Here is a 121,697-nt window from a genome sequence, read left to right as displayed (position 1 = left end):
TTTTAACATCCATGTGAAGCTCTAAGCCTCCACAGGATCATTTGCACGAATTTACATATTCCCATCACATATGTCTCCATTTACTGGATAAAATACAAACTCACGACAAACTTCAATAAGTTTTCCAGGCGAATCTTCATTTCATTTCTCTAATGTTTCAAACATATCATGTTGAAAACGTTCCTTAACGACATCACCATTCTCAAAAACTGACATCATTGGTGGGAAAACAGCAGAAACATCACTAAAATACTATCAGTTGATTTGTAAATCCCTCAACGTGGCTTTGAACTTGATGGAAATTATGGAAACATTTTCATGCGCTTGTACGTTATAAGTTCTTGAGCCCGAGAATAGCATATTTATGAAAGTCTGCTATTATTATTATTTTTTTTTTTTTTAAACTACAACACAAGGATATTCATTTTTAAATGTTCAGTTCAGAAGATGCTTTATATCAGGAATGATCCCACTGTAGGCTAGACCATGATTTTTCGAAGTTAATAAAGATAAAATAAAGATTTTTGGAGTAGCCTAGCCTATGTAAACATTTCACGTTTAATTCATTATGTTACTTGCCGTTTCTTTGTAAATGTCCGCGAAATGTAGGCTACTAAGTGTTATTTTTTTTAGTGTATTTTCCCATTTCATCTTTCTCTTCTTTTTCTTTTCTCAGAGTGTGTGAAATGAACTTGAATAAGTTTGCTCGGGGTGACTGCTCTTGGCAGGAAAGCGCTATGTTTTATTCAGCAAGTTGAGGCGATAAGAGGGGAAGTGTGATTATGATAGTGATCGGTCACGCGTCGATACTCAGTCTCCCCCACGCGCGCAACGCGATACTGTCGCCCGGCGCGCGGGGCTCTCACATCAGCCATCGATCGCGCGCACGGTAACTCGAGACTCCGCAGTTTGTTTCCAAGCAGCTCCGCAGCCGCGAGATCAGGTGCGCACCGGGGAGCCGAAGGGTGACAGCACAGTCATGAGGAACACACCGTCACCCATTCGCTTCTCACTTTGGGCGCACTTGATCTCGTGCGCTCACACTGTCTCTCTCTGTCCGCACATCACATTAGTTACCTGCTCATTCATGTTATGCACAGTTGTTAAACTCTGTAATTTATCTATTAAACTCTGTAATTTACTTGTGTTGTAGTTTAAGGAAACATAAAAAAAAAAAATCACAAATTAAAATATTTTCAAACGTGTTCTGTTTGAAAAAAAAAAAAAAAGTATTTGAGAGAAAGGAAAAGAAACATGGATTCCCCCTCACAGGGTAAGGGAATCAGCTCAAACCAAAGTATTTTTTTAAAACGTGTTTTGATATTATGATAAAAATCTATTTCTATCTTTAAAATGTTTTATTATATTATGCTTAATATTTTATCCATATTAAAATATATATGAACAAATAGCATAATAAATCAATTGGACCTTATAAAATACATTAAAACGAAATAAACTTGGCCCCTTTTTTTGGAATTATGTGTTGAATCTGGAGGAAGAAGCTCTTGTCTTTTTAGAATAAATGTTTATATGACTGCTCATGCTGTTTTGGTGGCATGATGTGACACACGTGGTTGGATATCTTCCGTTTCCGAAGAAATAAATTCCAGTAAATTTGAAGATATTCAATATATTTAGCATATTCCAGCTATTTTGCTCAATTTCCCTTTTCTAATGTAAATGACTTGTGTGGACACATATTGCCACTTTATTTACCACATTAATTTATATTTCACAACTAAATGTAATCATACAAAAGTTACCTGATTTCCATGATTTTGAGCACCTTGAGTAACATGCAAAGCTGGACAAAGCTAGCTAGACGGACGGACGGACGGACAGATAGATAGATAGATAGATAGATAGATAGATAGATAGATAGATAGATAGATAGATAGATAGATAGATAGATAGATAGATAGATAGATAGATAGTATAAAAAACTGATAGACAGATAGATAGATACTATCAAAAAGATAGATAGATAGTATCAAAAGACAGGCAGACAGACAGACAGACAGACAGATAGATAGATAGATAGATAGATAGATAGATAGATAGATAGATAGATAGATAGATAGATAGATAGATAGATAGATAGATAGATAGATAGATAGTATAAAAAAACTGATAGACAGATAGATAGATACTATCAAAAAGATAGATAGATAGTATCAAAAGACAGGCAGACAGACAGACAGACAGACAGACAGATAGATAGATAGATAGATAGATAGATAGATAGATAGATAGAATCAAAAACAGATAGATAGATAGATAGATAGATAGATAGATAGATAGATAGATAGATAGATAGATAGATAGATAGATAGATAGACAGATAGACAGACAGTCAGACAGACAGACAGACAGACAGACAGATAGATAGATAGATAGTATCAAAAAGATAGATAGTATCAAAAGACAGGCAGACAGACAGACAGACAGACAGACAGACAGATAGATAGATAGATAGATAGATAGATAGATAGATAGATAGATAGATAGATAGATAGATAGATAGATAGATAGATAGTATCAAAAACAGATAGACAGATAGATAGATACTATCAAAAAGATAGATAGTATCAAAAGACAGGCAGACAGACAGACAGACAGACAGACAGATAGATAGATAGATAGATAGATAGATAGATAGATAGATAGATAGATAGATAGATAGATAGATAGATAGATAGATAGATAGATAGATAGATAGTATCAAAAACAGATAGACAGATAGATACTATCAAAAAGATAGATAGATAGAATCAAAAGACAGGCAGACAGACAGACAGACAGACAGACAGATAGACAGACAGATAGATAGATAGAAATAGATAGATAGATAGATAGATAGATAGATAGATAGATAGATAGATAGATAGATAGATAGATAGATAGATAGATAGATAGATAGATAGATAGATAGATAGATAGATAGATAGATCTTATAATATATATTAAAACGAAATAAACTTGGCCATTTTTTTAGAATTAGAATTATGTGTTGAATCTATGGAGGAAGATGCTTTTGTCTTTTTAGAATAAATGTTAAAAGGACTGTTCATGTTGAATAGTCACAGCACATTTTAATATAACAATTGTTTTACGTTTTATTAGTTTTTTCTTCACATTCATTGAGCAACATAAATGTTTTCAGCAACAATAAACTGACAAGGTCACTCAGTTCTGCAGAGACTCTTAAGTCATTATACAATTTGGTGAAAAAATAAAGGGCCATCATAACAAAACCGAGAAAATGTCCTCCTTTGTCACTTTTAGAGGCATTTTTGACACGAGTCCTGGTTAATGTCTGAGCTCGGTGATATTACCTCCTGAGAGAGACTAGACAGATTCTGTCGGCTATTGTTGTGACTGTATTCTGCCATCTATGTACTTACATCCCCATCTAGTGGTAAACAACAAAATGTCTTCTACTGTGAATGTACAGCCAAAGACTGTCCACTAGGTGACGTGATTTAACCACGTATCATTTACATTTACAATGGCTTTGAAAGTGACTTCGTAAAAAAAGTGTAAGGAGAAGAATAAGACTCTTCTTTCTTTGTATGTTTGTTTTGCACGCGCAATAGTGATTGCTCATACATTGCTTAGTGTCATAACCAAGGTCAGCGCTGTTTGGCCTCCGTCCAGAATGCCTTTAGAAATTCTTTACAATTTCCTGCTTGTTGTCAGCCTCTGGTAAACACACTCACAAATGCATAGGATCCTACCGGTGGTGTTTTATTCTTTAATACATTGCTCTGTTTGTCTCACGTTTGCATGCAGTCTGCATCTGAAAGCATGACTGTGCAAGTGTAAAGAATGTTGTAGGCCACAGAGTCCGAGGCTCTATCCTGTGAATCTGTGCCATGCAAGCAGAGCCAGAATGGGAGCTTGTAAAAGTGGCTCAATGGAGGAGGGGTGAGCCTAAAATTACAACTGACTAGTTTCCTTTTAGATAATACGCTTATCAAAGCAGTCAGATGTGTATAATGCACATTACACATGCACAAACACACTCTACAGATGTACAAAAGGTCTTTTGATAGACGCACATCTCTTTTTTCTCAAGTGTTTTCCTCTGAACCAAAACGACACGCCTGACAGGCCGAAAATCTGATTATGTAATTATCAAAGGCTTACATAATTACTTCAAATGTTTACTTCAAAAAATGTCTGTAAGTGATGTAAACTGCACACAGCAGGATTATAATCAGACACATCCATAACTACTTTGGCATTTGATTTTGAAGGGGTTTTAATAGGTCTCCAGACATAAGACAAACTATTTGTGTATGTGTGTGTGTGTGTGTGTGTGTGTGTGTGAGAGAGAGAGAGCGGGACAGCCAAACAGTCACTAATGTGGCAGATGTGACACATGGTTGGATATCTTTTATATATCCATAGATATATCCATATCTAATTTAAATTACTTTAATTTATAATTGTATACTGCATACACATACACACACATTCATTTATATTACTTCACAACAAAATGTAATCTTTCCAAAGCTACCTGATTTCCATGATTTTGAGCACTTTGAGTAACATGCAAAGCTGGACAAAGCTAGCTAGCTAGACAGACAGACAGATAGATATATAGATAGAGAGGTAGATAGATAGATAGATAGATAGATAGATAGATAGTAGAATGGATATCTACTGAGATTCTTTTGAGATCTATGGTTATTAAATTATTAGTTTTTGAAACATAAACATTACTGTTGATCTTCTAACACTTAATATAAATATAAAAATAAGATAAATTATTATGACCAATTAAATATCCCCCCAATTTATTTATTTATTTTTTAAATCACATACCATGGTATTATATGAAATATGTTAAAACTTTATGGTATTAATCACGGTAGCCTACCATGTCAAAAATGAACACAGCATAAAACCCACTCCTACAATACACATTTGAGCATATTACAGAATGTGGGAATAGTGACGCACACCACACACTTAAAGATGGAAGATTAAATTATTATTTTTTCCAGTCAGAACTAAGTATACATTCATCGTCTCATTCCCATCAGCGGATCCTGCTTTGTAACGCAGAGCTGGAGTAATGGAGCTCGGCCGCTAGGGAGTGGATGAGTACATTTCTCTGGCTGTTTTTCAGCTCGGGAGGGGGAGAGACAGACAGGAATGAAAGCTTTTCCTCAGAGTTGAGGAGCAGGTTGGGCTTCGGTCGCGAATGAGCGTTAACAGACCGACCGGCGAACAAGAGGAGTTTGTCGAAAACCGCTTCCACATTTTACAAACAGCCGCACGAATGGAGACGAGGACATGAGGCGGAATATGTGTAGACTTTGCTCGGAGCGAGACATGAGTCCAGGATACTGATTAGAGTTGACACAAGCCCAGCTCCAGTAGCAACTCTATCCACACTTCACCTCCAACCCCCTCCTTCACTCCTCAACCAGGAAATCATCGAGCTGTGCTGCTTATCCTTCTTCCCACAGATTAAACAAAAACACCAAACCCCTCGGTGGGTTTATCCATGAGGATCTCGTCGTTTTCTCTTTGGGTTTTCGCCTCTGGAAGTTCGGCTTTACATCTGAAGGGAATCTGCACTGTCGTCGAACAATGAGGTAAAGCGCGTCAAAGCACATTTGTTGCCCTCGCTTTTGTGTGTACTTAGTTTTGCGCGCTACAATGTAACGCATAGTATGGATAATGTGTGAGGCCGCATGTGGGACTTCGGTCTGTTAGCCTACTCACTTTCTGTCCTGTTACTCGCACCTACTGGAGGTGGGGGACCATCACAGGAGCAAGTGTGTCCTTTCGGAGCGTTTACACACTCCAGCTCGTCCGTTTTTGCGTGGCTTTGACAGCCAAAGAGTTCTTTCTTTTATCGCGTTGCTCTATAGCTGTTGAATGGAGCTGAACATTTATTAATAATTTTGCACTGATTTTTCTGGAGATACTTTGAGTTTGAATGAGTTTGTCACCAAATGGGTTGCTTTTCCGTTTTGAGACGGTGATTTTAAACATTCTGTCAAACGAATCATGTCATTAATTGTAAAAACACAGCATTTTGGCATCTAAAGCTATATATTTTAAATAGCCTAAATATGTTTGGTTAGAGAGGCCTATCGATTTAAAAACAAGTTTGGGAATTTTTCGGTTCGTTTTTTGCCATTAGGCTACTAGCCTTGCACTATGTATTTATTAGAAAGAATTTAATGCTGACATTTCAAAAAATATTTATTTTACAATAATTAGTCGTTTACTGTACAAACACAGTGCAAGGTTGAATAAACACACTATTGCAGTGGTTCCCAAACCTGTCCTGGAGGACCACCAACACTGCACGTTTTCTTTTTCTCCCTAGTCAAACACACCTGATTCAACTCATCAGCTCATTATCACATGGGTTAATGAGCTGATGAGTTGAATCAGGTGTGTTTGATTAGGGAGAAAAAGAAAACGTGCAGTGTTGGTGGTCCTCCAGGACAGGTTTGGGAACCACTGCACTATTGTATACAGTTTATTTACACATTGAATTTTTTACTTTTTTTTTTATTAAATGTTTTTTGACAAAGCAACGAGAACAGTTCAATAAATCGATTTTCCCTAAACATATAGTAGTTTTTAAAATAAGGTGCACCTGCTTTGTGCGCTAGATGTGAGCTTTTGAATAACATTAATGACTTTTTACGAAACACAGTTAAACGAACTAGTATCGATAACTGTATCCCCAGGCGGTGTGCACGAAGTTTATTGTGCATGTTGAAAATGCAGCTGTCAACCGGTAAATTGGCCCTTTGTAACACGTAGCCAGTCCTCTTTTGTGAGCCCTCCCTGTTCCTTCTGTTCTGGGAGTTGGCCGCGGCGCGAATTCAAAAATCCTACTGTGGGGAAGGTTTGGCTCATGCATATTAATTAGGTCACGGGACATTCACCCAGTAGCGAACGTCAAATATCCTACTTAATATTCAAGACTAAATCCTTTGCCATAGTTGGATTTGTAATTTGACTGTCAGGGCAGAACCCGGAACTAACCCACATTTGCGCCATGTAGCCTATAGAGCACTGAAGCCTGATAATTCCACATCCTGCTTCGGCCTGAGCAGTTGTAGAGTTCAAGGGCACTTTTAGTTTAGTTTAAGACAAGACACGGGTGAAAAACAGACAGAAAACAATACGTTTCAGCCAGAACACAATGCTTTTCCGCCATTTTTTTTTTTTTAGGAACAAAACGTTGTATAAAATCAGGTGACTTTTACATGAATAAACCTCTCTGTAAAAACCTTCAGATTATGGATAGGAATGAAAGTGTTAAATTAGGTGTATGTAAGAGCTGCTGAAGTGGAAATTTCATTATGAGAAAACAGCCTTTAAATACATGTAGCCTATTGTAATTGAAATCTACAGACGCAAATAGATAAAGTGCTATAAAATCAACACTTAAAATTGTATTTTGGATGTTTTCTTTACACTAGTTTGAAACAACACTTAGGCTATACCAAAAATATACCAAAACAAAATCTCAAACTGATGCATATATAAAAAAAAAACTACTTGCGGCCTGTAGTGTCTTGCCTTAAGCTAAACAAAAATACACTACATATTTTTCAGATTTGAAAAAAAAAAAAAAAAATCACTACACATTTTTCACTCAAGCTGACATAAACAAAACCTGATGGTCATATTATCTTGTAGCATGATTCGAAATGTTTTATTCTGTGATTGAATTGATGCAAGGAAATCTGACCATCTGTAGAAAGGAGTTAATGGTCTGTATGTCACAAATTTGTTTATATTAGAATAGTGTAGAATACTGTAGTACAGAATCCTCATTATACGTTTATTTGGTCTCAGACTTTGTACAATGAAGCAAATTTTTGTTAAAGACAGCTAGAATATGCTTTATAATAATGACACACAACATATAATACATGACAAATAATCACAAGGAACCCAAGTGACACGAGGCAACAGGAAAGAGCTTTCCAGATTCTATAAAGTGGACAGAGACTTCCTACTGTGTTGTGCAACCATCCGTATTTGTGTAAAATAGGGAAGCGCCAGCGCCGACATGTTCTTCCAACATCTTGAGAATGTAAAACACTCGTTTTGCTATGTAAACAACAACAGCAACCTGACTGACAGGTTTTCGTCAACGCAACTCTTAGATCTGTCTCGCACCAAAATAAGAGTGCATTAAATAAGCATATACACTTTAAAACCTCAGCCATGCATTTCTATGCAAATTTCAGTTCAGCGACGTTATCAGGCAATGTGTTGAAGGGTGACGTTTCATGCCATGTTGCCATTGTGACACACAGGAAACTTGGCTCAGGGAGGCCTGCTGGGTTCAAGGAAAAGGTGCAGAGTACGCGCGCACAACCATGAGTTTACTGTGTCGGGTCTGCTTGCATAATACGTGAAGAATGGAATGTTGTCACATTTACAAGTTTATTGTCCTGTCATGTTGTGGAACGTCAACATCAGAATGCATTGGAGCGGTTAGCGCCTCATTTTGAATTTTGCCAGGCCACCCAATGTAACAATGGTTTCTCAAACTGACCTTGTTATTTGGGAAGCCTGGTATTGAATTCATGGGAACCCAGGCTAAGTCACTGACCTGCAGTCCCTGGGTTAAGATTACAAAGAACAATCAAAGTTCCAGGGTTATTCAAACACTATATATGGTCCTCTTTAGGCTACGTTCACACTGCAAGCCTATAGCGCTCAATTCTCAGATCCGATTTTTTTGTATAGCTGTTCACATTGTTGTTTTAAATGTGGCCAATATCATATTCCAGTGTGAACAGATCATGGTCCTGTATTGACCCGCATGTGCAAAAAAAAAAAGCTATAAGAAGATGTCACACAGCTCGCTGTCATTCAGAAGTGAACAAGGAGGACATTAAAGTTAGCAATTACATGTGTGTTCTGCCGCGGAATCCAGCAAATTTATGCGCAGGCAATCTAAAAAACAAAGACGAGGATGCGAAAAAAGAGAGCAGATTTTTTTTCAACATTTATGAAACGAGCTAACATGTTTTGCTTGTATATTTGATACTGCAATAATTGTTAGTTCTAACACATCACTGTCTTTCCACTGACAGCTTTCACAACTGTCTTGATAATGTCGGGTATATATGTAAAATCTTTGAAGTGACTCCCGTGAGCACAGAATTGTGACGAATGTTGCTCTAGTGTGACATAAAATTCGCATGAATTTCAATTGAGCTGTTCAGACTGAGGTCGCATTGCAAAACATCCGACCTGTATCAGATTTAGGACCACATATAGAAGCGGCCCAAATCGGAAATCGAAAATAATAGATTTCATGTGGTTTGTGCTGTTCACACTGTCATGAGAAAAACAGATCGAAGTCATTTACCAGTGGCTCAGAACAGGCTCCAAATCTTAAGTGGCTCAAGAATTACTTAACTGTTTAGGACCCTATGAAATCCGTTTTATTATGTTCCCAAATTCCAAATTTGTGAATGTGAATCGTATGAACTTGTAAAATGTGAAATAACAACCTCGTGAAATTTGTCTCATGAGATTGGGTTGGAAAAGCTCTTAGAGCAGCTTCATGTGGAGTGTTCTTATATAGTGAGGCCACAGACACTGAAAATATCAGACGTGATTTATTCACTTTAGATAAACGTTGTGTAGGTAACTATAGTGTACTCTATTCTTATTGTGGCTGCGGTGTGACAAGTTTGCTGCATTGCCATGGAAATAAAAAGGTGATACCTTCTAAAATAACAGTCGATTTTGGAAATGCTTCAATTTGAAAACCTCTGGGTTGCATTTTAGTGTAGACAGAACAAAACGGAGACTTATGAAAACCAAGGCGTGGCTGCCCACATTCGCTCCCTGATTGGGTCTTCTCTGGATCATATCCTTCCCTGATTCGTCAAGCCCCTATCAAATGACCATTATGCTACAAGATGACAATAACAGACCAGCCTCGACAGTGTAAACAATAACATGGAGACGGAACTGCAAGCTTTGCTGACTTTGTTGTTCTTTTTAGCAGCCATTGTGCAGTTAAACTCTGCATTTTATAATACTGCAGCTGCCTACATGCGCAAGAGGCACGCTATTATTCGAGCAATCGGCATTCCCGCCAGTGTGCATGATTGATCATGTGACATGCGTTTTCGCTTGTGTAGTGTGGACGGAGATCTTTTCTGAAACGCAGTGGAAACGTCAGTATGGATGTGGATTGTTTTCATTTTAAAACTCTGTGAAAACAAAAACGCACATAGTGTGGACATAGCCTCAGTTAGAATATTTTAAACTTGCGTGTGACAGGGACAGAGTGAAAATCTGATATACAGTCATTTTTTTTGGGATTCGACTGATTGCTTTACCATTTCAACTGCAGTAGATGACTGTTAGGGATGCGGACTGCTTATAATATATTTACACATTAGAGCATTGTAGAAACATTGAGTAATGGGAAAATACATAGAGGAAGACACATCCCAAACAAGTCAAAATGAGGCAAAACTTGTTAAGGAGTGTAAAAGGAAGTAGAGTGGAGTTGTTATGGCGTGTAGTTGTTATGGCGATAATCTGTTTTGTCTAAGCAATGGCACACACATTTTTGAAATTGAAAACATTGTTTTTGCAGTTCTGCCCCTAGTGGAGCTGAAATGGCACCCTTCAACTTTATGTGAAAACACAAACGCACAGGTGGTCCGCAGCTGGTTTTCCACACTTGCTGTGTAATCAGTCCAGTTTGTTCCTGTGTGTATTTCTGTCACAGCATGTCATCCTGGAAGTGCATGTCTGATTAATGGCAGCGCTGTGATTCACTGCTGTTATCAGACTGATGACTGGGAGGGACTCGCCCAGCATGTCTTTATCTAAATGACTTCCACTCTGGTGCTTCTACAGGCTAAAGGGTTTAGGGTGGCACCGGTGGCTTCGCTCCCCATGCCAGATGCTGCAGTGTGGTCCTTCTGTTGCCGGTATTTAATTTCTTATGATCCTGGGTGATTACAGACCATTAGATATTGAAATGATATAGGAGAACAAAGGGGTCAACTAAAATGGGCCTTTTAATGGCTGAGACAGATTTCTTGAAAAAAGACTGATGGCTGATATAACCATAGAACATAGATATAAACATCAATTTAAACATCTTCAAATGAGATGTACACAAAATTACTGAAATGATATTGAACACTTGCCCTCAATTAAACATCATTGGTTTTGGTCAATGATCTCGGCCCTGCGAAACCATTTCAACGGATACCGAAAATTGCTGTTTTGGATGAATTTTTTTTCCGAAATTTTGGTGCATCACTAAAGACACAACTGACTGTTTAAGTGAATTCTTGCCAAGATGGACATAATTCTGACATAACACTGTGTGGATCTGACTTTTCAAGTGCAATACGCCACGAAAGAGAACTATGTTCGAATTGCATGCTTTTTATGAAAAATCCAATGCCAATACATCAGTTTTGTGTGTGTCAGTCAGAAAATACTTATTTTCTTGAAAGTAATGATCAAGATGTGTACACGTGTATTTATTTGTACTTAAAATATGTTAATGCTTGGATTTTATAATATGTGCCGTGGAAATACTGTGGTATAAATGGTACTGCAGAATCTTTACCATTTGAAACATTTATACCCCTCCACCCTTAGCTAATGTTTTGACCAGAATATTGGCTGAAATATTGGGAACAGCAAAGTAAAGTCATGTTGTAAATTGTATGGATGAATGTGTCAGTTGGTCAGCTGTGGGGAAAACGTTCTTCTGGGTCTTCACAGTATTGACTGAATATTATTGAATGGATTGATTAACTCAGAGCAGACGTTTGGCCTAAGTTCACTGGATGGACTTTACATGTAGCCTGGCTGCTACGACTTAGCAGTTTACTCCATAACCAATGTGACTTAAAAGAAGGTGCATTTATTGTTTGTTATGAATACCTCAGCTCTCAGGATACAATTCGATTAATGCAAGTCCTTAGTGCTTATTAGAAGTTAAGAACACAGGAAGGAACAGGAGTGCTGGGTAAAAGCAGAACATTAAGATGAGGGCTAAGATAGAAACGTGAAATGACAATTAGAGATGCACCGGTCAAACTGGCCATCAATCAGAACCATTTTTGTTGTTGTTTGTTGTTGTTGGCTGATTTTGTTCCAGACTTGCATACAAACTGCATTGCCCATTTCCTATTTCCCAAAACATTATTTGTGTGGATATATTACAAAGTCTGTAAACAGGACGTTAACAGAAGCCAGAGACAAGACATGCTGAAGATGGACGCAAAAAAGGAGAGGAGAGCAGAGAAAATACTGTACCAGGCACAGCAAGCTCTCTGTTCGCGATGTATATAAATGAATATATAATAAATATAATTATTACATGGCTTGGTTGAATTCCAATGTAGAATGCGGTCTGTTATTTCTTGATGACAGACCGCTGCAAAGTATAACAGACCGTTTCCATGAATAACAGCGCGCTTCGCGTCGGGGTCCCGTTCAGCCTGTCGGGGTTGTTATTCGCTATAACGACCGCCTCTCTATACATTATCCCTTACATAATTAATTGGGGGGTGGGGGTTTATATGAATTTATACCATGCTCTGTCTGAATACGCGATTCTGATTGGTTGGAAGGTGTTCCAAGTCAGTTTAATCACTGTTCTATATTAATGCGCTGTTAAAGCGCACACAGAGAACGGAGATCGTGCTGTACACTCACAGAAACTTTATCAAAGCGGCCCTGCGACTTTTAGTAATAAAATAGCTTCACAAATAAAAGCTTCAAATAAAGGGCTTTTTAAACCTGCTGAGAGTTATCCAGCCAAGAATAAGCCTAGAACTGCTTTTCTGACGGACTGATATTAATGACATAAGTAAGTAGGGATGCACCGATACTGATACCATTAAGTTACTCGGGTGTCGGTCCGATACTGTGCTCATGTACTCGTAAAACTACCCCGATACAACCGCACCCGATATACCACTTTAGGGGCCGTTAAAAAAAACCGCGCTGTGAACGGCCCCTTATGGCAACGTGACATTAGCCTAATCCAAAATATTTCTATATGTGGCTCTTTCCTCATTTCTTGTCAACAAGTGGATTCAGAGCCACCGCATTAGCAGCGCCACCGGTCGCCATGTCTTTATGAAGAGGACAGCGCATCAAGAACCGGATTAACCCGGTACTTCGGTACCACCGGTACTTAAGAAAAGCTGGTACCATAGCGGTTTAATTTTTTTAGTACCGACTTGGTACCGAAGTTCCGGGTCTTTTGACAACACTAGATGGATGATACACTGACAGAAATGAGCTAATGTTTAAAGTTGTTTTCTCTCCTCACATATCTAGAGCTATGGATTGTGGGGGAGAGGTCAGGTTGAGGTCAAATACTGTATCTCATTTGGTCTCCATCAACCCTAAGTGGACATCATTGAATGTAAATCCTTGTTGAAGAACATTTGCAGGAAATAGTCGCTGCCAAGAAAAACCATTAAAGGGGATCTTAGGTCAAGCTTAAGGACTTGCAGCGCAGTGATGTTGAATGCATGATTCTGATTGGCTAACAGACGTTCTGAGGTGTTGATTACTTCATATTTGTGCTTGTGCATCTGTTGAATAGTTCTCAACTGCATTACAAATCTGGACCACATTACATCACTTTGCCAAGTTAAGAGCCTTGCAGAACCAGAAGACATTACTCGAGTAAAAAAATGGCTTTACATTTCTTAGTAGTGAGGTAACACTGCTATTTTTGAAGTAGTTACTAACTAATGGCTTTGCTATTTGTAGAGAAACTACTGCCTAACACTGTGGAGAGCCTTATGCGCAGTATGCAGTAATTTTCAATAATTCAATGGATCGTCATTAATTATTCTTTAAAAAAAATAATAAATATAACATACACAAGTCTTGTGTTATGAGCAAAACCAAAAACGGCTGTTTCATTTCAAGTGTTGTTCGTCATGAAGCACTCTTGGTTGCGTAATTACAGCCTTTCTTGCCTCAACATGTCTTGATTCTCTTTGGTATTTTGTATGGGTCTGGCCCATCGTACATCTTTCGAATTGCAGCCCTTATGCTAACCATGAATTACCCACAGCCATTGAAAGCTCAAATGCATATTGATCTGAGCCTCTACGTATTCAAATGGCTTAACATATGAAAAATATCTGCCTTGAATAAGATGAAGGCAGATCTTGACATGCAAATCTCAATGCTTAAAGCAATCACTGCATGTTTAGAAAAATTAGGAAATGTTTAAATGTATGGCTTATTTACATCAAAGCTGCTTGTAACAACTGAGCTATTTATATTGAGTCCTTTGTAAGGACTCAATAGAGATCAACAGTCATGGTCTGGATGTGGAAATGTAATTCCTTTTCTCAATAGAGGAATTGCTTTGCTATAACATTAACAAAGCCAATTAAGGCAGACCCAAATTTAGGGCTGTTCAAAGTTGATATATGCTTCTGTAGAAGCCAAAATTGAATTTATTATAAACGTATGTCTGATTTTTGGTAAAGAACTACACTACCCATTATACAAAAGAGAAGGCCAACAGTCAAAAGATTTGCAAATAAAGTCTCCTCATACACTAAAACAACTATTTATTTGGTTATAGTTGTATATTTGTATACATTTAATCATAACAATAATACTATCATAATATAATAATAGAAATAAAATGTAATAGTATTTAAAAAAAAATTGTTTATCATAATTTCTGATATAATGTAATTTAAGTTCACAGTATTGTACTTTTTTGCTTTGAATAGAATTTTATAATTAATCTCAGAGCTGGTTGTCTTGTGTATGGTACTGTTTTTTTTTTCTTTATTTTTTTAAAAATCTATATGAATATACTTCTGTAACTAAGGTTTCGCAAAAAGTGGGCTGTCACGGTTACGTTCTTACAGTAACTGTGGAGAACCCGTTTTGGATTTGTGCAATTGTGGAAATCCTTGAAAGACTTTTACGTTAATAAAAAAAATAATATTACAAAATAAGTCCCCCGGCTGAGAATCTCACTTCTCTTTCTGGATTCAGATGTAATATGATGTCTCAGAGGTCCTTTGAAATCTATTTAACATGTTAGATCAGTAGTAGGGGTCGCCCTGCACCCTGTGGCGTGTGTATTTGCTCCGTGTCGTTGGCCTCTGTTCTCATAGGATCCTGGCGCTCGGCCAGAGTCACACTGCTTAGCTGGGCCTCTGGCCTCCTTACAGAGGCTCCGTCACGCCCTCGCCAGTTGCTGATTGGTTCATTATCCGGATTTATTGCTTTTGAATGGCTGGTGAAACAGCCCTTGGACAAGATTAGGTGCATGCATTACCACAAGTTGCTTAAAGAATCCACTAGATTTAAATGCTGGCAGAATCCATCCATTTCATTCTTTCTGAAATGCTTGTGAGTGTTGTTGTTTTTAAGTAAAAATAACTATTCTACATTTGCTGTGTTTATCAGCTCTGAATTCTCTTAAAACACAATAATGTGCTGATTTCGGAAGATTTTCTACTGAAATGATTTAAGTATGTTAAAATGTGTTAATAGAGCTACACTCTACTGGTAGCTGAATATACAATCAAATTAGCCAAATATTTAATTTGTTACACAGAAATCGCCAACCATCTTCACAAACTTGTAATAAGAAGCCCTTTTGTCAACAAAAGAGAAGCTTAAAGGACTCCCTGCAGTTTTCCAAATATAAAACCGCTTGCAGGAAAGTTATGAAATTTGGCACACAGAAAGAGGACAGTCTGAACTGTTACTATGGTAAATTTGGATCCTCAGCAAAGACCACAAGAACCAGACAAGTCCTCTGCACAGACCTATGTCTAGCTTCGTCGTCCCCATATACTGGCGTGATGAATCTGATCTTCATATTCAGCTATATTACTGATTTGACTGCACTGACACTATTTGATGAGAACTGAACTGACGATGACATCACTGTTTTTCTGCAGAACTGCTTTAGAGTTTAAATGAACAAATTTAATAACTGAAACTAAAATCTTAACAACGGAACTAAATCAACACTGACTGAACTGACTTCAGCTGAACAATGACACTATTTTCTTTTAGAGCTGCTGTACAGCTGAAATGAACTGTTTGCATCATTGAATCATTTTCATGTTATCACAGTAAAGCTGCTTTGAAACAATCTGTATTGTATAAAGCACTATGTAAATAAAGGTGACTTGACTTGGAGTCTCTTACTTAACCTCTAACTGTCCAAATTTGCACTGTTTATGCTAATAACGTTTGAAAAAAAATTCCTTTGATTCCTTGGCTCAAGACGATTCGAATGCACGCTATGACGTTATTTTCCGTTTTTGCATTTTGTTGTAAAATGTTGAATGCATTGGTGTTATGAAACTCAGTATGTGTCTTCGGCATGATGTCTTGAAGGTACTCAAATTTTAGGGCAGAGAAAAGTAATGAAAATTATAATGAAATTTAAATAAATGCTAATAATAGTTTTTGATTTATTTTGCCTATTTTATTGAAACTGGTCTTGATAGATCCCTTGAGTCATACCAGGAACAATGATACCAATTATGACAGTGTCGCCAGATTCAAGTGAAAAAAAAGTTATGTTTTTATGTTGATATACCAAACCATTATTGTTTAATGGAGCAACATATTTGAAGGCATGATGTCAAAACAACTCAACAAATCGACAAAAAAATCCTCATTTCCATTAACCAATGTTAAACATATTTTTTTCCTCTCGCGATAAGTCATTCCAAAAATCATAGCAATGGATGTTGGTAGGTTTACGTATAGAGCAGCCACTGCACTATCCATTATTTTTAATAGTAGGAGACGTAGGCATGTTATCCAAGCATTAATGGCAAGGAAAGCCCCTTATACTTGGGAGTGGCCGCATATGAGGTGTTTCTCCCTCCTTTCTGCTTCAAGGTCTTGATAAATGGTGGCATTTCTTTGTTGTTTAGAATCCAGTATTCCCTTAATACTTTTGTCTTTTATGAGTTTAATAAAGAACTCAAATGTCTCATCTTCTGTCCAAACATACCGTGTCATCTTTAAAGAATGATCGTATTTTACGTAGACCAGGTGACCTGTAAATGCTACAAAACTGTTTCCATGCAGTTTTGCGAAATATTCCTTTTTCGAATTGCCTGAAAATCCACCTCATGCCAGTGTAAAAACGTTTTTGCGATATATGGGTGTTTTTGCAAAATCGACGTGTTTCTATTAAGTGTATTTTCAATTCGCAATTTCAGTTCGCACAATTGGAAGGGTAATGGCAACGCGGCTTATGTCACCCCACTTCACACCTAATCAATTTGGTCACAGCGCCACCAATTGGTCAAAAGTGATAAACAATTAAATTATATTACCAGTGATTCTACTTAAAGGATAATTCCGGTATTTAGCACTTTGAGTCTCTTTTCTGGTTTGTTTTGGATGAACTAGAGTGGTGGACACAGAAATTTTGACGATGGGTCCTGTCTCGACTTTTTGACTCGTTTAGAATCGCCTTTGACTGCTTGTGGCTGGCTGCGGGCATGCACAAACATGTCCTTAAAACAACCCTTAACGTTCGTTTTCAAAACTGTGCAACTCACCGAGTGGTTAGTGATGTTCGTTGATGTTCCAAAACAAGTAGCGTAGCGAAATACAGTTTCTGTCGTGTTTATTTGGCATTTTGTAAAATCCCATTGATTCCTGTACCTGAAAAAATAGTTTCACTATAGCAAATAACACGGATTGAAATCATACATTGCGCCGATATATTTGTTTTTAATCATCAACGAACATCACTAACCACTCGGTGAGTTGCACAGTTTTGAAAACGAACGTTAAGGGTTGTTTTAAGGACATGTTTGTGCATGCCCGCAGCCAGCCACTCTGAAACGGTCAAAGGCGATTCTAAACGAGTCAAAAAGTCGAGACAGGACCCATCGTCAAAAATTTCTGTGTCCACCACTCCAGTTCATCCCAAACAAACCAGAAAAGAGACTCAAAGTGCTAAATACCGGAATTATCCCTTAAGACTTTTCAGCCATTTTGATTAAATAATCTAAAATGTCTTTAATTACTCATTGTTGCAGTTAGACTGATACTCCGTGCCGTGCTTGCATAACTTAAATTGGACCCTTAAATTATTGCTTTCAGCTATATTTATTATATTATTATTTTTCTTAAATACTGGATTTTATTTTACAGTTAAATACGACTGACCACAATAATGCTTCTTATACTGCTTAAAGGGATAGTTCACTTTGAAATTAAATTTTGGTATGTTTTAGCTTACCTGAAGGGCATCCAAGATGTAGGTGTCTTTTTTTCCGCAGTAGTTTCAATTTTGATATTTTTAGGTCAAACCGTTCTTGTCTGTTAGTCATTTCATGCAGGTATATGGATACTGACTCAAAGAGCTTGCACAAAGTCCAAAATAAAACAATTCCCCATCGTCCAAATTAAACAATTCCCCATCGTAAGTACACATTGATGTCCTAAGACACGAAACGAGCGGTTTGTGTGAGAAAACGAACAGTATTTATATAGTTTTTAGCTCTTATAATAACACAGCCGCGTCCAAATGATCTGAGGGCTCGGCGGGTATAGATATACTAGATGTCGCCTTGGCTACGGTTCCGTTCCAATGAACTGCAGTAGCGAAGGCGACATCTAGTGTATATATCTATACCCGCCGAGCCCTCAGATCATTTGGACGCGGCTGTGTTATAAGAGCTAAAAACTATATAAATACTGTTCGTTTTCTCACACAAACCGCTCGTTTCGTGTCTTAGGCCATCAATGTGTACTTACGATGGGGAATTGTTTAATTTGGACGATGGGGAACTGTTTTATTTTGGACTTTGTGCAAGCTCTTTGAGTCAGTATCCATATACCTGCATGAAATGACTAACAGACAAGAACGGTTTGACCTAAAAATATCAAAATTGAAACTACTGCGGAAAAAAAGACACCTACATCTTGGATGCCCTTCAGGTAAGCTAAAACATACCAAAATTTAATTTCAAAGTGAACTATCCCTTTAATATTTTTATTTAGTAATAGTTTTGCGTTTAAAACAGCTTTTGTCCTAGATACACTTGCGCATAGTTTTCAAGTAGCTTTGCTGGTAGGTTTATTCAAGGATCTTGGAGACGTTGCCATAGTTTTTCTGGATTTTAGTCTCTGTTTTGTCTGTTTCTTCATATAATCCCAGACAAACTCGATGATGGTGAGATCAGATCTCCATGTGGAGCATATTGGCTGTTGTCAGACTCCTTGTGCATACAAAAATCTCACTGGATTATTACAATTAATGGCAAAAAGAATGTTTGGAAATGTAAACTGATATTTCCTACTGACACACTACAGCAAAATATATAAATAACTAACTTAACCATTTTTTTTTTGTGAAAATATTAATGTGCCTAAGACTTTTTCACAGTACTGTATGCTGTATTCACAGTACTTTTAATCGGTTAGCTGGTTAGTTGACGCATCATTGTGAGAGGAGATTGATATGTTTAAAGGGTAAATTGAACTTAAAAGTTATTTGTGGCACATTTTAGATGTCATAGTTTAATTTTTTTTTGTGAAATTCAAATGCATGTAAATCTAACCCCTCATATTAAGGAAATGTGTTGCTCAGGGAATAGCAAAAAACGTTAGAGCCGGATTTACATAGAGACATCCAGGAAACCAACCGACTCTTAATCTACTGAACAGCTGAACATGAAAGCTGATGCCTCATGGTGCCAACAAAGCTCCTGATTGAAACAGTCAAATTTATTCACTGGGGTCTGGTGTGGCTTGTGTTGATATGTTCTTTAACAGCAGGAAGTTGTTGTAGGCCCTGAGTGTTTTTTACACAACAATAGGCCTTAATCTGTGATGTATTCTGTTTTATATGTCGTATTACACTTATTTGTTTGAAGAATATTTCTTTCAGCATATGAATCCAGACAACACAACACTGATACCCACTTGCACAGGTGGTGATGTCATAACAACCAGCTGTTCTGCAGAGAACAACCGTTTTAACACACACACACACACACACACACACACACACACACACACACACACACACACACACACACACACACACACACACACACACACACACACACACACACACACTCACACTCTATATTCAGAGAGAGAGAGAGACTAATGGAGTTTAATGGACCTGGTGGTAAAGGAGTCTGTGATTTAGTCTTTATTAGCATAGATCTCATGTCTCTGAGCGTGTCTAGACAGATGCTAAGAAATTCAATAGCACTATATTATCACTACAAAAATGTTGATCTGTGTGGCATCACTTCTATCACAAGTGGATATGGAAACCTAGACATCATACATTTTAAATTAAAATTGTGATTTCTAAGACTAGACAAATAAAGTAGACCCTTTACTGTTTTGAATGATGTATTACTCTTATCTGACCAACAATTTAGTTTGGTTACTTTTCGCTGTTATCAGGAAAAAATGCAAGTGACCTCTGCATGAACACTTATGTTATGTGCCAAATAATAGCGCGCATTTATCTAGGTTAACATTAGAGCGAGCGGCCATGTAAAGTTGCTAACATTAGGCTACTACTTGCGTGTTTCAAATGATAAGCTATATTTGAGGTCGATGAATGATAGGTAAACATTTGATTTTTACTTGCCCGACATACTGTAATTAGCACATGGACCAGCTGTGTTAATGAAGAATATTAAAAGCCTCTTTTCATCAACCAACGTTTAGTTTAGTTTTGACCACTTCTGCCCTGATTTCTTCGAGGGGAGGGGTCTATGTGTAGGTAAATGTATGGGCTTTTTCAGATCTTTCAATCTAATGGACGAAATAAACTTGTGCAATTTACATATTAATGCGAAATGTGGTGAGGGGAAAAAATTATGTAGAGCAGGGTCTGATAGCCACAAGACCACACTGAAAGTGCGTGTTAGAAATCAGGAATGTTGAGAGAACATTGTGCTTGGTACATTTTTGTCTTCAAACCAAACTTTTAAATCCTGTTTAAATCCTGTCTGACCACCGTGCTTCCCATAATGTTTACGCATTAGGTCAATAGGCAGAGAGTAGGCAGTCTTTTGTGGCTGTTCGAATGCATTTGACCACATGAGCATCTACACTAAAACGAGCCAATCGAATGCGTTTTCGACTACCTCTGGAAGTGGTCGAAAGTGGACAGCTCAAAACGTTTTAGACCCCGTTTACACCTATATTTAGCGTTGTCTACCTGCGATCGGACAAAAACTCTTCTTAATACCAGGTGTAAACAAGGCCTTATTTGAATGAGAATCATTGTTTAGTCTACAATACAAGTGTTCTCATTTGAGATTGCTGTTGGGATCTGAGATTAAGTGCGGCAGTCATATGGACAGCCTGAGATAAATTGGTCTGGTGTCCTGGGATGTCTGGTGCCTGGCCCCAGTGTTGGCCGTGGCTCTCGCCGTTCTGTTGCAGATCAGCATGACCAGACCAGACGATTCATCCCCAACAGATCTCCAGTAATGAATCGCATTTGCTGCGTTATTAAATTCCTAGAGTTAATATTATATTTGCCTTTTTGGTTCTTTAACTGAGTCCACTTTGATATTAACTACAAGCTCCCCTGGAGTATTACAGATGAGCATGTTAGGACAACGGGGAGCGGAATGATTGGCTGCCTCATCTTGACTTCCCCTTCCTTGTGAAAGGGGGCTCTCCCAGGACAAATATCTGTCAGGGGGGGATGTGCACCAACCTGTAAAAGGATTTAAGAGGAAAAGCCTACTGCTGTGTTTGATTGGCCAAATATGGCCATGCGGAGTGCCAGCCAGGGACGTGAAGGAGGAGGAATGTGTTTGTTCTGTCACTGCTTCAAAGAGCTTTCGCTGCATTTTGAGGAAGCAGTGTTTTAAAGGGATAGGCCACTTATAAATTACAAATGTCATCAGTTACTTAGTCTCTTATCACTCCATACCTGTATGACTTTCTTCTGTGGAACATAAAAGATATTTTGAAGAATGTCCTGGCCTCTGTTTTCCATACAATGAAAGTGAATCAATGTTCATCTAAACATCTAATGGTTAAAGGTTGAATTTGACGGCTTCAGATGTTAACTTGCAAAATTTTTGCAAGAAATTAGGCTATAATTAGGCTTTTTAAGATATCAAAATTAAAAGTCAGTAAAAAATAAACAAGACAAAAAATACTATAGAACAAAGAGAAATGAACTAAACAGTGCTTTGTTTTTCAGATAGGCAAGGTAATCAGGTACAGAAATTAAATAATCAAATGTAAAATAAAACAGTCCATTGTCTTCATTAAACTAAAGAAGTGATTCAGTCAAGAGCAATGAGTCAGTTTTTTTGTTTTGTTTTTAGGTAAAGACAGCACCCAAGTTCTTTTGCGAAAAAAAAGCAAAATTATGAGTACAGTACTTTTCTGTTTTGTTGCGCTTTTAATAGCTTTTTTATTCAAGGATGTCCCGCTCTTTTTTTTCTCTCTAACATGTCAGTACTGTGCTAAGTGGATATATTTACATGCCGCAATATAAATTATATCTCTTTCGAATTGCACGTTATGTATGTCTTCGCCATGATATATCGTCATGCCACCCAACCTTAGTTTACAAGTTATATTGAACTACTTTCATGGTGCTTGATTTGTTGTTTTGGAGTTTGACAGCACCAGTCCCCATTCACTTTAATTATATGGGAAATATACGGTCATGGTAGAAAACTTGTAAGCACTTAAATAGATAGTCCACCCAAAAATGTAACTTTTGTTATCATTTTCTCATCCTCATGTTGTTCCAAACCTCTATGGCTTACATTCTTCTGTAGAACATGCAGATATTTTCAAGAACATTGTGTTCCAAACAACATTGAACCCGCCTGAGTTTCATTAAATAGACAAAAAACACTGAAACATTTTTTAAAATATCTTTTTTTTGTGTGTGTGTGTTTTCCAAGTCATGCTGGTTTGGATCGATAGATAAGTAAATAATGACAGAAGTTTAATTTCCTCTTCAGAATTTTTTTGCCATAAATATGACCTACAGTACATTTGAGATCTTTATCCAAGTCTTCATCTTTTTCACAGAGATCTAAATTATGTTTTATATTTTCACTTAATCAAAATGAACCATAAATACATGTCTGGAAAAACTATGTACAACAACCAAATGCTTCTAGTATCTGTGGAAAACTGTTGGTTGGCTTTCTTGGATGAACTGCTTTCTTCAGGCCCTTCCACAAAGTTTTTATTGGGTCATATCAGGAATTTGACTAGGCCGTTCCAAAACACGGCATTCTTCTGCTTTAACCACCTACAAAACCCACGTTCCCATTATTTCTGAATGCAGTGTTTGCAGTGACTTGCTCCTTGCTATCCTGCCATGGGATTTTGATCCTGTATCATCAGAGATTAAACTTAGCCAATGTGTTTTCAATGCAAAATTTTTATTTTAATAAGAATTAAGTTAAAAGACAGTAATAAAATAAAAACAAAAAAACTAATTTCAAACAACAGCAAGAAAAATAAATGCAATAGAATAAAAAGAGATATGAAATAAACACGGCTTCATTTTTTTCCCAGTGGATATGCAGTATATTCAGGTAAGAAATATTACAGAAATGAAAGTAATAAAATGTAAAATAATACTGGATAGTCTTCAGTGTAAAAAATAAATACAGATAGATTAATGCTTACAACTAGTTACAAAAGTTATTCAGTCTAGAGCAGATAGTGATTTTCTATGTCTTTTGTTCTTTAATTAACATGACAGACAGCAGCAGGAGAATTAGACTACTGTCACTTTAAGAGCTATATGCACGGATCCAATATACTGTTACACAACTTATCTTTCTCAACTAATTTGATTCCAAAACTGACTGTGTTTAACTGAATACTCACCAAGACGGGTATTTTGACATAATTTTGTGTGTATTTGACCTTTTAAGGTACGCCACTCAATTTGGTACTTGCGACTCTCAAGCTGTTTGAGAGGCGGCTTGTGCACGGCACTTATATAGATCAGTGGTGCACGTGCATTCGGTGTGAGCGTGAAACCTGCAGGAATTAGTAAAACTATACGAGCACTTTTTAACCGATGAGACGAGTGAGTGAGAGGAGGCGGGTGTGTGCCACATCGCCATCGGAGAGAAGAGAGTGAGAACGTGCAGCTGACGTTATTGCCTGTGCCACTGGCAACAAAACGGGCCAATCATGCGGAGAATCTGCGGATTCTGGTCCCTGGTCGATCAATCGGTGCATCATTAGATGTTACCCTGGAGTTATTTGTAGCTATTAAACAGCTTGCTCTTGGAGTGTTTTTGTTGGATAACCACTATTAAATGGAGCACATAAGGACCTCATGGACCTATGAAAAGTGTTTGTAGCCTGAACTTTTGTCCTGTTTATGCCTGATATTAGGATACGTTTTTGAAGATCTGATCGAAAGTGAACAACACTAAATATAGATGTAAACAGGGTCAAAAGTGTTTGAGCTTGTCCACTTTTGACCGCTTCCAGAGGTAGTGGAAAACACATTCATCCTGATTGCTTTCATAGTATAGATGCTCATGTGGTCAAATGGGGTCAAACAGCCACAAAAGACTACCTACTCTCCACCTACTGACGTAATATGTAATCTTTGTAGGACAAGAAACAAGCAATTCAAACTTTGCTGTTGTACCAAATACAGATTATGGTCAAAATCGCAGCTGCTTCCTTTATCCTTTTCATTCGCCCGTGGTCCAGTTAACATGGATTCGTTCAGTCAATAATATTTGTGTGTAGTACTCACACTTCTGCAGTGATGTAGAATGTGAGAAAATAAGAGGGATGTGTCTTGATGAAATTTGAACAGAAGTGGTCAGAGTAGACACATCTAAATACAAGGTGGAAACAGGGCAACAGAAACTCTGTGTGGTGAGATCCAGACTATGATAATAAAGACCAAGGATGACTCTTTCAGTAGAACAGGGCTACTAAACTCCCATTAATTAAAACCCAATCCCTCTATCTTTTCTTACATTAAACAACAACAGTAAAGCCCAAAGTATACTTCAGCAATCCTGAGTGCAGCCCACTTTTGTGTCCAGGCAGCGCGTGTGCGAGTGACTTGAGCACTTGAATACAAAGTCCACTAGACAGTGCGCACGCGCAGAATGTGCCTTTCCATGCTCACGGCCAAAGGGCCATACTTTGAAAGAATCGCGCGCTCAACTGTGTGCAAGACTGAGCAGAACGTGGAAAATGACGTATACTCGGGCCTTCAATGAGTGATTCGTTCAATGGCTTTTTTATTTAAGGAATGGAAAAGCCACTTACAATTGTGCTTGGGTTGTTTTGCTTTTTTACTGTTAAGGTAACTGTTAAGGTAAGTTTTCCAGTACTGCTTACAGAGGAAAAACTCTAAAAGCTGTAGCCCACAGCCCTTCAAACAACAAGCTGAGACTTGTGAGAAAAGAGACATTAGAGCAAAGCAAGTAGCTCTTTAGCTTTGCCTCGTCTCAGTCTTTGACAGGCATCACAGACTTTCCTTTAAAGTTTAGTTTTGAATGACCAATTAAACTGTATTGTCATGATTCAAAGTTTTTAATTCATTTATTTTGGTTCTGACTAAGGAATTACGCATGGTACCATCTAACAAAAACAATTTTTGTTTAGCAAGCTATGATATGAAACACCAGATATGATGTTTTTAATGCAACTTGAGTTGTCATATTTTGACATCAAAAAGTTCCATGTTACTTCCATTTATTTTTCACATTACCATAGTAGGACCTTGTTTCTTTGGATGTACCATGTGATTGTCTTATCCTGATATGGTGGTGTTGGTTGTCTTGCTCAACATAATTCTTCCAGTAATGGGCTTGAACCAGTGACCTTAGAATTTCACCCATGGAAAGGACAATTATCCAAAAATGAGTACTTGGAAAAGACAGCAGTGGTCGATCATAAAAACAGTTTTTTCTTTCAACTTAAAAATATTTCACACCAATCAATTTTGAAATCCATTTTTAATGTAGACGGATGAATCCTCCTCACCTTCGAGTATTTGGTAGAAATCTATTTATGTATTTTATTTATTGTTTTTGCTAATAAAATGAAGCAATATAGTTAATATTGAATGATTTAAAATTCTTGTTATTTGTCCATTAGTTTCCCTGAAGACTTTGCCAGTAGATAATTTTCATGCCTTCTCTTATATATCATCAAAAACTGTAAATTATATCTATACCATTCCATAATTGTTTGACCAGAGGATGTCTTTAGTGTAAGCATTTATTGAAATTGACTTAAAACCCACACAGAGTTAAAACAGTGTAAGCAAGACTTGACAGCTGATCTAAACAGCTATAAAGCATGACACACTCTGCTGAGAGAAAGACCCTTCAAAATCCCACAGGTTCCTTGAGTTTACATTCTTTTGTTCTTTTGTCCAAACACCCATCTGCCAGTCTGCATGTTTTATCCTCAGTGAGTCACTTGTAATAATTACACAGTGACCATTTAGCCCTTATCTTCTGCCTTTGTGTCATTAGTGAGCTGGAGAACCAGGTGAGTGGAGGGGAACAGAACATATTTGAGGTGTTGAAGGAGAAATGAGGGAGGGAGAGAGAGAGAGTTTGAGACCGATTAGTGGGCTTGACTCTACTTGTTAGTGTTCAAGGGCAGCTGTCTGAACAGCCTTATACAGACATTTCTTCAGCCGTGCTCAGCAGTTTCCTGTTAACTCCTTCATTACTTGGAAACTGTGGCGATTTTTCGTGCTACTAAGGAGTAGTGTATTTTTAAAGTTGTGACGGCCTGGTATGTTGTTTCAATTGCCGATATCGATATCTAGAGAGCAACAGTCTCAAACTTTGCACAAAGAATACTGATGAAAACATAACTAAAACAACATGGGCAGATATTGGACATGGCCAGTTAATCTTTCTGGATGATAAAGAGGTTTGATATTATGTTTGCCTTGGGACTTGCTTAGCTTCATCTTGTTTCTGAAACAGCAAGTCCAGCTTGTCTTGAAGTAATTTACCCAATAAAACTCGGGATGAACAATATGTTGCCACCCTAAACCGGCACCCATGGTTATCAGTCAAAACTGCAGACACAATTAAACATCCAATTTTGGCCAAAAACTGATCAATTAAACAATATATATTCATTCTTAAATATATTACATCTGTTTCAAAGTGCCTTGATTTGTTTAGTCACTGTCGTGAACGCTTGATGAGCAGTTTGCATTTGCATCTGTTAATGAAGGCAATTGTTTACGTACTGCGTGTGTGTGTGCGTGTGTGTCTTCCTCGTCATTAATAATTTACTGTACACACTGTTTCGTTCGCCTTCCCATATTAAAAATGTATGCATTTCCCATAACAGTATGGCTGTCTGTAGAGTCTGAGCCAAGTTCATCCTGATCTCCCTCCTCTTTCACTCATCCTCTTTATCTCCTCTGTGATTCTTTTATCCCGTCTTTCCTTCCATCTGGTTTACCAAAGCCCCCTCCTCCAATAGTAATCAACATCTGGGCTCAAAGTGTGTGTGTGTGTTGTGTGCACTCGGCAGACCATATAGTCAGTCCTTATTCGGCATTTCTTGGAGAAGGAAGTGGGCTGTGTCCTCAGTGTGATGTCACAGGAAGACGAGATTATATCACAGTTTGGAGGAAATGAGGAGGGAGAGAATGTAGAAAGAAGATATGTTTTTTTTTTACAATGGCTTCATATTTTTTTATTTCTACTTTTAAATGCCTATTATGAATAGATTCTATTTTGTTACCCTAGTCCCAGATATTAAAAAAATTAAGTCCCTTAATTTTTTTTTTAAATGTATGATAATATAAACAAATAGTGAAATATTTGAAGCATTTTAAATTGTGTGAAAATAAATAATTAATATGATTCCCCCCCCAGAAATTACTAATTGTTGTTGTTATTATTAATATAATAATATGCTAATTAGTATTATTATTAAGACAACAAATGTCACTCAGTTTTGCCCATAATAAACTTTTTATCCAATATTATCAAATATTATTATTGTCTTCAATTAGACAGCAGTGTCAAAGAAATGTGAAAAATCAAAGAACTTTTTTTTTAGGCCAGCTGTAATTTTGTCAAATATTTTAGATAGTGTTAATATGTTATTTTATTTTGTATACTTAGGGTACATAAAAATGGAGGAGGAGTGCCAAAAATCTTAAAGGGGACATGAACTGCATTTAAAAAAAGTTTTATAATGTTCTTTTAGGTCCACTTTATAATGTAAGCAAGATTTTTACATCACAAACCCTCTCTTTAAAACCCTCTCATTTGACACCCTCTGTAAAACACTTTGTTCTGATAGGCGTGCCGCATTCCAGACTTAGAAATAAACGCCCACTACTATGATAGGGTATCAGTTTTGCATGTTAAAATACATTTCAACGTCCCTGCCATTACTGGTGTGGAATTGTTCTGAAACCTTCCAGTGCTGAAAAATGGCAGACATACATGTTTGAGCCAGAGTCTGATAACAAATTGGAAGACAACGAACCTACACCTCAAATACTAAGGATACTCCAATCTACGACAGTGTGCTAATTAATTATCTTTATTTATATTTATTCCTTCTGTATTTGTGAGGTAATTATTACATTATAATAGTGTTTAAACAAAGACGCTACAGAAAGGTATTTGTCTCAAAACATAGTTAAAACACTTGCCAACTGTGAAACATTTATGCGTATTACATATGCTATATATTTCTTGGTTGTTGCAAATAAAGTTTAAGTACTTGGAGTAACTAAAGGTATAGTTGAAAGGATAACCTAGTTTTTCATGTAAACGAATTCTGAATGAATGTATCATTGTTTGTCGTACTTATATTCATCATTCATAATTTTCAGTAAAGTGAGTGGATATCAAACCATCTGTAACGGACAAAACAAAAGTGACTCATGGTAAAAACACTGTTACTCACACATGCAACACTGTCACATCCAATATAGTTATCACTGAATCATCTTTTATTTTCTGTCTCTGAGAAGCCTGCATTGAACTGTCACAGAAGCAAACACAAACTGTGTCTTACTGACGAGATCTGCAACTTTGCTAAAAATAATCACAAGGAAGGGAATGTAAATACTGGGCACTGAAAAACGTCTTGTAATCCTTAGAGGCATTTTTTATCATTTTGTTGCTCAAGTAGTCCTGTGTTTGCATCTCTCTCAAACTACATGGGCAAATTGGTGGGTGTAGGAGGAATCCGTTGATCTTTTGCAGAGATGGTTTTTCGTCACACTATGACATCATACTGAGACAAAATCTGAAACGAGTCGTTTTGGGAGCTTGGTTTCAATAAAAGCTTTTTTTTTTTGGACTAACGAGGAGGAAGTTTTTAGTTCTGAAACTTACAGGATATTTTAGAGTACAATGACCTCTTTATTAAAAAAAACAAAACAAAAAAAGGACATGGAAAATTTGATTTCTCAATTCATGCCCCTTTTAAAAATGTTAATTCCACCACATAATGCTATTAAACTTGACACATAATTTAGGATGTGATAAAAATCAGACTTCTGTTGTGATGCGTCATGCATGCATGTCCAGTGTTGTCATGGGAGACAAATTAAATAAGCTAATGAGAGCGTGAAAAGTGTTTTAAAAGAGTTTATTTTCTGGCTTAAAGTGTCTATGAAACCACTAGGCGTCTATTCATCATTTTCTTCTTCCTCTGTACAGAAAATTTCAGAAGTCTGCTATTAGTTGAGTAATTGTGCATGCAGGTGAAAAGATTTAATTTAATAAGCATGGAGGAATGTGAACATGGAGCCAGTGCAGAGGCAGCATTTGAGTTTGAAAATGAACCGCCTGTTTGTGTCTGATTCATTTCTCTAGAGACACTATAAACAGTCCAGGAACAAATGCGCCGCCACATGCGCACACTACGAGTAAGGTGATGTCAGCATGACATCCTTATTTGTATATATTTGTGATGGACAAATCCATCTGTTTTTTTCCATCCGCTGTCAGCAGAATTCTGAAAGGATTTGTTCAGCCGAAACTTGTACAAACATTTTTGTACTCATCCTCATGTTGTTCCAAATCACTATTCTAAAATTGCTCACAAATATAAATCAAAATCTCTCCTTTTGTGTTGGCCGAGTAAATAGAAGTAGAAGTAGAATTCAGGGCTGAATGCTAAGGATTTTTTCTACTGGCCCAGATTTTTTATGTGAATATTTTTGTCGTTGTTTTTGTCCCATGTAACCTGGTATTTTAATAAATAATGTTATGACACACAAATTTTAGATACCAGTGAAATTTCATAATTCTCAATTCCATTTTTTTATTCCACAACAAAGACAACTAACCTGACTATTATATAGTGTTTCAAACATTATGAAAGACAAGTAAATTGTCAGTAATAAAAAGAAAGTACAAACAAACAAATTACAAGCAATAGCACAATAAATACAATAGAACAAACATACAAATGAAATAGTGCTTTAAGTTTTTCAGGTGAGTCTAACAGTAATACATTTTAGTATTTCTTACCTGAATACTATAGTAATCAAATGCAAAATAACACGGCAAGGTCTTTATTAACTAAATATGGATTAATTCTTATTAAAGCTACGTAAGCTATTCAGTCAATAGCGCACAGAAAGCCGTCTATCAACCAGCGCATGAGATCCAAATTGAGTTCTCTTTTGCATATTTTTGCGCTTGAATCGTTTTAAAGTGCACCTATTATGTTTTTTTCCAATATTGCCTTTCATGTAGTGTGTAAAATAGCTGTTTGTGAATGAAAAAGGTTTGCAATGTTTTAAAGATCAAAGTGCATGACAAATAAATGTATTGTCTCCTAAAAGAAAGAATCAATTTGGTTAAAAACTGCCAAAACGAGTCATTAGCAATTCCAGTTTCACTTCCTGTTATATACATGCGTAACAATAGGGGCTTTCACATGGGGTAGTGATAGGAACTCTGTTAACTAGCCACGCCAGTCTCCCGAGAACTAAATGTCCCCATAGGGCCATTCTCCTGGTTGCATTTACACTACCAATAGACTCTCAGAAGTGACGTAAGCCGGTCGACAGCGATAAGCACTGCAATATTCAACTCCCTAGCGTAAAGGTTGAGAAATGCCTGGACTTCGTCATCGGTCCCCCTAAAAGGCGTTCCTATAACCAAAATAATTCCCAGGTCCTGCAGTGTGAATATGGCAAAAAACACTTCTGCCAATAGTTAGGAACTATGAAAACTTTTGTCTAAAAGCCCCTAATGTAACAAATTTGCATAATGCACATCTATGGTCTTCATTGGCTGACCATGAATAACGTCTACTTTGACCCGCCCTCAAACACTGTACTTGTAGCTGAGGCCTTGATTTGGAGTTTGGTTTGTGTTGTTGACATGTTGAGAAGATGCTGTTCAATTAAATTTAATTTACATACACTTCAAAAGTATGATCGAGGAGTCGCGCTGGAATTGATACAGTAAACCCGACACCAATGTTACGGTTCATATCACTGTATCAATGGCTGAGGAAGAGCTGAAAATTAGATATAGGAATGGGCATTTCATTTCTGACAAGTGGTAGACCAATCACAACAGCATGGGCTGTCTGACCAATCAGAGCAGGCTCTCGGAAAGGAGGGGTTTAAAGTGACTGCATCTTCTTTTTACTGTATATGGTTCAAACAAGTCGTTTTCAGACTCTGAGAAATGAGGTGATGTGCAATTTTTAATATGAGAAAATTAAAGTGATTTTTAACCTTGGATGCATGTAAACCTTTTGTAGGAGACCTCCAAAACAAAATTAGGAACCTTTAAAATGGCATAATATGGGCACTTTAATATAGTTTGAATGCATAACTCCAGTACTGGCCCGATCGGGACAGTGACAATTCCGTCAACTGCCCAGACAGTCTTTTACTGTGGCTCCGGGCCATCGGGCAGTCCTTATTGTCGAGCCCTGGAATTTCCATTTGAACTGTTCCTTCAAGAACAGGCTCTGTTTGTGCATGTATGTAATGTGTGAGAATGTGATATGCGGTCAGTTTGAAGTTTCCAGAACCTGCTTTCTCTCCTGAGCACCGGAATGTTGAGCACTTCCTTCCTTTGTCTGCCCCCATTGTTGGTACTTGCTGGGCTTGTTTCGATCAGACAGACTTCTCCTCCTACCTCACACATTTCTAACCACACTTGTCTCTTTGTTCATTATGCCTCAGTCTCTCTTCCCCCTTTGTTTGTCATCCTTTTCCCGGTGTCCAACCCCTGTGTTCCGTTTAACTTTTTTGCAGTTTGAAAAGCAGTTTTATTGATATAAAAGTGTGACGCTGTTGTTAATGTCATCTCTCTCTCTCTCTCTCTCTTTCTCTCTCTCTCTCTCTCTCTCTCTCTCTCTCTCTCTCTCTCTCTCTCTCTCTCTCTCTCTCTCTCTCCCTTTCTTTCATATGCACAGTGAGTCAAGTATCTGTCAGGCGCGGGCCACTGTGATGATCTACGATGATGGCAATAAGAAGTGGGTCCCAGCAGGCACGGGCCCCCAGGCTTTCAGCAGGGTCCAAATCTATCACAACCCAAGCAATAACGCCTTCAGAGTGGTGGGACGCAAAATGCAGACCGACCAGCAGGTAAACAAACTACAGTCAGACAGATGTAGCTTGTAGTTGTGGACAAACAAACCATTTTTCATTGAAGGTAATACTGCATGTAGGTGACACATTCAGGGTAACTGGAAATAAAATCATTCCGCCTCAAGCTAACACTTTAAAATAGTTTGCAAGAACTGACTTCAATCATTTTTTTCACGGTTAAAGACCAGCAGCACATGCTGCAGTCTAACACTGTGTTGTTAAAGGGATAGTTCACCCAAAAATTATTAATTTCCTGACCCTCATGTGTTTTCAGACCTGTATTTATTTTTTTCCTACAGTACACAAAAAAGAAATTTACCAGGAGGTCTATTCTGGGTGCATACTGGGATGTTGAGCATCAAAGATGAGCAAAAAAAAACTATACAAATATGATAAAGGTGCTCCATAAAGGATAGGGATGCACTGATACCGATACCAGTACTCGGGTGTCGGTCCGATACTGTGCTCATGTACTCGTACTCGTAAAACTACCCCAATACAACTGCACCCGATATACCACTTTAAGGGGCCGTTCACATATCGCATCTAAAATGCATGGAAATCGCGGCTGCACCGCTTTCTCCTCCTTTGCACAAGCACTCGTGCTCCCATGGCGTCTGTCGTTGCTATGCAAACATGAACATAGGCGCGCCTGGAAAAACGAGCGCGCCTCACCGCGTTGCTTCTATTATGAGTGCCTACTGCCTACATTTGAAATAACGAATTTGCATGCGCAAAAAACGCGATATGTGAACGGCCGCTAATGGCAACGAGACATTAGCCTAACCTCTCGTCTCTATTCTCTGCTAAATTGTCAAGAGGAGGGGTGACGGGTGAGAAATAGCTCCTTTAACAGAAGCAATTTGATTATACAAGTTGTATATTTACTTTGTTACAGTCAGAAAGTGAAAAACACCTGATAAAAATAAAACATTGTTAGAAGAACTGTATGGTATTATTAAGTACTCATATCGGTGCTTGGTATCGGCGAGTACCCAAATGTAAGTACTTGTGCTTGTACTTGGTCTGAAAAAAAGTGGTTATCGGTGCATCCCTAATAAAGGAATTCATTTGGAAATACAAGTGACCTCATCAAAACACTTGAGATGATTTGAAGTTTCCCATTATGCTTTTTCGAATATTACCTTTCATGTGTGTAATAAAACTGTTAATGTAAAAGGTCTGCAAAGTTTTAAAGATCAAAGTGACAATGACACTATCCCTTCTTTTGGATAATTTAAATTTTGTTTGGTCGTCTGGTAAAATACCATCATATTGAAAAGAAGCAACAGTAATTCCTATACCTAAACCAGAAAAAGATCATACTAATCCAAATAACACACTGCCAACTGCTTTTACCAGTAGCCTTTGTAAAACCATGGAAAGGATGGCAAATGTCTGGATACTGGTGTTAAAGAAACAAATAAGTGACTACCAGTGTGGTTTTAGACGGGGAAAGAGCACTTTGGATAAACTGATTAGATTAGAATCATACATCCAAGATAGTTTTGCAACAAAATCTCGCTGTTTTTTTTTTTTTATCTGGAAAAAAACATATGATACAACTTGGATGTATGGCATTTTGAAATACCTGTATCAAATGGGTTTAGAGGTCGGTTACCCATCTTCATCTCCAAGTTTTTGGCTAGTAGATATCGCAGAGTCCAAATAGGAAACACTATCAAATTTACCAAAACAAGAACTTGGAGTTCATCAGGGAAGCATCCTCAGCCATAATTTTCAGTATTAAAATGAATGGCATTATTAATATTGTTGGATCCAATACATTCTGTACCTTATATGTGGTTGATCTTTGCATCTGTTACAGAGGGAGGAATTAACTGAAAGACAATTACAGTTATTTATTTACAGGATTAATTGGTGGTCAATAGAAAATGCATGCATTTATATATATATATATACTGTATAGTTTGTATACCGATCAAACACGTTCTTTCTTTTTTGAAAGAAAACAATACTATTATCAGTATAATAAAAATGATTATAATAAATAACACTTCTGATAATTCAGCTTTTCCATCACAGGAATATATTACATTTTATATTATTTTAAAATAGAATTTTGCATTGTTATAAGATTGTACAAATTTAATGTTTTTACTGTATTTTTTATTAACTGACTTAAAACTTATGTTGTTTGACTTGAGTGTTCCCTTTGAATATAGTGCACAAATCATATGGGTGCATATAGTGCGCAAATCATATTTTTGAAGCTTAACATCCTCAGCATCCATCAACTTTCATCAAATAGAAAAGAGCAGCCTGGACATTCTACTAAACGTATGTCACCTGATGACCCAAATTTAATTTTTGGGTGAAATATTCCTCTAACTGACGGAATGGAAATAATTAGTCTATTTCCCAGTTTTACAGTCCATCCATCACCTGTATCCCTCTATCTTGAGTTCTCTCTTCCTCCTCCCAGCTCGGTCGCCCTCTATACGCACAGACACGAATGCTCTCCAGAGATGACTACTAAAGTAGTGTTGTTGTTTCCTGTAAGATAGCCAAACCATTTCCTGTGCCAGTTAGGCCCTCCTCCCCCATTCCCATGTCTCTACCTCTCCACAGTCCATCTGTCTGATTCCTCAAACTCATTTTTCTTTGTCTGAATGACTCAGTGACTTTTATCTCTTTCCGTCACTGTTACTCAGAAGTGTCTGCTTTCTTAGTTGGTTTGTGTGTGTTTTTATGACAGTGCTTCTGTGTGGATGGCATGTTGAGCTTTTTTGGTCATTTTCGTCTTTTCTTCTCTCTCTTCCCTTTTTTCTCCGCCGCTCTGCTTTGTGGAATTCATGATTGTAATACAAACAGAGAAACGAAGTGTCAGCACATTCACTGAAGACGAACGAACGAACACACACACACACAGGTCTCCATGTTTTATGGGGACTTTCCATAGAATGATTTTTATACTGTACAAAATGTATTTCCAGTCTCCTAACCCTAAACCTACCCAGCACAGAAAACTTTCTGCATTTTTACATCTCCAAAAGACATCATTTAGTATTTTTTACAAGCTGATTTCTCCATGGGGACCAAAAAATATCTCCACAAGGTCAAAGATTTCTGGTTTTACTATTCTTAGTATTCTTATTCTAATTCTTATAACATAGGGAATCCCTGAAACACACATACACAAACACGCACACAAACACACACACACTCGTGTGCTCTGCAGCGGTAGAGCCCCCTCGTGGACATTCTGTTAAATAAGCATAGATTCTTGCTGGAATATACAAATAAGTTTACAAATCTGACACTTTGGGGTTGAACTACTTTGAGTATGAGCAAATCATTTGGTGCATTTTTGGTGCATTTAAATATATGTGAATCTAGATCTTGTTTAAAACGCATGTGCCATGTTCTTGGACATGGAGTCTTTGTATTTATGCTGGATTCATTCTTGGATTCATTAAAACAGTTTAAATAATTGCAAAAAATCATATATTGATATTTACTGAAATAAAAGCACCCAAATGTAGATCATTTAGGATAAATCATTTATGGTGGCAGACGAGTGAATTCTTTATTAGAAAGGTGAATTTAGAGATGAATATTGTTTCATATGGTTTCATTTATGTTTGTCATAGGCCTACAGTCCATGGCAGTCCATTATTTCAATTGCATATATCAGTCTTTTTTAAGGGTTATTCACATTTGCGTATATCTTCAATAAAAATGTGTTTTTTTGTTTCTCGAAACGCTCTTTGAGAACCTTGCGTTTTTGTTCCTTCAGTTGTTCAGTTCTTGCACACAAGAATGCGTCCTGATTTTTCAGGATTTTTTTTGAGAAATATTTTTCAAATCTCAACTGTCGGGTCAGAGGTCACTCTTTCACCGTAAATCGATGCGTATGGCCATCTGTCGGAAGCTAGTTATTTTAGTTTATAAAGTTCTAAATATGGACATTTTTCTTACACAAACCCATCGCTTTGCTTCAGAAGGCCTTTATTAATCCCTGGAGTTCTTTTATAATGGATGGATGCACTTTTTTGAGCTTCAAAATCAGGACCGCTATTCACTCCCATTATAAAGCTTGGAAGAGCCAGGACATTTTTTTAACATAACTCCAAATGTTTTTTTGTCTGAAAGAAGAAAGTCATTTACACCTAGGATGGCGTGAGGGTGTGTAAATCATGGGGTAATTTTCAATTTTGGGTGAAATATCCCTTTAACTCCTACAAAAGTTTAAAAAAATATATCATTCAGAAATGTAAAATATGTTCATCATAAAAGAAGTGTATTTAAGTAATAGTCTATAATGAATTGCATTTCAAAAATAATCGTCACATTGATTATGCATGAATATTTATCTTCTCCAATAAACTACAGTTTATACTTGTGTGCATTTATGGCTTAATTTACATTTAGACATTTGTGTCTTTTCTTGTACAGGTTGTGATGAATTGTCCAATTGTAAAGGGATTAAAATATAATCAGGCCACGCCAAACTTCCACCAATGGCGGGATGCTCGGCAGGTGTGGGGACTGAATTTTGGCAGCAAGGAAGATGCAGCGCTGTTCGCCAATGGCATGATGCACGCGCTCGATATCCTCAACGCCATCCCTGATGGAGGTAACGTATACTCCCATTTACATCCCATTGTGACAGGGCGTATCTGTTCAACACAACCTTTTACAACTGCATTGTCATTAGGTTTCCCCACACGGCCCGTGTCCAATGGACCATCACCAGAAGAGCTGGAACAACAGAAGAGGTACAAACTTATTTGTTGTTGTGTTTGTAACAAAGAATTTGACAGGTTTTATTTTATCAGTATTTTCATTAAGTGATTTTGTTTTTGTTCGCTGTTTCCTTCTTTAACCTCATTTACAGATGCACACACACACACACACAGAGAAACAAGCACACACTCTCAAGGGATTTACTGGTATTAACGCTCAAGTCTTTAGCTTTCCGTGAGCCCCTGAAGTGATGGGGCAAAAGTCCGGGTCAGGTCTTCTGACATTTAAATCCTCTTCTTCTTTCTGGATACTACAGGGTAAAAAAAATGAAACATTTGTGTCTTTTTAAACTTAAAATATTGTTAGAATCACACTATTAATATTCAGCAATATTATTTACTAAATGCACTGACGCTATTGGATGACAACTGTACTGAAGTGAGCTGGACAATGACATCACCAGAGCTGTTTTCTAGATGAACTGAACTGAATTATTACATTATTGGTGAACTTTACACAGTTATTAAACCAAACTGAATCAACACTGAACTGATTTCAACTGAGTACTGTTTACTATTGTCTTTTTAGAGCTGCTTTACAGCAGAATTGAACTCTTGTTTGTGTCATTGAATCATTATTTTACTGTTTATCACTGTAAAGCTGCTTTGAAGCAATCTGTATTGTATAAAGCGCTATAAAAATAATGGTGACTTGACAGATTAGGATTTGGAAATTATGTGAGTCAGACTCGAACTTGCATTGCCCACATGAGCAGTAAAGTTCTACTAATTCTGATAGCCGTTATGCCACAGCTCTGATTTAAATCCGGCTCAATTTAAATTGTTCATGGACCTCTTTTTATAACTACTACACAGCTATTTTAGGTTACTGTGCCATTATTTGAACAAATATTTGTGGCAGAAAAGTTTGTGGCAGTCCACATTGACATCACCCTATATATAGGGAAACTGTACAGTGAAGGATTTTTAAAGCAATTTTATAGTGGTAATAATAGTGTTTTAAATTAATAAGAACATTCAAGAGACAATATCCCTGCCAGCAGAGGAAAACTCTGGAATGAGACTCTCTCTCTCTCTCTCTCTCTCTCTCTCTCTCTCTCTCTCTCTCTCTCTCTCTCTCTCTCTCTCTCTCTCTCTCTCGCTCTCTCTCTCTCATATCTCTCTCTCTGTATGTCTGTTGTTATGGTTACCTTGATAAAGACTTTACATGGAGCCTGTTGACTCATGAGTCATGTCTTGACTTGACTGAAATATTTTGAATGGCTTAACATGAAACTTGGCATTGCAGTCTCATAAGTGCCTCAAAGAGTATGTATGTTTATTTGTGTAAGTTTGCATGCATGTTGCGTGTTTAAAGTGTTTTATATATACAGGCTCATTTAAGAGTTCTCAGAACGATTCAAAATATGTCAACCCACCAAATAATTGCATCCCACTGATTCAACCCAGTGACTGCATTGGCAACAGTGTCAAATGAAGATCTATTTCACCCTATGCCTTTTCTAAATGCATGTTATGTTTTATTGTGAACAGTTATTTGTGTATATGTTTTATTTAAAACAAAATATTACATTTTAATCAAAATGTCATAACTGGACCTTCCGGATGAAAATTGACAGAACTCTCTGGTTTTCTCCAGTCATTTAGTCCGCTTAAACCCTGACCCTGAAAGCTCTTGTTCATCTCAACAACCAATGCATAGAACCAACCCTATATTTTTTCTTTTTTGATAATCCGTTACACTTGGATGTACGTAATGTGGCCGATTAATCGATATTTCTGTTTCGATTCGGCTTTCATTTGGAAGAATGTATTATATTCATATTATTTCATAATGTTTTATTGGTTTTCTTTTGAATTTATTTTAATTGGACATTTTTCACGATTTAATTATTCGCTTATTGACTATTATTTGCCAAAATAATTGCAATGCCTTCTTCACGTTTTTTCCCCTGCAGATTGGAACAGCAGAGGTTGGAGCAGCTAGAGAGGGAGAGACAGGAAAGAGAAAGACAAGAGAGAGAACGACAGGAAAGAGAAAGACAAGAAAGAGAACGACAGGAAAGAGAACGGCAAGCAGTTTCAGGTCAGTAGAAAGTGTTTCACCTCAACGGAGAAACTCTGTGTATCGATTATTGCTGTCTTCTGAGTGTGTGTGCGTGTGTGTGTGAGCGTTATTGTAACTTAAGTACACTACACAAGTACACGGTTTCATTCGTTTTTAGTAGTTACTAGTGTTTATTAGTTCTAAATGCTCCTGTCGTCTGTTGTGTTCAGACTTAAGTTGTTTACTTTCATGGAGTAGATAAAATAAAAAGGGAGTTCATATATCTGACTGATCCCCATTTCTGAGCTTATACATATTTAATTAATACGTAATTTGCTGTATGTGTGTGTAAATGATGTGCTGTTGTTCTACTGTAGTCATTCCTCCTCCACCACCACTGGCCCCTGGAGGCCCTCCGGCTCCCCCTGGACCCCCACCTCCCCCTGGGCCCCCTCCGTCTGGACCCCCCCCACCACCTGGGCCTCCCCCCATGGGAGGGGGAGGAGCTCCACCTCCACCTGCTCCTCCACTGCCCTCTTCTGGAGGAGGTGGAGGTGGGGAAGGAGGAGCAGGTGGCGGGGGTCTCGCCGCTGCTCTGGCAGCTGCCAAACTGCGCAAAGTGGCCAAGGTGAGACAATGAGTGACATGAGAATCACAATAAGAGAATTTCCAGAGGTTGAAATAATGTATCACATCCTTGTAACATTATTTATGGCCTTGGTGGAGTCACACGAAAATGAAATTCCTTTCAGAGGACTAGAAGGTTATCACATTTTAATGATACAATTTATTTTATTTTTTATTTTTTTATTTGTGGAATAACGTGCCCTTGTGAATCATTCATGCGCAATTGAAAGACCAGGAATGTGTATTAAGTAGAAGTAGAAGTAGAAAATAGAGAAACAGAGAATAAATGACTGGCAAATCTAAAACTTGTACTAAAGGTTTACAAAAATTATGTAGATAGTAGAAATAGGGTAGAAGGTGACAACCAACTCTGAATCAACATGCACCAATGCTACATTTTTCTAAATGTCATAATCATTTGTTAACAAACAAGTATTCATTTCTTGAATGAGCTCATTGTTTCTTCCTTAAATTATTACATTAAGTCAAATACATTTTTGGCTAACTGTGATTGTATGTACATTTCTGAAATACATAAATTAGACAGTTACCTCTCATAACAGCCTTTTTTTCTGTCTGAGCTTTCTGTAAAGCTGCTTTTGTAAACGATGTGTATTAGGAAAAGCGCTATACAAATAAAAGTCAATTGAATTGAACCAATCACATACAAAGCCAGATGTGAAATAAGAGCATAAATGCTCGTTCACACCAAGAATGGTAACTATTGCGATAACTATAAAGTTTTAATAGTTGTTCTAATTGAATGAGAATAGGGAAGTCCACACCACAACTATAACGATAATGACACAGAGGAGCGATATTGTTGGATTCACTTTCAGAACGTTTTATTTTTTCCAGCTGATGAACGACAAAAACATTGACAGCCAATCAGAATCCACTCCACTTTGATGAGCTAAAGCATTTAAAGCGGCAGATGACTTAACCGCAGCGCACTCTTAATAAATAGCTAATATATGCTAATATAATTATCTTTATAGTCTTGGTGTGAACAGGCCTTAATGTTCCCGCTGGTGGAACTTTATGAAGACCGTGAAATGATGAATAATGAAAAAAGAGATACATTCACAAAGATGAAATTACAAACAAATGTACATGTTATTCACTTTGTTCAGTAGTTTAAATGTTGAGACTGAACTCCTATAACATTTTGCGGTTACACTTTATTTTAAGGTGTCATTGTTAGTGTAATTCTAGATTTAAGTACTGAGTAATATTAAGCAACTACATGTAGGCCTACTTACTATAGGATTAGGGTTTGGTTGAGGGTTAGTTGCATGTAATTATGCTTAATTTACTGTTATTACTATGGTAAGTACATGTAACATGCGTAACAAGGACACTGTGAAATAGTGTTACCCATTTTGCACACATATTCATGGCTATCTGCTGTTATTGACTCAGTGCTTCCCCCTGCAGGATGAGGCTGCTGCTGCTGCTGGAGGAGGCAGTGCTGCGGTCAGTGTGGCGGCAGCTCCTAAAGCAGACAGCAGTCGCAGCAGTGTATCTCTGCCCAGCGGAGGAGGAGGAGGAGGAGGCCTGATGGGAGAGATGAGCGCAATTCTAGCACGACGGTCAGTAAAAAAAAATATTCGAAAAAAGCATACGGCAAATGTGAAGATCACAAACATATCCCCCCATTAACATTGGAACATGTCTCAGTTTTAAGGAGTTTAATTTTAATTTTTTACAGCTTAATGATGATGTGATGCATGAGTAGCAGGCTCGGTTACCACGATAATTTCAGATCGTCCCTCAGATTATGGTTGTGCGATTAATTGAATTTAAGTTTCGATTTTAATTTGGGCCTCCAACGATTATGATAACATGGTAATTGAGATAAACCGATTATTCTGCCACATTACGTTCCTTTCCTTTAAAGCAGTGCACTTTCTCCCCACCTTAACGTCCGAATCAGTCAAATCATGTAATGTGACTATCGTGAACCTTATTTCCAACAAAGTATACTTGATGTATATCGCTATCGTGAAAAGATTATGTAAGATATGCAAGCTCATATAAGATTTTGGTCATATCGCTCACTTCTAATCGTGTTAAATAATCATGATTACAATACAAAATTGACCAATATAATTGTGAGTATAATATAATCAGCTCTATCTCAGATTGTAAAAAAGGGCAGGAACTGAGCTGTCACATTAAAAGATTCTCTCAGATGGAAAGATATCAAACTCTACTGCTCTACCATGAGATGAAACAGAGGCCAACTTGGATCACATGTGCCTTTTGATAACCAAACACAATATTGCTTCAACTTCATTGAGTTGCTGTCAGAGTTGTACGATAGTACAACGCTGTTTGCGGATATTAATAACAAAACAGAATCCTACCTGTCGCAAAACGATCAATCCAAACTGAATATTTAATGGACAATATGTTGAAGAATAGCCGATTGGCTGTTCAGTGTACTGAAGCCTCTCCTCCATTGACATCCATTTCTCGGCAGTGTTCTTACGCTTACTTGGTTTTTTTTTTTTTTTTTTGCTAACCTTCAAGGCTCCCTTGACTCCAATTCCGATTCCATTTATTTAGCAGTTCTGTTAAAAATGCTTCTGTTTTTGTTTTGTTTTTGAAAATTGCATTTGTATTTACCTCCATCAGCAATCTGTTAGCAACTGATTCATTCATTTCACATTTGAGCAATAGATAACAAATTAGCAATAAATACTATATAGCTCTTTCAAAGGGTATCTGTTTACAGATACATTTAATCACTTTTAACAGACCTTTTTAGAGGCGCCATAAATGCAATCCAGTCATTTGTTCTAACTACATACGGACACATATAATACAATAAATACATAATAAAAATATTAAGCATACAAAAATGTAGTAACAGTATTTCTTTCATTCAACCAGCTCATAAGAGTCAATTGAACTGGGCTACACTCTTCACACTTTGTTTTTGACTTAAAGGAGAACTCCGGTCAATTTTAACATTGAGCTCATTTTTTTTGTACATTTGGAGTGCTGTCAATATAGAGAACAACGACAAAAATCGGTGTTGCCTACACCGAGTTATTCTATTTTTAAAATTTGCACCCTGTTGACTTCAATGGGGCAAGTTTTAAACCTGCTTTTAGCCTCTTAACATCCTTGATGTGTCATTACAAGTGCACAGAAAATGTGAGTGATTCCTTCAGAGTGAACACGGGTGAATCTGACTGCAGTAGATGTGAAAGATATGTATAAAAATGATGTTATTTAAGCCAGCGCAAATACCTGTGTTTACATTAGGGGTGTAACGGTACACAAAAATCACGGTTCGGTACGTACCTCGGTTTTAAAGTCACGGTTCGGTTTATTTTCGGTACAGTAAGGGAAAGAAATGCAAACATTAAACTGCAGGTTGTTTATTACTATAAACTTTTTTTAACAATTTGTTTACACTTTTTTAAACACTTTTTAATAAAATATAATAAAATAGATATAAAATAAAAAAAGAATAAGAAATAAAATACTGCTGCAAAGTTTTCCACTAAATAAAATACTCTCAGTCTCAAACCAATATCACATAATAAAATATAATGAAAAATATAAATAAATAACTATGATTACAGTGCAGGAACAGAAAATAGCCCTATATTAAAATAATATTAAACAAATATATTAATGTATTATTATTTTTCAATAATCAATCAACATAATCAATTTAAGATTTTTTTTTCCACTTTTTTAATAATTATCAAAATAAAATATAGTCCAAAGCTATACAAAGCTATTATTACCAGAGCATGTGATCAGAGCAGGTCATTTTACCATTGTTGCCAGCATGACTATACCAGCTCAGCAAACAGAAATCTAAGTTACTACTGAGAAATTTCACCTTATTTGAGCGGACTTTGCTTTTCCAGTGCGTGATCGGTACATGATTGGAGTGTTTGGGCCGTTAACCACAGAGCAGAACGCGCAGCGCAAACACGGACTCGAACATTGAGCAGAGAGCGCAGCGGGTCGTCGACACACACACACACACACACACACGCGCGCGCGCGCGCGCGCGCACGCCACGGAACGGAGAGTGCGGCGGCGCACACGAAGCGGAAAAGCTTTTTTTCGCCATGCAGTCTATTTTTATTGTTACAGTGACGACGGGTAAAACACGGGTAAAACCAGAGAATGTCTAATAGGAAAAAACATTAGAATCAGCTGCAGGGCGGGATTTGCGCTGAACGCGGAGACTTCCGCCACTTAATATGTTCGTGTGGAAACACGAAAATGTACCTATGTTCCGCACACAAAATATTGCATTCAGTCATTCGGTACACACGTGCACCGAACCGAAAGCCCTGTACCGAAACGGTTCGGTACGAATACACGTACCGTTACACCCCTAGTTTACATCCTGTTTTCGGTTGAAGTCCAAAGTAGTCGATTGCCGAGTTCACGCGCGTGATCATAGGTAACTAAACCTATGCGCGTGAACTCGACAATCGATGAGCTTGAAAAAATTAGCTGCTCAATGTTAAAATTGACCGGAGTTCTCCTTTAAATACATAAGAATCAGACTGATTTATTCGGCACTGGTTGACCGTTGCACTGTATGTTTCGCTCCATAGATTCAGTAGAAGTGTTGTTCCACCGATTCGATTCTACATGTTCAAGAACCAAAAGACATTTGGTTCTGGTATTTTTTATTTATTTAAAGGTGGAACCAGTTCTAAATAAGAACAAATTCTCAGTTTCTGAATTAATTTCAAATGCATAAAGTGGCCACATACTGTAATACTAAACTGATAGATTACATTATTGCAATTTAGTCTTGTTAGTTGATCAATGTTTATTAGTTGGTTTTTCAACAGGGTGAAAAAAAATTTTTTTTTGTCTTTCCTTGATCAACCTGAAAGATGTTCTTGTGTGGTTAGAAAATAACAGCCTGGGGTGTTTCCAAAATGGCTGTTGATCGAAGTACTTTCGTAATGACCTTGAAATGTAAAGGGTGCTGGAGGCTTTAATAGCAGCAATGTGAAGCACTTACATGATTTGCTCATTAAATGAATTGCTCATTACAAAAATATTTAATATTTGAGCTGTGAAGAGGCATGACTAGGTGGATGAACTTCTTGTTCTGCATTACTGACATAATTCCTGTAATTCGAGGTGCAGAACTCAGCTTTATTGAGTGCATTAGTGCGTCGCCAGCACTGGTTCGGGAAGTATTTTTCCATTATTTTTTTCCCATAGGGATTTTAAAGTCTTTGTTAAAGCATTATAATAAGCCATGAACTAAGCCAACCAGCTATGATGTGAATCATAACATCACAAACTTTGATTTGAAGCAAAAAGTATTTCAAATTCAGAAAAAAAAAAAAAAAAAAAAAGGTGCAAGACTGTATACTTAACAGCTATAATGAGGGAAATAACTACAATCCCATCAAGCATTGCGAATGACAATGGAGACAAAAAACAATGGAGAAATATAAAACAATTTATTTAAAGTTGTTGATTATATCTATAGAAACTATATAAGTTTCTTGCAAAATATACAAGGCCTATATATACAAATATTTTGAGACAAGAGCGATATTTGTATAAATAAATATTTAATTTATTAGGGTAAATTGACAAATGCCCTCTTAAAGTGTTAGTTCACCCAAAAATGAAAACTATAATTTACTCACCTTTGTTGTTACATATGTTCCTAAACATAATCCATACGTTCAATCTAAATCTTCTGAAGAGACACAATCGCTTTATATGACAGATTTAAAGGGTTAGTTCACCCAAAAATGAAAAATAGCCCATAATTTACTCACCCTCAAGCCATCCTAGGTGTATGTGACATTATTCTTTCAGACGAATACAATTGGAGTTATATTAAAAAATGTCGTGGCTCTTTCAAGCTTTATAATGGCAGTGAATGGCTGAAGTCTGCCGGAAGCTAGTTATTTTAGTCAATAAAGTTGAATGAAAGCCTGGGTTTGGAATGACACGAGCACGAGTAATTGGGTCAACTATTAATTCAAGTAATTCATCCTTGCGCCAAATTTATTACTGTTAATGCTTCTTTCGTTTTATTTTACAGACTTGCTACTAATGTTATCTATAGATATTAAGTTGTAAATAACCCATGATATTTCTTTGGCTTGTGTGTTAAAATCTATTGTAAATGACTGATTTTTATTTTTTAAAAACTATTGTCGTTGTGTCTGCTGACACAGGAGAAAAGCAACCGATAAAGGGGAGAAGCCTCCTCCCAAAGCAGAAGAGCCAAGTAATGTAAGGACACCTTCTATCTTTTAAGGCTCATTATGGGTAAATGTGTCAATTGCCAAACAAAGCATTTGCATGATTTTTCCCACAGTTAAGCACAAACACACTGATTCTTAATATTTTATTAGTTATGTCAGTCACAGTCCTGATTGCCTACACAATGCTACCCTAAACCATAACCATAACCTTAGTATAGCATCGGTAGCATATTCTGATAGACAGCATTACTGGTTGTCGGGATCAGATTAATCAAAAATTTTCTGAAAGTCTGAAATTTTCTTAACAGGAGACTATGTGTTCAGTTGACCAATGAAATGGGTTGTGAGGCGGGGTTTGTGCTTAACTGGTTTTGAGGGGAAAATCCTGCAATTTTTCTTTTTTTTAATTTCCTGTAAATCAACTATTTAAAGTGCATGCAAAAGTCTTAAAAGAGCTTGTCCATAGACTTGAGATGGAATATAGCTGCTATTACTGTAAATGTAAGTAAAATTGAGTTAAACTTGAAACACCATCACTATTACTGAATGCTGTAGAAACACTCTTTAAATCGACTCTCTGTTTCTATTCCTTTACCTGTTGATCTTCAGGATGATTCCGACAGTCAAGGCCCAGGCGGTAAGAATACAATGCATTTGTGATTGATATTTGTGACATTTAGATACTCAGAGTCTTTTCTCATCTGTGATTTTTCATTAACAGACTTTAGGAGACCATGGGAAAAATCCGCCACCATGCCCAGGTAAACACTCATTTAGAGACACATATTGAACTGTATTGAATATTGAATTGAAAACTTTTGTCTAAATCATGTAACAGACCTGAATCTCCGTTAGTCTGGTGTTTGAAGAACTCCAGCTGTTGAGTGAGTATGGACAGTGTGACTGTCCATAGGGCACTGTAGTTTAAAGTGAAGTATATATACAGTACATGTCTCAAACAGGACTAACTCGGCACCCAGAAGTCTGGAATCGCCCTCTTCCACTAGCCCACTTACCAGGTACTTTTACTACAGTAAGCTCTCATGTGGTTATGGTCTAACACTGTCAGCGCGCCTGGTTCCTCTGCTTCCACACACACATTTACCTAAACATGCAATGCATGCATTTCTATTTCAAAATATTTTAAAATGCATTTTATTTCTTACTACTCCAAAGCTGATATTTTAGCAGCCATTATGCTGATTTGATGCTTGATGCAATGCTGATTTGATGCTGAAGAAACATTTCTTCTGAAACCCCTGAAACCGTTCTCTCGCAATGGTTTCACATTCCCCCGAGAAACTTTGCGTTTGGTAATGTTGGCGAATGAAACGTTTCTCAAGAGAACGCAAACGCATTATAAGACATCATTTTTCCTCCCATCTCATTTTTTTTTTTCCATCACTTTGTCCCATTAAGGGCTCCATACATTTCTTATTATCAATGTTAAAAACAGTTGTACTGCTTAAAAGTTTTGTAGAAACTATAATATATTTTTTCCAGGATTCTTTGAATAGTAAGTTAAAAAATCTGCTTTTATTCGAAATAGAAATGTACTGTCTATTAGTCATTACTGCCACTTTTAATCATTTTGATTAGTGCTGTCAAATGACTAAAAAAAAGAACTAATTAATCACACATTTTTCTTTAATTAATCGTGATTAATTGCACCTAACAATTAAAGTTTTTAAAATATTTGTAATATTTAATCTCCAAATTAATGTAGAAACAACATAAAGACAGTATATTTTAAATATTTGTTTACTTGCATCTGAATGAAGGCCAGATTAATCGATACCAATACTGCTAATGTCTCTATTAATCAGTTGTAGCCATTCAACATTACAATATATTTGAAAGATTTCAATTTTAAAATGAAAAAATATAATAACTTTTAATTTAATTGAACTTGAAACAATCTTCACATAAATCCATTATAATAAATGTCACATTTGACTGTGTCTTTAATATGTCGAGGCTCAACGCTAAGGATTTTTTTTCTCTTGGCCCAGTCAGGCAAATGTCAAAATGCATAAAAAAAGTTATTGTTTTCGTTGGTTTTGACCCATATATCCTTCACGTTAACGGTGCTTTAAGGTTTTTTAGGTACGTCTAATAGGTAGGAAGTATACAGAAATTGAATAAAGTTATCAAACAATTCATTGTCTTCACTGCATAGCCTATTATACATTAAATATAGAATACTCCTTATTAAAGCTACAAAGGTTATTCAGTCAAGAGCAGTGGATGATTTTCCTTTTTAACATTAATGACACAGACAGCAGCAGGTTTATTAGGCCGCTGTCACTTTAAGACCTGCCGCTGCTGCACATGCCGCAGATCTGACACGCATCTTTACGTTCATTTAAGACTTCATTTAACTCTTGCTTGTGAGGATATACAAGGATATATATCTGTCTGAAGCGGCTATAAAATAGAAAACAGTACTTGCATGCCGTTAACACATTAATTTTGACAGCCCTAATTTTAATGCATCCTTGCTTAATAAAAATATTAATTTCTCAAACTTTTAAATGGTACTCGATATATCTGTTGTATTAATGGGGCTATACCAATATTGCATAGACCTCTATTCATTTTACAACTAGTTATAATTTCTAAAAACACAACCTTAATTATTATTATTTTTTTAAATAAAATGTTTCTGTTACATAATTCCTTAGTAGGGACGCTGCATTAGTAGAGCACTGCCTCAGAGGGCAGCGCTCGCACCATTAGCCAATGAATTGGTGAGATTCTGTATGAGCTTCAGGAAAATGTCACCTGGAGAGTGTTCCCATAGTGTCAGCTACAGACTAAGTGTCAAGTTACCCTATGAAAGGGAACATTTACTTTATGAAGCACTTTTTTTTTGTTGAGGACATGCCCAAAATTAGTTATAGTGTATTAGTTATTAGTTGTATTATTAGGCACATAGTGACCAGACTTAGCTAACTTGTAACTTCTAAACAGATTGTCAGCAATTTTGTCACCAAAGTATGGATAGATTCTAAATAGTCTATAACACACTATTACACTATTACTATTACTATTACACACACACACACACACACACACACACACACACACACACACACACACACACACTTACACACAGTGTTGGTTGTTCAGGGAGACTGGACTTAAGTTGACCCATCATGAGACTGGAGTGGATCTGAGTTTCTGATCTTGTTTTGCTTCATCTTTGCTGGTTTTGCCATCTATAAACTCGTGGGCTTTGGAAAACTCTTTGGCTTTCCGTAGTGTCTGTAGATCTGTGCACACTGTCACAGTATTACATGCTTTTTTCAACAGTATTACAGGAATTATTTAAAGGTCTTCTTTACATTTATCTTCAGGCTTGGGTTTATTGCTTTGATTCTGCTGCTATTCTCTTATTGTCCACAGGGGGCTCCATGTTACTGACTTTATTACTCCTGTTTCCAGCAGATCTGTGTTAAGAGCCCGTGTTAAAGCTCTCTCCACATCCATGACTTAAATTCTAAAACCAGAGCATCACTTTGCTGCATTCAAAAAAAAGAAAAAAATTACTAATTATTATGCAAGATTAGAATTAACACCCACAAATTGTTCAAAGGTGCACAGATTATCACTTTTTCCAGTGGATTTTTGAAGTGTGTATCCTTGCTTTTTTCCTGCTAATATTGCCAACAACCTCTTTCACATTGGAAAAGAATGGTTATTCACTTTCGACTTTTTCAAAGTAAATGCATAGCTATAGAAATGAACTGCAGTCGTATTTGTGAACAGCTGTTTTTTGGCAGTGACGTTGTTCCAGTTGAAGCCATGGAAGTGAATGAGACTTTGATATTGGGGTTTTCCTCTAAATAACTCAGTCATTTTGGACTTCTTTTAAGCTGGTCTATTGCCGTTTGGGATGGTGTACAGGCCGTTGCTTTCTCCTTTCTGTTTTTCCTTTTCCCTCCTATTTTTCCCTATTTCCTTTTATTAATTACTTGTCTTTCTGTCTTTTCAGGATGAAACCTGTTAACCAATCAGCAGAGCAAGACAGTGGAGAAGGAGAGTCAGAGATGGAACGAATTAAACAGGTCAGAATTGAAGTCAATAAACGAATAGCTAGCCATACGGGAATGTCAAAAAATACCAGTGTTTTTTGGAAACTTGATTAAAAAATAAAAAAGGTAATTACGAATTTTTATCTCACAATTCTACATTTTTCTCCATTGTGAGATATAACCTCAAATGAAAACTCAAATTTAAAGGAGACATATCATGCTTTTAAATCGTTCCTTTTTACATATAAATCATACATTTGTAGTCTATATAAAGCGGAACTGCAATGCTTGGGTCTGAATTCCTCATTATTATAGCTCCACAGGCCCCTTTTCTACCCCTTTTCTGATGTGCGTCTGAGAGCAACTCGTTTTGGTGCGGTCTCTTTAAATGCAAATGAGACACGTCATACCCCGCCCCCTCTCCAGGATGCAGAGGTGACACTCGGTTCAACTCCACCCCGTTCGGCCATTTTTGTAGTTTGATAGCAGAGATACGATTATCTAGCGGCACAGAAACTTTTTATTCACACGTTATTAACAAAATGTCAGCAACGGAAGACTTGTCCAGCCAGCCTTACATGTTCGAGCCAGAGTCGGAGCCGGAGCGAGATGAAAATGAAGACGACGAACCTGCAGAACAACGTCTTCATATGGATGTATCGCAATGGTGTGTTACTGTATTTACACATGAAACTTTGGTCTTCCGACCTTTTACCACCGTGTCGATTTATTTTGATTAATATGTGCGAGGGAGAGAGAGCAAGACAGCGTCTAGTTTGGAGACGGTGTCTTGTTTACACTTTCGCCTGGCTCTGAAGAAGAGAGAGAGTGCGTGCGCGCGACCGGGTCTCTCTCTCTCTGCTCGTTCTTTCAGTTAAACATGCGCCCTGTCACAAGCGCGGCAGTTCATCTACATTAGACGGTGTAATGAAGCGTGTGGGTTACTACATCCAACAACCAAACATTTTAACTTACCCTCTCGTAACTTCTGCATCTTTGAGCTTGGACTACAAAATTGCAGCGAGAAATAAAAATGGCGGATTGCTCGAAGTGTTGGGCTTGAAGTCAATGTCCTTATTTGGCAGTTCCGCTGCAAATACTGTGACGTAATAGTTCACAAAACGTCATAGATAACAGAAAAATCGGAACAGGTTGAAAAATAAGGCCAAAACAGAATATAAAGATATCAACGAAGCACCTGAAGAGAATAATTTCAACTTTTCTGTACTTCTAAACACTCCAAATATACAACAAAATGCATTTAAGGGCTAAAAAAGTGGATTTAGCATGATATGTCCCCTTTAAAATGAAGACAAACTTTTTTTTGTCCAAATAGAAAAAAGTTGAAAATACCAAGATATCTAGCTGTATATCGCCCAACCCTAATTTAAATAGAAAACAATTATTTTAAATTGTAATACTATTTCACAATATTACTGTTTTTACTGTGTTTTTGATCAAACACCAACTAATATGTTGAGTGAATTGTTAATTGAATTAATTATGTTAAATTATGAACTTTGGTCACATCACTTAAGGTGAGTCGGATGAGTTTATCCTCCTTTTAACTTGAGGCACCAGCTTAGGAATCTCACCTTAACAGTAAAGACCAGTCAATGAGGATTGTTGAATAAAAACAAATATTGTACATTTTTGGGAGTTTGTCCTGAAGGATTTGTGAGATAAACTAACCCAACTACTAAATCAATACAATGAAGGGATAAAAAAATGGATGCATAGAACGTAAATGATTACGTTTGATCTTGCTCTTGATTTTTCTCTTAAAGTCGGCATGGAACTGAAGTTACGATCATCTTTTCTTCTATTTGTGATGCATGTCTGAGTGAAACGGCTTCTCGAACAAAAAACGGTCTTGAGTTTGTCTATCGGGAATTGATTGGATGGTTGTGGTTTGCTATTGCTGTGATCTCATGCGAGTGACAGGATGTCCCGCCTTCACGCCAGTAAACATGTCATCAGAGAAGAGATTGCGTGAATAGCGGTTGTAGAGGTTGGGGGACGTGAGGGAAAAAAAGTTTGTGAACCACTAGGTGAAGTGATATTTATGTTCCACGTGGTTGAGAGAGCAGTCTGGTGGCGGTGACGTCTTCCACTGATTGTGCTGGGAAACAATGCGGGGTGAAAGGAGTCCGAATGAACTGGAAAATTCATTCGGTAACCAAAAGCTGTCGGGTGGTTTACTTGATTAAATTACTGAAGGAAAAAAAACTCAATTAACTATTTATTTAATTGCGAAAAACTTTTATACAGTTTATTTGGGTAAAACTAAATTTTTTAATTGATTTTAAAAGTGAATATTGGCTGGTATTAGTTACTGGTAATACATTTGTTAAAGTCACCATGAAATTTTAAATGATTCTAAATTATTTATCTGTGTACATCATTTTTTTTTTTTTTAATTCATGTTCATTAAAACATGTTCACTGGTGCGAACAACCTGTCAATCAAATGAGATCGCAGCAATAGCAAACCCTAGTGATTCAACGATCTTTCAACGAACGATTCCTGATGGGCAAAATCAAATCCAGCCTTACACTTTTATTTAGTTTAAGAAGCCATTTCACTCTGATATGTCATTTCATGCCGACTTTAAATAAAGGAGTTTGTTCTTTAGCATTTTAGTTTTTACTGTGTTATTGAAATTTGTATTGACTACTGAAAGTTTTGTTTTTCGACAACCCTATAACCTTGATATTACCATGGATGTGTTTATATGTGTCTATCTGATTCTTTAGGAACTGCTAGAGGAGGTGAGAAAAGAGCTTCAGAAGGTTAAGAATGAAATCATCGGAGGTGAGAACAAGTTTTTCCCTTCCCTGTCCCTGCTGTGTTTAAAATGAAGATTGTTTTTGTATTCTAACACCTGTTCTTTCACAGCCTTTATTCAGGAGTTACAGAAACGAGGATCTACATAGTCCCACAGAAATGGATGGGAAGGGATTGCTCGGTCCTGAGAACCCAGGGATACACACGCACACATAATCACCAAGGGACTTAACCCTAAATCATTACAATTCAACCCAAGATGAGCTTTGTTGTACCTTTACCTGCCATCGTTTTCTTTCACATTCATCCATTTCTTTTCTCTCCACATTTAGTTTTACATATTTAGTTTTCCACTTAATGATTTACATACCGTACACGTCGTCACCCTCACACTTGATTCCTGTTATACATAAACGCTCTTGTAAAACTTGCCTAAGGTTATTGTATTCAGGGAATAAAGCATATCACTTATCCCAGTGACTGTAATGGCCATACACAGATCCACAGAGCCGGCGAGTTATGATGCAGCACTAAGGAGGAAAAAAACGAGACGGATCTTGGAGAAAAAGACCTGCAGTACGCACACTATCTACCACACGTGACCGGACCACCATGTCAGGTTCCACTCTTGGGCTTTCAGCTGGGAGATTTTCATGTCAGGCCTGATTTAGCACCTCTTTTTCTGTATAGGGAAAACAATAGCATATTTAACACATTCATTTGAGGCTCTGAGCGTCATGTTGTGTGTGTGTGTGTGGTTGCATGTTTGCGTGTATGGCTGCACTTGCCTCCGTTTATCGGTGCCATCTTGAATGTGGTCACCTGACCGCCCCTATCCGTTGGTGCGAAACAACTGTTTTCATAACTTCAGCCCTCATTTGAAATGTTTTTAAACTTTGTGTTGCGATATGAAATACTATGGCCATGATCATTTTTGTCTGTTGGCCATGCCAAACTGCCTTGGAAAATACATATAAATATAAATATATATATATAAGGTATATATATTTGTTTTGAGGGAAAATGATAGAAAACTTGATAATGTTTCTATTTTAATTGAAATAATTGGTGAATGGGGACTTATTGTGATTTATAATGTTTTCTTTTTCAGAGATTGTTATTTTCGGTTTTCCGTTTTCTTTTTTGTTTCTTTTTCTATAGAATATAGGCTTTTTACACTGAAATATATAAAGAAAATTGCGTAGAGACACTGGATTAGATGTCTTTATAGTCAAATACAGATGCTTCTTCTACTGCACTTGTGTCTGCCTCGTTTTTATTACCACCATGTACCCATATCACAAGAAAAATGATTTTAATGTATTATTTAGCCTTGTCACAGAACATTTAGCTTATTCATTAGGAGATTTTCTGCTTTCGCTGTTGATTCAATTGTTTGGGGGTGTTTCAGATACAAAAATGGATGTGATAATACAGGTTAACCTAGCATGTACATATAGGATGGGAAACATTGAAGTGAAACCTGAAATCAGCTCTTTCAACGCAATAATATATAGTAGCCTACATATGACAGGAGTAAGCCTTACTCTTGAGTTAAGGAAACATTTGCAGCCCATGTATTGTCATCACACGTACTGGACATAATAAAAACAAGCTTGTTATGAAATCCAGGAAACAATTTCTTTGACTATATAAATGTTTATTTAGCCGTGGCTAAGAGAGCAACAGCAGAAGGATAATGAGCTGTTGTTTCCTGTTATGAATGGACCCAAGCAGAGTTGTCAACAACTGCTATCTCACTCTGCTTTTAGAAGCCAGCCCTGATAAACACATTTGATTTTTAGAATAGAGGATTAGAATAACCTCAACAACAGGCCAAACTGAGCGCAATAACAATACACAAATGTTACAATTCTGCAGATAATATCTGTTCTTTAGAAATTGTTTTCTTTGTCACGCATGTTTTCCAATTTCCACTGGCCCCGTCATGTGGAAATAAATAAGGTCATTAAAAAGAACCATGAACATATGTTACATGAATATGATCATTCAGTATAAACATACTTGTGAAACAAAGACACAGCAGATCGAATTAAAGTCACCATGAAATCAAAAAGGACAAATCTTTCTTTCTTTTTTTTTTTGTACAGGATGTTGCAGTGTTTTACAATTATTTATCTGTGCACATCATTATTTAACGCTCAAAATAATTAATTGGTTTGAGTAGGACCAACTTAAATTAAACGAATTAGTTCGGTCAAATTAACTTTTATGAGTATTTAGCACTTTCTTTTTCTTTCAAGTTCACAGAACTGATATATTTTAAGTAATCTGACCTGTTTCATTGTTTTGAGTTTTATGAAATTATTTATTTTAATTTAGACGAACTTAAGTTTAACTGAAACGGCTGGGATGTCTATTTCCCAGCATGCTTTGCCGATGGCACTCGAAAGGGAGAGTAAATGCTAAAATTAAGTGTAATATAATGTTTTTTTGTGTGTGTAAGATTAATGTTAAGTGTGAGATTTAGTAGTGATTAATGTTTTGTTATGCTAATTTAGAAGAATTTCTGTTAATGTTGGCTTTAGTAACCATCATGGTGACAAGTGGTGCATGCAGCTTGATTTGAGAGCAAATAATCCCTTTATATTGTTGCGCTCATACAGCAAGTGCTTCTGTATAACATACTATTGCTAATATGTTAGCAGATTAGTATGTTAGCAGATTAGCTTTTAGCAGATAAAGCTGACTAAGTTTATACTAATAAAAATGTTCACATTGAGATTACATGAAAGTTTTAAGTTAATTGTACGAATTAATGTACTCATACATTTTAATTGTTCTTAACTTGAAATGTTTAAGTACAAAATAAAAATCTGCTAGTTCTGCTAACTTAAACTTTGAATTTCAGAACTTAAAAAATTTGTGGCAATTGATTGCCTTAAATGTTTTGAGTTCTGCCAACTTATTCGGGTTTACAGTGTACTTCATATATTTAAGTTATATTAATTGAATGGAATTAGTACTATTAACTTTATTTACCCAAGTTATCTTAACAATAAGTTATTGAGTTACTTGGACACAAATCAAATATTTTTTTATGCTTAAATTGTTTGAGTTAATAAACTTAAATGATTTAAGGCAATCGGTTTCCTCAAATGGTTTGAGTTGAACTAACTCATCAGGTTTTACAGTGTATGCTCTTGTAATCTGTAATCAAAAACATTAACCTCCCCTTCCCCTCAACATCTGTTCTATGATGTATCTCTCGGCAGAGGGTGGGTCTAAATATCCTCCATAACTGACTGCAAACTGGCATTCAGATCCAAGTGGTGCTCACTGCAGAACCATGTGACGTCCAGCTCCACCTCTCTGGACTTCATGGGTTGATCTTGACCTAGTCCAGCTCTACCTCAGTGGATCTAATGGGTGGAGGGATATAGTTATGGGTAGCGTGGTTGGATCTTCTAGCTCCACCTATTGCGCCCAAATTACATCCAGAGAGGGGGAGCTGGACTTCACGCCTCACCCATGGCTCTGCAGTGGGCAGCTTTTTCAACGATCTGCCTCCATTAAGTTAGCAATGCCCAACTTCCTATGATCCAATCAATTCCTGAGGATGAAATCAAGTCCCACTCCCGAGGACGAAATCGAGTCCTGTCCTACATGAGTTGGGGCGCCACTAGCAATTTTGGGCCCTATGAAAGAATATGAGGTTGGGCCCCGCACCCATTCCATTACTAAAATCGATCTCTGGGGGCCCCAAAAGTGCGTGGGCCCTTAGAATCGTCCTAACTTCCCATTGGGAATTGATTGGATCGTTGTCGTTTGCTGCTGTGATCTCGCAGGTTGATTACAGGTTGTCCCGCCATCACGCTAGTGAACACATCATCAGAGAAATGATGTCACTGCAAGAGGGAGGGGAAGTTATTTTGATTAAAGATTACAAGGGCACATGAATTATATAAAACAATAATGATGTGCACGGACAAATCACTTTTAATACATACTGTAATATTCCTTGAAATATATGAATTGTCCTTTTTGATTTCATGGTGACTTAAAAGAATGCTCTGTCTGTAGTATGAATGAAATCCAGACTACATTCGTCATGTTGTCATTGTAACATCAGGAGTGTTGCTTTACTGCCATTTACAACTCCTCTCCCTTGGCCTCATGGGATAGTAAATTAGATGCATACTTCAGAATACTGGTGGAAGTAATAGTTACTTTGGGTAGGCTACTTTTCACCTAGGCTACTAATTTATGAATACTATCTATTTCTGTACTACTTTTTCCTACTATAAGGCCGTAACCATGCGTTGAACATTTTATGAACATTATTGTTATAGTTCTCAACAAACGGTTGGTTGAGTGAATCATTAAAAGACAGTTACTTGTCGCCATCTGTAACTTGCAGAAAAAATGAGGACCGGAACTTTATTCTGTTCTGTTCTATTCTATTCTATTCTATTCTATTCTATTCTATTCTATTGTGATGCAGCAATTACCAGTGACCAATTTTTTCACAGGTTTCATCAGAATTTATTTATGTAGGTGTTACCATGGAACAATAACGGTATCTGATAATACCATATTATCTAATTATTACCATATTCAGTACCATGGTAATTGTTTGATCCCCAATGCACTTCAAAAATGGAGGTACCATAGTGCTATATTTTGATTTATTTTTATGTCTGTTTGTAAAATTAGCTACAAATCCTTATAATCAGGCTATATGAAACCATACGTATATTGGAGTACAATATTATTCTCTCTTAACCTCAAGGCTTTAACTTTGAAAAATGAATATTGCAGAGGAACCGTGTGACACATAAGCAGCAGAGGGCGCATGCAGGGTAAATGTGTGATGAAATAGCAATCGACGAAACAATTCGGACATTTATGATTTCACTCTAAAATCACACCCTCGATATTAGTATATTACTGACTGACGGCAACACAAAAAACGAACCTTTTCAAATTTCGGACGTTGCATGTGACGTCGCGCCGAGCGTGCGCTGAGGTCATTTCCTGTTTGTGCTCCCGTTGAGTCGCTAGACGGAGGCCTAATCGCGATACCACCACCACCACCACTACCAACGCCGTAACATCACACACAGACCTACAAAGGACGGGCACGACGAGGTTTTAAAAGCCTTAAACGCGTCAGATAAGCGCTGTGGGATGAGTTTGGGCGACCGGACTCGTGCTTTGGGCCACTGAGGGGCGGTTTGTGAGGATAATCAGACGGTTGGGTGTTGTTATTTTTGGGGCAGCTGAGTGGTCATTGGCAGAGCTCAATACACAGCAGCTCGCGAGAGGAATAAATACACACTTAACGTCTTGAAATACCCTCGTTTCACTCCACTTACATGGGCTTTTGAGGATTTTTACAGTTCGGTTGACCAACACAACGCAGGAGAATAAAAGTGGAGGTAAGGGACTAAAGCGTGCATCGATGATTGATGGCTAGCGTGATGTTTAGCCTAGCCTGAGTCTCTATATTTAAATTGCACTTAAATGTTATGCGCCGTTGACCATTGGGATCCATTACCAGACAGAATCTCTTTACGAATATGTGTTTCTTATGCTTACTGGATAGATAAACATCATCTCCCGTCATAACACACGTTTGTTCTCCGTTTCCCTTTACACATCAGTTTAATAAATAAATGAACGCTTATAGATCCATTTAAACCCATTTGGCGCGTATGCTTATCTCTCTCGCGGGGTCTTTGCATGTTATCTTCTTGTAAGTGCATTAATGTGTCTTGACGAAAATCTCATTATATTAGGTAAATAAAAAAGAATAGCTAAATTAGTGTAAATGAAGAGTATATTATAGATCAGGCCCTTTACACGTTGTACAGATGGATGTGAATCTATAGGGCGAACTCTCTGTACATGCTGGATTATCGATCAGATTTATGCCACTTTGCCTTTGGTTTTATTAATAGAGCTGCCATGCTGTTCCACGTGGAGTTCAGTTCAATTCTGTTTGCGTGTACACAATATTTAAACTTTAAATTTAAAGTGGTCAGATGTTTGACACGCATGAAATAATGCATCTACCAGTTTAGTGCGCGAGTGTAAATGAGGCCTGAAGGTTATTGGGGTTGAGAGGGGTCAGTTTTAGGACTGGTCAGTTTTAGGACTTCTCAGTCTGGAATTATTCCACTCGTCACAGAAAATGTGTAATCATTAGTTTGTTGAAATGGTCACAGCTCTTGTTTGTCTTTCTCTTGTGGACTTCAAAGTGCGTATGTGCGCGAGAGAGTTGTTGAAAAAGAGGAACAGTCAGACCACTGACCAACTGATGTACACGCACACTAGATGCACGGCACGTATATGCCAGCGATAGAGACAGTCAGTGTGTTTTTAATGCCAGTGCATGTGTTAAGCAGTTGTGTAATGGACTAGCAGGGGCGTCACAAGGTGGGGATTTTATTTTGCAGGGATAATCCAGTGTTGTGCCCATGGTGATAGGACAGCATGCCAGATCTGTGCCAGAGGCACTGCCATGCCAGGAAACTCCTCTGGCACAGACTGGTCTTACTCGCCTCACAACAACAATGATAGAAAAAGCAGAAAAACAGCTTTCAGTTACTTCTGTTTATATTGGGTTAGAGGTCTGAACAAACACCTTACACTAAACGTTAAACCGTAGCATAGCCTACATTTTGTCCTGCACAGTGTGTGCTACAAACATTAATGATCCCTCAAAATATGTGTCTTGCTGAGGACTGGAGAGGTGTTTTCTCTGTGATAAGCAAAACTCTTATTTATATATATATATATATATATATATATATATATAAATAAGAGTTTTGCTTATCAAATTTATATATTTATATATATATATATATATATATATATATATATATATATATATATATAATCTATCTTTTAATTTTTTCTTTGCAAATTATAATATATCTGGAGTTAATTTATTCATTAATACCATTCAAGATTGATTCTTTGTCAACACCTCTTTTTATCTTACACATTTTTGCTTCTCATGCAATTTAAGCCCTGAAGGCATTTTTTAAAGTTGTTTTGAGTGACACACACAAAAATAAAGACTCATGACTCAAAAACTAAAGCAGGGAGTTTTTATTTTATTTTTAGAAAATATAATTTACATTAATACATTTGGACATTCTCATGCTGAGAAACTGCTGATAAAAGACAAATACATAGGCTACAATTTTTATTATAATTTTACATATTTTTTTTTATTCTATATGCAATAACTCATGGAGGAATCTGATGTTTTTGACACATAGCCTATAGTAAAAAAAAAGTAATTCATAAATTATGATCCCCCCCCCCCCATTTATCAGCAAATAATTCAGCACTACATAGGAGGTAATGGAATTGGCTACATGCATTGTAAAGTTCAGACTCTAAGCTTTCAAATGAAATGACACCTATTTTGTGTTCATCAAGGCAGTATTTTTGAAAAATATGATGATTATTTTTTCGTTGCTAGGTGGCGCCCGGGGGTGGTACACTCCGGTTTAGAGGGATTACTCAGCACTCGTTAAGAGTGGATAAAAATGGTTAGATGCATTAAAAAGCTGAGTTTCTAAGCTTTAAAATTATACCCTTTTTGTGTTATTCCATGTTGGAAAACAAGCATGGACAGTTCTGGGAACACTGGATAACACATTGCATCCCGGAAAGATGAGAGACATGTTTTTAGCCAAGCATGTTACATCACTTTTTAATTGTGAGAATCTGCTGTAAATAATGATGTGCCATTCTACGTGTGGCACATATGTTTCATGAAGTTATGAGCGAGAACGCCACGTGAAATCTAAATATTTGTTTTTAGTTGGTGCCTGTGCGCTGTTTTTGTTGTAAACAAAAAAGCGTGTCATTTTACGCAATTTGTGCAGACTCATTAGACGGTGAAAACAATGCAACAGGAGCATGTTGGAGGCTTGATCTGAATGTGTAACGTCTCTGATTTCACGTGTGTAACGTCTCCCATTTTGTTTCAGTTGAGACACGCAAACACGGTCCCGTTGGTTTTAAGGGTTAAGTAGATTGATCTAATACCTTGGTGCATGTTTGTTTTTGTTTTACACAAAGGATCCACCAATATTAACACTCTGACAGATACTACAATAATTATTATAATATTATGGTCAAAAACAGATTGAAGGACAATGTTAAAAAATAATGTAATCGTTTACCCCATAATGATACCTGCATGACTTTCTTCCACAGAACATAAAAAAGAGATATTGTGAATCATGTTCTAATCTATGTCAATCAAATCTAACATGGGGCATCTAGTGGTTCAAGATTGAATTTTATGGCAGCAAGCATTAAATTGGTATAGTAGGACTCGCGAGTCGCTATTAATGGTTGGTTGTCCGGGACATATGGATTTTTTGAAGGGGCAAGTGAAAGAATTTTATTTACCCGACCGGACAAAATATGGAGTTACATGTTGGGCGATATGCTCCATTTTTATATTGTCCTATCGTCAGCCTGTGAAATTGGCGATACACGATATTATCATGAGAGGGGTGGGGCTTAGCCTACTTATTTGATTATTAACTTGCTTATTTACTCAATTTGCTTGTTTTATTACTTCGTTTTATATATGAGAATCTTCTTCTATTTTGCTAGCAAAGGTGGAGTGTTTATTAATAGGCTATATCAGGTTATTTCCCGGTATAGAGAGGTAAAAAAAGATCCTATTCATTTTTGTATCGGACTCGGAGTATTTCATCAGTGGGAACTTTACGGACACACATTATCCTCTCATGCCGTTACAGATGCAGCATTTTAACTGCACGAGGTGAGAACACGTTTTAATAATTTCTTGGGTCAAGAAATAGTCGGAGTTTGCAACATAGGCCCATGTCCTCCTACCAGTGCTCTCTCTGTCTGGATGCACTTCACATATGCGCACTTCAATAAGCCCAAAGAACGCGGGTTAATGTGTTTTAAATGCTGGGAGAAATCAGAGTAAGGGGCAAAAATCTAGCTGAGTCGATTAGCCTAGTTTATACTTAAACTTATGACTTGACTCCGATAAAGGAAAACGGGTTAATGTCTTTACATGACCACATGCATTGTCAGTTTATTCAGCGTTCGGGTTAAGAACGTGCATGTAAACACACTCATTCCCTGAAAGTGAAAGCAGAAACGGACTGAGCTTTACGCATCTGTCGCTGCATTAACGCCGCATTCTCTCAGAGACGACGATGGATGTAAAGCAACTATCTTAATTTACTGGCTTAATATTTCTCTTGTGGACCTACATTAATGACAGTGAAAAAATTAGAAGAATATTTCTTGTTAAACAAGTGTTTGAAGCTGATTTTGATTTTCACAGATGGCAGAGTTGTGCTGTGTTCGTGAACTAAAGACTGTTATTAGGCCTATATCATTTTAGTGATATTATTATTATTATTATTATTCATATTTTGTAATTGTATTGTTTTTAGTTTCTATGGAAACAAAATACTGACGAACAACGATGCCGTTTTCATCTTGGATCTGTATAAGAATGATGCATCTGTTAAAACAAGCACTCTTGATAATTTGTGAATGGATCACCTTGCAATTACATTTTGATGTGGGATGTAGTTTTTTAGTCTGTTTTAAAAACATTTTCTTAGAGGAGTCCTCATACGTGTGTGTCGGTGATGTCACAAGTGTTACTGTGCGTTCACACCGCCGCCAGCGAGAGCGTCAAAGTGGCCGGAAGTCATTAATTTTCAATGAGAGCCGGCGGCGAGCTCCGGCGTGGGTGGCGCGTCTTGGACAGTGAGAGCGGCAAAGAGAGTTGAAGTCAGATCAACTTTATGGTAATAAGCTATGACGCAGTTCGGCGGCAACCAATCAGAATGTAGAAGTCCTCCGCCTGAGAGGATTCCAGAGAACGCAACCCTGTAAACATTGGTGTACTTCGATCTACATCAGAGCGTCCCCGAATCTTTCTCCGGCGTCGTTGGCAGGGCGGTGAGAGCGAATTTTGCCGCTCTCGCCGGCGGCGGTGTGAATGTACAGTTAGGCTATGTGGTGATGTCGTTATGAATTTAGGCAAGGCAAATTAATTGTAGTTCCTAATATTAATATTAAATTTAAGAACAATACTAGCTTTATTATTATTATAATAATAATAATAATTTAATACATTAATGGGAAAACGAGCCAATTATTGTATTGATATCGTCAAAGGCATCTGCCATCAGCGACATCTCTGACTATCGTCGATACACGATACTATTTTCTATCGGCACAACCCTAAGTTACGGTGAGCAACATCACATGACCAAGAGTGCTGTTTTCCTGAATACCAATTCCTGAATCATGATTGAAATGTGAGACTGGTGTCACACAACAGTTCAATAAACAGGTAGTTAATATGAAGTCACTTACATTTTAGATGCAATATTAGCTTTTGGTCTATTTCAGCAGCAAAAATTGTACCAAACAAAGATCACAGCAGAACTTCTGAATGAATCCATTGAGTCAAAGATTCAATGATCCATTCATAAACAACTCTTTAACATTCTTAAATAGGGTTGTGCCAATGGACGATATCATCGTCCATTGTGATGGCTGACCGACATCACGATGGAGAGCCACCATCGTGATGCCACCCCCCCCCCCCCCCCCAAAATTTGTACCGGCAAAAGTGCGTTCAGTGCTGTTCGCGAGTGTCACGAGTCACCACAGCAATCAACTAACCGCTTACGTTTCTGTGGTAACCTACAGCTCCACCACTGGGATTCAAGCAGCTGCAGCTTGTTTAAGGTAATGGCGAAAATCATTTTAGAACAGCAGCGAAAATGTAAAAGTAGGCTATATAAACTTTAATAAATCCTTTTATTGAAACGGGTGCTTTGCTGTGCAAAGAGACAATTCGAAACATTTCACCCGCTGACCGCTGGTACTTTCACTTTTGCCGCAGACACTTTATATATTATAAATGAGTCGTATTGTTGATAATCCGTGCAGATTTCAGTTGACGATTCTGTTTAAAGTTAATAACAAAACATGAATGAATGAGAAAGAAAAGAGCAGGATGTGCTTTATATTGAAAAGAAATATTAAAAGCGCGATAAGTCGGACAAGCGCTTTGTCTTCGGTTGCGCGCCCAAACTGCCAAATAAACACAGAAAATTTTCAAAATGCCAAGTCGAGTATTCCCGTAAACACAGTAGATGTAAGTAGCTACTATGTGCATTCTCTCTTTCGTGATGGTCAGCACTATTCCGTAGCATTAAGAGGAACCCCCCCCCCCCCCCCCCCCCCCGACGATATCATCGTCCATCGCGATGTTTTACTGTTAACATCGTCAACTGCCAATTTAGGGGACATTGCCCAACCCTATTCTTAAATAAATCAGCCATTTAAACAAATAATTTCAATTAGGGATGTCAATTTACTCAAATTCCCATAATCGATCATTGTTTAGGCTAAATTAACGATTGATTAATCGTTAGCTTCATCTACTGCAGTGGCAAATAGCCAACAGCATGACAGGGTGTGGAAATGCTGCTCAAAACACCACAGTCTTCACTAGAGCCCGACCGATATGGATTTTTTGGGGCCAATACCGATATTAGGGAGTAAAAAAGCCAGATATTATGTGTATTATAATACAGTAGCAATATTATTATGTGCATATTATAGTACAGTACCAGTCAAAAGTTTGGACACACTTTCCCTTTCGTGTGTACAAACATTTGACTGGTACTGTATATAGAATACAGTAGTCTATATATAAACAGAATATAATATATATTAACAATTTTTTTTGCAATGATCACTCAAACGTGGAGATCAAATACTTGTGTGACAAAGATATGTAATGGAGGCAGGGTGAATGTTAGAATGAGAATGATACATTTGAGCTGTAACCAAACTAGTTTGCATTCTATTCTACAGTATCTCACGAAAGTGAGTACACCCCTCACATTTCAGGAAACATTTTAGTATATCTTCTCAAGGGACAATACTATAGAAATTAAACTTGGATATATTTTAGAGTAGTCAATATATTTACTGTCCTCTGAAAATAACTCAACATACAGCCATTATTGTCAAAATAGCTGGCAACAAAAGTGAGTACACCCTAAGTGATAATAGCTGTACGTCGTTTAACCATGCAAAGCCACATGTCCTATTCATCATTTTCATATTTTTGTCTGCTTGACAGGACCATACAAATTTGTGAATCTTGTATTAGAGCAGTTAAAATTTGTGCTTTGAGTACAATTCTCTCATACTGACCACTGGATGTTCAACATGGCACTTCATGGCAAAGCTCTCTCTAAGGCAGGGGTGCCCAACCCTGCTCCTGCCGATCGACTGTCGCACAGTTTATCTCCAACCCTAATCAAACACACCTGAAGCAACCAATTAACGTCTTCAGGATCGCTTAAAAATTAAAGACGGAAGGAAGCCTCTTCTGAAGCTGGCTCACAAGAAAGCCCGCAAACAGTTTCCTGAAGACAACCTGTCCAAGAGCATGAATTACTGGAACCATGTCCTGTGGCCTGATGAGACTAAGATAAACTTGTTTGGCTCAGATGGTGTCCAGCATGTGTGGTGGCACCCTGGTAAGGAGTACCAAGAAAATTGTGTCTAGCCTACAGTCAAGCATTGTGATGGTAGCATCATGGTCTGGGACTGCATGAGTGCTGCTGGTACTGGTGAGCTGCGCTTCATTGAAGGAAACATGGATTCCAACATGTACTGTGACATTCTGAAGCAGAACATGATGTCCTCCCTTCAGAAACTGGGCCGAACGGCATAACGACCCCAAACACACCGCCAAGATGACAACTGCCTTGCTGAGGAAGCTGAAGGTGATGGAGTGGCCAATTATGTCTCCAGACCTGAACCCTATTGAGCACCTGTGGAAGGTGGAGAACCGCCATATGTCTAACAGCCAGCAGCTCCATGATGTCATTATGGAGGAGTGGAAGAGGATCCCAGCAACAACCTGTGCAGCTCTGGTGAATTACATGCCTAGGAGGATTAAGGCAGTGCTAGATAACAATGGTGCTCACACAAAATATTGACACTTTGGACACAGTTTTGACATGTTCACTTAGGGTGTACTCACTTTTGTTGCCAGCTATTTTGACAATAATGGCTGTATGTTGAGTTATTTTCAGAAGACAGTAAATATATACTGCTATACAAGCAGCACATTGACTACTCTAAAATATATCCAAGTTTCATTTCTATAGTATTGTCCCTTGAGAAGATATACTAAAATGTTTGCTGAAATGTGAGGGGTGTAGCCTACTCAATTTTGTGAGATACTGTATATTATATTCTAAATACTGTTACATAGGCTAATCTTCACTAATGACTTTGTCTTTTTATTTAGTAACGTTATATAAAAAATAACTTGTATCAATAAATATATCAAAAGTGTCACTGGCAAAACCTTATCTTCTATTGTTAGTCTCTAATTCCTCTAGTCTCTACCAGTGGAGGAAGTAGGCTACTCAGATCTTTTTACTAAGTAAAAGGAATAATACCATAATGAAAACATGTTTAATTACATACAGTACTTTTACTTAAATACTATTTTAAATAGGCCTAAGTAAAGTATTCAGCAAAATGTACTAAACGTGAAACTACTCATTATGCAAAATGGCCCTATATAAAGTGTTATAATTATATAAATGATTGGAATGTTGCTTTGTTGTAACGTAGCGTTATATGCAAAATGGGCTCACACTGTCTACACCGGATGCGGCCATTGTCGCTCGTGTCGCAACTGCTGTTTACCCTGGACCCTGGGCAAAGGGCCCGTTACAAAGCTGATTGAGGCATCAGTTTACTGTTGGAGATTTGTCGCTCGTGTCGCGCCACATCCAGTGTAGACAACATCACTGATTATAATGGGTTCAACTCTCTTTTGTCGAATCGTGCCGCTCGTGTCCGGTGTCTTGTTCAGGCAGCAGCAAGAGTGGTGTCTTAAAGGTAAGTTGCTAGTTACCAGTGTCGTGGTGGCTTGAGTCTGTTGAATGGTGATTTAACGTTACATTGTCACCTAGTTAGTGAGACACTATGCTATAAAGTAAATAAACAATGTCCCCGTCTTTTACTCACAACGTTTTCTACATTAGCTAGCTAGCCATGTTTTATACATTGTCAGTGGAGTGGAAGCTATGTGTGTGCATCTTACACTGTGTCTGAAGAGACCTCCTTACCGAAGTGAAAAGGTTGGCTGGTGTCACTACAGTAACCTGGGTCGCCATTAGCAAACAATGGAGCGCGCTCTGCTGGACAATGCTCAATGAACTATGTTCTGTAAAAAAAAAGTTCATATCGGCAGCATATCTGCGTCATAAACGGCGATACCGATATATCAACGACAGGCTCATATCGGCCGATAAAATCAGCAGACCGTTAAATCAGTCTGGCTCTAGTCTTCACCAAATGAATACACACAAAATGATGTGAAATCAAAAGTGAACTTGAACTAAGTTACGTGTTATTCAGAATGTGACGTTGTGGACACACTCTTCCTGGAGCATGAACCTGCCTAATCGACGATCAAAGTTTTATCGATTAAAAGTATTTTCTACAATGAATTGTGCGTGCAGTTGCAAAGACACGCAAGCTTGTCAAACGCACTTTTTCACAGACATCGCTGGAAAGTTTGTAGTTCGGTCGGATATGTCAATAGCAAAGAATGTAAAACAAGGCACATTACTAACGTTAACTGATGGTAAAAAGAAAGAGCGCTCACTTTTTTTTGCATACTCTTGATTGCTGATTGTTCACTCGGCACATATGCGTCATTTTTAGATCGAAACTAAACTTACATCGTATATGTAAGTAAAAACTTTAACTGTTGTGTGATTTATGTATAACGAGTGGTTCCCTACATTATTACAGAATGTTTACAGGACAAAAAGTTTACCGTGCGCAAACATCCGAAGCGCGCATCCAGAAAGCCAAAGTGTGGCAATGATAATCTCAGGTACTGTTTATGTGCTTTATTTAGTGTTAAAAGCATCGTGTCTGGTTAAGACACGGTGTAATGATAATGAATGTGTCAGGGAAAAAATAGGTAGGAGACATTTTAATTGTTTATTAATAAACTGCTGTTGGCTGCAAAGATGTTGACGTTGCTGACTCGTCATCTCCGCAGTATAGTGAACGCGCGCGCCTATAGTGAGAAATGCCTCTTTCATTTGGATTACATAACCATAGAGTATTTGTTTTCGATTTGAATTGGTTCATTTAAAAGACATTTCAAGCTTTCTATATGCCTGTTTCTCATGTCTGTGAGGCAAGTAGCCTTTACGCTGAGTTTTGGTTCGTTTATGACACGCTCCAGTTCTGTCTGATCTGTCTGCTCCAACTGTCTGATCTTAATTATTTTCTCTGCACTGTCTAGTGCTTCATCAGATTTGTCATGTTGTCTTGGCAGCAATTATCTTGTTGCAAATATTACATTGTGCACTGTTAGGATCGAGCATGGTGAAATGTAGCCACACTTTTTTTTAATCTTTTCCACATTTTTTTACATCTATGGGGGTTGGGACGCTTACAGACTACAGCCTCACGTGTAAGCTATGTCTCTGGGTTAACCGGCATAAACTAGTGTTTTTCCTTGATGCCTCGCCACAGCCAATCATGCTGCATGCTTATTGGTTCACTGACGTTGACGAGATTAACCCCTTAGGTATCAAAATTTGGTACCGAACAAGAAATTTTTTGATACTCGATGGCATCGAGGCAATTCGGTTGATGCCTAAAAAGTATCAAACTCGATACCCAGCCCTACTGAAACAAGTGAAATCAATGAATATGATTCAATATTCTTTTGGTTTCTCTAATATATTTAAAATTTAAATATGAAATTTACAAATGCAGTGAAAATACAGGTATCGGCGAGTACCAAAAATGAAAGTATCGGTATCGGCCTAGTTCTAGAAAAAGTGGTATTGGTGCATCCCTAATATTAATAATGAATAAATTAAACACACTAAAGAACTTATCAGTAGTTTTTAATCATTGCCAAATCAGTGTTGTGTAGTTTAAAAAGAATTACCAGCAATGTCTTGGCAACCATCCACAATACCCTGTCAACTTCTGCATGTACAAGTGACAATTACATTTTTTTTCATGTGGATGAACAATTCTTCTCCCAAATTGTCATTTTGAGCATGGCTTTATGCAGAACAAAACGTTTTCTTTCTAATGTTGATTCTGAAAACAGCAGGTGTCTTGTCTTATTCGGTGTACAGAGTGGCGTGTTCACCTGTGGATCAGACTGGCTTCACTGCAGTCTAATTGGCATCTCCATAGTGATAGAATAGCACTGTCGCATTTCCCGTTAGAAATGGTTTAAAAACACTTTGTGGTAAATGAGGCTCATCCTTGTCCCATGTTGGTGTTTTTCTCTTCACACGTATTGTGATTTAAAAATCACAGCATTTGCATTATACATATATTATCAGAGTAAAAGCCTTGCAAATAAGAACAGGGAATGCATGTTTCATGATTATTTTGCATTTTCATCCCAAGCGTAAATTAAACACATTTGTAAATTGTAACTTTTGTAACTTTAAGTTGTAACCTTTTTGTAACTGTTGTCAGTTTAATCACATGCGAGTGAATTTAGATAAAGGGTTTTTAGAACAAATGCTGTATACATATAATCACCATCAGCATAAGCATAATACATTTATTTATATAAATATGAAATGAATGTAATTTTATATCATCATAAATTCTCATATTTTGATTTCATTAAAGCTATTAGCTACAATAAATTGTTCATTCAAAGAATTGGACCTCTTGCTAAGTCTAAAAACAAATGAAAGTATCCATCTTATCTTTTTGAACTGAATTGCTCTTTCTTTTTAGGACTTTTTAGTGACAGAGTTCAGGACCGACGTGAGGTGAATATTGCATTATTCACTGTAAGCACTTTTATAATAAAAGGTGGTGATTCGCTGTCAACCCATAGCCTTCATAAAATCATCTTCAAGATGTGCAAGACAAAAAACTGATTATCCATCAGGATCTGACCCTGATCCTTGATCAGCACTTTATCCCACATGTAAAGACACTTTTATGTGAATAATGATGACTTAGCACTTTAGATTCATTAATGCAGTTTATAATACCAATGAAAGTTTCCATAGAAAGTCTTGCACTCACCTCTTTGTCATGATCGTTCCTCTTCTCCTACCCCCAGTTAGAGTTCGATATTGGATGGTGTACAGGACGCTGTTTTATTCAGTAAGATGAATTCAGCTGTTCCTCTTCTGTTAAATATGAAGTCCTTAGAGATGGAGGCTTATCTGTTACAGAGTGCTGAATGCTGCATTTGTCAAGTTTACATTACAAACATTTCTGAACAGGTGGCATTCCTGTAGCTGTAGTCAGGTGACCATTTGTGTAAAATCTTTCATTTATGTGCTAGTGTTTTTCAACTGGTGGATCGTGACCCAAAAGTTGGTCGCAAGACTGTTTTGAGTGGGTCGCGGAGTGTGTAGTCAAAGAGACAACAACAACAAAAACCCATAAATCTAAAAGTTTTTCTGATGCAAAACTTCTATTTTGACAAACATGTGTGAATGCTGTTGACTCTTCTTTCAATCGCAGTTTAAGTAAAGCGTTTGAGAAAAATGCGTTGTCCTGATTATCTGTGGTCAGATGAGATGTCAAGCTAAACTTGTATGTCAGTGCCATTATTCCGTTATTTTCGTAACTTGTTACGAAAGAAAGTCTCTCACCCTTAGGCCCTGTTTACATCTGGTGTTAAGATGCGTTTTGGTCGATCGGATCACAAGTGGACGAGGTAGACATGTTTACACCTGGCTTTTCAATTCGTCTGCCAGGAACTTTCAACCACTAATGTACTGATTTCTTTGAGGAGAGGGTCTATGGGTAGGTAAACATATGGGTTTTTCCAGATCTTACGATCTTATGGACAAATAAGCACGCACAATTTACATATGAACACAAAAGGAGACGATGGAAAACATAGGCCTATGGAGAACATCTGCTTTCGTTTCTGCTCTGATAGCTGCAAGACCCTGCCGAACAATGTGAGTGCGTGTTAGAAATCAGGAATAGTGAGAGAACATTGTGCTTGGTACGGTTTTTCGTCTCAAACCGTCTTCAGTCGACAAAGTTTAAGTCCTGCCTGGCTAGCGCACTTCTCACAATGTTTAGGTCAGTAGCTGCTCTTTTGCATATTTGACCACATAAGAGTTTACACTACGAAAGCAATCTGGTCAAATGCGTTTTCAACTACCTCTGGAAGTGGATCGAAAGTGGACAAGCTCAAAAAGTTTTTGGCCGTTTACACCTGTCTTTAGCATCAATCACTTGTGATCCGATCGACCAAAACGCATCAATACCAGGTACTCAAGCACACTCTTTAATTGTGCGCAAATGTGGAGGTGCACGCTGTGTACTGTAAAAGAGCAAATTAAATTACGAGCATGTAGTAGCCTAATTCATGAAATTACCTGAAAGTAATTGAAATTACCTGAATGAATTAGGCTACCTAACTGGTGTGTTGTGTGTTAGCTGGGAAGATTGCATGCGGGTATGGTGTTTATTCAATTCATCAGGATCAGTGTCCATATGTTTCAATTCTTGAAAAATAAATTTGCTTGGTTCAGATTCCTAAAAATTTGGGTCGTGGCTTAATGACCATGGGGAAATATGGGTCCCATGGCCAAACCAGTTGAGAAAATAATAACAAACATAAATTCGCATTCACAGTGCTTTTATTAAGGTATTGTAGGAAACTCAGAAGCGAAGACCAGGAGACTTGGTTGTATCTTCAGCAGGATTTTTTGAGAACACGAGCTGTCGGTAGCTGCAGTCATCTAAGGCAGTGTATGTTGTAGTTTATATAGATTTTAGTGGGCAGTGCTTAGATATGGAGACAAAACATGCAAACGAAGTATCCAGGTTTAGGAACCCGTCCTAGAGTGTTGCCATTCCTAATCCAATCAGCATAAGGCCGGTGACACACTGGATGCGTGGCGTGAGCGTCTCAGCTGCGTGGCGTGTCCGTTTTTATTTCGGCTCCCATGTTAACTGGTTAGAGCTTGCACACTGCTTGCGTGACACGCGCGTCTCAGGAAAACGCGGAAAACGCGTGCATGCTAGAAATAGAACCGACGCCTATTTTTCACGCGACACTCAAGCGTGTTGGAAGCGTTTCTAGGCAAAATAGAATAGGAAAAGTTGTTTATATGTCATTTTGACACGAATACATATTAATACATGTCATTTTGATGTTTGAAAGTGTCTAGGGTTTGACATAAATGCAAATATAAATGCAATTTAAAAAAAAATATGATCGATTTTCAAATACTGCACCTCTCAATACAGAACGAAATATTCTGTAGCCTATTTTGCCGTCAACACTGCCGACGTTGTCTTTGCTGCTATATATTTATTTTTAACATGAAGTATAGGCCTTCCACAACTCTCTCCCCATATGTCAAATATATCACCAATGAGGCTTATCATATGGCACCTAGCAGCAGCAGCGCCGCATCAAACACGCTTCTGGTGTGCAAAGACATGGAAAACGCCACGCAGCTGACACGCAACAGAAACGCCACGCTCACGCCACGCTCACGCCACGCAGCCAGTGTGTCACCGGCCTAACTATTCAAAGACTGGGACAGGGGCTCCAAGAGCCATTAAAGACAAAGGGTGAGAGTCTCAGTAATCTGACTCATTTAACTTACAATAGAGAGAACAGGACTGGCAGGAATCTCTTGCTGGAAACTTTGCTTAACAGCTGATATCATCATCATAACTTTAAATGCTGAATTCAATGTACTCTACCTTAGTTTTTCATGTTATTGTTATGTAAGGACATGAGATCAGCAGATCTTAAAACAGATTCTTAAATTTGTAATCCCACAGTATCGTTCACCCAAAAAGGAGAATTCTGTCGTTTGCTCACCAAATGCTGTTGCAAACCTGTATAATTTTCTTTATTCTGTGGAATAAAGATGGTCATAGAGCGAAAGGCAATGGGATCTAATGTTGTTCATAAATTCTATTTGCCATACATAAGCAATAGAAATGCTTCTGTGGTGCTTTCTGTGTCGTACTTTGTGGTTGACATTAGTTTATTTGCCTTGATCCCAGGTGAGTCTGGCTCTGTGGTACTGAACGTCTGCCTTACCCGAGACTCAACGCTCCCCCTCCCCCAACCTCCCTGCCACCCTGCCCTACGCCCCACACACCTCTAACCCAGTATGAACGAGGTCAGCATCGTCAGAGAGGGCTGGCTCCACAAGAGAGGTGAGCACTGCTTACTCAATCATTCATCAGGACAGTCTGTATCATAAATTTGCATTGTAAACACTGATTTGTTGTCTGTCTTTTTCTTTATTTTCCCCCGGTGATGCTTTCATCCTCTTGCCATCTACTTCCTTGTATCTCTTCCTCCTCCTGTCTGCAGGTGAATATATTAAGACTTGGAGGCCCCGGTATTTCATCCTAAAGAGTGATGGCTCTTTCATCGGCTACAAGGAAAAGCCTGAGACGTCAGACCATAATCAGCCGCCTCTTAACAACTTTTCCGTCGCAGGTCTGTCACAGTGCTGCCTCACTTCATGCAAACCAGATTGTGTAATATTCTAAAATATGGCTCCCTTAGTTGGTTTATTATTTCTTACTTGACAATTATCATTTACAGAAACTGTTGCTAAGGCAATATATATATATATTTTAGTGGTGGGCATAGATTAATTTTTTTAATCTAGATTAATCTCACTGTAATCTTGGAATTAATCTAGATTAAAATGGCTCATTTGAAATCTGCCGAAGGCATTCAGAATATGTGTGTGCTACCCAAATAATGACTAAAGGGCACGTGTTTCTTAAATACAAAGTGACATTTAAAAGAACTTGTGAAAAAATGGCAGCGATTTTTATTTTTTATTTTTTTTTATTATTATTATTATTAAAACTAACATGATAGTTTTTTTTTTTGTTTTTGTTTTACTTTGAGCAATGATGGAGCTATAATAGACTCTTCTTATGAGCATATAAAACAAAACAGCTCCTTGGAAAAAATTAAATGTAGCCTAATATTGTAGTAGTTATAAACAAAGGTCTATTTTTAGTTCAGATTAACATTTGACGGCAGCAATTTTATTCATAATGTCAAAATAAAACCAACGTAATGTTACTTGAAAGTATTATAGCCTACTATTCCTGCCCAACTTCCATGGTTGCAGTTAGTGTTACTACAGTAAATCCATGGTGAATGTTGCTGATCTGTGGACACTGGATAGTTCATTCATGGCACAATGTTTCTTCCTGGCTTCCACGCACTGTTTGATCCATTAATAACGGAGAAATGTGAATGTTTCTCACTAGATCTCGCAGCGATGTTATTACTTCAGTGGTGAATTCAAATGCTTTCTTTACTGGATCTCTTAGCGCTGTGTAGTAACAGTGTCGCATGATCACGATCGGCTCGCGCTGCTTTGGTCCAAACTGATAAACGGTCCTTCAACCACACAATAAGGAGTAGCTCAGTTTCGTTCCGCTTGCATTACGTTTGCCATTTGATGTCGGACAATGTTGTGGTCGCGCCGGCGTCTCTTACATTATGAGCGCGCTTGCCATGCGCGACCCGCCTACATTTGAAATAATGAAATTTTGGTCGGCAGGAAAAATTATCCAATGATCCCATTTGAAAATGCGTACCGAACACCGAACCGAATTCGGCTAGGTATACATCCGCGATAAAATATCAAGGTGAAAGTCATCATAGCTTGTAGTATAGACCCAGCTCCCAACCCAACTTTGAGAATAGATTAATTTTTTTTTTGTCGCCCGATAAGAGTCTCACGTTAGCGCAGCACGTTAACGCCGATAACGGCCCACCACTAATATATATATATATATATATATATATATATATATATATATATATATATATATTAGTGGTGGGCCGTTATCGGCGTTAACGTGCTGCTCTTATATTTATATATATATATATATATATATATATATATATATATATATATATATATATATATATATATATATATATATATATATATATATATATATATATATATATATATATATATATTATATTTGTTTGTCTGACCAATAGGAAATGGAGTCAGAGACTTTAATTTGACAAAAGTGGCAAAGAAATTACGCAAATTACACATTTAACACACAAATCACACATTTAACTAAAGTGTACATACGAATGTTTGAAAAAGTATAAAAACAAATTATAAACTACAATTTGACCAAAAATAAAAGACTTCATTAAAAAAAATTACTTGTTTTAGGTATTTCATTGTTATCATTTTTTTTGGTAACACTTTATTTTACAGTGTTTTTCTTACACACGTTACATGTAGTTATTATAGTAATTACTATAAATTGTGCTTAATTACATGGAACTAACCTAATCCTAACCCCATAGTAAGTACTTGTAGTTAATTATTATTACTCAGTACTTAAATGTATAATTACACGGTAAGACGGATACCTTAAAATAAAGTGTAACTATGAGGGGCCGTGCAAGCCAAAATCCATTCTTCTACTGTCACACACATACATTCTCCTTTCACATCCATACATTTCTACTGTCACACACATACATACATTACATACATTTCTACTCACACACACTTAGGCCTTGTTTACACTGCAGGTCTTGATGCCCAATTCTGATTTGCTGCCTATATCCGATTTTTTTTTTTTTGACCGTCCGTTTACACCATAGACAAAAAAAGATGGACGACGCCCCTTCGCTCTCTTCCATTGATGAGAACTGAAGCCGCCAGTGTCCCGATATGGCGCTGACATATTGGAACTTGAGTCTGCGCAGTAGCGTTCTCGGGACCAGACCTGCGCAGTAGTGAGCAGGAAGTAAAGACGCGAAATCAACGCTCCGCCCTCACTCTCACCGAATGCACTCAGGGAGAGAGCATTCTGCACACTTTTTTAAAAATTGATTGCAGTACGACAAGAGGCTTGTTAAAATAAAATAAATACAATCTCCTCAGTCCTCCGAAGATCCCGAAAAAAATGTCCGTTGGTGCTTCAGTGACTACTTCGCTCTGAGAACCTGTCAATCACTGCTGTCAATCATGACGTTACTCCACCGCATCACGTAACTTACTAAAAACCATCTTATTTTTGAAACAGACACTTGAACTTACATCAGCGTGATAAAAACGACAGCAAATGAAAGAAACCAGATAAAAAATATATTTGAAGTGTAATTGAATTGTTTAGTTGGTCTCGCGTCCCGTTGAATAACACGGGGAGGCGGGGCTTATGACCTATACTAGGACCAGTCACCGGGGGGCGATCGAGACGTTTTGGCTTCACTTTTCAGGGCTTGTGCGGCACACTTGGTTTACACGTTCTTTCAATTGTGAACCATATCCGATTCATGTGTTTACACTTGCCATACTATCTGAAACATTGCGCATGCTTGAAGGGTTAAATTATCTTGCACAGATGGACGAACGCAAAATATGATTGATGCTAGCTCTGCGATATATGCGAAGTTCGTCAAACATCACCATGATTATGAGGCGGAGGAGGACGAAAAGTGCCTTCATTGCAGCCTGTGCATATGCTTCAGTTATTGTGTGCGAGAGATATCTCAGGACTGGTGGGAGCATATTGTGGCGGGATTTAACGAGAAGCAGTGGGTCCGAAATTTTAGGATGAGCAAGCCAACCTTTGATATGTTGTCAACGTTTGTCCACATTCCTCTCCTACGACGACACAACGTTTCGTCGGGCCATCCGTCCCTTTGCAGAAGCGCGTCGGGTTTCTCACGTCATTAAACCGCGGAGACGTTGCCTAATGCCTCAGAAAATCCGATCTGCCTGTTTACATGACAGTCGCATTGGCACATATCCGATTTATTTCTAATTTATTTCCACATATGAATGAGGCCTGAAACCGATCTGGAAATTCCGATTCCGTTTTTTTTCCTGTTTACACTGTCATAGAACACATCCGATCTGTGTCACATATGAGCAAAAAATCAGAATTGGGTCACATTTCACTGACAGTGTAAACGAGTTCTTACATTCTCCTTTCACATACATACATTTCTATACACACACATATACATTCTCCTTTCACATACATACATTTCTATACGCACACATACATACATTTCTACTCTCACACAGATTCATACTCCTTTCACATACATACACTTCTACTGTCACACACATTCATACTCCTTTTACATACATTTCTACTGTCACACACATTCATACTCCTTTCACATACATTTCTACTGTCACACACATGCATATACATTTCTACTCTCACACACACATGCATACTCCTTTCACATGCATACATTTCTACTGTCACACATACATACATTTCTACTCTCACACACATACATTCTCCTTTCATATATATATATATTTTATTATATATATATTTTTTGGTATCCATTACTTCCTCTTTAAGCAGGAAGTCACATTCAGACCCAGAAATACATATGCAAGACTTGCTCAGCTCTTCATCACAACTTTACAATGATGCTATTCAAAGTAATCCTGTTTTCTTTTCAAGTACAGTTTTTACTTTTTGTAGTAAGTAACAATGAACATGAAATCAGACCATTTTTTAATAATGTGCTGGAATGCATTGACCAAATGCAAAGAGAACAGATTATTTTGTGCACGATAGGCTGCATTGAAAACTCTGTGATCACATTCAAACCCTATGTGGATGTCTCTCAGTCTCAAGATTTGTTGAGGATTCAAGAAATAGAGCAGCAGTAAATACATTGGAGTCCTTATATGGATGTCTAAATGTATTGCGGACTGCTTATGAATCCAGACAAAGAATCAGGTCTGAGGACAGTTATGTCCTGTTGCACACACAGAAGAGGCTGTTTTTTTGGTGGCACATATAATTTTTATTTCTGTCACACACTGTACAATCTGCAAATTCAACAAAGACACCAATAAATTTGTTTTTGTTTCACAGTGTTGAAATAGCTGGCAGTGTGACTTCGTCAAAAAGTGAAATGCTCTTTCAATAAACTCACATTACACATTTATCTGATACTATGGTCACAGAAAATGAAAGTGTATTCCACCAAATAAAATACTGAAATAATTAACATTTCAGTAATCAGATAAAGCTCAATTAACATACACCAACTCTATACAAGCACTTAACGTAGTAACTGTAAACTCTCTTTACAAAAACATTGAGTGCACTGAAAATGAATCTCTTTTAAACATTGTCAAGTCGCGATCTCCCGCACGACATCTGACAGCGTGGCCGCGGACATCCGTAGCTAGTCGGATGAAAAAAGTTCTCTCGCTTCTGTTCCTGAATTTACTGTAATCACAGTAATTGGCGCACACCCATTTTTTTTGGGCGGCTGGCTTAACCGTGTATTTTCAAACCGCGGCTGTCTTGACCGCAGTCCGGTGACCCCGATCGCGCCAGACCTGCCTTCCGTTTCCACTATACTCTCTCTCTCACACATATGTACATACATACATTATTCTCTTACATACACACATTTTTTTCAGACATACATTTTCTTCTTGCATACATTTATTATTTATAATATTAAATGCATACTTTGAATTCATTTGCATAAGAGTAAAATGTATATATGTGAAAGGAGAATGTAGCCTATGTGTGTGTGTGTGAGAAATGTATGTATGTGAAAGGAGAATATATGTGTGTGAGTAGAAATGTATGTATGTGAAAGGAGAATGTATGTGAGTGTGAGAGTAGAAATGTATCTATTTCAGAGGAGAATGTATGTGTGTGTGAGAGTAGAAGAATTAATTTTTTTTTTTTTTTTTTTTTCAATCAATGTTGGTTGGCCTGGTGTTTCAATCTCCCAACCTGGAAAACAGTGTATTCAGTCAAAAATAACCTCCCAATTAAGACAGCAAGAGGCACAGATCAAATCACAGTTCACTTTTAATATATGGTGTTTAGAATTTTTTTACCCATTCAAGAAATTTAAATCCCAAATAAAACATTTTAAAACTGTAATATCCTTTGCAGAGTGTCAGCTGATGAAGACTGAACGACCTCGGCCGAACACGTTTGTCATCCGCTGCTTGCAGTGGACCACTGTTATTGAGCGCACCTTCCACGTGGATAGCAATGCTGAAAGGTGAGGAGATGAGATGGAGAGTCCTGCTAGAATCAGTGACTGACTGACTGAATGAATCAATGAATGGAAGAGAGAGAAAGCTTAAGGAGATGTTTAATGGTATTTACCGGGAAAGCAGATTTGGTTCTATTAACTGGATTTTTGCCAATCCAAACAGGATATTATTCACTGCCTGTTGCTTAAAATTAACCGTAAAGTAGGTGAAAAACATTTCGGTGGAAATAGGAGTTGTGTTTAGGTCATTTCGTGACTAAAAATCCCAAGTCTTCCAAAAGGATAGGAATCGGGTACATGAGATCAGCGTAGGATCACACAAAATAAGAGGAAATCTAACCTGCTTTGCTACTTAGATTTAACGAATGACTAATATGATTTCATCTTGATGTCTATGCAGAGAGGAGTGGATTCGTGCCATCCAGGCTGTGGCCAATGGGCTCAAGTCCCGGGAAGAGGAGGAGCCAATGGACATCAATTTTGGCTCCCCTGGAGACAACAGCCTGGAGGGGATGGAGGCAGCGATCGCAAAATCCCGCACCAAAGTGGTGAGTCCCTTGCCTCAACGTGTAGCCACATTCTGGTTGTTTGGGTAACATTCACTTCTCTTTTAGTAACCTCCTCATTTGTCTGCTGTCCCAAGCAACCAATTTCCTGCATTGCTGTGCTAATTTCATGTCTCTGGTGTCACCTTGTACTCACTCTTGTCAAGTAATAGAATTTTATCTTATATCAATATTTCATATCCAGTTATCGTCATGTAGTAGCTATGTAATACACAAGATACTTTTTTTTTAAAGTAAAAATTAGTTCCTAATTTTTTGGAGGTCTACAATAGGTTTACGTGCATCCGAGGTCAAAAAACACTTACATTTTGCATAATATACATTGCAGCATCACCTCTTTTCTCACAGTGTCTGAAACTGTTCAATCAAGGATCCAGATCCTTTTCAAGAGCCTACTCTGCTCTGATTGGTCAGATGGCCCATTCTGTTGTGATTGGTCTACTCTTCAGAGTACAGCGCATGTTGGAAATGAAGCGGCCATTACCATATCTGAATTTCTGCTCCGGAGGCTTCCTCAGCATTTGCATACATAGTAATGCGAACAGTAACAATGGCGTTGGTTTTACCGTATCAATTAGAGTGACGGACTTTTCATACCTCAAGCTTGAGCAGCACATATTTTTTTAGACGTTCATGTTAACAAATGAGTGCATTCACACCAGGAGGAGAAGCAACATGTGAGCGTGAAGCAGTAGCGTCGCGTAAGCACCAGTGAAGCAAGGGTTTCGCTGCCCAGTCTATTTTAGCTGCGCTGCTCATGCTCAATTAAAGTGAAAGCACACTTTTTATAGACAAAATAAATATGATTTCACACAAAAAGTGCTCAGTGCACAGAATAAGCATGTCTAGTGTTTTAACAAGAATTGGAGTGCCAATTGTTCTTATCGTATTTTAATAGGATTTTATGACCGAAAAAAACATACATATGACATAAAAACATACAAGAAAAGAAAACCGTGATGATTACACGCACATTATGAATAGACAATTTAGACCTAAGTTGAAATGGCTTAATCGTCATGTCAATTTTATTACAAATATTCAACAAGTTGAATATAATGAGTAAAAACAAAGACGTTGAGAGAACTTGCCCATTGTTTGAAATGGTGCTTTTGCCTGCCTTCAAGAGGAACAGCACATTCTATATTGAAGTATGACTGAAACGACATGATCGGAGCTGCTTTCATGGGTGTTTGTTGTTTACCATTTACATGCAAATGTTGTACACGTTAACAAACTTTCAAGACTATCAAGTTTATAAATGACCAACTTCTAAAAACAAATTTATAGTTGACTTTGTAAAGAAATGCTCAGCTTTGGAGCTGCTGCTGTGACGCTGTACAAATGCTTCCAGTGTGAATACTCACGTGAGTCTGCAGCTGCAATGATGTAGTTGCGCTAACGCAAGCTTGCAGTGTGAAACTGCTGTGAGTTGTCATTCTTTGGAAGTGCGTGCAACGTGGATTTGAAGTTAACATTATACAATACATAGACCTACACCACAAAACTAGTTGAGGATAAATTCTTTAAAATTGGGCAATCCCAACGTTATGGACGTGACATTTGCAGTAAAAACTTGAAATATAAATTCTCAGAAAATGCATTTGATACCAATGAAACTGTTTATATCCATACTCCCTTAATAAAAGGAGTCCAGACATTAGAAAAATATCAGTCTACAGACACATGCGTTTTATATTTAATATGAGGGAAATACACATCCGTAACGGAAGTGACACAAAAAAATCTTTAACTTTTAGGTGGCAAAATATTTTTTATTTATTTTATTTAAAATATTTAATATTACACTGCGCAAACCAAAAGTAATACTACCCACTGGATGAAGGGTCGGCCTCCACAGAACATAAAATATTCATTTTATTTTTCGTTCATCGTTAAACTGGCAGAGTGAGGTATCTGACATCGTTAAACTGACATTGTTCGCATTTATGAGGAAAAAACAATGTTACGGGTGACAGTTCTCCGTTACGGATGTGAGCGCTCTGAAAGCGGCACTAGACTGCTTTAAAACTTTCACAGAGACCTCAAACAGAAAGCACAAAGCTTTTCTTTAAAGTGAATTTAGTTTTGTATTAATTGTATCTTAATTTTAATCAATGTTTCATCAACAATTGCCTGGATTTAATAAATAAGAAGTAAATATAGCAGACAATAGATCTTCGCGACATGGAGGTGCCGGCGCGTGAACTGGAGCTCATCTCATAAATGAACCGAAACTCAGCGTATAAGGTAGCCTACTTGCCTCACAGACCTGAGACGTATATGTATATATATATATATATATATATATATAGATATAGATATAGATATATATATATATATATATATATATATAGATATATATAGATATATAAGCTTGAAATGTCTACTTTTCTCTGCATGTAATCCATATGAAATGTGCATTTCTCTCTGGCGCGTTCACTGCGAAGATCGTGAGTCAGCATCGTCAACTTCATCTTTGCAGCCGACACTGACACAGAAAACACTTGTTTATTAATAAACAATTAAAATGTCTAATTGCTATATTTTACATATTCATAATCATTACTTTTGCCGGTTCTTTGTGACAGGTTTCATGCTTTATTGGCAGTGCTACCCTTCCATGTTACATGAACGCGTCACCACCGAAAACATGGAGATTTTTTTCAATCCCTGTTTTGGTAGGGGGATAAACTGATCAGAAAATGTAACGAAAATGTAACGAAACGTTGTAGAAATGTAGTGGAGTAGAAAGTATAATAGTTGCTGCAAAAAGTAACGAAGTAAAAGTCAAAAGTATGCACTATTGATTCTACTTAAGTGAAGTACAGATACGTGAAAAATTTACTTAAGTAAAGTAACGAAGTATACTATTCTAAGTATACATTATATTAATGAATATAATATAATATATAGGCTAGAACAAGGTTTAATCTGGCCTGCAGAGAAACATAACTGGGGTTACCTGATATCAAGAGACGTAATCCCCCAATCAGAGCTTCACACTTGCGCAATACTGAAATATCTGCTAAGTGTTTTACTTATTTTTGTCAACCTGGCAACCATGTGCACACACTCTCTCTCCACTGTGGATAAAAGCGCTGGCTTTCTGAAAACACCATTAAGCTTGAAGTTTATCGATTTCCAGTTCGATATTCTATTCACAGAAAAGTGTAATACTTCAAGTCAGTGTTTATTTACGGGCCTGAAAGAGAAAGAATGACCACAGTCTGCGCCATGTTTCTCTAACTGAAGCGGTGCATTTAATTGCTTCAAAAACAGTAATGTTACCAACTCCTTGCTGAGAAAGATGAGGTAAAATTTAGTGCAGACCCATATCGTGATATATCATATTGTGGCCCCTGTATCGGGATATATACCGTATCGTGACTTTGTTGCTGATGCACAGCCCAAAGGTTAGCATTATGCAAATTTGTTACAAACCTATGTAGGTTCATGCAAGAAGTAAGACTGGAATTACTGCATTGAAACTTTGCTGACCTTTTACATTCACAAACAGCTATTACCGAAAAAGCATAATGGTGCACATTTATTTAATTTAACTGTTTTTGTATGCAATGATTCAGATCTGCATCACTGTAATTCAACTGAAATAAATAATATAAAATAAGCTTTTAAACTTTTTTTTTTTTTTTCTTCCTCAGACAATGAGTGACTTTGACTACTTAAAGCTGCTGGGTAAAGGCACTTTTGGAAAGGTGATTCTAGTGAGGGAAAAGGCTACTGGCATGTACTACGCCATGAAGATTCTACGCAAAGAGGTCATCATTGCTAAGGTGGGTACCTCACAAATCAAAGTTTAAAATGCTCATGAATTATTTGTTTTATATTAATAACATGGTGGCGTACGTGTTTCAGGACGAGGTTGCACACACAATCACAGAAAGCAGAGTGTTGCAGAACACACGGCACCCCTTCCTTACAGTATGTCCATCTCTTTTAGTTTTTTTTTTTTCATTATTGCACAATTATCTTGTTTTAGATTTAATTCAACTTTTTCAATCTTTCTGACTGCAGACACTAAAATACGCCTTCCAGACACGAGATCGTCTGTGTTTCGTCATGGAGTATGCAAATGGAGGCGAGGTTTGTCACATCCTCTCGCCCCTTACAAAAACAAACTAAAAAAGCCTTCACCATTCTGTCTCTTTTAAAATTCTGTTTTGTCTCCTTTTTACTTGTTCCCAGCTGTTCTTCCACTTGTCTCGAGAGCGCGTGTTTACGGAGGATAGAGCTCGCTTCTATGGGGCTGAAATTGTTTCAGCATTGGAGTATCTGCACTCTAAAGATGTCGTCTACAGGGACCTAAAGGTTTTCTCCTTTAATGTGCTGTGCAATTATTGTGAAAATAGTTTATGAATTGTGTTGGGAAAGGATGTCATGTAATTGTGTCATAGACCACAAAGGCATGAAGTCTGTGTTCCTTTTTTTACCACTAATAACTGATTCCTAATTCTGTTTGAATTGCGTTTTTCTCTGCAGCTGGAGAATCTAATGCTGGATAAAGATGGTCACATTAAAATCACAGACTTTGGCCTGTGTAAAGAGGGCATTACTAATGAGGCCACCATGAAGACATTCTGTGGGACCCCAGAGTACCTTGCTCCTGAGGTACTGCCAACTCACTCCATTAACATGTTTTCTCAACCAATTTATAGATCATAGTTTGGTACCAGATTAAAATGGAAAAACACTAAAAAACATTATCATGGGTCAGAAAATGAGTGATTCAGAGATGAGCCTGATTTAGTGTTTTAAAGGCACAATATGTTAGATTTTATTTATTTATTTAAAATATTCAAAAACCACTGTAGAAAAAAAGCATTATGTTGGTTTGAAAATATTTGGCAGAATTTTTGGCTAGCAGAAAAAAGATGCTTTGTAAATAGAATGTATCCATCTGTTATCCTCTGTGTATTCCCGGTGTATTCTCATTGTTCACAGTTCATCAGTGCATGTTGTTCCAAAGAAAAATGTTATCTTCGTAAGCTTTCGTTGTTGATCTTAACCAATATCCAAATAGCTAATTATGGTGCTGTTGTAGTAATCCAGCCTTCATAAAATCTTTCCAGTATTTGACACAGTAATTTACTGCTTGTTTAAGGTGCAGTATGCAATTTCTGAGAAACATTGTTGATTCTGAAATTCGACACCCAAACAAACCCAACCCTCCCTTTATTGCTCCGCCCCCAAAATAACACTATGCAGCACAGTCAACGACTAACAGCTGGCACATCAGATTGTCCCGTTACTACAGCTAATTTTATAACAACAACATATCTGGTTTCTGTTAAACATAGCAAAACCAATGTTAGTCAAGTATCGAGCAGAAAGAAGCAACCTCGGCATGTGTTTTCAGGCTCTGTCTCTCCAGCGCCGGAAAGCTTCTCCAGTGCTAACTTGGGTCCTAGCTCTTGCCTGATCATTATATTCCCCAGGCCTTCTCCCATTTTTAATTTCTGGTGCGTTGATCATTGAAGCCAATCACAGACATATCCGATGAGCGCATGAACAAAATGGCCAGTTAGAGGCGTTTACGATTCAGCTCGACAGCGCTCAAAAGCGTCAGTTTTAAAATTTCAACTTTTGACAACACTAGTCGTTTCTCTGAAAAACAATGCTACAGCCAGTTATTCTACTTTGAAATGTGCGTTCCGTGTCGGAATGTCTGTTTTTGTTTTGGTCTGTCCTAGTGGTCGACCGATATTGGTTTTTTGATGGCCGATGCCGATATCTTAGAGAGCAGGGTGGCCAATGACCGATATAAAGCCGATATTTTTATGTGTGTATATATATACTTTATATTTATTTTAATCAATATTTAATTAATTAGAAATAAATTAGAAAACATATCCTTAAAATAAACATGCTTATACTTTAGATGGCAACTTCTTGAATCTGCAATCCTGTTACAGTATTTTTCACAAATAAAGTAATTGTTTAAAGATATATGAATATGTGAATTAAAAGGAAGTAAACTGTAACAGGGTACTCAGTAATCTGGTAATTTTGTGCGCACTGGTAATCATATTTTTTCAAATAAAGACAAAGTAACACAAATTTTACATACAGCACACAGTGAAAACTATATGAATATGACACAGTGGGCAACTGGATATATAGCACAGCATATTTTAAAATTAAGGATTTAAAGTTTTTCGAAGCGTCTTGCATCTCTTGTGAAGCCAATCTTCTGTTCGCATTCACTCACTTTGCACAGACCGACCGTCACTCACTGTAGCACGTTTATGCTGGCTACAAATGCACACTTCACAAGATATCACTGCTGGATTCAATTAAATCGGCAAGGTTTGTGAAATTAAATGTTTATTAAATATTCAGAGATTTGCTTAAATGATGTAGATGCGCATTTGCTGAATGTTGACGGTAAATGATAAAGTATTTTAGCCTGATTGTTTGCCTTTTCGGTTCAAATAATATAAAAGTAACGCTTCACTTTTTCGCATACCATTTACTTTATTTGTTTACCAGTTCTGTCTAACATAGTATTAGATATGACTGACAGAGATCGTAAACTAATGAAGACGGAGAATGTGAGCGAGCGAGCGAGCACTGTGTGTGTGATCAGACGCTGCCGTTCTCTTCTCAGGTGCTGGTGTTCTCAGCGCCGCCCGTCAAAATTAAAGTCTGAAGCGCGATCAAAATAAAAGACCCGGACAAAAAGTTCCAACTCATAGGCCAATCAGAAAAACTTATCGGTCGACGCCGAAATTTTAAAAATTTTAAATATCAGAGAAGAGTCGACCATTAGTCTGTCAAATACCTCACTCTGCCAGTTTACCCAATAGTATTTCGACTATGTCACCAGTTGGTGGAAAACACAGCATATTGCAGCAATGGAAGCCAGCAAACAAGCTAGGTCAGAGATCGCATATTCTACCAGACCAAAAAAAAAACTCGGCATCCATCTAAAAATCTCTATGAACGGAAGCATAAAAAAATGTGGATAAATCAACTCTTCAAATTAGTAAGTCTCCTCGGCTTTCACTGTCAATTGCGCTCGCTCCTGTTACGTGTCATCAAACTGGCAACCCGCATGAGCGTTGAGTCTGAAGGGGTGGGGGAAACAACTCTCTCCAATATTTTGAATTGGAACTGCAGTACCCATTTCAACTGCTAGTTGTCAATATTACAGACTGCACCTTTAATGTAATAAAGGCTTGCCAATAATTCCAAATAAGATGTTTCAATTGGGAAACGTGGTGGTAAGCTAGAAGATGAACCTGGTAATTTCACATTTAATGGTCTTGCCACTCTAGCCTGACTACGTCTGACTTCGTACTTCCGCTCAATTTCAGTTCGCTCCTGTACTGCCCTACAAAGCAAAAAGGCAGTAACTATGCAGAGTGCAGAACTGAGAAAAATGACTTGGTTATCCTGAGTTATCCTGTCATCCAGCCTAAGTAGTTGTAGGTAGATTATTGGACATGTGGCTGTTTTGTTACTTTATATTAGCTTATTCTTTGTACATATCAATCCTCATATTTAATTTGATATTTTACCCCTATTTTGCAGTTACTGTATTCTTGCTTTGTAAACTTGCTTTGTATTACTTAACAAAAACGTGGCACCATACCAAGGAAAAAGGCAGTAACTACAGATTCTCCAAAATCTATTACCATTTTTCTCCAAAACGACACGCATTTGAGATCAGATGTTTTGTCACATAACAAAGGATGCCTTTAATGTCATGAAAATAACTCATTTTTGACCAAAAATGCAGTTACTGCCTTTTTGTTTTGTAGGGCAGTGTACTCAGTCTGAGATAGCGACCTTTCTTTCCGTTTTCCTCCGGCCTCAAAACAGCCGGCCAATCAACGAACAGAGGGCGGGCTGAGAGCCGTGACGTAGACGCTGATTGTACGGTGGATGCGTAGATTTATTTCACATAATCTGCAAAAGTCGTTCACAGCCATGTTCACTCCGGTATTTCACTCGATGGTTTTGTTTTCGCATCATTCATGTGTTTACAGTGGAAGTTAGATGCGGCTGAGCCTGCGCATAACACATGTCATAACCAAACGTTATGTGATTGGCTTACGGGTAACCAATGATTTTAAACTTCAGACAAGCCTGCGACTGTCTCAATATTATATGAGCCTCTCTCTCTCAATATTATATGTATATGCTCCCTTTTTCATCTCCTCCTCCACATTCTTTGCTGTAGGTATTAGAAGACAATGATTATGGCCGTGCGGTGGACTGGTGGGGTCTGGGAGTGGTCATGTATGAAATGATGTGTGGTCGGCTGCCATTCTATAACCAGGACCACGAGCGTCTGTTTGAGCTCATTTTAATGGAGGAGATTCGCTTTCCTAGAAACCTCTCGCCCGAGGCTAAGGCCCTGCTGGCCGGCCTGCTTAAGAAAGACCCCAAACAGAGGTTAGATGAGCGTCTGTTTCTACTTTTGTTGTAAAGAAGATTTTGTCAATGTTTTAATAACATGAATTTGTTTTTTTTTCAAGGCTTGGAGGAAGTCCTGAAGATGCCAAAGAAGTGATGACACACAAGTTCTTCAATTCCATGAACTGGCAAGATGTCCTTCAAAAGAAGGTAAAAGAGTTAAGACAGTGAGACAACAGATTCATCAGATGAATTCATCACAAGTTAAGAGTACACTGTTAATGGGTGCATCTCAGTCAGCTCCTGAGCTCTTGATTCAGTATATCGTGTTCATGAATTCGGGCACTGGTAAGGACAGTAAAGGAAGCTGGCTCACTACACGTTGGGAAATTGATGACTCTATTTCCAGCGACATCTTTCTGACATTACTTGTAAAGTTATTTCAAGAACTTTATGATAAGTACTTTGCTTGTTACATTTACGTGCAACATTTCAGCTTTAAATAAATAAAAAAAGTTAGCCAGATTATGTTCATTACCTGTCTAGCGATGTATGTTTATGCTGAAAAATTTGTAAATATGTTTGTATTTTTAAAAACATCTATCATTTAGAGCTGGGCGAATTATTATTATTATTATTATTATTATTATTTTTTTTTTTTTTTATTTTTTTTTTTTTATAAAAAACTCGATTTAGGATTCGATTCGATGTTAAACATCCAAATTATTTATACTGTATTTGGATTGAGCTAATAAAACAACAAAATCCTACACGTTGTTTTCCGACCAGTCATCGCGAGACGTCTCACATACTCCTTCACTCGCACATATACACAAGCTCACTCGCATAGCCTACACGCACGCACTCACGCACTAACACACACACACACTCACTCACACGCTCACTCACACTCACTCACATACACACACACACTCTCTCTCTCTCTCTCTCTCTCTCACACTCACACTCACACTCGCGCACACACAGTCACACAGACTCGTTCACTCACTCGCGAACACACACTCTCACTCACTCTCCCTCACTCACTCGTGCGCCGTCGTCGTGGAGGACCGTTCAAAAATTAAACATGCTAGTCTTTTTGTCGTGAAGCATCGAGGGCTGCGCCGCAGGGAGTGCTACGGAAACCCTGAAGGAAGATTTGGCGAATGCAAAATGTATGTATTGTACGCTATACTGAAGAGGGGGAGAAAAAAAATCTAAAAAATAAATTTTTGGAAAATATGAATCGATTTGACCTACCAACTCGATTTTTAAATCAAATCGATATTTTTTCCCAGCCCTACTATCATTATGTGTAGTGAGTTGACACTATGGTTTTCACGGTGCACGTTTCAGTGCCCTGGAAGGAATGAGACAGCCCTTAAAATGTCCAACACCCTGATCAGTGCCCTGACTACTAAACTAGGGAGCTGATTGAGACTCACCCAACGTCTTTGACAAATATTCTAAAATCTTGTTTGCGTTCATGTTCAAATGGGGTGCATCAGCGTGATTGATTGCAGTGTGATCAGAAGAGCTTTACCCTCAAACCAAACGTGTTTATTTGTAGTTCAAAAGACATTTAACAGTGAACAGTCATTTATGCTGATCTTTGCATGGGGCTAATGAGGGATGTGTGAAAACCCATTGCTCTCTTGAGTTTTTTTCTCAGACTCGCCTCTCTCTCTCCTCCTGTTTACTGCAGCTCATCCCACCCTTCAAGCCACAAGTGACCTCAGAGACAGACACACGCTACTTTGACGACGAGTTCACTGCACAGACCATTACTGTCACGCCACCTGACCAATGTGAGTACCTCAGTCCTTCCTCACTGCCTGTCTGCATGAGAGGAGTCACAACTCTTCTGTGTGTTCGAGAAAAGGAGTAACATCGGAGGAGCCACTCTGTGGAAAATAACTCCAAATAGTGATGGAGATAAATTTTAAATATTTGTCTTTTTTTATTTTACATATGTGTAGTGGATTATCGAAAAAGAAAAAATGTAGGGTGGTTATTTATTGGTTTTTGCGAGGTGGACATTGCACCCAAAAGTGGAGGGGTAAAGGTGCAGGGTTTATTTGATTGGAGAAGTCCCAGCATACATCAACAGAGTCTGTCGTTCTCACCGGAAGATCCAGTTATGACAATTTAATTAACCCTGACATATGAATTAGGTCAGAAATGTTTTTTTTTTTTTCTTAATAGAATGGTTTATTAAACCTTTAACCCCCCCCTCGCCCCCAAAATTATATATTTTTTGGTTTAGATTCATAAACATGTCAGTTCTATTCAGAGACCCAAACGGAGCAAAAATATGCAATGTGGTCCAGTTGCTGATATTTATATGGCCAAAAATTAAGATGAAATTCTGATACCTTGCAATGTAAATCAACTAGATCTTTAACAGTATAATACACTACTTGCATAAAATGTGTATAAATATCAGTTGTCACTCCTTATATTATCTGTAACGCATAACATATTGTTTGCATCACCTCCCGTACTCCTTGATGCTTTATAGGCTATATGTCACCTTTATCGGAAGTATCCCGTTAGATAATGCAGATAGAAGGTCTGTCTCAACTTTCAAATTCTGTTGATTTTTATCATGAAATTCAAAGAATAAATGGTGCTCTTCATGGCGTAATGCAGGGTTCACCAATCTCGGTCCTGGAGGGCCGCTGTCCTGCAGAGTTTAGCTCCAACCAGCTCCAACACACCTGTTTGAAAGTTTCTAGTATGCCTAGTGAGACCTTGATTAGCTGGTTCAGGTGTGTTTAATTGGGGTTGGAGCTAAACTCTGCAGGACAGCGGCCCTCCAGGACCGAGATTGGTGAACCCTGGCGTAATGGATCACTCGCTGTCACGGCATAAAAACGGGGAGAAAAAAAATCAATTGATTCACTCCGAACAGTATCAGAATTTTAATATTTCTGTTCATGCGTTCCTACATAAAACCACAATACTAACTTGTTTATATTGATATACAACATTTATATTTTCCCTGGTTTCAAAACACACATCATGCTGGATATTACCTGCCATTCATCATAACTTAAACGGTTGGTGATGACAGGTCCTCAGAAAAACTCCTGAGATTCAAAAGCTAATAAACATGAATGAACTTCAGAAGACTTACTGGAATGTATCTGGTCACATGTAATCAACAGCGGAAAGAAGTCAGTAAAACGTGTCATGTCATGTTTACCTCAGGGAAAGCTATGCTATGTCCATAGCTCAATAGCTAGAATTAAATAACTCAGAGGAGCATTTTGATAAATATATTAGTTATTACAGTATTGTTTAGGCTAAATTTAGGCCCTATAGACTATTTCTAGAGTATTTCACCATGTTACTATTTCACAACAAATTGCTGTAGAAACACAAGCAAAAAACAAAAAAGGTGTAGAAATATAATTCTGTTAAAAAACCTTTACAACTATTAATCAGACAAAACTAAGCATGTAGAAGATTGTGTACAACAGCTTTTTCAGCAAAGTTGATACTTAAGAGGCCTTAGAAATTTGCGTATCAAAGAAGATATTGTAGGCTTTATAGGGTTAAACATTTCCAGGTCAAAATATTTTTTTGTTCACAATAAGATCAATAACTTGCATTTAGACAGAGACAATAGTAGTGATAGATAATGAATAAAATAAATGACTTGATGAACTGATTTGTTTTTTTCCATTGGCCTGTGTCTCCGTTGCTTGCAGATGACAGTCTCGATGCGGAGGACCCAGATACACGTACACACTTCTCGCAGTTCTCCTACTCAGCCAGTGTGCGGGAGTGACCACACCACACCACCCCCCCCTCCCTTCCCCTCCCCACCACTCTCTCACCCTTACCAGCAAACCGGACGCCCCTCACATACACAAACGCAAACTCGTACAAGGACACGTGCACCAGCAACCCAAGCCTTCTGAGGAAGCGGGTTCTAAGCAGGAGTACGGCATCTGTGAATGATCCCGAACAGGTGGTACCCTCTGGTCTGTCCTGGTTTACGATTGGCTTTCCATCCAGCCTATCGTAGCCTGACACTACACACTGCAACACAATCCACCAATCACTGAATAAATCTCCACCAATCAAGTACCATCGAGAACACAGCTCAGCACCAGCAGGTTTCAGGACACACGCTCACACTCAACACTGGACTACAGGACTAAAGCCTCTTGTAAACACAAATATTGAACACGCTCTAAATCATCTTGTGGGGACAAAAGATATCAAACAATTTGGACTTTTTTCCCCACTGATTGTTACAGTTTTAAAGCCATATTTCTGCAATTGTACAAGTGCTCTTTCTGGAACTAGCTGTTACCAATAGTGTTTTTACAGCGGGAGGACCGACGATGGGGTAACACCGAAAGGAATAGTGCTGTTTCTCTGCCTGGGTAGCGTACCGACTGCTGTGCGTGCGTGCGTGTGCGGACGGACGGACGAATGCGTGTTCTCAAATCTACTTCTTAAACTGTGTGTCTTTTTGTTTCAATTTTTGTACATGGGCATAACGTTGAGTTGTGGACCGGGGTGGGATTGTTAGGGGTTTTGGGAGGCTCACACACACTATAGATGTGAAAATGTTTGTGCTTTAAAGGGAAGAGAGAAGAAGACATCACTAGCATGTTAACAGGGAGGTTGTGGTTTCCTTGAACCTTGAAACCGGCTTTCCAGTTTTCATCCGCTGCCCAAGAGGCTTGATGTTCCAAGGTCAGTGTATCATAGAAACTCTCCATCATGTTGTTTTCATTCTCTCAACAGTTTCGCTGGCATTGATGTTGAAGTTTAGAGACAAACGTACAGGCAACAACAACCAAAAAAACAAACAAAAAGAGGATTTAAATGTCCTTTGTCCTGTTATTTAACTGCAATAGCTACTGCGTCAGTGTCACTGACTGCTTAAAGTAGCAAACGGTGGAAACGCGCACCTGCGTGCCACGCCATTGTTGTCGCAGCCTTGACACTTTTTTCATTTCTCCTTTTTTTTTTTATTAGTGTAGGAAGAAAAAAAATGGTTAGGATGTCTGAGAGGAAATGTTCTACTTGATCTCCAGATGTGTAAGGTAGGCGTGCTTCTCCAGATAGAAGCTGTCACAACACACTGCTTAGATGTGTGAGGTGTTATTTTCTTCTTTTGCCTTTTTAAAGATTCTTCATGTAAGGAACATCAAACTATTTTTGTTTTTATTTTATTCATTATTTTATTTGGATCAATTTTTTTTCATCTTTTTGTTCCATTCACCTACTCCCTGAAATTAAATTGTCTTGATAAAAATATATATGAAATATATATTACAGTAGTAAAGTTTTTCTTTTTGTTTGTTTGTTCGTTTCTTTTGTCCATTTTTCCATTTTGTGTGAGTGTGTGCTTCATTTGTGCATGTGTGGGTGTGTGATAAGGTAGTAGTCACAGTATATATTTGCAACGGGAAATGAAAAACCTCCTTTAAGATATGACGATCCTTCTTGTTTAAACATGATATATATTACCATCCCTCCTCCATAGACTTACTCATACAGGAAGGCCGAACTGAAGTGCTTCTACGGGTCTTAAACGCATCATGCCCGATTGCCCGTCTAGGTTTTGAAACAGCCCTTGTTGCCTTGACTGAGAGAGACCGCTAGATGGTGCCATTTGCCTGTGTCATAAAATAATACATTGCTCCGTACATGAATAACAATTGTGCACTCTCGTTCACACCATTAATGATGCTCAAATACAGTTTTTAAAAGAAACTTTTGGGTGAGACATGAGGGGCAAAGATCTGAATTGGTCTGCTGTAGTGGTTTCACCCATCTTTATTGTGTGTATATACCTACCTGTTGGACAAATCAGCTTTGAAGTGAAATTATTTTGCAACTTTAACCATCGACTGTTCTGTTCTGAATGTGATGAACAATCACGAATGTCATCATTGATGCACAGTTTGCTTTTTTAGTGCTGGGGATGCAAACGTTAGGGGAAACTTGAAATATGTCAGCAAACTTTTTTTTTTTTTTTTTTTTTGCTACAGAGTGCTATGGGTTATGCTTTGCTATTAGGACATTCATGCAAGTAAATTCTTTTACCAAAAACTATGTCTGCCTCTTTTACTAACCCAAAGAGTGTGTGAAATTAACCTAGTGGACAGCAAATGTATTCAAATATTTATCTCATTTGAAGACGTTTATACTTCAAACGTATTTTTTTTCAAAAGTATTCATTTGAATTACTTGTACATGGAGATAAAATACGCTCTAATATCTTCAAAATGAATGACCATGATTAGTCCCACAACGGTGAGACTGCATGATAATTCTACTTCAGCAGTGGTCTGGATAATAATTTGCACCTTATGGCACTGCAAAAAGCTTCCATGGTCAATAAATGAAAAATACAGGGACATAGTTTTTGCTTTTGATCGGACTGGAACTCTCCATTTCTAAAGCAGTGATATTTTGGGGGGTGTTCTTGTAGAGTGGACGGTGGACGGGGACGGGGGCTCTCTAGGGGGCCCGTAAGGTGGCATAAATGTATTTAAAATAAGACTAGACAAGCAAAGGAAAACAAAAATATCAAAATATAAACTTGTATCATTATTCTTTTAATTTGTCACCATCAACAACTCATTTTTAAGAAGGGTTTCACGATCATGGCATACTTGTCATTTTAAATGTGTGGTTTAAAATAATACCAAAATAATTAATTAAAATTATGGAAATTTCTATATTATACATAAATTTGCTTATTGTATGAAAATCTACTGACAGTCATCATTACATCTCAAGTATAATAACCTATAGACCGATGGGTATTTGAATATTGTCCTGGACAATGAAGAGCCTTGGAATCGCAGTTGATTTGAAAGATTTCTTTGGTCATGCCCATCACGGTGCTGATTTCCCACTCAACAAATACTAACCTCTAACCCTACACTAAACCCTAACAGTAAATTGACTTTTTCTTCAGTGGAAAATAAAATTTGTTTCAGTGATAATGGTTTTTTCCCCCCATATTGTCTATGGTCACCAAAACTGTGGCTACAAACATTCTTCAATATCATCTTTTATGTTCTGCAAGATAATGCAAATCATACAGGTTTTGAATGACATGCACTATAATCACGTCTTGATAGCATTACATACTATTTGCTGTGATCTGATCCATTGATATGCACAAATGGGTCCATTAAGTATTCACTAGAAAACATGAAGAATCAAAATAAGTGAATTATTTCATGAGTTATCAAATAATATCTAAAATGGGTGTTTATATGCTGTAATAATATGCATAGCCATCAAAAATGTGTCCAGTAGTCTTTGTAACGAAAGGCTACATCCAAAATGTGTGTGTACAGTTTCTCCAAAGGTTCATTGAAATCAGTTAAGAAGATGAGATTGGACGGGTAGGTGGCACGGATGCCCTGCCCTTTAAATAAAGGCACACAATGCCTGGTTACTGACAAATTTGTTCTTCCCAAGAGAAATCAAGGACATCCTGCCAAGATCAGCAACGAACACAACAGGCAATCCTGAAAAATAACCCAAAGACAAAAGCAAATCAATTAAAGAATGGTTGAAAAAGAAGAAAACTGCTGTGTCCCGAGATGCTGTGGCTTAACCTAAAGAGGACTGTGCTATCAAGACAACCCAGAAATGCTGCTTAACTGATTTGTGAGGAGGGATTCAAAAGTCTGCGACAGGAAACATTTGGTGAAGGTTGTGATGCCAAAGGAGGATTTACAAGCTGCTAAATTCAAGAATTCACTTACTCTGGGAAGACACCATTTTCAACTGAGAACTTTTTATGAGTTTTGGCTGTTCATTTACATGACAACAGCGTTTGGGGGGCCTGAAAATGCAAACTTTTGAAAACGGGGGCCTGTACCAGGATGGTAGTTGAACAAACTCAGGGTTACAGGATTAGTTTCAAGTTGACAAATCAAACCAATCCAATCAGGCTTTGTTGGTACCATGATGCTGATCAACAACTTTCTCTGTCAACTCGGGCTTTGATCCTGAGTTTAGGTGTGACATCAGTAGCGAACAGCCAATCACATGCTTAGAAAGAGTGAAACTGCGATTCATTTCTCGCAAGAGAAGCAGCGATTCACTTCTCTCTTCTGCAGAATATTACAAGATTGAAAAATATTAAGAATTTAAACAAATTTACACAACAAGAAGAAAAAACAACTAAAAGAAAAGGTCTTGCTATAGCCTATCAGTGCAAGTAAAAGTTACATTTTATAGCTTTATCTATTGATTCTAAAGCGTATATACATTACCTTAATATAGCTATTTATTCATTTAAACTGCGTAATAATAATTGATAAACTAAAATGGTACATGTTGATCGATTAAGGGTATATCTAATATCTAAATCATACAAAATGATTATTCTAAATAAGCATTAGTAAAAGCCAGACGATTTTGTCTTCAATCAAAATCATTTGCGATGTAGTGACCTTTAATTTGGAGTAGAAACAGGAGGAGTGACTTTATCCTTTGCTCACAGCTGATTGGTAGCTACACGTTGGTTTGCAACCTCTTACTTGTAAAATAACCTGACCCGGACTAGGTTAGCCATGGAGCCACTGCTAAAAGCCTAAACACATTCATGGTGCATAAAACTCAGGGTTTGCACAAACTAAACTGAAACTTACCTGGTTTGCCACCAAAACCGGCTTCATGGTATAGGCCCCAGGTTTCAAAGATCAAGTTTCGGAAGACGATACTGTTATCGTCTCTGTAAACTACAAAAAGTGAATTTGTGCATGTATTATGTGTTCAGTCTATATGTAGGAATATAGTGTTTCTTTAAAGTGACATCGCCGAGACGCCAACTACTGGCCTGGCATGAATAATACAGCGCTTTTAATCGTTTTCACGGATCTATGTGAACAGGGATTGTTTTTGTCAACTTGAAAAATACAGAAGAAACATTACGTTTTTAGTACATTGTTATCGTGAAAACGTACCCTCAATGTATTTGATAATAAATGTGACAAATACAATTGTTTGTGTTATTAGTTTAGTCAGATGTTTGTCTACAAATGCAAGTTAAAATCCCGTTTTATGAGCAATCGTTGCAATTTTCAAAGGGATTATAAACTTGTCACTGACACTGAAATTAATTTTAAATAAACCAGTGGTGACCACTAGAACATTCTTAACGCAAATGTACCAGACACGTTCTGTGAATATGGCACACTTTTACATATTAACAGGATTAAATCTATGTTCATGTAGCTATTAGATATTTTAGATCAACTAACAGTTGAATTTGATAATAAAAAATCAAAAATAAACTAAAAACGTTTAATTTATTTATTCTGTTTTTTTTTATTATTTTTTTTTTATGTAGCCTAAACAATCAGATTATATTATTTTCATTATGTAATAATCTTGGAGAAATGTTGACAATATGTGTTTGTTTGGGGAAAAGAGTCATAGCAACTCTTATTTGGACAATTTCTCTCCGACTCCAAATTTACCCAAGCACACACTGGACTTCACATGCATGACAAGAGCAAGCTAGTGACACAAGGCGGGGCTTAATGACAGGTCAATTAGTAAGCTTTATTAGTAGCACTGGTGTTAATTAGCTGATGCCGGTGTCAGTGAAGAGCTGCAGATTCAGTGTGTGAGGGTAGCTGCAGTGTCCGGGTGAATCATGGCTCGAACTGGGTTTTGTGATTCCAGGCAACTGCTGGACCTCCATATGGTGAGAATGCCTGTAAAATCTCTCATTTAATTCCCAGACTTCTTGTGTATAGTGAATAATGGCCAAAATGTGACCAGTAAAACCATTTTACCTGATCAGCAGGAAACTTTGTACAAGTTCACCAGTATCAACTACATTCTTGATATCTGAAGGCGTACTCGGGTTAACCAAAATGTATTTCCATGTGACATTTGCGTAAAATGAGGTCTGTGGTAAACATTCCTTGGAGAAACCATTTGTTGTACAGTTAAACCTCAAACGTGAACATTGAAACTGTTGTGTCCTTTGAAAAATGCAAGTAGCTCAGTTGACCAAGGGTTTCAGAATTCACATTTAAGTATATAGCCACTTGTTGTCAAATAAAAGCACTTTGTGTGGGATTATCCTCAGACATTACTTTGCTCATAATTGAAAACTTGCAGAAGGAATCCATGCTGATTATCTTCCAGAGTTTAGGACTAAAACTGAATGTCTTTGGATTCATTCAAATCTTGTACATTTGGATTGAAAGACTGCTACTCTAAGGTGGTAATGCTTTAATCTTTTGTGAATAAGTGAAATCCTTTTGTGCTTTGAAAGGCTGAGGACAGACAAGCACCTCTGCGGGTGTGGGCAAACTCCTGTATTCTGAGGGAGCGCAGGGTGTTTGCTGAAGGAGATGAGGTTGGGTCAGGGCAGCACTGCAAACCTACCCAGGAGAGTCGATGGGTAACTACACCTTTTATGTGAGGGGTCTTCAACCCTGCTCCTGGAGACCCACTGTCCTGTAAAGTTTATTTCCAACCCTAATCAAACACACCTGGAGCAGCTTATCAAGTCAATCACTGAGTGCAACATGTTCCTTGATCAACATCTTTGGATCTTGGAACAGCGTTCCAATCAGGACAAGTTCAGAGTTTGTCAAGTTTAGGCTTCCAACCAGGGTTAGGTGCTTCTACGTCTGTATTGTTCACCTATCATTTCCCTATGATTTTAGGCAAAAATGAATATGGGTAGCATGAGGTTAAGGGGAGGGATATGGTTAGGATAATATTTTCAGCCTGGAATGTTGTTCCAGGTTCAATAACTCTGCAAAATCAGGACATGCAGTCAAGCTCTTCTTGGTGGCTTGAAGATACACAAGCATGTGTGCTGAAGCAGGTTGGAAATAAACTTTGCAGGACAGTGGATTTCCAGGAGCACGGTTGAAGACATCTGCCGTATGTCTTTATGTGCCAGATTAGTGCAATAATTTGTAACCTTCTCTGCGTGTAATGGATAGAAAATCACCCTGGTAGACATGTGGTTCTTCAAATGATATGTTCTCATCACCATTCTGCAATTTCTCAAGGTTCGAAGGCTTTCCATCTCCGCAGAGGATGGGATCATAATGGACTATGTTCCTCAAGACGATTCAGTTTCAGGTGAGATGAAATGGCATGTTCGATGCTGCTTTAGTAGTTGAAGTCCATGATTTGATAAATTCTCAATTTAGTGTACCAAATCTAAAGCCATGTCACACTAGACTGAGCATACAAAATCATTTCAGACACTGCAATGGTCATGATTTTAAAAACATGAATTCATCACATAACAAATAATAATAAGTTCAAATTTAAGCATACAATCTAGTCAACTTTCCTGCAATGCTGCAGTTTTTTATTTATTTGTTCTTTATTCAGCTACGAGGTCACGCCGTGATTTATTGATCTTCTGTTGGTCACACGGTTTCACACATGAATTCGCTGAGTTCACCAAACCTGAACTTTGGAATGTGAAACCTCTTCGCATGAGCTTGCGTTTCCGCTCATGCATTTGTATGCGTATGAATGGAAGTCAATGGGATGACTGTGACTGCCCCTTAACCCAAGTTACTGCTGCAGGACATAATGCAACAAAAGAGTAAATGTCCATGTGCTGATGTTAATGCTTAATTTAATCCTTAATTTAATCCAGCAACTACAATGTTTTGACCTCAGGTCGTCAGTTTAACACTTCATGCAAATGCAGTGACTTTGTTAACTTGCCATTTTTATTTGCGTTAAAAATGGTAACTAGATTTGTGTTTTCTGTAAAAAATCCCCTAAATTTGGGAAGTAGTTATACCCTGTGTGAGCAAAGGTCAATGTGTTAACATTAACTAACTTTTTTTAGTTAAAAAGAAAATCCTCACTGGGTTAAAATGACCTGAACACAAAAGGGTTAACCCTTAAACGACAATGCAACGTAATACGGGCAACATACCTGTAAAGAATACAGAAAAAAATTAACAGTATTTTGTCCTATTTTTACAGACTTTTCTTAGTGCACTGTGTATTTATTGGGCGCATTGCTATATGCTCATGGATGACTAATGCAGGTGCTTTCGTTTGAATGAACTACTACACTGAAAAAAATGATTTTTGCTGCTTGTTCAAATTGCTTGATTAAAATGAGCTTAAGCAACACAATTGCTATACATTTTGTCCAAACTTAATTTGATTGTTCAATCTGCTTAAATATAGGTAAAATTTAAGTTTACTTAATCCATTTGTGTTGGATTACATGAATGATTTGTTGCATTAACTGAAACTGGGCGGTGCTTGTTAGTTCCCAGCATGCTTTGCATATGGCTGAATTAAGAGAATAAATGTTCAAATTAAGTGTTTTATGTGTTTTTGAGAAAATTAGAAAAGGGGAAGACTTGATAGTGTGTAATTGTTTAATGTTCAATTACATTCAAATTATTAGAACCATTTAAATTACAGAGGGTTACCATTGTGGAGAAGAGTGGAGCATTTGGTTAGGTTGTGGACTGATTCAACAACACCAATAGTAAATGCTTTGGCTGAAAGAGTGTGTAAATTCAGCATTTAAGATTGGTTCATGCACTGAAAAGATTTATCAATTTATATTTAGTATAATTTACTTTGTTGATTGAACATGAGTAGTCTGTGTTCATCTGTGTTGTTTGAACATGAATAGTCTGTGTTGTTTAAACGTGAATAATCTGTATTGATGGAACACAATTGTGTAAGTGGCTACCAAAGCAAACAATTTGTGTGCAACCAATGTCCACTATTCAATTATTAATTATTTTTTTCAGTGTAATTTCACTGTGGATTAACATGGTATTATGTGCTGATGCACTACAGTGTTCTGAAATGCAGAAGGTTTATAGCCTATATCTCGGTCCTGGAGGGCCGCTGTCCTGCAGAGTTTAGCTCCAACCCCAATTAAACACACCTGAACCAGCTAATCAAGGTCTCACTAGGCATACTAGAAACTTTCAAACAGGTGTGTTGGAGCTGGTTGGAGCTAAACTCTGCAGGACAGCGGCCCTCCAGGACCGAGATTGGTGAACCCTGGTTTATAGTCTTTCAGTTGAACATTTATCAATCATGTGTGACCGTGCTAGATGTCTATGAAGAGGAGGCTTTGCTGCAGTATGTGAACAGGTTGCCAGGTCCACCTATTCTGCGGGAATTGATGCCCGGACTTCTGCGCAGAGAGGTGGAGGTAGCCATCAGCAAGCTGGGACTCCTCTATGACCAGACCTATGCATGGGACATCTTTTTAGACATGATGGTGAGGGTATGATGTAAGGTACTGTTGATTTCCCTTCACTGTGGTCATGTTTTTGTTTCCTCCCCTGGTTACAGAGAAGTCAGCTACTATGCACCCTCCCAAACGCTGACCTGCCCAAGCCTTTCACTGACACTACCAGAGCTATTTTGGTTGACTGGCTAACTCAAGTCCATGTAAGTGCAATAGACGCAAATTTGTAAGTATGACTTGTTTGTTTGTTCTCTTTCTGTTCATGAATGAGAGGGAAAATTAGCTATGCAATCCTAACAGTGTGGATTAGATTATATAGCAGTTAGGTGTGTTATCCTAATTGTGTGTTTCTACTACTGGTCAAAAGTTTAGACTAATTATATTTATATACAATTTAAATGATTTAAAATTACTTGTGAAAAGTCTCATATGCTCACCAAGGCTGCATTTTAATCGAATACAGTAAAAACAGAAATACAGTTTAAAAGTACTGTTTTCTATTGACATTCATATTCATTCCTATGATGGCAAAGCTGGAGTTTCAGCAGCTGTTACTTCAGTGTCATATCTTTCAGAAATCATTGTAATATGCTGATTTGGTGCTCTATTTTAATAGTTCTTATCATTGTTTTTGCTGCTTAATATTTTTGTGGAAACTTTCTTCCAGAATTCTTTGAATAGTTCAAACACTGTAAAAAAAATTAAGTCAAATCAACTTGAAATTTGTTTAATGTTGTATAATCTTGAAAATTGCTTCACTTACTGTGTGCTTTCACTTACTTTTAATGCATATACATACAGTATATAAAGTTTTATTTTATCAAATAAGTGCAGGCTTGGCTTGGATTAGCATAAGCAACTGCATTCAAAATTATTAATAAACATTTTTTTATTCCAAACTTTCGACCTGAAATGTGTATTTTATATATATATATATATATATATATATATATATATATATAATATAAATAAATAAGTAAATAAATAAGTAAATAAATAAATAAAATTTATTTTTATAATTTCCACGTTTTCACCTCAGGAAGTGTTTCAGTTCTCCGAGGAAACGTTGTATCTGGCAGTACACCTGCTGAATCGAGCGCTAAGGCTCATCAAAGTGTCCATCTCCAGCCTGCAGTTGCTGGGTGTGGTTTGTCTCTTTCTGGCTGCCAAAAAAGAGGAATGTCTATTACCAGAGGTACTTCACATCTCCATTAAACTTATTTTTAACAGTGAAGTCGACACTATTAAGGTGCCAATGTTTGTCAGGTTTCAGAGCTCTGCTATCTGATGGAGAATGCCTACAGTAAGAAACAACTGCTACGGATGGAGAGGAGAGTTTTAACTGGGCTCAAGTTTGATCTCTATTACTGTCTCCCACTTCACTTTCTTCTCATCACTGCTTCCATTGCGCGCTGCAGCGACAAGGTCAGTTCACTCTTAAACTGGAGCTAATTACTCAATGTCATTTGTTAAAGGTGAAGTAGGACCAAACAGAATTGCAAAAACTCGAACATCAACAAAATGTGTTCCTAAATGGTTTGTTCAGTGGGTCTGGATGGCCCGGTATCTGTTGGAGCTGTCGCTCCTGGAGGTGCAGTGTGTGGTGTTTCTGCCCGCTCAGCTGGCAGGTGCTGCCCTCCGACTGGCCCGAAGGATCCTCCAGGAAGCTCCCACTCCAGATGGAGAGACGGCCTGGTGCATTGCCTCCAGTGTCCATATAGGAAGGTCAGGAAAATATCCCTTTAGTACTGCTCACTGTTGTTGTTGGTGTTGAGATATATTTCTGGGAGTTTAAACTTTAACCGTTAACACATTGTTTTGAAAAGAACCTTAAGAGACTCCAGTGAGTAACACTACCAGTCAAAAGTTTGTAATAGTAGTAGTCATTTTAAAACTTTATTATTATTAAAAATCGTGTATAATATTAATTGCTTTTTTTCTTCTGTTTGCTTTTTTTATTTTTGTGTAACTATTTTTGTAATTCAGTTTTGTTCAGTGAAGATGGCCACAGATGCTGACATAGCATTAAATAAAACTATACTGTTTTATTATTATATTTACGTTTCTTATGCTCGCCTCATGTAATGCAGTAAAAGAAATATTGTAAAATTAAGTTTTAAAGCGAATTTTCTGTTTTAAAATGTATTTTTCTATGGCAAAGCTGAATTCTCAGCATCATTACACTGTAAAAAATTTCTAACCTCCCTAACTCAATTTTCTAGTGACTGGTCACATCTAAATTTTTCAATTGGCCCAAGTGAAATTCTGTACATTATAAAATTAAATTTACAGAATTTCACTTGGGCCAATTGAAAAATTTAGATGTGACCAGTCACTAGAAAATTGAGTTGGGGAGGTTAGAATTTTTTTACAGTGTACTCCAGTCTTCAGTGTCACATGATCCTTCAGAAATCATTATAATATGCTGATTTGATTAAGTTATTATTATTATTATTATTATTATTATTATTCATCACATGATGAATCTCATTATATTATATTTATTTTTTTAATTATTATTATTATTATTATTATTATTAATGCTCAGTTTATTTGGTTCTCCTTCTGATGTTTAAAACTTTAAGTTGCTGCTTAATTTTGTGAAAACTGCTCTTTTCTTTTTTTCTGCGTTCTTTAAAAAGAATTCAATGAACTGCATAAACTTTTGAATGGTAGTGTATTACAGTTTCCACAAATATTAATTTTTTCAACATAAATGTTCATGATAAATGTTTCTTGAGCACCAAAACAGCATATTAGAATGACATCTGAATAATCATGTGACATTGAAGACTGGAGTAATGATGCTGGAAATACAGCTTTATCATCACAGGAATAAATTACATTTTAAGATCTTTAAATAGTAGAGAAAAAGAGTGAGGTTCTTTTAAATTGTAGTAATAACACAATATTATAGTTTTATAGTTGGCCTCAAATGTGGCCTTGGATGGAAAAAACTGACATTGGTAAGAATAATGGGATAATTTCAAGATAACCTTTTCCTTTCTAAATCCCATTTTTGTCAGTTATTAAATTGTCATGTGGTATCAACCTGATTCTGAACCATATGGTTCTGAATCATATCATAGGTCTATTTGATGCTTTCATACAATTAAAATCTGCAATTTTAAAAAGCAGAAAGATGTTCAAATTTGATTGAATAAATCTTTTTATTTTTTTATTTTTTTTATTTTTTTTTACTTCACTATTTCTGAGGCAGTGAAGCAGCTCTCCTCAGTATAATGCAGATCATGGCCATGGCAGCAGCGAGAGCACACACTCGTGAGACCCGTGCCACTTTCATCAAGTTCTCCACTATACAAACCCTCCATGTCAGCATGCACCCTGCCCTGAAGGCCGCCCCTGGCTTACTGGGCCTGTCGTGCCCTCGGACGTGACGCTCCAACACCAGTGAGGAGGCCGGAAGTGTTCGGGACCGCTGCACAGCACTGCTACTCTGGGGAGGGAAGTAAACGCGCAATGTGGCCAGTCGTGAGGATTGTTGCACTGGACATCAGTGAACTTCAAAATACCATGTAGGAGAGCTGGTTACTCTTTGGACTGAATTGTTTTTTGTAACTTTTTATTGTAATCTTATGTCACCTTGATGTAAAAGGATAAAAAAAAGTGTATTTATGTCTATGTAGCTTTTAAGTGTTTCTCAATGCTATGGTGTGAACTTTATAAACTGGAATAGATGTTGGGGTGTCTTATTAAATTTAAAGCACTTTGAAACACTTACCGTTTTAACTGTTTTTGAAAAATTGTGCTTTCCATGTCTGTTAAGATTTGAAAAAATAAAAATGAAATCTGTTTTGGAAAAATGCACTGGGAATCCTTGGCTTCGTGTGTCAGTACATCACTGTATATGAAAGGAAAGTTTTTTTGTTTTTTTTGTTTTCCTAAATCGTGTGTAGGAGGTTCAGTGCACTCCTCCTCACATGACACTCAGCAGGGACATCATGTGCAGAGTTGCCAGATCTGCCTGCATGTTAAAGGCTGGTTCTTTTAGATTCTTGTAGGTTTATTACATAATTATTGTTGCTGATTCAGTTATTAAAATATGAAGCTCACAAACATTAAGAAAAAAATCACATCACTACTGTATTTAAAGGGACTAAACTCGTATTAATAATAGGCATGAATATTGCCTTGTGCTAATTTCATGTATTGGATATGTTGATGCTGACGCACCTGTATTCCAACCGGGTTGCGTATTCCCAGTTTGTTGAAAGCATTAGGGGTGCGGTAAGTAGACTATATGACCTCTTCAATCTGCTGATCGTAATTTTATTTTTTTATTAATTCCACATTTAATATGCTTTGTAAGCAAAATATCAAACCCTCAAACTGTGGGAATTGTTTCAAATTAGCTATATTACGCCGATAAAAAAAACGGATTTGGCAACTCTGCTGTGTTTTCTTTTCTATTTATGACGTCACCTGAACCGAGCGCAAATTTGTCAACGAGCGCCTGTGCACCGAACATGTGCGCGCAGCTCCTCTACTCTCGTTCTCACATGTCCGCGCACACCCGCGCAGCTGATTGGCTGACCCGAGCGCGCGGCGTCATTGCGCTCTGCAAACCACGTGGCGCTGTAGTAGAACAGCTGAGCTCCCGAGATCTGGCACATTTGAGAGGCGCGTGTGAGAGACACAAGGAGAGTTCACGGAGCGAAACATTTCCCCCGCACGCCTTGGTTTCCCGGGAGTTTTCCTCTATGGTTAAATCTGCAACGTGTGAAACATACGGGCAGTCAATTAAATATGCGCGTCAGTCTCATTGAGTTCGGACCTATACGTTTTATAGGCCCCACTGGTACATCTGTAATGGCCAGAATGTTACCCTTTCACACTCGAATTATGTTCCAGTAACACAAAATGTCTCTAAATCCACCCAAAAAAAAAAAAAAAAAAAAAAAAAAAAAAAAATTAAATTATGAAAACCATAACCTTTAGATATGGATTTGTTATTTTTATTAATGTGAGTTAATTTAAAATTGTTGTAAAGTTATTTATTTTTTAATTAAATTGTTAAAAGCTAAAACATAACCTGAAATAGATAAACACTGCATGGCAAAAAAGGAGACAACATGAAAACATAAAATATAACATAATCATGTAAACCTGCACTCACACTAGACTACTATGGTTAGTTCACCCAAAAACTCAACACACAGTCAGTGGTCAGGATTACAAAATATCGAACACATGGACAGCCAACTCTACATGCGTCGTTCTGTTCTTTCTTCGCCACTCCTCCGTCTGGTTATGTTTCGTGTCCGTTCAGTTGCGTGCTGTCATATTGTCTCGTTCCTCCTCTCCACGTGCCTGCTCACAGGATTGGCCATGCCACATATTCCCCTGCGTCACTCGTGCTCGGGGCGAGATCTGGCGGAATCCCTTTGCCACTATTGGCCCGGTGAAATGTCAATCACTCGAGTGGGTGGGCTCCGATTAGGTAGGGCGGGGCTTACTGCAGGTGGAGTTGTCATTCGGCAATTTTGACGTACGGGCTGGAGGAGGTTTAACAAACCCGAGCTGAAGACCATCAGAAAAAAGTACAGCAAAAGGTAATGTGGCTCGGTCACGCTGGGTGGTCATCATCCTTGTCAGCGAGATGACGGGAGGCACAGATTGTTCCTGGACAGGTAGTTAGGAGTGTGTGCACCCCTGGACGGAGAAGAGACGAACACTCGGGAACTGCATTGGACATTACTAAGGTAGGCAATAGGCTATTGGTGTGAATATTTATATTTCAGTTTTCTGCAAACAAATGATGTCTTTTTAGGTTTCTTTGGGTGTATATTTTATTACCCATTGGCATTAAGCTCCAGCTTTATTTGCACATAAAGGTTGTCTAAGTAAAGCACGTTGTTTTAACGGTGTATGTGGTGTCAACAGGAGGAAGTGGAGACTGAGCTCGGCTGTTGTAATATTACATAACAGTCAGGGGAAGGGAGGGCTCAGAGCTCCGTGTGTGTGTGTGTGTGTGTGTGTGTGTGTGTGTGTGTCTAAAATAACCTTCCTGGCAGGATAATTCATGCCACAGACCAAAGCAAGAACTATGAAACTATTTTGTATTGCTCATGATAATTTATGTTGACAGTTTTACATGAGAGATGGGGTAATGTAATAATTAGAGCTTCTCTGTTTCTTCAATCACTTCCGAATCTAACATTTTAGTGTAACTTTTTCCGAATTATTATTATTATTATTTTTTTTTACGGACAAAAGTCATTAAATTAAAACCAATGGCTAAAATCTCGGAATTTAGTGGCTTATCGTTGTTATAAAACCGAAAGAATAGCATTATGACAAAGCACTATTGTTCACTAAAATAGGCTAGTTATACAATTCAAAAAGTATTGTGCATTAGTATAACTGTAGGCTGTAGGTAGGCCTAAATGATTGCCAAGCAACGTCGCAACTTTTAGCGCATTAAATGCATCGGTTTTGGTCATAATGTAGCAGCCATAACATCGATGGACATATTTCAAATGTCCTCTTTTATATTTTACAGATTTGAGCACTAATGCAAAATGATGATTAAGCATTAGAGCTAATTAATTCAATTTTTGCCTTATCTATACATTTTATCATTCACATGCTGTAGTTTTTTTTCTGGCAAGGTTTATCACTGTTCTTCTTCAACAGTAGCCTACGCAAAATGCGTTATGGAATTGGCTGGTTGCTGGTAGATGCCAGAACTACACCATGACGGCAAAAATCATTTTTCTGCATTCAAACGTAACTATGTTCTGACAATATATATTTATTTTCCCGGTCAACATGTACAAAAATATGATTAAATATTTGTGATGAATATGTTGTAGATGCAGAGGCCAGTGGCAAATTATTTTTGAGGTCTCTTAAAAGTGTGAAATGGATTTTCCCCATTTTTCTGCTTTTGACAAGTGATCACATGACAAATTATCCCAGAACTCATGAGTGTTAATGAGCAAAGATGACAGTTTTTAGCAGTATTTTAAGGTGCCTTCAAGCCTATATGGGTCTGAAATGTTGGTCAATGAGAAGACATTACAATAATTACAATAAACAATTGTGTATCAGCAGTGAGTTCAGTGTTTACATATATGCATAATGTATGTGAGTTGTGGTCACTTTAGTAGTTAGTCATTTAGAAAAAGGCTACATTTTGTGCAGTAGCATTGAATACACTTTAATGGTCACTACAGAAAAGGCTGGCCATTCAGAAAATCCGCTACTAGTGAGAAAATGTGTACCTTGTGTTTTGAATTTACAATTTGCATACATTGAAGTGTTCTTTAAAAGCCTCTTAGCAGCTTCGGAACACAATATACACAATCATTACTTGAATTTGTTGATAATCTTTTTTTTTTTTTTGCTACCTATTTAAAAAAAAAAAAAAAAATCAATTCTCATCTAGACAACCCTTTGTGGACATAGGTGTTATTAGTGCTCCTGACCAAACATGTTTGTATGTAAGAAGCTTTAGAACAAACTCCATGTTAGAAATGGGTAAATACATTCTGCATGAGGTCACTGTCTGCCCAGCTGTGTATATCTGCTCCCAGGGCCCGGGATGCCCAAGGAACCAAGAGGAGATGCCCAAGGGTGTGTAGGGGAGAGGGAACGCACCTCTCGTCCAGCCAGTAAAAATGCTAAGGACAAAAGCAACAGTGCCGCCCTTTTGGCATCTAGAGCAAGAGCACACACTGAAAAGGAAACATATGGACGTGACTCCCGCTGCTCTGAGAAAGACTCTGGTTACTCAGGTGAGTATTGATTGACAGTCGGGTCACACTATTATTAGTATAATGCAAGTGTAGAACAAACAAGTGTACCAAGAACAACAATTGTCCTAACATACAATATATACAAAACCACAAAACAATCCCACCAGGTTTAAGTCCTCTTTAATTCTATATATATAGTAATATGTCAATAAATCAGTCTTACCTGGTAGTCAAATAGTGAGTGAAAGTTCTGGTGATTGGAACTCTTGTGATAAAATCTCTGTAATGAAAATAAATCCAAAAAGAAACAAGTATATTCCACTCTTGGTATATTTCATGATGTTTTATTAACAAATTTCGGGAGGAACACGTTCAAATTGCCTTGCCAATCAGCAAGAGATGAGGCCTGTATATATATATACATGGCCGACTCACCTATGTTCCTCGAAAGTTTTCTGCAGCACGTCAAATACGCATACGTTTTATTCTATCTGATTATTTGTAAGTGTGAACCCGTGAAATAGTTATTGGTGAGAGTAATCTAATAAAAGAGTGGAAGTCTGTAGTCATTGTAAATTCTTTAACTTGTACTCTCCCTAACCGGCTGTTCAACCTGCTTCAAAAGCACTTCCTTGATTTTGTCAGCGCCACATCCCAACATCACCAGTCCTTCTGAATATTGTGAGTACAAAAAAGGTGGTCTCTCACATTGATAGCATTAATAGAGAAAAACAAGGAACACATGTGCATACAAAAAAGATATATATCTCTCTGTTTATATGTGGCCATGTAACGACATACACTCTGCAAGTTTTATCCGCATTTCTCATCAGCCCTCATGTAGTTCCAAACTTGTATGACTTTCTTTCTATAGAACACTAAACGAGATTTTCCATACTCTTTTTCATACAACAAAGTGTCCAAAGGCTATTAAAGTGGTCATATGATGCTATTTTAAAAGTTTATTTTGTTTATTGGTGTACAAGAATAGGTTAACATGCTTTAATGTTCAAAAAACACATTATTTTCACATGCTGTATATTATTGCAGCACCTCTATTCTTAGTCTGTCTGAAATGCTCAGATTGAGGTCCGGTTTCTACAAAGGCCCTCATTCTGAAAAGCCCAGACTGCGCGTTATGATTGGCCAAACACCTCAAGTGTGTCAGAAATGTAACAGCCTTGTTTATGTGCTTGTTAACCATGTAATTTTAAAACCACGGGCAATAATAGGGAGTTGCTCCTCCCTTTGCTCCTATAACAGCTTCTACTCTTCTGAAAAGGCCTAGCAATAGATGTAGGATCATGTGTACAGGTGTTTTCTCCCAGTCAGAAACAAAAGCAGTGTTAAGGTCAAGCACTGACGCTGCATGAAAAAAAAAAAAATCAAAAACAGCATTCCAGTCAATCTCAAATGTGTTCAATAGTAAACACTTTTACTGTTTGCAGTTTATGACAGTCATGTTTTTTGATGAGCCCGATTCAACTGAAAATGTTTGCATAAGGAGATTTAATGGCTGTTGTATGCTTGAATTTATGCACATACTATTAATGAGTGCAGCTGAAAGAGTCAAACCTGTTCATTAGAAGTTGATGTACTTCTGACCATGTAGTGAAGCTCAAGTAACATCAGTGATACTTAATTTCATTTGTCATTAGTAGACTGAGACTGCTACCCCTCTCACTTTTGTTTTTCTCTTTCTTTGTTTCCCACCCTTCCTGTTGCCTTTCCTTCTTTCTCTGCTCCTCCTATTGCTCTTTTTCTCTCTCAGACACTGGCTCAGATTCCTTGCAAACTGATGCAGATGACCAGCAGAGCAGTGTGAATGAGCCTCAGGTCCGCGAAGATTTGGGTGGGGTGGATCAAGGCCCTCTACAGGGAAGCCACATACTGGTGTCCAGGACCCCTGAACTCACCCCCATATTCATCATTAAGAATGTGGTGTTGAAGCAGGTGAGACAATCCGAGTGGAAAGAGTAAGAGGCTCTGTTCCAAAACATAGTGAGCTGCCTATATATGTTTCCTGCCAATGTGAATTGTTCCAGGTTGGTCATTTATGAGTTTTCTCACAATCACAATGACAGTTAAGGCCCAGGTATACTTAATTTTCAGTTTTCCGCTCCGTCTCACGTAGTTTAGCATGGAAGCCTATTTAAAATATACTCAATTGAGCTCATCCTTATAAAAAATAAGTATACTTCAAGTTAATTTAATTAAGTATACTTAAAAAAAATGTCAAATATATTTTTAAGTATACTTTAGGTATACTAATATCAATGTACTAGAAGGATACTTGTCAGTACTCTTGGGACTAAATTGGCCCACTTTTTATTGTATAAAAGTATACTTTTAAGTATACTTTAAGTGTAACAGTAGTAAACTTTGAGTTTACAACCAAGTTATTCATTTGTCCTGCAACTATACTACAAGTGAACTTATATATAACTATAACGATAGTTTATTAGTTAAATACTTGTAGTACTTTTTTAGTTAATGAAAGTACACTTTGAAGTATTCTGAGTAAACTACTAGTTTAGTAGTTTTATACTGCAAGTATACTTGTAAATGTTCTTTAAGTGAACATAACATCATACTTATAGTTCATATAGTTCAAGTATACTACTATGTTCCTATTTTAAGTAGGCCTATACATTTTTTATACTTTAACTGTACTTTAAAAAATGTATTACTAGTTTCATGCATCCTTTTTTATCAAGTCAAGTCACCTTTATTTATATAGCGCTTTTTACAATACAGATTGTATCAAAGCAGCTTCACAGTGATAACATGAAAATAATACAAAAAAATTTGTTTCTAGAAGAAAATTGCGTCATCGTCCACCTTAAGTAAGGCAGATCAATAATATTGTTGAATATTAAATGTCCCCAACTAAGCAAGCCAAAAGCCAAGGCAACAGTGGCAAGGAACCAAAACTCCATCAGGTGACAGAATGGAGAACAAAACCTTGGGAGAACCCAGGCTCAGTCGGGGGCCAGTTCTCATCTGGCCAACGAACGGACAGTGTATGATTATGATTCAGGCAGCATTACAGGTCAGAATTCAGATTGGATCAGAACATTCAGAATATTTATCCAGTTCCATCTGGTTGGAAGTTGGAGTCATCACGCTGGTATGGAGACGAGTTGATATCGGCATATCAACACTTGAATGTAGGTACGTTTAAATGAATTTCAAAACGTAGGTTGGGGAGGAGCATAAACATTCAGTCCTGTCAATCGTCATTACGAGCATACTATATAAGCAGCAGACACCACGTCATCTCATTGACAAATTCTTCTGGCAGCCCTCCTCCTCCCCTTCTCCTCCAGTAAATTATCTCTATCCCCTTTTGCGCAATTTCAACATAGGTTTTTTTTTTTTAACTCAGAGCTAAAGCTGAGCCTCGGGTTCGAGCCTCCTCCAAGGACAGCAAGCCAAGTTAGATTACTATTAACCTTTAAGGCTGAATGGGTAGGCAAACTAGTGAAAAAATATTTTAAGCAAAAAGCTGAGAAATTTTGATTTGAAGTAGATTCCTATGTACACTATCAGTTGACTAGCCTACACACAAATTCGAAAACTCAGAATTAGGAACATATCAGGTTTCTTTATAAATAAATATTTTCAAACAATGTAAGTTTATAAGACAGTATGTAAAACTTTTAGAAAAAAGTAATTAATAGGCTACTCAATCAAAGAGTAAACACAACTACAAGCCAAGTATACTTAAAATAATTATAATTTAAAGTATATCTCGATCAAAATATTGAGTACAAGTATAGGCCAAATATACTTTTCTGTATAATTAAGTGTATATTTCTGAGTAGTACATAAAAAGTAGACTGAAAGTATACTTTCATATTTTTTAGTTTAAAATAACTAATAGCACACTTGAATAAACTTCTTTTTCGTAAGGGCAGTTGGATGCATTTGATGTATGTACACATGTGGACCTTTCTTTTCAAGCGTTCAAATCATTCGGACGACATCGCTCAGACACAAAAATTGAGTTGGACACAGTCGGCTTTAGACAGCTACCTTCTAAGGCAGAAACATATGTAGAAAGTAAAAAGGGCAGCTCACTATATTTTGAAACAAAAGCCAGAGAGAAAAATTAATTAGGCGGATGGTTGGAAAAGACTGATGAGAAAGAGCTACAAAGAAAACGGAATGATGCGTTAAATTGAAACAGATGGTAAGAGGTGTCCGAAGGTCCTAGGTGTTTGTGAACATAACCGTGGAAATGAGTCACATAAGAAATATTGGCATGCCATTTCTCATATAAAATGTGCTACGAAAGAGACAATTTACTTGATATTTCATATTGTGAAATTGCTCTGAACAAGAAATATTTCTGTCTCTCCTCTTTTTCTCTTTCCCAAGCCAGGGCAGTCTGGTCAGGACAACATCCACCCTTCATCACTGTCATGGGGTGGAGGTACTACAAGCAATCAGGGTGCCACCCATGTTCTTTTGCTACAACAGCCTGGCATCAATCAAAGCGCCCCAATGCACACCCTCAAACCCCACTCACAAAGATCTGAAAGCAAGGGTGTAAAGAAAAGCACTTACCTCCCCATCCTAAACTCCTACCCTCGAATTGCACCTCACCCTAATAAGAAAACCCCAGAGAAACCTACAACCAGTAGGGGAAGTAACACAGAGGAGCACAGCCTGAGTAAGAGAGTATGCACAGAGGAGAAAAGAGAGGAGGTGTCCACAACCACGCAAGCGACTAAGCAGCATCTGCACAAACAGCCAGATAACAACTTGCTGTTGCACTCTCATTCCCTTTCACGGTCACAGTCTGTGGGCCATGAGACACTTTCTGCCTCTCACCAGCACCGGAGCCCATGCCGCCCATCTAGTCCCTCCACTTCCCTCAGTGTGAGCTCTCCTTCAGTCTCAAGCACTCAGACTCCTTCCCCACCCACTTCCAACGACCTTATTCAATCCAGAAAAGAGCCCCATAAGCATTGCCAAGGACCGAAAAATGACACTGGTAAAGGGTCAAACACCCACAAAGGGACAGCACGGTATCGTCGCTTCCTCAACACAGTGGAGATTCTGAGCAAGTCGGGGTTACTTGACATCACCTTAAGAACGCAGGATCTGCTGCGACAAAATGCCGCCACCGAACGAGACATAGCCCAGCTCCGCCAACATGCCAATCTACTTTTCCAGGCCACTCAAGCAGGTGTTGATGCGCCGGCTGCCTGGGAGAAGCTCCAACAGGTCATGGCTGAGTCTGGACACTATCCCAGCCTCAAGTGCCTACCAACAGACAGCAATGATGGAGGGGACTGGTCTCAATCAAAGTTGGAAGTCGAGGCAGCCACTAGCACGAAACCTGATATTCATGTGGTATACAGATATGGAGTTAACGGGACTGAGGAGGTGGCGCCCCCATCTCCTCTCCTAGCTCCCATGCCAGATGCAGAATGGCAGTCAACAGGTCAATATGATTTTGCCAATGATAGCACCACCATTTATGAGCAAATCAGAGCCTACAGAGGAACTGCCAGTCTGCCGGATGATCCTATAATGCCTCCAGACAGCTCTACACATGGAAACCTGCTTTAGACTGCACCCAAAAACCTGCTAAGCACTGGGCCTTCCCAGCAGAGAAACAGCAAGGGAGACTTGATGACACTTTCTTGAACATCTCAAACATGATTTCAGAGATGTTATGTCTATGCCCCAAGATTCAGTAGTCTCCATGGTAACTCAGGGCTATGCTCAAGGACAGCAGCTCGACTGTGCTGCGAACCATCTTCCTGTCTGTCACGTTTCTACTCATCTGCATCAGAATCACCCAAAGTGTCTGATGAGAGATATGCAGAATTGAACACGCATGCTACAGACTGCCACTCTTTAGTTTAGTCACTGACATGGTTATCTGCATCAGCTTATCCTGCCCCATAACTGAATCAAGTTTTCAATGGCCACTTGCAAATGTGTTTTTGATTGCAACCCTTCATGCAGTCGATTAGAGAGTAATCACACATACAGTAGCAGTCTGTTTCATAATTTATGTTGATTTATATCATAGGCAAGTTGAATTCGCACCTGCTGTCACAGTTTGTAGCATGTAGTGTTTTTAAAGAACATGTTCACCTGTGACTGGGAATGGTTTTTTGCTAAAATGTGGTATTACTGGTGAGATCTGCTTTCCTCTGTGAGGCCTTAAAATAGCATGAGGATGGTGCATGAAGATTCCAAAAGTTAAAGCTTGAACTAGTGATGGGGACGAGACCGCCTATGCCGAGTCCGAGTCAAGACCGAGTCTTTGAAGGGTCGAGTCCGAGTCGAGACCGAGTCCGTTGGTTTTCAAATTCAGTCGAGTCCGAGTCAAGTCCGAGTCTTTGAAGGGTCGAGTCCGAGTCGAGACCGAGTCCGTTGGTTAACATGGGAGGATTTGAACTTGAAACACGGAGTGTACTGACGCCTTTCCGTGGTTAAAACAACATTACTTCTTATGTTTGTTCATGTTTATTTGAGGCTATAAATTAACTAGAAGGAAGAGATGATCGGTTCACGAGCAACTTTAACTGATGCTCTACAGCGATCTGTCACTACACATTTAAGAGCCACAAAACGGTATTTATTGTTTAAATTTCTTTTAAAAAATGACCAAGTTTGAAAGGCGAGACTTTGTTTAATATGTTTAATATCAAAAGTAACCGAAAAGTAACCTGGTCTGTCCTGTCTGTCAGCGTGTTGTCAGTCTCCTCTCTGCTCCGCGATGTATTTTTCACTGCGTGAGAACATGGTGTGGCGTGAGAACGGTGTAGCTTGTCGGACATAGCGACAGTAACTAAGGGGGGCGGGTCTTTGCGAACAGTCAATTAAAATTTTCTAGTGGTATGTATTCTAGTGGACTAGTGATGGGACGAGACCGCCTATGCCGAGTCCGAGTCAAGACCGAGTCTTTGAAGGGTCGAGTCCGAGTCAAGACCGAGTCTTTGAAGGGTCGAGTCCGAGTCGAGTCCGAGAAAGCAGAAATCGGTCTCGAGACCGGACTTGAGTCCGAGACCGGACTCGAGTACTACATCACTAGCTTGAACTGAACACACGTGCAAAGACACTTAGAATTGTGTGAGAACTATTCTCACAGTGATCTTGGTAAGGTCCACGAAGCTTGTGTTCTTCTATGCAGTACGCACTTCATTAATCTGCTTGCTTTACATCTTCATCTTTAACCATGGACCAAGACAACCATTACTGAAGCCGTTTGAATTGGCTTCCCTCTGAGATGAAGGGTCAATTTTGAGTGTTAATGTGAGCTTATTTCCCATTTGTTTGATCAAAGATCTTGACGTCTGTATTTGTGAGTTTGCTTGTGTTAATGGTGTTTTGTGACAGTCTTAATGTATTCTACAACAGCTTTACGTTTTGTCCCCAATTCTCCACTACTGCACCAAGCTTTTTGGCACATTTTGACACTCCAGAGGTGTAAAGTCCAGGAGTCAGAAAGTAAAAATCCTGCCATATGTTTATTCCACCAATGAACTCAGCCAGCTGATTTCACTAATTAGTTCTATCTCCTGGCTGAAAAACTGTGCTAATTAGCAAATCCAGGTGATTGGAACAAAATACTGAGGATGACTTTTACTTTCTAAACCTGGACTTTACACCTCTGCTCTTCACATGACACTAATATATTATTTGTTGCTGTTTTGGTATATTTTCATTTATTTACTTACTGAGTATTTCTGAGCAATCAGAGTCACTGATTTGTGTCTAAGGAAGCCGTCAGGCCCACATAGAGATTTTGCAGAATTTTGCTGTCATTCACAAAATTGTATACATAATCATTGCATATTCATTTATGAAATATATTGGCTAATTTGATTATGCTTCCAGTTTAGTACTTTCAGCTTAGTTTAACATTTTATGTTTCAATGCTGCATACTTTACAATCAGTAAAGAAAAGGATGAAAAAACTGCAGTCCTTCTTTATGACAGATATTCTTCTTCTACCTTAGCTCTTAATTTTTTTCTTTAAATAGATTTTGATGGGGTGTTTGTACACAGCAATGATCTCAAGTCCAAATAAATGGCAGTACAGTAGGGATGTTCTGAGCCGTGTTTGTGTATGTCCAGGTAAAGCAGATAATGAGTTTGTGTTTGAAATGAATGGCATGCAATGTCATGATCGATATTTGTGCTTCCCCATGTAGCAGCACAAGGAGTATGTGATGCAATTCTAATGCATCGAAAGAATGATTCTTTCAATGTTTCCATGTAGTATGTTTGCTGAAGTCAGGATCACTGCAACAGATGCGCTATTAGATTCTAATAAAAAGCTTAATTAAAAGGCTTTTGTTTTGTTGTATATACATTTAATGCCACATTTGTTCTCTTGGGAATATGAATATAGTCGATCTTACTTTTTCCCAAACTATGAGCAGTTTGATCTCGAATCTACCTTTTCTGTAAAAGATACTAGACAAGGCGGTATCCTCACAACTATGTTCCTTTTTAGAAAGAAATGATATCTGTGAGGATTTTCAGTCAGGATTTAGACCGTACCATAGTACTGAGACTGCTCTCATTAGAGTTACAAATGATTTGCTCTTATCATCCGATCGTGGTTGTATCTATCTATTAGTGTTACTCGATCTTAGTGCTGCATTTGATACTATTGACCACAACATTCTTTTAAATAGACTCAAAAATTATGTTGGCATTAGTGGAATTGCATTAGCATGGTTTAAATCATACTTATCAGTTTGTAGCAGTAAATGAAGAGATGTCTCTTCGATCACAAGTTCAGTATGGCGTACCACAAGGCTCAGTACTAGGACCGTTGCTGTTCACTCTGTACATGCTACCCTTGGGAGACATCATTAGGAAGCATGGCATTAGTTTTCACTGTTATGCTGATGATACTCAGCTCTATATTTCTTCACGCCCTGACGAAACTTACCAACTTACAAAATTAACAGAATGCATAGGTGATGTATAAAATTGGATGACTAGTCATTTCCTACTATTAATTTCCTACTACTAATTCTGAAAAAACAGAGATTCTAATTATTGGACAAAAAACGTCCTCACGTAATAATCTAGAATACTATCTAACACTTGATGGCTGCTCTGTCAAGTCTTCGTCGTCGGTTAGGAACCTGGGTGTACTCTTTGATACCAATCTTTCATTTGAAAGTCACGTGTCTAGTATCTGTAAAACCGCATTTTTCCAACTTAAAAATAAATCTAAATTATGTCATATACTCTCATTGACAAATGCGGAACAATTAGTCCATGGTTCATGACATCAAGGCTAGATTATTGTAATGCTATTATGGGTGGTTGCCCAGCATGCTTAATAAACAAACTACAGCTGGTCCAAAACGCAGCAGCTCGAGTTATTACTAGAATCAGGAAGTATGACCATATTAGCCCAGTTCTGTCAACACTGCATTGGCTCCCTATTAAACATTGTATAAATTTTAAAATATTGCTGATTACTTACAAAGCACTAAATGGTTTAGCTCCGCAGTACTTGAGCGAGCTCTTAATGCATTATAGTCCTTCACGTCTATTGCGATCTGAAAATTCCGGCCAGTTGATAATACCTAGAATATCAAAATCGACTGCTGGCGGTAGATCCTTTTCCTATTTAGCACCAAAACTTTGGAACAGTCTTCCTAACATTGTCCGGGAAGCAGACACACTCTGTCAGTTCAAAGCTAGACTAAAGACACATCTCTTTGACCTAGCATATGTAACCGGTGGCTCGCGACACCAGTTATAAAATCACTTTTCTGCGTTGTGTAGTGTAGTGGAGACAGACACGGGACAACAGGCGGCGGTGGTTTCACTGGGTTTTATCTGATGTAAAACAAATAAAAGCAGCTTCTGAGTACAATCACCCTTATTTTGCTCAGTACAATCACCCTTATTTTGCTCTCTTCCATGCATTAACAATGCCAAGAGAAGAATACAGAGAAAACATACCTGATGTAAAACAAATAAAAGCAGCCTCTGAGTACAATCACCCTTATTTTGCTCTATAAAACAAATGTGATGTAGATTTAATTACCATGTGCTTTTCATCTCCACATATAGGCCAAAGACACAAATATAACTTAAATTGGGCAAAATGACAAAAATAACCACACAGGTAAGTAAAATATCCCTCTACTGCATGCATTTTGATGGCACATGAGAAAAATTATTTCACATCATTTCTTGGCTCATTTGGGAACATTTTATTGATTTATTGAAAAATATCCCTCCCCCAACCCCCCCACCCCAAAATATTTTTTGTTGCCTGAGGGCAACGTTATGCAACAATGGTAAAGAATCATAGAGAAAATTATCATTATACAATTCTCAGAGAGCAATAAAAAAAATAAAAATAAAAATAAAAAATGTCAAGAAATCATTTAAGTAAAAAGGGAAATACACTTGAAACACATCAATATATTTGATTTGATACAGACATAGGTTTGTATCATGTAGTGTGTCATGCCATATCATGTACTTCATGTATCCTAAACAACCCCATATACACTACTGTATATTGACAAAAGTATTGGGACACCCCTCCAAATAATTGAATTCAGGTGTTCCAATCACTTCCATGGCCACAGTTGTTTAAAATCAAGAACCTAGGCATACAGACGCTTCAACAAACACTCTCAGGAGCTCAGTTAATTCAAGCGCGGTGATAGGTTGCCACCTGTGCAATAAGTCACCAAATTTCTGCAGAGTCAATAGCTACAGACCTCCAAACTTTGTAGAGAGCTTCATGGAATGGGTTTTCATGGCTGAGCAGCTGCTTCAAAGCCTTACATCACCAAGTGCAATGCAAAGTGTGGGATGCAGTGGTGTAAAGCACGCCGCCACTGGACTCTGGAGTGACCAATCACGCTTCTCTGACTGGCAATCCAATGGACGAGTCTGGGTTTGGCAGGAAAACGGTACTTGCCTGACTGCATTGTGCCAAGTGTAAAGTTTTGTAGAGGGGGGATTATGGTGTGGGGTTGTTTGGTGGAGGGGGGATTATGGTGTGGGGTTGTTTTTCAGGGGTTGGGCTTGGCCCCTTAGGTCCAGTGAAAGGAACTCCTAATGCTTTAGCATACCAAGACAATTTGGACAATTTCATGCTCCCAACTTTGTGGGAACAGTTTGTAGATGGCCCCTTTCTGTTCTAACATGACTGTGGATGCTGCACATTAGTGTCACTTTGGTGACTTTGGGCGTTCCTGTGCACCCAGGAACCCTACATCTTCCCTACTTGTAACACATTATTTGCCATTGTGAGGTATTGTCCAAGACATCCTTGAAAAGTACCCCTTATCGCATAACGTTGCCCTGAGGCAACAAAAAGAAAAACTGAATTTGTGAACATGCAAAATAAAAAAAACTTCACAAAACCTGCCAAAAGGCTTCTCTACACCTTCATACACACACACACATATTTTTTATGTACAGTTCATGTCATTTTAAACATGATTACTAAAGCAAATAATCTTGCTTTCATCTCACACCATGTGCTCCTGTGACCATGTGTCAGAAAAGGACGTCCCGCCTTCAAATGGTGCTTGATAGTGACTCCCAAACCTTATTGGACTGTTCTTTGATACTTTTTCAAACATTCTAATTGGTTGCAATCATTTAAAGAAAAATGTACTGAACATAGGGCTTAAGAAAACTTTCCGTTGCCTGGGGGCAACGCTATGCAGTACAGGGATAACATAATACACATAATTTGCAATAAAGATATAGACATAAAAGCAACAATTAAAATAAAGATTAATGAGGATTAGCAGGAGCCAAAAATAACCCACCTCTTCCATGCATTAACAATGCCAAGAGGAAGAGGAGACAAAACAGGAAATTATGTAGGCTCATGATGACATCACAGCAATTAAAGGGGAAAGATGCTCATTCAGGCAGGTACACCAGATATATGAAAAACCATTTTGTGAGAATTATAACAATCAATACACGTTTTAACAGAACACTTTCTGTACCCGTTACACTCACCCCCCAGAATTCACACAAAATTCTCAGAGTATAACAAATAAAACACTGGTCACTTGAATTACATGGTCCACACTTTAAAAGCAGTGAAGACTCCACATAGAAAGTTACCCAACCAAAAGGGATACAAATATGGAGAAAGTTGGCCAAGTGCCCATTACACTTTGAAAAACTCAGACCAGGTACATAAACAGGATTAATATACACAATACAATAGAGAAGATTACACTTTGGTTGAGGTGTATTACCAGAGATTGTGTAATATAATACACAAACCTATACATGAATAACAGGAGATACAGACTCCACACCAAGTAAGGTTTCGAGTTGAACCATTGACTCAATCAGCCTATGAACAGGTCTAAGTACTCTACCAAACCTGGTAGTGTAACGATCGTCAGAGTTACGGTCAACCAAAGGATCATGTGAACTGTTAGGAACAGGAACAGTAGAAAAAGCACTAGCTACAGTGTCAAGGTCAACAGAAAAACCATCTTGTGCTTCAGAAACAGTTTGAGAAGAATGGGTTGAGACCCAAGAAGCAGTACGATCATCATCACAAACAGCAATGTGAGAAATGACAGACATGGACTCTGCATGTGA

General features: G+C 37.7%; 4 protein-coding genes and 1 long non-coding RNA gene across 13 annotated transcripts; 4 read left to right on the top strand and 1 right to left on the bottom strand.

Annotated features, from left to right (window-relative positions):
- The first annotated feature begins 5,113 nt into the window (after window positions 1-5,113).
- vaspb (vasodilator stimulated phosphoprotein b) lies at window positions 5,114-53,805 on the top strand. Of its 5 annotated transcripts, XM_079875094.1 has the most exons (14): window positions 5,117-5,615; window positions 32,443-32,614; window positions 37,037-37,217; window positions 37,299-37,359; window positions 39,306-39,433; window positions 39,772-40,022; window positions 41,459-41,613; window positions 46,222-46,279; window positions 46,861-46,888; window positions 46,973-47,012; window positions 47,214-47,270; window positions 50,249-50,321; window positions 53,045-53,102; window positions 53,187-53,805. In XM_079875094.1, the coding sequence occupies exons 1-14, from the start codon at window positions 5,611-5,613 to the stop codon at window positions 53,222-53,224; spliced, it is 1,305 nt and encodes a 434-aa protein (XP_079731220.1). In that variant the 5' UTR covers window positions 5,117-5,610; the 3' UTR covers window positions 53,225-53,805. The 5 variants fall into 5 exon arrangements, with proteins under 5 accessions (XP_079731218.1, XP_079731217.1, XP_079731219.1 ...); XM_079875092.1 differs by having other exon boundaries at window positions 5,114-5,615; window positions 37,037-37,359; window positions 41,465-41,613; XM_079875091.1 differs by having other exon boundaries at window positions 5,115-5,615; window positions 37,037-37,359.
- LOC307160827 lies at window positions 5,347-8,827 on the bottom strand. The gene is made up of 2 exons (XR_013821645.1): window positions 6,497-8,827; window positions 5,347-6,290 (listed from the first exon to the last, which is right to left on the bottom strand). It is a non-coding gene; the product is annotated as an uncharacterized lncRNA (long non-coding RNA).
- Window positions 53,806-57,850: 4,045 nt separating the features above from the next.
- On the top strand, window positions 57,851-93,447 carry akt2 (v-akt murine thymoma viral oncogene homolog 2). 2 transcript variants are annotated; one of them, XM_079875089.1, is made up of 14 exons: window positions 57,851-58,477; window positions 73,185-73,340; window positions 73,501-73,629; window positions 79,095-79,206; window positions 79,601-79,748; window positions 83,432-83,563; window positions 83,646-83,711; window positions 83,805-83,873; window positions 83,976-84,098; window positions 84,270-84,398; window positions 87,976-88,190; window positions 88,274-88,361; window positions 89,857-89,959; window positions 91,868-93,447. In XM_079875089.1, the coding sequence occupies exons 2-14, from the start codon at window positions 73,295-73,297 to the stop codon at window positions 91,945-91,947; spliced, it is 1,440 nt and encodes a 479-aa protein (XP_079731215.1). In that variant the 5' UTR covers window positions 57,851-58,477; window positions 73,185-73,294; the 3' UTR covers window positions 91,948-93,447. The 2 variants fall into 2 exon arrangements, with proteins under 2 accessions (XP_079731215.1, XP_079731216.1); XM_079875090.1 differs by lacking the exon at window positions 57,851-58,477 and adding an exon at window positions 69,926-69,952.
- Window positions 93,448-97,727: 4,280 nt separating this feature from the next.
- Window positions 97,728-106,269, top strand: ccnp (cyclin P). Of its 2 annotated transcripts, none has more exons than XM_079874562.1 (9): window positions 97,728-97,860; window positions 98,440-98,568; window positions 99,191-99,263; window positions 101,237-101,406; window positions 101,481-101,579; window positions 102,416-102,571; window positions 102,643-102,801; window positions 102,923-103,101; window positions 104,593-104,671. In XM_079874562.1, exons 1-9 carry the CDS (start codon window positions 97,810-97,812, stop codon window positions 104,597-104,599), a joined length of 1,023 nt encoding a protein of 340 aa, XP_079730688.1. In that variant the 5' UTR covers window positions 97,728-97,809; the 3' UTR covers window positions 104,600-104,671. The 2 variants fall into 2 exon arrangements, with proteins under 2 accessions (XP_079730688.1, XP_079730687.1); XM_079874561.1 differs by having other exon boundaries at window positions 97,729-97,860; window positions 104,597-106,269.
- Window positions 106,270-106,885: 616 nt separating this feature from the next.
- On the top strand, window positions 106,886-116,735 carry LOC307160437 (CLOCK-interacting pacemaker). 3 transcript variants are annotated; one of them, XM_079874558.1, is made up of 5 exons: window positions 106,886-107,099; window positions 108,034-108,126; window positions 108,936-109,136; window positions 110,869-111,050; window positions 113,481-116,735. In XM_079874558.1, the coding sequence occupies exons 2-5, from the start codon at window positions 108,078-108,080 to the stop codon at window positions 114,678-114,680; spliced, it is 1,632 nt and encodes a 543-aa protein (XP_079730684.1). In that variant the 5' UTR covers window positions 106,886-107,099; window positions 108,034-108,077; the 3' UTR covers window positions 114,681-116,735. The 3 variants fall into 3 exon arrangements, with proteins under 3 accessions (XP_079730684.1, XP_079730686.1, XP_079730685.1); XM_079874559.1 differs by having other exon boundaries at window positions 107,028-107,099; window positions 108,037-108,126; XM_079874560.1 differs by lacking the exon at window positions 108,034-108,126 and having other exon boundaries at window positions 107,019-107,099.
- Window positions 116,736-121,697: the final 4,962 nt, after the last annotated feature.

The sequence above is a fragment of the Squalius cephalus genome (assembly GCF_949319135.1).
Source record: "Squalius cephalus genome assembly, chromosome: 6".
In the NCBI taxonomy this organism is placed as follows: Eukaryota; Metazoa; Chordata; class Actinopteri; order Cypriniformes; family Leuciscidae; genus Squalius; species Squalius cephalus.
The sequence above is the reverse complement of the archived record's forward strand: the minus strand, read 5'-3'. Positions and strand labels throughout refer to the sequence as shown.

Bases quoted from the DNA above. Each gene is read 5' to 3' on its own strand.
- vaspb (XM_079875091.1), top strand. The intron at 39,434-39,771 runs GTCAGTAGAAAG...GTTCTACTGTAG, and splicing joins AGAACGGCAAGCAGTTTCAG to TCATTCCTCCTCCACCACCA. The intron at 46,889-46,972 runs GTAAGAATACAA...TTTCATTAACAG, and splicing joins CGACAGTCAAGGCCCAGGCG to ACTTTAGGAGACCATGGGAA.
- LOC307160437 (XM_079874558.1), top strand. From the start codon at position 108,078: ATGCCAGAACTACACCATGACGGCAAAAATCATTTTTCTGCATTCAAA. The intron at 109,137-110,868 runs GTGAGTATTGAT...TTTCTCTCTCAG, and splicing joins GAAAGACTCTGGTTACTCAG to ACACTGGCTCAGATTCCTTG. The intron at 111,051-113,480 runs GTGAGACAATCC...CTCTTTCCCAAG, and splicing joins AGAATGTGGTGTTGAAGCAG to CCAGGGCAGTCTGGTCAGGA.
- ccnp (XM_079874561.1), top strand. From the start codon at position 97,810: ATGGCTCGAACTGGGTTTTGTGATTCCAGGCAACTGCTGGACCTCCAT. The intron at 101,407-101,480 runs GTGAGGGTATGA...CCCTGGTTACAG, and splicing joins ACATCTTTTTAGACATGATG to AGAAGTCAGCTACTATGCAC. The intron at 101,580-102,415 runs GTAAGTGCAATA...TTTTCACCTCAG, and splicing joins ACTGGCTAACTCAAGTCCAT to GAAGTGTTTCAGTTCTCCGA.
- akt2 (XM_079875089.1), top strand. From the start codon at position 73,295: ATGAACGAGGTCAGCATCGTCAGAGAGGGCTGGCTCCACAAGAGAG. The intron at 83,564-83,645 runs GTGGGTACCTCA...TACGTGTTTCAG, and splicing joins AAGAGGTCATCATTGCTAAG to GACGAGGTTGCACACACAAT. The intron at 84,399-87,975 runs GTACTGCCAACT...TCTTTGCTGTAG, and splicing joins CAGAGTACCTTGCTCCTGAG to GTATTAGAAGACAATGATTA.